At 41.3% G+C, this 137,756-nt stretch overlaps 8 protein-coding genes across 18 annotated transcripts; 4 read left to right on the top strand and 4 right to left on the bottom strand.

The window, feature by feature from the left end:
- Positions 1-5,096: 5,096 nt before the first annotated feature.
- LOC114428954 (kelch-like protein 10) lies at positions 5,097-9,169 on the bottom strand. The gene is made up of 5 exons (XM_028397765.1): positions 9,033-9,169; positions 7,943-8,426; positions 5,771-6,355; positions 5,522-5,671; positions 5,097-5,405 (listed from the first exon to the last, which is right to left on the bottom strand). Exons 1-5 carry the CDS (start codon positions 9,167-9,169, stop codon positions 5,097-5,099), a joined length of 1,665 nt encoding a protein of 554 aa, XP_028253566.1.
- Positions 9,170-9,726: 557 nt separating this feature from the next.
- LOC114429073 (kelch-like protein 10) lies at positions 9,727-13,549 on the top strand. The gene is made up of 5 exons (XM_028397923.1): positions 9,727-9,800; positions 10,990-11,473; positions 12,260-12,844; positions 12,968-13,117; positions 13,235-13,549. Exons 2-5 carry the CDS (start codon positions 11,057-11,059, stop codon positions 13,547-13,549), a joined length of 1,467 nt encoding a protein of 488 aa, XP_028253724.1. The 5' UTR covers positions 9,727-9,800; positions 10,990-11,056.
- Positions 13,550-18,730: 5,181 nt separating this feature from the next.
- Positions 18,731-22,899, bottom strand: mtfr2 (mitochondrial fission regulator 2). Its single transcript, XM_028397592.1, has 8 exons — positions 22,767-22,899; positions 21,702-21,887; positions 21,480-21,584; positions 20,557-20,681; positions 20,191-20,384; positions 19,784-20,102; positions 19,513-19,696; positions 18,731-19,145 (listed from the first exon to the last, which is right to left on the bottom strand). The coding sequence occupies exons 2-8, from the start codon at positions 21,771-21,773 to the stop codon at positions 19,101-19,103; spliced, it is 1,044 nt and encodes a 347-aa protein (XP_028253393.1). The 5' UTR covers positions 21,774-21,887; positions 22,767-22,899; the 3' UTR covers positions 18,731-19,100.
- A 121-nt stretch (positions 22,900-23,020) lies between these two features.
- armc1l (armadillo repeat containing 1, like) lies at positions 23,021-25,125 on the top strand. 2 transcript variants are annotated; one of them, XM_028397508.1, is made up of 7 exons: positions 23,021-23,080; positions 23,463-23,630; positions 23,807-23,898; positions 24,021-24,204; positions 24,277-24,393; positions 24,529-24,603; positions 24,695-25,123. In XM_028397508.1, exons 2-7 carry the CDS (start codon positions 23,478-23,480, stop codon positions 24,887-24,889), a joined length of 816 nt encoding a protein of 271 aa, XP_028253309.1. In that variant the 5' UTR covers positions 23,021-23,080; positions 23,463-23,477; the 3' UTR covers positions 24,890-25,123. The 2 variants fall into 2 exon arrangements, with proteins under 2 accessions (XP_028253309.1, XP_028253310.1); XM_028397509.1 differs by lacking the exon at positions 23,021-23,080 and having other exon boundaries at positions 23,473-23,630; positions 24,695-25,125.
- A 146-nt stretch (positions 25,126-25,271) lies between these two features.
- Positions 25,272-44,928, bottom strand: map7b (microtubule-associated protein 7b). 6 transcript variants are annotated; one of them, XM_028397453.1, is made up of 19 exons: positions 44,827-44,928; positions 35,445-35,609; positions 35,268-35,345; positions 34,555-34,718; positions 33,939-34,056; positions 33,015-33,125; positions 32,034-32,129; positions 30,975-31,094; positions 29,477-29,649; positions 28,772-28,911; positions 28,447-28,694; positions 28,205-28,355; positions 27,960-28,128; positions 27,784-27,888; positions 27,662-27,709; positions 27,550-27,574; positions 27,341-27,467; positions 27,062-27,252; positions 25,272-26,919 (listed from the first exon to the last, which is right to left on the bottom strand). In XM_028397453.1, exons 1-19 carry the CDS (start codon positions 44,870-44,872, stop codon positions 26,909-26,911), a joined length of 2,286 nt encoding a protein of 761 aa, XP_028253254.1. In that variant the 5' UTR covers positions 44,873-44,928; the 3' UTR covers positions 25,272-26,908. The 6 variants fall into 6 exon arrangements, with proteins under 6 accessions (XP_028253254.1, XP_028253258.1, XP_028253256.1 ...); XM_028397457.1 differs by having other exon boundaries at positions 27,062-27,204; XM_028397455.1 differs by having other exon boundaries at positions 28,447-28,691.
- Positions 44,929-48,178: 3,250 nt separating this feature from the next.
- Positions 48,179-66,214, top strand: LOC114428762 (E3 ubiquitin-protein ligase RNF19A). Of its 2 annotated transcripts, none has more exons than XM_028397441.1 (11): positions 48,179-48,336; positions 55,313-55,571; positions 55,685-55,870; positions 56,266-56,750; positions 58,707-58,912; positions 59,500-59,647; positions 61,432-61,594; positions 61,985-62,099; positions 64,131-64,262; positions 64,396-64,645; positions 64,829-66,214. In XM_028397441.1, exons 3-11 carry the CDS (start codon positions 55,718-55,720, stop codon positions 65,094-65,096), a joined length of 1,920 nt encoding a protein of 639 aa, XP_028253242.1. In that variant the 5' UTR covers positions 48,179-48,336; positions 55,313-55,571; positions 55,685-55,717; the 3' UTR covers positions 65,097-66,214. The 2 variants fall into 2 exon arrangements, with proteins under 2 accessions (XP_028253242.1, XP_028253241.1); XM_028397440.1 differs by having other exon boundaries at positions 64,375-64,645.
- Positions 66,215-67,078: 864 nt separating this feature from the next.
- LOC114428802 (low density lipoprotein receptor adapter protein 1-B) lies at positions 67,079-100,528 on the top strand. 3 transcript variants are annotated; one of them, XM_028397513.1, is made up of 11 exons: positions 67,079-67,334; positions 85,660-85,802; positions 87,822-87,934; positions 92,907-93,021; positions 93,274-93,346; positions 93,480-93,566; positions 94,629-94,756; positions 96,145-96,179; positions 98,716-98,744; positions 99,252-99,332; positions 99,789-100,528. In XM_028397513.1, the coding sequence occupies exons 1-10, from the start codon at positions 67,250-67,252 to the stop codon at positions 99,296-99,298; spliced, it is 855 nt and encodes a 284-aa protein (XP_028253314.1). In that variant the 5' UTR covers positions 67,079-67,249; the 3' UTR covers positions 99,299-99,332; positions 99,789-100,528. The 3 variants fall into 3 exon arrangements, with proteins under 3 accessions (XP_028253314.1, XP_028253313.1, XP_028253315.1); XM_028397512.1 differs by having other exon boundaries at positions 99,252-100,528; XM_028397514.1 differs by lacking the exon at positions 96,145-96,179 and having other exon boundaries at positions 99,252-100,528.
- Positions 100,529-107,869: 7,341 nt separating this feature from the next.
- On the bottom strand, positions 107,870-127,941 carry fndc4a (fibronectin type III domain containing 4a). 2 transcript variants are annotated; one of them, XM_028397490.1, is made up of 6 exons: positions 127,518-127,941; positions 121,388-121,503; positions 120,001-120,205; positions 111,521-111,610; positions 109,797-109,930; positions 107,870-108,552 (listed from the first exon to the last, which is right to left on the bottom strand). In XM_028397490.1, exons 1-6 carry the CDS (start codon positions 127,591-127,593, stop codon positions 108,511-108,513), a joined length of 663 nt encoding a protein of 220 aa, XP_028253291.1. In that variant the 5' UTR covers positions 127,594-127,941; the 3' UTR covers positions 107,870-108,510. The 2 variants fall into 2 exon arrangements, with proteins under 2 accessions (XP_028253291.1, XP_028253292.1); XM_028397491.1 differs by lacking the exon at positions 127,518-127,941 and adding an exon at positions 121,967-122,078.
- Between the last annotated feature and the right edge of the window lie 9,815 nt (positions 127,942-137,756).

Below are 137,756 nucleotides of genomic sequence, written 5' to 3'. Positions count from 1 at the left end.
TTAATTTGACACAATTTAAATGTACATCACAGGACCAGGATCACCTAACTCTAAGAACTGCTTGGTGGATACATTCTTATGCTGTGGAGAAATACGGCAGGTCTAACCCAGTTAACGAGAAGGATGGCTGTTTTTTTCTCTTACTTAATTGAACTGAAGAACACGAACAACCAACTTGACTATTAACTAATCGTCGTTTTGTACAACTTTGGAGAAAAGAGGTATGTTTATTTTTTACCCAAGATTTTGAGGAGTAGTGTAGTAAGTACTTCAGTAAAAAACATATGTTGAATAATCACCATCTGGGAATTTCCTGGTTGGCAATATACTTATTTGCAGCAGTTTGAGTTACACTAAAGCCTGTGCATGATGCCTGGTTGCTTGGTTGCTTCCTTCCTTGGACCACTTTTGATAGGTATTGATTATACAGCAGACCAGGGAAAGCCAACAAACACTCCACTTTTAGAGGTGTTCTTTAATAAAAAGTTACTTGCTGTGTAATATAACCCATCCACTGACAGATGCCTCAATAGCCAGATAATCAGTCTTGTTAACATCATTCATTAGTGGTCATAACTTGTGACTGATTGGTGTAAAGAGTTACTTTTTATGCATCAGAACGTCTGACGTCAATATTTACGCATGGGTATTGACACGTCAACACTTCTGGACCCGCCATCTTAATTTGCGCCTGTCATTCTTTATTTCATCGTCTGAAATGTTCTCGTCAGAAACTAACATTCCTGTAAGCATGAACCTTGCTATATTGCTTCATGTGAAAGTATTTTGGCTTAAAGTTACTGTATGCAGTTTATTTGTGAACTGAAAGTCGTGGGCGCCATGGTGTAGTAGTTTTCGCTGCACGCTAGCATGTCCGTGTCGTACCTGCATAGGTTTTTTCAAGGAACTCTAGCTTCTTAGCACGTTGCAAAAACCTGCATGTTAAGGTTAACTGGCAATTCTAAATAGACCTTGGTGTGAATGTAGTGAGTGTAGTTAGTGTTAGTTTGCCAATATGTCTCTCTGTTAGTCCTGCAATAGACTGGGCAACGTGTCCAGGGCCTACTCGGAAACCGCATTTCAGAAAATGTATTTTTCAAAATACTGTGACAGATTAAGTTATTTCATGAAATATGTGTTAATACTTTAGCTTTTTTTGCTAACAATGTTAATTTTCACAGCACATTTCTGATAATTTTGCAGATTTCCACAGAGTGTGTGGAAAATCCTGATGGATGCAATGGAGTCATCATTTATGATGATCAGACATTCCCCATTCCTTCACAAGATGTAAGGTTCATTTAGCTGTAAGTGCACAATCTGAATCTGTTTAGATACTGTATATGGTTTATGTTTGTTTGTGTGTGTGTGTGTGTGTGTGAACAGGAATCAATGGACTGGATGTCTGAAGGAGATCAACGGCATCAAAGGTTAATGTAATCTAAATGTACCCTACAATTAGCTGTGTGAAATACTCATCTATATTCAATACAACATGCTAAATGCAACAACTCTATTTGTCTATCTCTCTCTGTGGGCTGAATAATAAATAAAAACTTTAATATGCTAAAACATGCTAAGCATAATTCTGTGTTCTGTGTACTAGTTCTGTCCAAGTTTGGAATTTGGACACCTATGCAACTGAGGATACTCGAATGGACTGGGAACCCTCACCAGCAAGGTAAAAAGAAAAAACCCTGCCCCATGAATTCTTGCAGCAGTAAAATAAATGTTATAAATATGACTAATCTTGGAGTTAGCACGTTCTCCCTGTGCCTGTGTGGGTTTTCTCCGGGTACTCCAGCTTCCTCCTACATTCTAAAGACGTGCTTAGGTTAATTGGTCATTCTAAATTCCCCGTAGGTGTGCTTGTGGGTGTGAATGGTTGTCTGTCTGTGTGTTGCGCTGTGATAGACTGGTGACCTGTCCAGGGTGTACCCCGCCTCTCACCCGAAGTTAGCTGGGATAGGCTCCAGCCCCCGTGACCCTGCACTGCAGGTTGAAGCGGGTTAATAGATGATAGATGACCAATCTTTCCCCAGAGGCGATACATACAGCCATATGTATATATATACTGATACTGGGCAACAGTGGCGCAGTGGGATAGCAGGGTTGTCCAATAACCGGAAGGTTGGTGGTTCGATCCCAACTCCTCCCTAGTCACTGTTGTGTGTTCTTGGGCATCCCTCTGGGATTAATACAGTATCAAAAAAAAAAAAAAAAAAATTAAACAGTGGCGATTCTCTCTTGGACTAGAGACTACATTTTGGCACAGTTAACACAGTATTTTGTTAAGTTTCTAAATATTTGTGGTCGGATCAGGCCTTAACTTAACATCTATCTGTACCAAAAAGTTTTTTTCATCTTCTCATCATCTGAGGCAGTGGCGTAGGAAGCATTAAAAATGTGGGGGAGGCACCTTCTGTGGGTGGGTGGTGAAAATTTTTTTTGAAAAATTATGAAATATAATATAATAATATGAAGTAGTTGTGATTTCCTGTGGATTTTAACAGGTTGTTAAACTATTTTACCTACAGAGGTAAACACTCAATGACTATTTCAGAGACAGATTCAACAAAAACTCGGTGACAAACAGAAACTAATTCCAAGTGAAACAACAGTTTTGTCAAACATACTGGTGCTACTACACTAACAGATGATACAAAGCCTCCATATCTGAGGCCTTCTCTCAAAAAACTGGCAAATCCCATAGAAAAATGAACCAAACTGCTTAATGCAGATAATACTGAAACACTAAAAATACTAACTTACAAAAAGATCCATGTCTTTATTTTTATTTGCTTATAAAACTGCTGAATTCACAACAAACCTTGTGGATGTGTTTATAATTATGCGCTGCCTTATCTGCTACATCAGTGTTTCCCTGTGCATTTAATGCTCCACTGTGTCCTGACGGTCCATCACATGTATTTTATTCTTGCTGATAAGAATAGGAGCAGGTGGCTGTGCACTGGCTAGGCGAGGCTGAAGCTAGCAGGCTAACAGGAGCTAACCTGGCCTTATTACAATATGGGTTCATGCTGAACTCTAACTCTCCGTGTCTTTGTTGGAATCTCCTCATGTCCATTGTGTGTGGGGAGGGAGCAGAAAAGGCAACAACATGTCATCAGACAAATAATACCGTCTACTGTAACTGAAAGTAAACAGTAGCTTCCTCCCAACTTTTCTAAGTTGATTTAACATCAACCTAACGTCACCTGGGCCATGTGACAACGCAGTAAGGCTTCAGCGTGAGCTGGACTTTGTGGGATGACACTGACGTCACCTCCTCCAGCTTCGACCAGCACTGACGGTTCTCTTTACGGTGTTTTACGCTCGCTCGAAGAAAGCCACCGGCTTTGTTAGGTCCGTTACTATAGTAACGGTATTGCAGCGCTGTGGTAACCAGGAAAACATGGAGTGGATTTCAGCGGTGAGGTGAAACGGAGTTTTTCACGAGCAATCAAAACAGCGTTAGGTGGAGTTTCCTACTCACTAAATGTGGGGGGGGTCCAAACGGGCCGTTTAAAAATGTGGGGGGGACACGTCCCCCTCTGATATAATGGTAGCGACACCTATGACCTGAGGCTACATCCACTCTGTCATCACTTGCCAGGATTTGACTTGAATGATTATTAATGTTTAGAATTTATTAGGTTTTATTTTTATTTTACGCTTACTACTTTACCTTATTTTATATTTCTAACCCGTCTTTTTTGAGTATATGTGGAGCACCTGGAATGAAAGCAATTTCCCCCTGGGATCAATAAAGCATTTCTGAATCTGATTCTGATTTACCTGTCAGGCCAAAGCCAGAGTTTTAGAAATGCTGTCCAAAAATGGATCTCTATTACAGTGAACTCATAGTTATGAGCAAACTAGTCAACAAGTCTGCACATCATAAATACACACTAAGGTTTCAAGTTTATACAGTGTTCCTTATTTCCCTACTCCCTAAAACGCTCATTAGATTCTGCTCTATCAAACTTGTATTCAGAATTTTCTAATTCCGGATCGTTTCTGCACGCCAGACTCTCAAATTTGGAGGGTTTTTTGAGGTCTCCTCTGCTGTTACCATGGTGACAGGCTGACACACAGAGGCATACAAAGCTCTGAATTGCTCTGATTCTCCAGCAATTCAGAGCAATCCTTCACATCAGCATTCAAAGCAATGCTTCAGCTGCCGCAATCAATCTCCAGGAAATGCCCTTTTCTAGTTGTTATTAGAAAAGGGCTGGAATAATACCATAAGATTATAAGAAGGCTGTGTGATTTGAATGTGGAAAAGTAGTATACAGCTGAAGAATGATCAATATAACATATATAATGTTCAAAGTCTGATAAAGACTACAAATATGGCTACTTTGTATGCTTCTGTGTGTCAGCCTGTCACCATGGTAACAGCCCTGCCTGCTTAATTAAGACACCTGTGTGATTCTCCTTTTACTCCTCTCAGGGCAGATCCCATGTATTTGAATTGGGGTTGTACCCTCCGAACAACTTTTGTCCAAACTGAAGCCTTCAGACAAAAAATAAGGACACCGTCAGAATCACAAGAAGTTTTTTATGTCTATGATGTCAAAGATATGGAGATGATGGCAAGTTAGAAAATATGAAAATATCTCTGTTTTTGGTTTTACATGTCTTACATGTCTTTACATGTCTTAATGGAGGAATGACCGGCACTCTCCCCGAACAGCTGGCTGTACGGGCTAAAAGGGTTTGGTGTTCAGTTTTAAGAGTGACACCATCAGAAAGCTAACGAGTGTTCCTTCGAACTGATATAAAAATTATCCCAGTTAGATGGAAGGTGCAGGCCTGAGTGCAGGTTAGAGAGATTTTTTTTAGGCATCTCCTCAGCCTCTCTCCACTCTGAGTGATGACATCACCCACTCTGGCTCTCAACATTTCCCCCTGGGATTAAAGTATTTCTGATTCTGATGATACACATTCAGGATTTATTATATATAAATCTATATATAAATTATTATATAGCTCAAGAAATATCCAAGTCTACAGCAGTTTGATGCCCTGATAGGCTTTATTCTTATTACACAAGATTTTCTTCTAAATCCATATCTTCGCTGTCTGGTTGTCTAATTTTCACGAGGGATGGTGTAGTCGGCCATGTTGGGAAGACCAGAAAGCACACAGCAGCTCAGAGCGCCGCGGCCGACGTCCATGCCCCAGGCCTGAGACCACTCATTCGTCTCACTGTCATAGTATTCAACATTAGAGATGGTGTTGTCACAGAAGCCCCCAACAACAAAGAGCCGGTCTTCAACTACTTCGATGCCAAAGCTGCAGCGGGGGGTCATCATGGAGGACACGCTGCGCCAGGTGTTGGTGTGAGGGTTGTAGACCTCAGCGGTCTGCAGCTCAGCTGTTCCATCAGAGCCACCAACCTTTGGAGTCAAAGATGAGAAGAAGATGCATCACTTATCAATTCAATTGTCACATAAAAAACAGCTGCTTTAAACCGCTGATGAAAGCTGGTCACACATTTCTTTCATGCACTTACTGCATAAACATGGTTGTTGTATGCAATGACTCCTAGCCCACTGCGCCGGCTGCTCATGGGAGAGATCAGGGTCCACTGGTTGGTCTCTGGGTTGTAGCACTCTGCTGTTTGCAGGCACTCATTCCCGTCATATCCACCACATATGTAGATCTGAATATGAAATTTTCATTTTTGTTGGCTCAAACTGGCAGCAGTGTTTTGTAAACAAATCTTTCTGTTCTCTTGTATGTTCCATTGTGTTCCACCCACCTTGCCGTTGAATGCTGTGCAGCTGGCCTTGCTCCTCTGGTCATGCATAGGTGCAATTTCAAGCCACTGGTTGGTTTCTGGCTGATAGAACTCTGCACTGCTGAGACGTGTGTGCCCATCATAGCCTCCCATGGCGTATATGCACCCGTTCAGCACAGTCACGCACACAGAACGACGGCGATAGTGCATTGGTGCCACCTCTTGCCATGTCCGTGTGCTCAGGTCAAACCTGCGCACACTATTGGTGGCTATGAACACCTGGGCAAAGCCACCAACACAGTAGACATACCCACCGAGGTAGGCTGCACCATGATAGGCGCGAGGACGCTCAGAAAGGTTTGTTATGTTCATCCAGCAATTTGCACGGACGTCAAATGCCTCGATTACATTAGTTAGATCCATGCTGCTGTTCAAGCCTCCAATAGCCAATAGGATGGCAGAAGGCAGACGAGGCCGACCAAGGATTCTGTCTTTGCATTCGATGACCTCGGAGACCATGGCCTGGTACATCAAGTTGTCTGTCATCAGCTGATTGGACAGCACATGACTCTGTATGTACTCTGTAGGCATCATGCTCAGCCTGACCTACAGCAATACAGAGAATAAAGAGGATATAACTTAACAGTCTGTGTCAGAATAAATAAAAATACATAAAAAATAATGGTTCCTAATAAAGAACATCACAATAAATACAACAATTAAAACAATAAAATAATGGTCAGTTATTTGAAATGCTATTAGCAACTGGAACAAACGAGGTCTTCATTCTCTTTGTTCTACATCGTGGCAGTCAGTCAGGATCAGTGGTGGAAAGTAACTAAGTATTTGTACTTTGTTGCTGTACTTAAGTACATTTTTATATATTTCTGCTTTACTTGAGTAAAAATAATAGTGCATACTTTATGGTTTTACTCCATGTTGCAGCTGTTACCTGTACTTTCTACTCCACTACATTTCTACAGTGTTTGTAGTTACTTGTTACATTTGATGAACACAGTGCTGGACTGGTGTGAGGTCAGACTCTACACAGAGGTGGTGTCACGCTGCCAGCTGTGTTTCTATAATGAGCCTCAGTCGTGATGCCGGTGCTCTGGCTCAGTTAGCTAACTAGTTAGCTGCTGTCTGCTAACACAGGTCCATCCATTAATGTCTGATTAACATGAATCATAACATGAATCTACAGCAGGAATACTGACACAGTAAAAATGCTGAATGCCTGTTTGTTATCAGCAGCCTCTCTGTTCACTTGATGCCCACAGCCTGCCTCATGACACACAGACCTGTCCATAGCTGCTTCTGGACTGAAAATGTAAACTAACTACACATTGTCCATTAATTTGAAGATGATTTCTTTGATTATTTTAACCTGTTCAGATCCTTTGCAATGGAAATCAATAATATATTCAGTGTGTGAGTACTTTTACTTTTAATACTTTAAGTACATTTAAAAGTACTTAAGACTTTTACTTAAGTAGGACTGTTGATGTAGCACTTCTACTTTTACTCGATTATATATGTTGCTGAGTATTTGTACTTTTACTTAAGTACCAAGCTTCAGTACTTCCTCCACCACTGGTCAGGATGGACTGAGCCCTCTTTGAAGTCTTATCTTTAATATATTTATTTCATTCCTCTCATTACTCTCCACCATCTGTCATAGTATCATTATCAGCTTATTGATTGTCTGAGTTGCATTAACCTGCACACAAAGCTTATGCAAATAGCCAGCATATATGTTCCTTATTAGTTTATGTACTTGTACAAATAATAATACATTATTATAAATGCTTGTGCCGGCACCCAGCTTTAAAAGGAGGTTTAGTACTTTTTGTTTCGTTTTCGTATATTTTCATTTCTTGTTCTTTCATAGGTAGGTTGTCACACCACAAATGCTTGGTAAAATCTTGGAAAAGATGATGATTTGCATAGATTCTCCTCCATGTTCAGAGTCACCCAGAAGACCAGCATGCACATGAGCACAATGTGTCACTCTGGTAGTCTGTGTTGCTTTCTATTTATCACTCATCAGAATAGATGGTATTGCACCTTCTGGCCTATAAAAGGGTAAAGGATTGCTGTACTGGCCATCATCATGACATGGAGCACATCTAATAACTGTCTTGAAATAGATTAACCTATAAAGTGAAAATTATAATGTATAATATAAAGTACCTTTGGCATGAGAAGATATGCGTATCCTTCTCGTTCCTGAGGTTCATGTGTGATCCACCGAACGATGGCCTCAAACACAGCTGCCTCCTGTCTCACATTGAGGTTGTCACTGCTGATGATGTCACTGACATCCTGGGCCGAGAGCTGCAGGAACTCTTCGCCAAAAACCACTTGCTCAAAGTGACTGAGGACATAGTGGAAAGCCTTGAGCTGCAGTTCAGGCAGGTGGTAGTTTTTTGTGAACTGCCAGATGCCGATGCAGTTGTGTGGGCAGAGCAGCTTTTCAAAAAAGTTGCAGCATATCTGCACCAGGTCCTCGAAACAGAGGTAATCCGCTGCCATGAAAACCCTCAGTGCATTGGACTCTGTCACGTTAACAGAGCCGGTGTATGCAAACTCAATGATGAGCTTCATCATGTCTGAGGATATGACCGGAATACTGTAGACTTTCTCGTCAGGTTCAGACCAGACTGTGAAGAGATTTCTGAAAGACACAAGATTTTCTGAAAGATAAGTTCCACAACATTATACACCACTTTTATACATTTCAGTTTTTAAAACAGATACTAAAATTAGTCACTAAGTCACTGCTGGATTTATGGTTAACTTTATTCAACAGTTTAGTTAAAGGTCTAAATCTGATTGCTGTAACATTATCTAATTAACTTATGACTTCTAAACTATACATCAAGTTTAAGTTAAAGATCAAATAAGTTTGAACCAATAGAGGGAGAAATCACTATTAGATGCTTTAATGTCAACGTGTCAAACATGTCCTATCATCCAAGTCCACCTGGAGCCAGCAGATTAACACACACTTGTTCACCGGTTGTTTTTGTCATGTTAAAACATTAAGGATGGCTGCTGCTTTCTTTATGAGATCAGGCTGACGCCATTTTCCCCAGCAGTTGACTAGTCATTAGAACAATATCAGCAAACACACTGATACACTGTAAGCTATATAAACAAGATTGTGAAGACAGTGAATAATCTCCAACACACACATCATAAACTACAATAAATCCTTGTTTTTGTCTCCCTATGTAAAGTTTACCAACACATTAATTTATAATTGAGATAATCACCTCACCTGAAGTAAGAGGTACAGTTCGCCAAGATGACTTTGTGGATATTAAAGTCAACCTCCTCCACTCTGATGACGGCATCACAAAAAAGCTCCTGGTCAAGGAGATCCTTGTAATCTAATTCCCTGTCTCTTTGAGTCATGTTGACTTTGCAGACTTCTTCTGTCAGTGTTTGTTGCCTGTCTCCACTCAGTATGTAACAGAAGTTCAAAGACACACTGTGAATGGAACATCATCAAAGCACTTCACATCACCATGGCCACCAATACTATGACAACAACTAAAACTTTATCAGGTGCTCCAATACATCCCTATAGCCTTCCATCCTCTTTCATAACATGGCTGTGTTATTAGCAATCCATGGTTGAGCTGTTGCATTTGATTTTTTGGTGTGCCAAACAAAGTCAAAGTCATTCATTTATCATAATACAGCCATGTTATGAAAGAGGATGGAAGACTATAGGGATGTATTGGAGCACCTGATAAAGTTGTAGTTGTTGTCATAGTATTGGTGGCCATGGTGATGTGAAGTGCTTTGATGACAAGAGAACTATTCACAGTGTGTCTTTGAACTTTTGTTACATACTGAGAGGAGACAGGCAACAAACACTGACAGAAGAAGTCTACAAAGTCAACATGACTCAAAAAGACGGGGAATTAGATTACAAGGATCTCCTTGACCAGGAGCTTTTCTGTGATGCCGTCATCAGAGTGGAGGAGGTTGACTTTAATATCCACAAAGTCATCTTGGCGAACTGCATCCCTTACTTCAGGTGAGCTGATTATCTCAATTATAAATGAATGTGTTAGTAACCTTTACATAGGGAGACAAAAACAAGGATTTATTGTAGTTTATGATGTGAGTGTTGGAGATTATTCACTGCAATCTTGTTTTTATAGCTTACAGTGTTTCAGTGTGTTTGCTGATATTGTTGTGATGACTAGTCAACTGCTGGGGAAAATGGCGTCAGCCTGACCTCATAAAGAAAGCAGCAGCAGTCCTTAATGTTTGACCATGACAAAAACAACCAGTGAACAAGTGTGTGTTAATCTGCTGGCCCCAGGTGGGACTTGGATGATAGGATGTTTGACATGATGACCCCTGTAGCTGCAGGTGCCCCTGCTTGCTGAAAAACAGAAGCTTTGTGGGGAAGGGGGGGGGGGGGGGCAGCTCACCTCTGGGTCTCCAAACTGAACAACACAGGGAGTGAAGGAGAGAGGTCTCACTCTGTCCTGATAGCGTGCGTCACTACGTGTTTGTGTATAGTAGCGTGAATGATCGAAGGAGTGAGAGATCTTACCGTTAGGATCATTAAACAACACAGAAGTTTTGAGGAAAAACCAGACAGACAGCTGTGCTGCAGGCAGAGAGACAGAGGACTGTAGGCTGATGCTGGACTGAGAGTTTGATGCTGCATGCTGTGTTTTTATAATGTCCATCCATGATGCGGTGCTCCTGCATCCTCTCTGTCCTGTCTCCCTCTTCTTCTCCTCTCTCTCCTTCATCCTCTCTGTCCTGTCTCCCCCTTCTTCTAATCTCTCTCCTTCATCCTCTCTGTCCTGTCTCCCTCTTCTTCTCCTCTCCCTCCTTTATCACGGCCAACTGGCAGCAGGAAGGGTCTTCCTTACGAGCCGGATCCTGCTCAAGGTTTCTTCCTGTTAAAAGGAAGTTTTTCCTGACACTGTGGCTCTCAAGGGGGTTCAGGCTCTGGGTCTCTGTGAAGCGCTTTAAGACAATTTCTGATTGTAAAATGCACTATATTAATAAAACTGAATTGAATTGAATTGCAGGCCTCTCCCGGGGAGTAATTCAATGTAGAACCGCCACTGTTAACTAGACTGTTGAATAAAGTTACCCATAAATCCACCGGACACTTAGTGACTAATTTTAGTATCTGTTTTTAAAACTGAAATGTATAAAAGTGGTGTATAATGTTGTGGAACTTTTTCTGTGTCTTTCAGAAATCTCTTCACAGTCTGGTCTGAACCTGACGAGAAAGTCTACAGTATTCCGGTCATATCCTCAGACATGATGAAGCTCATCATTGACTTTGCATACACCGGCTCTGTTAACGTGACAGAGTCCAATGCACTGAAGGTTTTCATGGCAGCGGATTACCTCTGTTTTGAGGACCTGGTGCAAATATGCTGCAACTTTTTTGAAAAGCTGCTCTGCCCAGACAACTGCATCGGTATCTGGCAGTTCACAAAAAACTACCACGTCCCCAAACTGCAGCTCAAGGCTTTCCAGTATGTCCTCGGTCACTTTGAGCAAGTGGTTTTCGGCGAAGAGTTCTTGCAGCTCTCGGCCCAGGATGTCAGTGACATCATCAGCCGTGACAACCTCAATGTGAGACGGGAGGCAGTTGTGTTTGAGGCCATCATTCGGTGGATCACACATGAACCTCAGGAACGAGAAGGATACGCATGTCTTCTCTTGCCAAAGGTACTTTATATTATACATTATAATTTTCACTTTATAGGTTAATCTATTTCAAGACAGTTATTAGATGTGCTCCATGTCATGATGATGGGCACTACAGCCATCCTTTACCCTTTTATAGGCCAGAAGGTGCAATATCATCTATTCTGATGAGTGATAAATAGAAAGCAACACAGACTACCAGAGTGACACATTGTGCTCATGTGCATGTTGGTCCTCTGGGTAACTCCGAAAATGGAGGAGAATTTATGCAAATCATCATCAAAATCTTACCAAGCATTTGTGGTGTGACAGCCTACCTATGACAGAGCAAGAAATGAAAATATAAGAAAACAACACAAAAGTCACTAAACCTCCTGCTAAAGCTGGGCGCAGGCACAAGCATTTATAATAATTTATTATTATTAGTACAAGTACATAAACTAATAAGGAACATATACCTGTAATGCTGGCTATTTGCATAAGCTTTGTGTGCAGGTTAATGCAACTCAGACAATCAATAAGCTGATAATGATACTATGACAGATGAAGGGTGGAGAGTAATGAGAGGAATGAAATAAATATATAGGACAATGTGTAGTTCATTTACATATTCAGTCCAGAAGCAGCTATGGACAGGTCTGTGTGTCATGAGGCAGGCTGAGGCATTTCAAATAACTGACCATTATTTTATTGTTTTACTTGTTGTATTTATTGTGATGTTCTTTATTAGGAACCATGATTTTTTATGTATTTTTATTTATTCTGACACAGACTGTTATATCCTCTTTATTCTCTGTATTGCTGTAGGTCAGGCTGAGCATGATGGCTACAGAGTACATACAGAGTCATGTGCTGTTCAATAAGCTGGTGCCGGACAACTTGATGTACCAGGCCATGGTCTCTGAGGTCATCGAATGCAAAGATAGAATAGTTGGTCGGCCTCGTCTGCCTTCTGCCATCCTATTGGCTATTGGAGGCTTGAACAGCAGAAGGGATCTACCTAATGTAATTGAGGCATTTGACATCCGTGCAAATCGCTGGATGAACATAACAAACCTTTCTGAACGTCCTCGCGCCTATCATGGTGCAGCCTACCTCGGTGGGTATGTCTACTGTGTTGGTGGCTTTGCCCGGGTGTTCATAGCCACCAATAGTGTGCGCAGGTTTGACCTGAGCACACGGACATGGCAAGAGGTGGCACCAATGCACTATCGCCGCCGTTCTGTGTGCGTGACTGTGCTGAACGGGTGCATCTACGCCATGGGAGGCTCTGATGGGCACACACGTCTCAGCAGTGCTGAGTTCTACCAGCCAGAAACCAACCAGTGGCTTGAAATTGCATCCATGCATAAGCAGAGGAGCCGTGCCAGCTGCACAGCACTCAACGGAAAGGTGGGTGGAACACAATGGAACATACCAGAGAACAGAAAGATTTGTTTACAAAACACTGCTGCCAGTTTGAGCCAACAAAAATGACAATTTCATACCACCCCCCCCCCCCCTTTTTGTATTCAGATCTACATATGTGGTGGATATGACGGGAATGAGTGCCTGCAAACAGCAGAGTGCTACAACCCAGAGACCAACCAGTGGACCCTGATCTCTCCCATGAGAAGCCGGCGCTGTGGGCTAGGAGTCATTGCATACAACAACCACGTTTACGCAGTAAGTGCATGAAAGAAATGTGTGACCAGCTTTCATCAGCGGTTTAAAGCGACTAGTTTTTTATGTGACAATTGAATTGATAAGTGATGCATCTTCTTCTCATCTTTGACTCCAAAGGTTGGTGGCTCTGATGGAACAGCATTTCTGCAGACCGCTGAGGTCTACAACCCTCACACCAACAACTGGCGCAACGTGTCCTCCATGATGACCCCCCGCTGCAACTTTGGCATTGATGTAGTTGAGGACCAGCTCTTTGTTGTTGGGGGCGACAATAGCTTCAACACCACTACCTCTAAGGTTGAGTACTATGACAGTGAGACGAATGTGTGGTCTCAGGCCTGCGACATGGACGTCGGCCGCAGCGCTCTGAGCTGCTGTGTGCTTTCTGGTCTTCCCAACATGGCCGACTACACCATCCCTCGTGATTTGTGATTTCTGAAAATCTTGGATAAATATGGATGAATGAATGAATGAATAAATGTATAAAGTGATGCAACAATACTGTCACAGTACCTGGCTGTAAATGTATATCATCTGTTTATTCCACTCTCATGCAATCTGCATGTATGTTTTAGGCTCACAGTTATGCTGTACACATCTGGATTGCTAGACCTGTCCAACACAGTATGGTACTGTTTGGGACAATGAGCTCTCTCTCACTCAGTGTCAGTTACCTTTGAATTATAAAATGAAGCACTTACTCCTTGGTAAAAGGAGTGTACCATCATGAAACAATTTTCAAAGTTTGACAGGCTAAGTTTATTTTTTACCTAATGGTCGCTCACATCAAGCAGCTATGTTAGACATTTTTTAAAATAACAGTGTACAACTTTACAGTTTTGATTTACTCTTGCTGATTTCACCGAGTTATGTTGAACCACAGGAGGCAGCTGCTTTCAGAGACTTGGCTCTGAACTCCCCCTGTTTACCTACTCAGCACCGAACAGACAGCATTGACAACTGCCTGGTGAACATATGAAATATTTGGCAGCTAGAGAGGCAGATGTAGAAACCCCCCCAAAAAAACATAAAACCATAGAGCCACAAATTAGATCAACAACAACTACAACTTTATCAGGTGCTCCAATACATGAAGACGGAAAGGTAACCAGGTAATGGTTTTCTTCCTCCAGAAGTCACTTAGGTTTGGAAGGTTGCACACAGACATAAACAGCAACATGGCCAGGTGTTTTCTAAGCTCCTGTGGAGTGATGTCAGGAAATCATTTCCCATCTCCAAGTTTTTTTTTGCATTTTTGTTGGTATATGCACACAACAGCTTCAGCATCTTTGCATCGAATAAAAAAAGCAAAAACATCACCTGGTTCTTGGGTGCCAGCGGTGACAGGGGGTTGGATACCAGGGCTGCTCTTGGGGATGGATCTGGGTGGGTGATGGCTGGCATTGTCGGGGTCTGCCTCCATTTTCCCAGGCCTGTTGGCGATGCGGTGAAGGGCTACGAGGGGTGTCACCAGCAGCATCAGCACCTCTACTGCTTCGGCCATGGATGCAACTACAACCCCATCCTGTACCACTGCTGCTGCTGCTCAGAAGAGTCTCTACAAGATTACATGAGATTTCTCAAAAAAAAATGAATCAATAAAAAGAAATGACGATAGATATTAAACAACGAGCTTCTCCTCCCCTCAGCAGATCTTCTTGACATGAATTACTGGCACTGAAATCTATAAAAAACTGTGTGGAAAAGACAAAGGATGGCAAAAACACAACTAACACTACATGACCAATACTAAAACAACACAACTGGGGATGATGACGTAAACAGGCAGGCTAACCCTATGAAGACATTGGTAGTCACGCTCTATTATGTATTAATAATTTTGTGAATAACAAGCTTCAGTAAAGTCAGAGCGAGGATAAAATTTGAACATGTTCAACAGAACTTTGAACGTGTTGGTTGAACTCGTGCTGCTCTCAGCTGCTCGGTCCGTTTCCTTCATAAATCTGTAGCAGCGAGCCGCACTGTGACACTTATCAACAAATACAGACTTACTCAAACAAGATGCGGTTCTAGTAAAATGACGAACCTGCAGCTGGGCGGATCACCACATACAGACGCGTCGCATTACCAGGCTAGCTAGCTAGAGCTAATGTTGACCACTTACCTTGGAGAGAACTTGAAGCTCTTTTCATGTTTACTCTGCGGCCTTGTACTTGAAGCTCTAACAACACAGCGTACATCCTTAACTGTACACTTCAGCACTCGGTCCACTCGGCCATTAACCCGACACAGCTGCATCCTCCGCCTGGTAACATCGTAGCGTCCTTACGGCAAACGCGGAAATGACGCACGCATAGAACATATCTGATGCTCTGGAATTCAAACGTGTTTTGAAAGGCCTTCTAAAAATAAGACAGCAGTAATAGTGACGTCACCATGACATCATAAACTGTCCATTGACGATGTCATAAAGTCTCCTTTGAAAGTCACTATGATGTCATAAAGTGCCCTTTGAAAGTCACTATGATGTCATAAAGTGCCCTTTCGAAGTTTGTAACTGCACCTCAGGTGCAAAGATGTACTTAAATATTGGCTAAATGGACACTTTAAAAGGATACATAGACACACTGTTCAGGGGTATTCGGGACGTGTGTTGTTACATATGCAGACTGTCCAGGGCTATGGTGGGGTATACTCTACAACATTGGATCAAAATAACAAATAATAAAAAAGTCATCAGCCCCCATCAGACCCTCACGCTTATACCAGAAGACCAGCCCATCCACACAATGCAGCCATTGAGCCTTCGAGACATGGAGGGGGAAAAGCCGCAAATGAGTGAAAAGCGGAAAAAGCTAAAAAGAAGACGCAGAAACAATTACATTAAGAGAAACGCAAAAGTAAAGATCACAAGGAACATCAGAAGCAGGAAAAGAAAACCTCACAAAGGCTGCCAAAGAACACACACCTCAGAGTTCTTCCAAGAGTGAGGAGCTGACCAATGAGGTCTGCACTCTGAGAGGTCTCTGAATTTAAGCTGGTTTGACAGAATTTGTGCTTTAGTTACAATTCTGAAAAAAGGTGACCTTCATAAGTAGTTTAAGTTTTTTAAATGTAAAAACATTTAAAATAATACCAGCAATTACAATAGGGCCTTCGCACCACTCGGTGCTGGGGCCCTAAAAACAATATACACATATACATACCTATACATACATACATACATACATATACATACGTATACGTATATATATGTATATGTATGTGTATATATATGTATATGTATATATATGTATATACGTATATATATATACATATGTATATACATATGTATATATATATGTATATATATATATATATATATATACACGTATATGTATATACAAAAATTTTATATATATATAACATATATTTTATATACATAAAAATGTAAATATTAATAGTAACAACCAGGTCTGCTCACAGTAAATTATGTATATATGTATGTATATATACGAAGTATAAATACTTAGTGAATGTAAGCTGTTGTGGTCTGGAGTGTGACTGTTGCATCTGACCTCTGTGCTCGGGCTCTAACAAAAAGTTTGGTGTTAAAGGACCCAAAAACAGGACTGTCACACAGGAGGGAAGTGAACCACAAGCACAAAATAACACCAAAACCAACACAATAATTAGTGTATCTTAACCTCACTCAACCAACCACATCTGCATTATTAATATCAGAGGATGTTAATCTGGTTGGAAGAATATTATGCAGATATTTTATATAACAGAACTTCATCTACAAACCAGTCAGCCTGATGATATTCTTCACAATATATGCATATATATACACTGCATACAGTGGCTTGCAAAAGTATTCATACCCCTTGAACTAGTCCACATTTTCTCACATTATTCCCACAAAAAATAAATATATTTTATTGGAATGTTATGTGAAAGACCAACACAAAGTGGCATACAGTTGTGACGTAGAAAGAAAGTTAAACATGAGTTCATTTTTTTTTACAAATAAAAAACTGAAAGGTGCAGTGTGCAAAAGTATTCACCCCCCTTTTCTCTGAGTGCATCCAATTGCCTTCAGAAGTTGCCTGATGATTTCTGACTGATCGAATGTTGACCTAATGACTAGATAGAGTCCACCTGTGTGTAATTTAATCTCAGTCCAAATACAGCTGTTCTGTGACGGCCTCTGTGGTTTGTTGAGAGAATATTAGGGTGCAAACAGCATCATGAAGTGCAAGAAACACCCCAGACAGGTCAGGAATGTCTTGCCCAAGAACACCCAACAGTGACTAGGGAGGAGTTGGGATGGAACCACCAACCTTCCGGTTACTAGACAACCCTGCTATACCACTGCGCCACTGTTGTGGTGAAATTTAAAGCAGGGTTAGGCTATACAAAGATTTCCCAAGCTTTGAACATCTCACAGACCACTGTTCAGTCCATCATCGGCGAATGGAAGGAGTATGGCACAACTGCCAACCTAGTGAGACATGGTCATCCACCTAAACTAACAGGCCGCACAAGGAGAGCACTGATCAGAGACGCAGCCAAGAGGCCCATAGTGACTCTGGATGAACTGCAGAGATCTACAGCTAAGGTCGGGGAATCTGTCCATGGGACCACTATCAGTCATGCACTGCACAAACCTGGACTTTATGGAAGAGTGGCATTAAGAAAGCCATTGTTAAAGAAAACCATAAGAAGCCATGTGAGTGACCTATCAATCATGTGGAAGAAGGTGCTGTGGTCAGATGAGAACAAAATTGAACTTTTTGGCCTAAATGCATAATGCTATATGTGGCAGAAACCTAACACTGCACATCACTCTGATACCCACTGTCAGCAGGTCAGAGTTGATGGAGCCAAATACAGGGCGATCTTGGAGGAAAACCTGTTGGAGTCTGAAAAACACTTGAGACTGGGGCAGAGATTCACCTTCCAACAGGACAACAACCCTAAACATAAAGCCAAAGCTACAGTGGAATGGTTTAAAATGAAACATATTAATGTGTTAGAATGACCCAGTCAAAGTCCGTACCTAAATACAATCGAGAATCTGTGGCAAGATCTGAAAACTGCTGTTCAGAAACGTTCTCCATCTAATTTGACTCAGCTTGAATTGTTTTGCAACGAAGAATGGGCAAAGATTTCAGTCTGTAGATGTGCAAAGCTGGTAGAGACATACCCCAAAAGACTTGCAGCTATAATTGCAGCAAAAGGGGGTTCCACAACGTATTGCCTCAGGGGGGCTGAATACTTTTGCACACTACAGTTTTCAGTTTTTTAAGTGTAAAAAAAAAAAGGAATGTTTAATCTCATGTTTAATTTTCGTTCTACTTCACAATTGTATGCCACTTTGTGTTGGTCTTTCACATAACATTCCAATAAAATATATATGTTTGTAGTCATAATGTGAGAAAATGTGGAAAAGCTCAAGGGGTATGAATACTTTTGCAAGACAGCAATGTCAAACTCCTCATTGATGTTGATCAAAACCTGCCTTTACTCAATCACATGCTACCAAACAACATCTCTGACAAAAGACACAAAAGAATAAAATAGCAAAAAATTACTAGTGCACATGAACTCTTTAATAAAATAAAACATTTGCATAGAATAGATCTACGTGAATCTCAAATCCCCTCACTGTTCTGCACATTCATTTTACAAACATGAAGACATTAGGTCTGCTTCAACGCACTAATACATGATTTTCTTTAAAAGGTGTTCTGCACATAAACTCAACTTTATGATAAACATGTGAAACAGAAAAAGTCCAATAAAAAAAAAAAAACAAATGTGTATCAAAACCCTTTTTCACAGCAACTGCTTTTAACAAAATGACACAATCAAAATCCCCCAAAAAAGAAAGAAACAAGCACAACACTGTTCATTGTGAGACAAACACTTATAAGAACAACAGCACGGACAAGCAGAAATGAAATGTAAGCTGCAGTAGTTCTCTGTTATGAGGCACATCTGTGGGAGCTGACGTTTAAGTCACTGCTTAACAGGATCAGAGGTGACGGCGTCCCAGACTGCGCCTGATGGAGCGAGGGACCTGTGATAGAAGCATCAGGTTAGCAGCTCTGCTTACAACAAAATGCTAAGGTGTACAAATATAAAGAAGACACTGAAAAATATATATATATGTGACATATTGATGTCATACAGATATGACGTCAAATACGCACGTGTGACACATCAAAGCCATGCGCCATATGATGTCACTCCCAAGTCTGTAAATGCCAAGCAAAGCTCAGCCAGGACTAAGTACGAAACAAACAACATTCGTCACCTCTAAACCACAGCTCGAAGCATGCAAGCCTCAGAGCGAACTTGTTGCTAGCTGCTCATCGCCCTTAAGTCTCTCTGATCGCCCTGATGTCATATACACAATAAACAAAATGTGTCTATAGAGAACAAACCTTAGGTGTGTCTGGACTGCTGAAAGGTGACAGTTCAAGTGAATTCTCCTTATCAGAAGAATTGTTGTGACGATGCTGGGCGAACTTCCTCTTTAGTGCCTCTGCAATGAGAGCTGCTGGGTCATTAGGCAAAGCTGCTCCTCCCTTACTGCGTCTCTGCCTGATTGGCGAGCCCCCCGGTGATCTAGAGTAGAAAAATAAGGAATATCAGCGAAAGTGATGATTATCTGTATGATGACCACAGATATCCTCTATAAATCCCAGGACCTACCTCTCCACTGCGCGTAATTTAACCTGATTTAAGTCCTTCAGAACCTCCAGCATGGAGGGGAGCCCTTTCTGTGTCAACTCCTTGCTCTTAAGGCCTGCGTTTTGGGGCTTGAGCTGCCCCTTGTCAAGGTCCTTCGCCTTCTTTCTGCGCTGTATCAGTTCTAATACAGATGTTGACTCGGTGGAGGATGCAGGGCAGAGTGAAGGAGGAGGTGGTGGAGGTGGTGGAGGAGGAGCACAACGAGGTGTGGAGGTGAGAGCTGGGAGTGGGGAAGGTGACATCAGGGGAGATCCAGGGACATTTTGGGGCTCAGCTGAACCTAAAGAAATGTTTAGAGCTTTAGAATAAAGATCATATTTTCTTGTAAAAATAAAATAAAATAAATAAAATCAAATGATGATGTGAACCTGAGGCTGGAGCCGAGGTGACGATCATCGCGATCTGCGCTCGTAGTTTAAGCAGCTCATTCTCCAGCGCTGTGATCTTCTTCAGGGCGTTGGGATCATTGGTCTGTCTGGATCTGCCTCCTCTCTGGGCCGGTCTTGGGTATCTCATCACTTCTCCATTTACAGCTTTTGACTTTTTTGGAGGTAAATGATTCCTGTGAAGACCACACGGCATTCTTATATTCATGCAGCTTTTTTTTAAGATTAAGAAAACCCAGAATTTTCTAGACATAAAAAAAAGTTTTAAATGCATCTTCATCTCTGTCAGCACAGCTTCTTTTCTAACTGGACTGCTGTTTGTTTTGTTGTGTCAGGTGATGTTCTTACCTTGTTTTTGCAAAACTGTCCCCCTCATCCTCACACACCCACATGACATCAGCGAAGGAGGGGATGGCTGGGGTGTCCATAGTAACTTCGACATACCCGTGTGGCCTGTAGGTGACTAACGGGATCTGACAACATATGGACAAGCGATCATAAACCAGTCATTAGTTGACAAATAGTACAACAATAATACCTAGAAAAGGGCATTTCCTGAAGAAAATGCTAAGTGCTGCAGCTGAAGCATTGCTTTGAATGCTGATGTGAAGGATTTGCTCTGAATTGCTGGAGAATAAGAGCAATTCAGAGCTTTGTATGCCTCTGTGTGTCAGCTTGTCACCATGGTAACAGCAGAGGAGACCTCAAAAAACACTCCAACTTTGTGAGCCTTTGTGAGAAATGATTTGGAATTAGAAAATTCTGAATACAAGTTTGATAGAGCAGCATCTAATGAGCGTTTCAAGACTAAAATGGAGTCTGTAGCTTATAATTTGTAGGAGGCCATACATTTAGCAGATGACTCTCATTGAAGGACTCTCTCATAGACTCCCATGTTAAAAATGACAACGAAATTGCCTAATATTTGAAAATTATAATTTTTCTGAAAAAACTTGAAGTTGACCCAGAATGTCCTCTGTGAGATGAACATTTTGATAGTTAAATGGCTGAAATCGGTCAATGTATGCTGAAGATACCCTGTGCCAAAAAACTTACGGAAGAATAAAAAAGAAGAAGAAAGAGGGTGAAGACCAAGCAACGGCAATCAAACTAATAATCCATCCATCCATTGAGAGCTATTATGTTGATACATGCTGTAATTTATCTTTATCAATGATTATCAATGATTGATCGTGCCATAATTAAACTGCTACATATAAATATGTAATCTGAAAAAAATGTGTGTTTCAAAAATGCAGTTTAATCAATACCTGAAAGTGGACACGTGGCGTAGGTGTCAGAGGAAGATTTGTCCCAATCATCCTCACGATGCTGCGATACTGACCGCACAGCTGACTGTCCCACACTGGAACCAGCTGCAGGCAAGAAGACACACACAAAACACAACTTTAGATGGCACGCACAAAATAACAACCAAACCAGGCTGAGAATTAGTAACAGTAACAGTAATTGTTGTGTGTCCATGCATTTACCATGTCTGGAGGAACCCCAAAATAGTCCAGGACCATGCGCAGCACATACAGCATATCCTCTACTAAAGACATTGCAAGGACTTTTTGCCTGCTGCAGCTGACGACTGCAAAGCTCCTCTTTCTGCTGACTGACTTGGTGAGGTGCCAACAAAAGGAAGGATGCTGCTATATCACATACTTAAAAACCTGAAACAAAACAAAACACACAAGACAACAAATGAAGCTAGAAACAACATTGATTTACTTCAGTGCCGTTTCTCACCTTGTTATTTTAATGCGGCTCAGTCTTAAAGGTACAGTTCACCCAAAAAGGTGAACATTTTCCTGTGGCATACAGTCCTATGTATGCTTCAAAGTGATTTTTAATGTTAGTTTGTTAAGAATAATTGTAATCTACCTGTGCCTGTTCACCACAGTGTAAACTGAGGATTCCCCCCCAGGTCCAGCAGTGTCTCAGTAAGGGCTCATCAATACAGAGACTGACTCAAACCCATGTTTTCAGCACCATCAGGCTGTCTTATAGCAATGCAATACAACACATTTTCATCTTTAAGATTTTTTTTAATATGTTTACAAATATATCTTTTTTTTTGCCAACGCTGAATTGTTTTGATACAAGTAAATAAGAGATTAGGGTTACAATTCAATAATATAATTTAAATGTCCCGAGTCACAGGACTCTGGGGCTATTAACCAATTTCTCATATATCTGCATAACAGCCAGAATGCGTTGAGAACAGTGGTTTTGTCCCAGTCAATCAGCAATTTATCGATGGTCCCTAAATAAAACGCCGCTGGACACAAACTGAACGTCTGTCCAACACCTAACTAAAAACTTCATCGAAGTGCTAAAGAGTCTAAACTTAAAACAGTGTGATATAGATTCAAAACTATATTTTATGGCTGGTACCATCACAAAGTGATGCTCAACCTCTACCGTTGTGCGGACAACCTGGCTCAGGCACCGCAGTGTAAAAAAAAAAAAAGCTGCACGGATCATCTAAAGTAACGTACGTACGGCACCGGAGGAGATGCGGACATTATAAATACTGTTTGTACACTTACCCTCGACTCGTGTTCTTGCCAAAATGCGCATCAGATGTTGTAAAATGTCTTCATTTGTGATTATATACACTCAAACAACAGATAATATATACTCTACAGCAGCAGCTTCCCTCTTTGCACACGCGTTCGGACAGCGTCTCTAAACTCAAATAAAACTGCAGGAGCAAAGCCTCCTCTGATTGGCTGAGAATACGGAACTACGACGAATAGCCAATGGGAGTGGGTGGCCTTGCTGGGCTGTTGACCAATTGCGTGTCACAAGAAACCTGCCACTAAATTTGTATTTTTAGTGCACGAGCTACTTCTACTCTCGGGTAAGAAAATGTCGTTAAACGTTTAATTCAAGTACATTTCGCGTTTGGGGTTCAGCGTATAATGTGTAATCTATGACAAACTCACGATTTATTGTCCAAATAGTGCAAACAAACGTATAAAAAAATTTATTGTTTCGATGTTGATCAACTCCGGGCTAACTTTTAGCTAGCAACTAGCATAGGTTTTGGCACGGAATTAATCAACATCGAAACAATACATTTTTTATACGTTTGTTAGCGCAACTACATGTAATTTCTTGTTCAGCGTTTACCTTAAATGTCCTATAAACCGCGCGATTACAGAAACCTGTAAACATTTAGTTGGTTTTGTTCCCAGACAGATGGGAAAACAAAACATGGCTGACTTCTCTTACTATTGCAGGTGTGGGTAGTAAAGATGATGGACGCGCTGTCAGTAGTGAGTCAGCTGCGGGATCTCGCTTCCGAGCCGCAGAACCGAGAGGTAATAGTCCAGGATCAAGGCTGTCTCCCCGGATTGGTTCTCTTCCTGGACCACCAGAACTCAGACGTGCTGTTCGCAACTCTTCAGGTGGGTAGAAGTGGATGTAATGTACCTTATTTATAAGAACTTTGTTTAATCTGATAATCCTCCTGAGACTGAAGATGTCCCACAAATAGTGTATCTTTATGTCTAACTACTGCTGCTACTAGTTTCTAGTAGTGTATTAACATTGACTGGCTTATTAACTTTTCCTGTGTTTACAGACCCTGCGCTACTTGGCAGAATTGCCTCCAAACATCCCCACCATGAAGAATGAATTGGGTATGATGGTGAGCTTGGAGAATCTAATGGGAAGGTAAGAAACTCATGTTTTCTGCTACTACTTTCTTGATCACTCTTCACGCTTATGTTTCCTTTACATTATGTTAAAGGTGAAACTGAGAATACACATGATTAAATATATTATTATGTGTTCAGAGAGGGTCTGTCAGTGGACATCACTTCATTGGCTCAGGAGGTGTACGATATCCTGAATGCACCCGTTAATCCTGCACCCCACACACCAGAGAGACAGAGGAGAAAGAAGCCCCAATTCTTCATCAATTCCTCTAACAAGAAGGCCAAGTCTGTCACTCTACACATTCAGGGGTTGGACAGCACTGTGAGTTGGCTTAGATTCAGCAGCTATGGTTATTTCCAGTCAAAATAATAATAGTCTTTCTTTGTTATAAAGGCCCAGCGGAGCTTGTGTGAGGAGGCTCTACTGAAAGTCAGAGGAGTGATAAGCTTCACTTTTCAGATGGCCAGCAAGAGATGCACTGTTCGCATCCGTTCAGACCTGCCCACAGAGGTAACCGACTTACAACTGCTATATTCTAGTTTATAACATTCTGGTTCCGTAAGAGCCACTGAGACATAATAGCTGCATTATGTCTTATTGACATCCATTATATCCAAACACCTTTGTTTCTAATGTAATCTGCAGAGTCTGGCATCAGCCATCGCTGCCACTAAGGTGTTGTCAGCCCAACAGGTGGTGAAAAATGAGGCAGGAGAAGAGGTAAGTGGACATTTAGAGTATACTTTTTTTAGCAACCACTGGTGCATTGTGGGCATTCTTCAGCTCCTCTTACAATGTCTTGTGTTTTCAGGTTTTTATCCCTCTAACCTCCTCTGGAGTGGAAGTGCCACAAAACTCTGCCATACCAGATTACCTCCCCGAGGAAGAGGAGAGCCCAGAGATCAAGGCCGACCGAGCGGTTTCCCGCACCACAGCCAAGGAAGATTCCAGTGGTAGCTGGCTTAATGCTGCTGCCGGTTTCCTCACAAAAACATTTTACTGGTGAAAGTGGAGTCCTGTGATGGACACGGTGCTGGATTGGATACTTAATGAGACCTCACTGGAGTTTACGGTATACACTTTTCACAGCAGTCAGAACTTTATCAACTCTGTATCAGGCACTGCATGTGACTGAATGAACTTATCCAAAATCTGTTTTTAAATGTCTCTTAAAATTGTCCTTTCCTTTTTTCTTTCAGAGTGTATATATTTTTTCTAATCTTCAGTCTTTCATTTTACCTTCTTTTGTTTATAATAGTTTTTAAAAGTGTTGCTACTCTTCCTGCTGTGTGATGGTAGTTTACTATGTATAAAATATAGTTAGCATAATTTGTTGCTTTTCTTCTTGTTGCCGCAGAAGTTGCCAGAATCATTCCAAAAAATAGACATCAGTTCAAAAAGTTTTATTTACTTGCCAAACTGTACACCTGTAGCAGCTGCACAGAGATTTCAGTGTTACAGTGGTTCATCCCACAGACATGATGTAAAGGGCTTTTAAGTTTTCAGAGCTTTGTGGTCTTAGTAAAATATGGGCTTCCAACATAATTTATGGGATCAAGCATGCAATTGATAATAACTGCATGCTGTGTACCACTGGGAGAAACCTATAGTACAGATAATGAAGTGCAAAAGAGAATGAAAGTCAAAGAGCAGCATTACTGAGTGGAAATCAGATGTGTAATGGTTCCAGTGTTTCTACTTGTGATTCCATAATGAAAAGAGGACCAGTAATGCAACAGAGGGAGGGACATGATAATTGTACTTCAACATAAATCCAGTAGAGGAATCCATTGTAGAGTTTGGACAGAATGTCAGAGCTCATACTCGGAATGCATATCTTCATTTCAGTGAGAATAAGTGCAAAGACGGTCTCCAGATTCCTTCTATAAAGCAGTAAGGCAAAGGATCATCAACATTAGCAGCATTTCTTAAATCAAAAAGATCAAATTAGATTATTTGAACATCACAATTAAGTATCTTTAATACATGTTGTACTTGCTTGGCCGAAACAAAAAAAGATTACCTGCCTACACAAGGTGGCAGAGCTGTAAGCACGGTCGTCAGTGAGTCACACTGCGACTTTTGGACATACAGGGTAAACCAATGAAAGGGCTCAAAACCAAAGACTATTTTTCTTCATTTGAACGTAGTGAAGACAGGATGAGGACATAATAAAGAATCATAATGTACCTGTACAGCAATTAAATAAAACTAAACAAAAATTAGAAGTTTACACTAATTCTCAGTTGTCTGAGAGAACAGCATCTTCTTGTCATTTTAAACCTAAAAGTCCATAATACTCCATCACCCTGTCTCACCTCAGTAATAACCTCTATGTTTTTAAACACTGTAGACAGGGCAGAATATGTTACATGACCATTTCCAGTCATCTCAACACAATGTCATGCTGTGATAGTCCTACATCTTCTGTTACATTTCAATAGAAATGTTGGAACAAATGCATTAATCGTATAATTCCGAGCCTGTTGTACAGGTTCCAGTGATACAGACATCAATCTGATTATAGTATGCCTATAGCGACAACATAAACTTCAAGTATCAGGGCTGAAGACTTTACAGCTGATTACATTATAAGGAGTTCATTCACACTCAAAATCACACACATAACGAGAGTCACAAGATGGAGCAGACCACCCGAGCCTCCCAGTGGTTGCAGGACATACACTTCAGAATCAAGGGGTAGGTGGGGCTGAACGCACAACAAACATTATGACCAAGTGTAATCATGGTCAGAGATGGAGAGACAAGCTCTTCCCCAGAAAGTTTGATAAAGGGAAAAGAAACTTATCTGCAGATGCTTTAGGGAGATCTTTGGAGGCACCATCCTTGTAAAGTAGCCACGGTGTTGATCTGTTGCGGGAGGGTGAGAAAGTAGGAATCTGGGGCTGCTAGTCCTTCCCTTAGATTCAGTCCTACAGCTCTGGGTTTCTCCGCCTCCCTCTTGTTCTCTTGATCTCTGGTTCCTGTCTCTCTGGGTGTGGAATCATCTCTGCCTCTCGGGGTTTCAGGCAACATCTACAGATTTAAAGCACAAACGTGTTTGTTATGTGTTGTTTTTGATTTGATTTTTATCCACCAGTATCAGTACTGATCACTGTGAATAACAGTAAAGTAAAGGAAGACAAATGTCATTTAAACAAAGTGGATGTTCATTAACCTGGTCCCTGATGGGCTGATATATCCTCTATTCCACTCAGAGGCTTTAAGAGACCATTCTCTGTGAAGGCTACAACAGGAACTCTCGCCTCCTCCCCCTCCTGCAGAGGCTGCTGCTCCTCCTGTCCTTCCGGAGGAGACAACCTGGAATGTGAAGGCAGTACAATCACCTCTTCAAACTCTCCATTCTCCCTGGGAAAAACAGAGGATGGGAATCATACTCTGATTACAGAGGAACAACAAAAAACGTGTAGTGTTAGGCAGCTGCTTACAACTCTACCTCTGGTCAGAGTGGCTCAGTGCTGTGGTGCTGGGGTTTGGGTTGGGGTCAGACTGAGGACTGTTGCTGTTACTATTGTGTGTCGGTGACACAGTCACTGCAGATGGAGCAGGAGAGGCAGGGGGCACTGATGATGAAAGAAAATCCATATGACTGTCAGGAACAGTATCAGGAGAACAACAGAGTAAAGACTGTACAGGTGAACGTACCTGCATTGTCTCCATTCCTGACTTTCTGGAGGTGGGATAGAGGGGGAAAAGAAATGAGCCCTCAGGAAAGCATATTCAGTTGACATGTTAGATTTTTTACTCTGGTCTTTACCTTTTCTGTGTCTGAGCGTCTTGTTCTCTTCATGATCTCCTCAAGGCGCTGAAGGTCATGACAGAGCTGTTAGATATGCTGTTGAATTAGTGCGAACATCATTATGTGTGAGTGCATGTCACCTTCTTCCTCTCCAGCCGTTCAGCCTCCTCTTTTTGGAAGTGTTTCTCTCTCTCCTGCCTCAGTCGCTCCGCCTCCTCTCTCTGCCGGGAATCCTCCTCCTCTTTCTGTATTACACAAAAACAGTTTATCTTGTGCCCTCAGATGTTTTGGTGGCTCTGTGAGTGATTTTCCTCACCTGTTTCTGAAGTCTCTCTGCTTCCTCTCTTTCTTTCTGAAGTCTCTCTTCCTCCACCTTTTTCTCCTCCTCCTCCTTCCTTCTCTTTTCTTCTGCCTGGCGTTGAGCCTCTTCTTCTCTCTTTGCTCTCTCTTCTGCTTTGCGGCGAGCCATCTCCTCCTTTGCCAATCTGTGACACAGACACAGAACACCTTTAGTACTAACCAGCTCCTTGCCACCATTCACATACAGAGCAGCCAGCGTACCTCGCCTGCTCCTCTTGCTGCCTGCGCTCCTCTTCCTCTCTCTCCCTCTGCTCCCGGGCCAGCCGCCGTTTCTCAGCCAGGATACGACTTGCCTCCTCTGGATCTGTGGTACCTGCTGAAGGTTTGTGAGCTGGAGGACTGCTTACACTTTCTAGAAAGCATCATGAAAGACATTTTGAGTGGTGTAACTTATAATAAAGCTGTACTGTGAGTGTGAAAATGGTTGGAGAGTGATAGCTGACCACTGGCTGCAAGAGGTGTTGTTGGCGTCTGCTCAGTCGAGGGCTTGTTCTGACCCAGCGGCTGAGGTCGAGGCTGAAGAGGGCTGAGGACTTGCTCTTCCTCCTCTTCTTGGGCTCTGGTGGGTGTTGAGGAGTTGGAGCTTTCAGGTGTGATCCTGACAGGACGCAGGTTTCCAGGATCTTCTGCCCCTGGGGACTTCAGCAGCTTGGGGGTCGGAGGCCGTCCTGCAGTCTTCTGTGGGGGTCTGCTTGCAAATGGAAGAAGAGCATTTAAATAAAATAGCTCCACTAATATATAATGTCAACCTGTGAAGCATTCCCCTACCTGCCAGGAGAGGGTGCTGTTACTTTGCCTTTCTTCTTGCCTAGCGAAGAGGAGCACTTGCTTAGAGGCAGTGTCAGTACAGGAGCGAGTGGAAGGGACAGGTTGCTCCATGATTTCCTGACACTGTCACGGTCCTTCTGCTGTTAGTGCAGGTGATAAAACAAATAATTGAAAACTAATGTTTTTTTACATTAGGCGTCCATAGCAACACAGCACGTAATCAGATGGTACAGACGGTGCCCAGGTGCACTACTGACAGCGAGAGATAGACAGTAAAAGGATTAGACTCAGACAGTCTTTCAGCCACGCATAACCTCCAGTATAAAGCTGTGACACGAATATAAAATACTTAGAAATCCACCTTCTTTGTCATCTTGTATTTTGATGTACAGTGCATGAACTTCTCTGAACTAAGACCTAGAGTCAAGACATCATGGATGACTGTTATAGATGACTGATAATCATGAGTGGGTCAGGACTGTGGATGTGCTGTGTACACAGTCTGTGTGTCTGTAGCTCAGTGTGTACGATGTACAATTTAGAAGATGCTTTCCTACTAAGACCTTAATGGCATAAGCTGTGACGCAGCAGGAGACAGACTGCCAGTGGGTAAAGCGCTCTGTGTGCTGGACATAAGAACCTAATATTCTGTGCACATTTTCTATATTCTGTCACATGTGCCGGATCAGTGACGACATGGCCTACCTGTGTTGTTCCCGTGGTCCTCCTGCGTGGGATGGTGGAAGATGAGGACGCCATCTCCCTACTGAGGCTCCTATCCTGGCTGCGACAGTGAGGGAGCGGCTGGGCCTGCAAGGCCTTGAAGGACATGGTGCCCATTGGGTGGCAGGAAACTGAGCGAGGACACACAGGCATGGCTACAGTGATGTATAAAGTGGGATGGTTTTGAAGGAAGCATGAATCAGGACAGGTGTGAGGATATTTGGGATGCCGGCAAGGGTTTGATAAACAAGATTAAGGAGGATGAGAGGAGTAAGAAAAGCATCAGATGTGTTAGTGAGGAGAAGTCATGGGTTTGGGAGGCCGGTGGAGGATTGAGAGGAATGAGAAGATGTTTGGTAGAAACAGAGAAGAAGAGAAAGAAAGCATTAGTGCTACTGATCAGAAGAACAGCTGTGAATGTGCTGCAACCACCACTTGGGCCTTGTTTGTTATAGAAACTTAATATTGTGCTTTGAAGAGAAGGTTTAGATTGGTCTGACCAGGTTAGACATTTTCAAAATGTAATACATGTTTACAACCTCAACACAATATCAAGCAACTCTGTCAGATTGAATTTATTTGTTTAATTGTCCCAGTGTTGGAAGCATTTCTACTTTTCATCCAGTCCATTGATAATCACACTTTAGACCCAACATCACACACAGGAGGAGAGCATGCAGAAGGATACATGCAAGAAGTAGCTCTCCACACAGTGTAGACAATGTATACAAGAAGTAGAGGAAAGCAGAAATAAGATACAGCATGATTATTTTTGTAAATGTGTGTATGAGTAAATCAGTAAGGACACTCAAAAAAACACAAGAAATAGAAAAACAAACTTTCTTTGCAGACACAACATCATGTAGTTCTCCCCAGTGGGAAACAACAAGATGCTGTTAAATGTCAGAAAAAGTAATTCACTGCACAATTTGACATTAGACACATCAAGTCAGCATCTTCTGTCAAAAGAAGTGACAGAAATTGGACTCCTAAGCTCATGTTTATTCATTTGTTCTCCTAATCCAGTATTTATAACATTTAAGTCACGTTTGAAGGATAAAGAACAACACACAAATGATCACTGTTGCCACGGTAACAACAGAGGAAGATGTGGCATGTTATTAGTGAGAGGTATGAGACGTATACTCCCTGAACAACTTTTATGTTTAGACTTTTATGTGTGTGTGTGTGTGTGTGTGTGTGTGTGTGTGTGTGTGTGTGTGTGTGTGTGAGAGAGAGAGCTTTGGGTGCCTGATACAGGCTGTTAAAAGACGTTTCAGACGGTGTAATGCTTTAAGTCTGGCCAAATCTGATTAACATCCGAAACTGCTTTGGTCAAGAGACCAGAATATAAACAGTATAAATACTTCTAGCACTAGAGGCAGTGAATTGCGGTCTTGTGTTTGTATTGACGCCTGATTCACTCGCTCCACAGCCTTTCTGACTGAGGGGCCTTTTATATGAGGGATGTGTGTGTTACCTGTTTGCTCTCCTGACAGGCTTATGGCACTGCGACTGCGTGCCAGGTAGGAGTGTGTGGGCTGCTGTAGACGGTTCACCACATTACTCTCCCATGGCGTCAGCGGAAGGCGACGCAGCCCTGAACACACACACACACAAAATAACATTTAAGGTTTGATAACAGTTAAAACTATTAACTGCTCACTGATTAGCCTTAGCAACCAGTTAAAGCTGATTTTACATTCTGCATAACTACTGTATTCTTTAATCCATTCCGTGCCTTACACTGCGAAGCAGAGTGGGCAAACCATGCACAGGCCACTGTGTTACACCCACACCTGCATGCACCAGGTTGTTAATCATGGCAGGAAGCAAGCGAAGTGAAGTGCAAACCAAAGGCAAACAAGAGGAGTAGGGCATTGAAGTAAACAGTATCTAGAAAAAAACATCAGCCATAATAGAGTCCCTGATACCATCAGAAAGACCATGGCAATGTTTCTTAATTAATCTTTAAGATAACGTGATTACCCTTAAAGGAGATGTGGAGCAGTACATCAGGCAAAACATGCAGCTTTGCAGTAAATTCCAGGGTGCAAAGATACAACTGAGCTGAAAACTGTAAAAATGAGTCACCAATGAAAATGTATTTTTTAAGGGATTGTGATGTTTCTAAGAGTTTGTTTTGACAGCATAAATATGGGTGCATAACTGTTGTTTGAAATGTGGGTGTCAGTTTTTTTTCTGTGTGGATATAAACAGCATAGAGTGTTCCCACAAAAACAAAAAGATTATCCTACAGAGGATTAGAGAAAGGGGTCACGCTGGAGGGGGAGAAAAAAAAAATCTTGATCCCTCTGATGAAACACACACACAAGTGCAAACACATGCATATATATATATATATTGCACATTGCCCAGAGTGGACAATGGTCTTGATAATCATACTGTAAACATTAAAGGCCTTCTTTATGTAAAGGTAGGGCTCTAAATCACAGTTAGCCTTTTACAGTTTCCAGCCAGTGATCTTTGCAGCTTTGCAACATATTGAGCAGGACACCAAAAATTTCCCAGAAAACACCTGTGTTTTTGGGCTGGGTGGTCTTCCCCGGATGTAGGCGGGGTTTGGACTGAGCTTTGTTTATGACAGGAGAGGAGGCTGTTCTCATCTGTAAGCCTGTCAGCAACATATGAACATCACACAATACCTTAAATTAGAAATAACAAATGATGACAAGAAGACCTCAATGTCCTTATCATGTTTGTCCAAAAAAGTCTCATTAACTTATTACCTTAGCATACTTCTTATTTATTTAATCCATTCAAACTTGGTGTAAATGGCTGGTTGTTGTTTTACTCTGAGCTACAATTTAATGTTTCTGTTGCCTGGCAAGCTCATGATAACAAACCCACATACAGTAAAAAAATGAATTTAAATAAATTTTGTGCAGTTTTGCACAAAACGTAAAATATCTCCAGCTGCTGCTATCTTAAGAGAGATGCCTGACGCTACCATGATCTGTGACGGCACTCACTGGAACTCTCGAGGCTAGCTCCTTACTTTGAATTAGTCTAGTTGTACAGAAATTCTGTGATTTGTACTACATTGTAAAAATTTCCAGTTCTCTCTAAAGTTGGACATTTTAACAGAGAGATCTGTGGGGATTTACTTGCTTTGGGACCCAGCATTAAGCGACCAATTGAGGAGCACCCCTGCATTAGCTCAGCCATGAAGGTTGCTGCTTGATACATCCAAACAACAGTTGTGTAGTTTAAGCAGAAAGATGTGTGCAGGAGTACTCTTTAATGATGCTTGTAGGTTTACTCTGTTAACTTTGGACAGACTTCTGCCAGTCCAGTCTTTAATATGAGCTAAGCTAACGCTCTGTTGGCTATAGCTTCACAGGAATGGGGCTGACCTTTCCTTCTAATTCTTAGCAAGAGAGCAAACAAGTTAGTGTTTCCCAAATATTAAACACACAAACAGATGAATGTTTAAGACACTGTCAAATTTGATGCAGATAAATAATGCTGATGTTTATGCAATGTTTATTTTCATTACCTCGGTCTGGTGAGTGTAGAAGTGTTGCAGAAGAGGAGGAGAGGCGCTTGGTAATGATGGGGTCTGTATGTTTGGTTAAATTCATTGTGGACACTGAGCGTCTGTCAGCATCTAGGATCAGAGAAAACATAATAAAAGTGTTAGGTACACTGAAAACGAGGGTCTGAAGAAAGAACAGGGGAGACATGGAGCCAACACTCTCTCTGGGAGGTTTCTCTCTATTTTGGTTAATTCAAGTTAGATGTGAAAAACTACTAACAAAAGGAAAACACTGAAATGAAGTAGTACTACATGGGTCTTTAACAGTGAGACTACAGTAGTGTGTGAATAATCCACTGCTTTGGGATATAACTTCAGATGACAGCTACGTGAAAATAAAACAACAAATACTAACGTGCCATTTACTTTGGCCTACATTTACACTAATGAACGTGAGCTAAAACAATACAGTCTAATGCTAGCCAGCTAACTGACACGCTGCTATAATATTCACATTGGGAGGTCATTCCGTATCTGTAGTAGAGACTGAAAGCACTCTGCATGTGCTCCAGTCCAGCAAGGTCGAGTGGATAGAGGAAAGCAGACTCGACAAAACCTGGACCAGGAGGGCAAAGGACAATGGCAGAGAAACAAAGAGCGGAGAGCAGGTAGAGGGAGAGTGTAAGTGAGGTTGAGAATAGGAGAGAGAGAAAGAGAGGGAGAGGCAAAGAAGGGTGTGAGTAAACAGTAACAACAGAGCACAGCGGATCTGCAAAGTTCAAATATAAACATACAGAACAACACTGGCATACAGAGGAGGTATTCAATAGACCTCAAAACATTAATACAGACTCAATTATACTAAGATAAATCATTAAACAACTTAGCACATCTTAATGATCATGGCAGAGTGCTGTGAGTGTGTGTAGGTGTGTGTCAAAGTACCGGCTGGTGTGCTGGGAGTGTTTGTGTGCAGGGCTCCTCCCCAAGACCAGCGGTTGGGCTTCTGTCTGGTTTTCTGGCTCCTGTCCAGCGTCCGACGCATCACCGCCTCATGACGAACCTTCAGTCACAAACGACGGCAATAACAACATTGTCAAAGTGTTTTTTTTTTTTGCACCTGTTGTACCAGTTGTGCATGGCAGATAAGATCAAGATAGCAATTATGAAAATCAAAATGAAAGCAAAATCAGCCTTAACTACTAAACTCCAATGCAAATGACACACAGTATCTTAGTAGCTCTCTATCAGTGTGAACTGTATTTTGAAACTTCCACCTGTGTTGATGAGATTTTTTTAACTTCTCGGAAACGCTGTAAAATCATCAACATGTGGAACATGTGGGATTATTAATCATTATCCCATTCTGCTGGAGCAGTGGTAAGACTTGACACCAAAAACAGCTACAATGGTTGCCACTGTCAATTAGACATGCCTTACACAGCTTCAGATATGTTTAAAATCCAACCCTACTCAGGTAGCCTGTCAGAAATCTATATATTCCTCTCATAAATGGGAGGCAATGCCAGCTGCTTGAATATGTGTACATTTTTGTCGGTACCTTGTCCTCCTCCATTTTCTGCCGTCGTTTCTCCTCCACGGCAACCCGTCTCTTCTCCTCCTTTACCCGCTGCTCCTCCAGGCGTTTCCTCCTCTCCTCCAGGTGCTTCTCATAGTGCTGTCTGGCTCGTTCCTCACGCGCCTGCCACTGGGCCTCCTTGGCAGCTGCACACACATTAACATACATGCACATACTATATATACTCTTCACACTGATTTGATGTCATTGCATTAGTGTGTTGACATATGACCAAACAAGCACACAGTAAAGAAACGTACATACAGAGGCTTACAGCAGCAATGTGATGGGTCAGCTGCTGGTCATGTGACCAAGCATTAACACAACACAAAGCAAATCCCTGAGCCCCTCAGCTGGGGCCAGATGTATGACCACTGTACCACACAATGGACACAAGCATACATTTAAACAATAAAAACAAACAATAAACACACAGTCACTGACGTCCTACAACACAACATTACTCCAAAACACCAGCCTGTCCAATGGACTGTCCTATTATGCAACATTGGATCCATGGCAACAGGGTGCCTGGCTTCAGTCTAGACTTTATGTAACAACCAGAGAAACAGGCATTTCACCAGGGCTACAACCACGGTCAAGTCAAAAAGGACAAAAAAAAGAAAGTGAACAACACAGTAAAGAGTCTTTATGCACGTCTACTCTCTGCCAAATGCACAAGGTTGACCGCTCACCATTCTGTTTCTCATGCTCTTCCCGTCGCTCACGGGCCAACCTCTGTCTTTCATCAATTTTATTGAAGAGTAACGAGTCTGCAAGCACAAACAAAAGTTAAATAGCTGCATAAACAAAAAGTCAAAACAGGAACGGATTTCGCTGTTATTCGCTGCATGTCCCCAGCCTGGACTTACCCGTTTTGATGGCAGCATTATTACTTGGACTGGTGCTGGTGGTGGTGCGACTTGGGGTAGGAGTAGGCGTAGGGGTGGGAGTGAACGTCTGCCCAGACCCTGAGGAGCTGGGGCGGGTGGCTGAAGACACTCTGCCATCCTCTGACTTATACTGGGAGTAAGATGCTGCACAGAGAGAAAAACAAAAACATGAACAATAGGAAGTCCTGTTCCACAAAGCGGGCCTTTCTTTCTACCATTTTATTATTTTATTTGTATACATGACAGCACTTCCTGATCAGACCGTGCAGGCCCTGTTTTGCAGTCCTTTGTTGTCATTAGGTCATAAATGCTTACTGTTGTTCACAACTGATTTGGGAGGTCCCAATAAAAACTCATACTGAAGTGTCATAGCCAAGCTAGCTTATACAAATAAAACGAAAAAGAACAACACGTGTAATGTGAATGAAAGAGATGTTTTAAGGGAGGAAGGTGGGGGCACAACATATGTGGAAATGTTGCCTCTGCTGCATTTTCATGCTCTGCAGTGCAGCCTGAAAGGAAACAAAATGTGTATATCAATATATACTGTGTTCCCTGTATTCTCAAATGTCCCCATTGAGCTGCAGTGTTTCCACTCAGCTCAGAGCCAGGCTATTGATTAATGGTGCGTTCATGCTCAGGGTGACTAAGCACTTTCAGTTCAGCCCCCTGCATGCAGAGATTAATACTAGACCTGATGCAGAAACAGATGAGGCGGTCTCACATCTCAAATTAAACATGCACATGCCTTTCTTTGGGCTTTGCAATGCCACAGTGACAATAAGCAAGACACATATTAAGACGTGATTCAAAGGAAATATATAGGATAGCATATGCAGTCATACTGTAGGTGTGCAAAACAAGAATCCAACACACTCCTCCTGTGACTGTGGAAAGTGAGAGAGCCAAGTCCCTAAAGAGACCAGTATGTCCTAGAAAGACCAAATTAAATCAGCCCCCTGACTGACAAAAGATGGACTCCACCAAAATAGAATTTTTATCTGTACTACACTAAGTTATTATATAGTGCCACTGCCAACTGTGGATGCTAACAAACCGTATTGTTTGTACAAACAATCGTAGCTTAAAGCCTAACAGCTTTCTTCTGCATTTTAATCTGAGTGTTTAAATAGAGCAGCATTCTGATTTTCATCACCTTTGCAATGTGGCGTGATGCAGGAAATGATAAATCTAAACCACTGCCATCATCCCCACCCTCGCCCATTCACATGTTTTACAGTGATTCACAAAAGGCCTGCTGTACAAAGACATGAGGTCATAGCTGTGAAGGTATTGGATGTCACAGTCTATGGACCATCTGCATAGGTGTGTACATAAGTATTCATAGGTCAGCTGTGCCTCAGGTGGACTGGCAGTGGTAGTGGTTTTATAATAATGGCTTTTGTTATAACAGGGAAGTCAGCACTGGGAATGTAAAGTATATTCCTTCTCACCAAAATCACTTTCATTAAACAAAAGCTCAACTCACAGAGAGAGAAGCTGATACTTAACTAGACATTTGTAAAGAGGTTTTTTTGAATGAGAATTCAGAAGCCCAAAAACGGACAAACTAATGAGCTCTTTCTATTTGTGCAAGATGACATTAAGTTAACATCTAGTGATGCAGTGGATGGCCTAATATGCCAAGTGGCCCACTACATAAAAATGCCAGTGGCGGTAGTCTAAGGAAGACTGGAACAGGAACACAATGACAGACGGTGGGAAATAGTAATATAGAAACAGGCCAACAGGGAGAAAATAATGTGAACATGTTTCATATATGATTACTGATAATTCATAACATTTGTATTAAATCAGTGGTAAACAGGTTGTATAGCACTGACAGGTGGAACGCTTCACAAAATCCACGGTTCGGTTTGTATGACGGTTCTGAAGATGCGGTTTTCGGTTTGGTTCGAGTCACATTGTTGAGGTTTTGTCTACTTTCTTAAAACTCTGGAAATACCATAGATCAACATAACATATGTAGTCTAATTATCCAACATTTACCATATTTAAGAATCAGTTCAGTGTTTTGTATTAAGAGGGCACCTGAGGTGGCAGATGCCATGATTATAACATCAAGTCAGTCAACATACACTACCGTTCAAAAGATTGAAGGTCACCAGGCCAGTTCTATAGCTTCTCTGATCAGCATAACAGTTCAGCTGTGCTAACATATTTTCACAGGTGTTTCGATGAATTTTTTATCATGATTAGCTAACACAATGTACCATTAGAACATAGGAGTGATAGTTGCTGGAAAAGGGCCTCTATATACCTTTGTATATATTCCATTAAAAATCAGCCTTTTCTAACTAGAATAGTCATTTACCACATTAACAATGTCTAGACTGTATGTCTGATTACTTTAATGTTATCTTCATTGAAATTTTTTTAATAAAAAATAAAAATACAAAAATAAAGACATTTCCAAGTGACCCCAAACGTTTGAACTGTAGTGTACATCTCGACCTCTGATGTTTGCTTAATAACCTTTGTTTTTTTTTCTGTACTGTGTTTTGCAGTCAGACTATAGAATTTAAGGCCTGACATAGCGGGAATTTCACTTGACTGACTGAACTTAAATAGACATTTGTGGACATTGGCTTCCCAGACAGAACCTACTGGATCAAAAGAAAGCAGTGAACTGAAGCCATTCTGTACAAAGAAAAGGGTCACCAGAGGTCAAAGGGCATTCTGTGAGTTGGAACTGCAGACAAGGACAGCAAAAGGTTTTTATATATTGATATTTTTTATATATGGAATGAAGATTTTATGCTCAACATTCATGGTTTTATAAAAGTACAGGACTCATACAGGACTTCTACAACTCAGCAGTGGGTCAAAATCTTACCATGTCATCTCACCATGGTTTAAGTAACCCCATAATAGATGGATCATCCCATCACCTACAAGTACAGCATAGTAGTGTCTGCCCCCATTTCTGCCCCGTTTCCATGACTACTCAGGTGGATCACTGCAACAATCTACCTGGCCAGTGGGCATGTGGTGCCACTGTGTCCCCTCCCTGCCTCTACCAGACTCGTCCATCTGTTCTAGAAGTCATAAAAACCACCAAGCCACAAATAGCTGTGAGTATATTTGCTTTTGTGCAATAGACAGCTGTTTGACAGTCTATACAAACACTACAACGTCAATTTTATGTGGGCCACCAATGGCTCTGAACACCTTTTGCCATATAAAGAACACACACACATATTCAGGATTAACCAAAACTCCCAGGCAACAGCATATTAACAAAAATACTAAAACGGGGCTTCACAAATCACAATGTGCAAAAGCACTTAAGGGCTAAAGACTGAGATCACGACAGATATAATGCATGTTTTTAATATTTTTATTTATTCAAGCATGCTGGATGCATGAATTCACACTAGCCTTACAATGTATAATTTATATCCCCTTTGAAGACGGGCTATAACTGAAACCACCGGTAACATCCTCACTGTAAAACTTAATAATAACACTATCATGCTAATCAAACGCTAATGTACTTGTGTTCACTTTGCACCCTGTAAACTGTTCAATACCTGCAATTAAAGAACATAACACATGGACTAGTCCACAGTCCCCTTTACTACATGCCATCGATCTACTCTGTTTCCTTGTCTTGTCTCTACAGCTCTGTCTGAATATGTAAATATTGTCCTCAGCTCTTTACCTGGAATGTGACTCATAATTCCAGGGGTGTCAATCCCAGGATGGGATCTTTTGAACCCCTGGCAAGTGTCTCCCTCCGACTAGTACAATTGGAGGGTCACAATCAGAGTTCCTACATCCTGAAAACATCTTTCCCAACAGAAGATAAGTCCAGGCTCAATGTCCATGTTGCAGTGAGGGGGGACAAATGAGAAAGTCAAAAACCAAAAATAAACATCCAAAATGATTTCCAGACTGAAGGGAGAGCAGGAAAGGAGAGAGTTGTGTTGAAGAGGTCAGTTGTGGTCGGTGTCACTGCTGTTAATAGCCAGTGTGGGACAGGTTGTGGCGACTCTCCAACCCCCACCCTTTTGTCCATGTGTGTGCTTTTATATGTGTGTATGTGTCTGATGTGTGTTACAGAGAGTGAGACATAGGGAGAGTGTGACTGTTTAATCTGCCCCTCCCTCTGTGCTGTGTGTGTGTGTGTGTGTGTGTGTGTACACTCCCCACCCCCAATCTATCTGCATTCATTGCCAGTCAGATTAAATGGTCAGAGTTAGCGATTAATGCTCTGCTGTCCGGGCCAGTGGATAGCAGGCAAGCACGCTGTGCGGCTCCTTCCACCCCTGCAGCCTGAGAGGATTAGCCGCTGCTAATGCTAAGCTAAACTGTAAGCTCCAACAACCAGAGGCAAAAGGGGGCAGGGATGAGAGTCTTCCTTATCATTCTGGGGACAGGCATTGATGGCTTGATGACAGGTGTAAGAACTGGTGTCATCCATTACTGAAAATTTGTCAACCCACAGTCTTTAAGAAGTTCCTAATAAGTTTGTGAGCTACTTTGTGAAGCTATTTTCCCTTAAAAGTTCAATTACACTGACCGCACATTGTTGACCAAGCTATGATTTTACTGCTTGAGGTAATGAACGCCATTATATCTATTAAGCTAAGGTAATGTCTTGAGTGCAGGAGTAAAATAAAAGCAAACACCTCATACTTTAAGATAAAGCTTACTGAAAGACATCTCTACAGATCTCTTTCTCCACATACACAGCATTCTTCTCTGTTATTTATGGTTTAAGTGACTTCTTACAAGCATGTTTTCCCAATGAGGGAATGGAAAATACATATAAATCAGGCCAACTGCTTTGTTATGTTGTTCTTGTTACATTATTTGCAGGTGCACACAAATAATTTACTGCTAAATTTCATCAACCTCTGAAATGTCATTTTGCCATTGTTGGGATAAACTAGCAAAAAATCAATATATACTAGTATACAAGTGAAAGGAGGATGATGGAAGTTGTTTATACCTGCTGTGTCTGCGATCACATGCTGCCCTGTTGACTGACTGCTCTGCTTGCTGATGCATTACGACTACATGCACGTGTCACCTGGACTGCACCTTAACTCTCATCTGCTGTCCTTGTCTTGACCTGATCTCGCCTTGTCAGCTGGTTTTCACTCACTCATGCACACACACAGACTGTGCTTCCTCGTCAGTGCTGTCAGGCACCTGTCTCTCTGAATGGCTGAGCGTGATGAGTTAAGAAGACTTTTCAGTAAAAGTGCAAGCAGTACACACATACGCAAACCAGTAAGTAAATAGAAACCTAATCACATGCATACACACACACACCTTTAGTGATACAAAATAGTACTGTAACAAAATACTTTTCCTCATTAGTAGCATCATATTAAGAAATATACTAATATTTGTTGTTAATGCTGCACATTTTCAGACCTGCTTTCAGGCTGCCTGCTGCTGTGACTCTCTGGAGACTAGTTAAACATCTCTCTGACCCAGGAGCCTCTCTGTCCCAGATAATAACACCCTCACACACACAATTCAACAGTTTACCTCAAACAGCACACTGTACCCAAGCATGCAAACTCACTCATTTACCCCCGTCAGTTTTTCTTTCTCTCCTTGTCCTCCATACCTTTTTTTTTCCTCTTGCAAGCCTCTCTCCGTCTCTGTCCCTCCTCTTCCTCAGTGATGGTGAAGAGTGCCGGGATAGCTGTACGGCTGCCTCCCTTCCTCAGCCTCCACTTGCCTTGCAAACACCCACCTCCTCCTCCTCCTCGTCCTTTACTATCTGGCATTGCCTGCCCTGTTGCTAACCCTTGAGCCCCTGGCTAACTTACCCTACCCCTGCCCATCCCACCTCCACGGTGGTGGGTTGGGAGGGGGGCAGGTTGGCAGATTTCAAAGGATGGTGGTGGACAGGGTCACCCCTAAAAGCCTTCTTCTGTGGCAACGCGATGAAAGCTAAAAGCTAATGCTAACTGCAATCTTCTTGCTGCTCTGTGTTTGAGCTGACAGAAGGAGGAGGGAGAAAAAGAGCTGAGTAGATAGAAGAGAGATGAGGCAGAAAGAAAGAGGTAAAGCTGATGAGTAAAGGGTGCAGGGCTGAGGGAGAGTGTGAAAGAGACAGAACAACTCACTGTGCCATGTCTATACTGCCTGCAGTGGCAGTGCCAGGCATAGACAGAGTAAAATAGAGTGAGAGAGAGGTTTGTAGATGAGCTCTTGTAGTCTGGCTTAGAGAAGAAGACTTAATCCACAAGACTGGCTCGGTCAAGAGCTGTGAGGATTGCACTTCTTTTGCCTCTTCAAAAGATGCTGCCTCTGCTGCTGCTGCTGCTGCTGCTACTTCATCCCCTATATTCCCGCCTCAGCTTTTCTTGTTACACCTTGTGTAAACTTGTCAGAAGAATCATATCACACAGGCTACCGGCTGTACAGTACACACACTCGCAGGCCTGCATATACTAGGGAGCAGAGTTGTTAAAATATTCAGTGCAAATCCAGCGGTGGAAGCTGAGCCAGTACCGGTAAAGAGTTTCCCTGACAACAGCAGCACATGGGCCAATGACACAGTGGGTGAGTGGAAGTGAGAGAGTGCAGAGGACAGGAACTCTTAAATATAATGTACACATACACACACCCAGGGATGCACGTCTGTGCCCACACCAAACCAAACAATGCAGCAGTGGAGCTTCCTCTGTGGAAGGAGTGTGTTCACAGAGCACATGGTACATGGCCCCACCCCATCCTCCACTTAAAGAGCCACTAGCTATTTGACACGCACAGCTGTACAGTACATATGAAAATATTTGCATTCATGTGTTGCTGGCTCCTCACAAAATAATAATGTGCGGTCCATAAATTATTTGATTGTTCATTGTGTGAAAAGATTGAAAAATAAAGACAGAAACATTTTAAGCACTCAACACACAGATCAAACGACAATCTAGAAACCTCAATGCCAGCAAGACCCTACACCAGAAGCAAGGTACTGATCACAGACAAGCTCTGATGGGCTCAATCTCATTGCAGGTACACAACCAAAACATTTTTCAGAGACATTTAACATATAAAAGAAATTCAGGTTAAGATCTGCTGCCTCCTCTCCTTAGAGGGCACATGCTGTACACACATTCATGAAAGAGCAATCTGATCTTTGTCCCTGCAGGACAGGGTAAGGCTGTAATCCTACACTCAGACTTTAACCCGATAGGATAGACTACACACCCTTCTCACACCTACTGAATGTGTGTATCGGACCCAAAATAAGGTTAAATGTTTGAAAAGATGATGGTTGCACCTGTGGAATAGTGGCATTGCTTCAACAGGAGATGTTAATGATATCACACTGATTAAAGAAATAATACAGTACAGTTTCATTTCTACTAAAACTCAATTCTAAAGTTTGGTGGGGATTAAATTTGCCTATCTTGACCGTTGACACTCATACCACAAGTGCATCCAACTTTAGAGTGAAACTCACTGTCCTATGAAACGGCAGGCAGGTGCAGGTGGATGCTTGTGCATGTGTCATCTACGCAACCACACAAAAAAATGTCATGTTCTGTGAGGCTGTGCAGCGACTGCAGGTCAATAACAACACTCTGTGTATGGATTGATGAATGTTCTCATTTATGTAACATGGTCACCAATCCAATACATCCAATCCAAAAGTGGCATGAATTTGTGTGATCAAATAGAAACTGAAAAGCATCTGGTTTAAGTCAGATTACTTGAAACATCAGTTCTGGTAATCTGTTCACATTCATAATTATTCATATTATAATTTCTGATTCTCTCACACATTTCATCCTTTTGTTAACTACACAAAAAATATATGCAGCAGGTTAAGAACTGTAAGGATGATTTAAACTGAGAGAAATTCGACTGACTATTTTTTGGATAAAATGCTCCAGAATACGGCCACCAGTTGAGCTGTATGTCCAAAGAACAAGAAGGCAAAGAGAAGCTAGACTGTTGGGTTATTAGAGGTGTTGTTGGCACTGCTGTGCTTCATCTCCTGCACTGTTTAACACTGCATTTCAGGTGCAGAGTGATAATGACAACGCTCTCTGTGCAAGTATTAACTAAAAGCCGCACGGACTTGACTGCTCTCATTCATGTCACATGGCCACAGATCAGGTATATATCCAATTTAGGACCACATCCTAAAGTCACTCAAGCTGGATTCAAAAACCAGGACTGACGATTGTGTCCACAGAGTCCTGGGAAAAAAAATCAGATTTGAGTCACTCCAGCCCGGTAGTCTGATTTTAGCCTTAAGGATGTGATACTAAATAGGATATATTGTCTGCTTTGTGTCCATGTGAACTGTCGATATGAAATCTGATCTGCATAAAAAAAGAAAGTAAAAGATCTGAACTGAACAATGTGGCTTAGAGTGTGAACACAGCCTAAGAACCTGTCATCTCAAGACTAATCTGCCCTGAAACAACTTCACCATAATTGGACTAACAAAAAACGAAGCTAGCTCACAATCAATGACATTTAAACTGTCCCAACACAACATATTTCCTCAGCACTGTGACTTCGGCACCTGTAGTCACAGGCGATCCACTTCTGTCAGTCCTCACTGAAGAGGTGGAGCTCAGCATAGAAAAGCCATGTCTGCTTTCCATAAATGCTCCATATCACAATAAATGATGTCACAGCAGGAACTCTGCTATTTAAAGTGGATGGAAAACACCTGCTGTAGCACTGCTAGTTTGAGCCGTGGCCTGTGTGCTTCACAATTGTTTGTACGAACATTTCTACACTTTATAAACAACAGAAATGAAATAAAAATACAGGTCAACGTGACGTAGTGCCGTGAAGCGACAGGTGGCCATTTTTATTTTTTGTCATATAAAAGTATGGAGTCTTTGCTGTTGTTAAGAGACGCTTACGGGTATTTACAACACAAATGTACATATTTTAAACATATAAAACGTGTAACAATAGTGGAGTTGTTGCCTAAAGACACACAATGCTACTTCCTGTCATCCCCTCCGCTCCCGTCCATTAAGTCACCTGTCAGGTCAACTGAAGGCGCTTTTCGACAACTTGACAAAATGTCAGCAACAGGTGTCTGCCGGCGCAGGAGCTGCTCAAAATGTCTGTTAACAATGGTGACAGAAGGTAAAACTAATCATATTTATCCACTTTGAGGTTCAGGCTGTGTTTTTTATGAAAAGAGCAACCGGTTGAGTGAGTTAATCCCACTCCCGTGACCGACCGGCGGCTCCGAGTTTCTCTTTTCGTTGTTCACACACGGACATTTTCACCCACAGACCTCCCGTTAAACACTCCTAAGTTGTTCAGATAAGAGCTTGTGTGTTTAAAATAGTTTGTCACTGTAAAGTTTTAGCTGTCTGTCAGAACTCACCTTGGGACTCCGGAGGAGATGTGTCGCTGCCATCCAGGTCCGCCATTTCTCCTGACGTCAGCTGAGAGGGATCAGCGGCAGGAACAAGAGGGACCTGCTGGAAAGATCCTGAGGCAGGCCGGGAACCGGGCCCCTCCCCCTCAGACAGGTGGGGGACTACCGCACCGGGTCAGCATCACCACACCAACAAAAAAAAAGTTAGTATTAACATATATCTTAATCATGGTTAGAAAACTTTTAAGCAAAAGTTAGTTTGAGCAACAGACACCTCATATAGTTTATAGAGTCATACTCATCACTCATTGTTAAAATTAATAAAAAGTAAAAACAAAGGTTGAGTGAGAATATTACTGCATTAACACGTATGCAACATGATTTTAATGGTTAAGGCAAAGTGAGCAAGTGAAACTGTAGCTTCAGATCTGTTTAAGGTACTATGCTGACATCTGGTGGCAATGTAGTGTAAAGTTAGAAAGAACCTTTTTAGGCATGATCGGCAGGTTTACAGATGGATATGTGAGCTCATCCATAAAAATACACTCTGATGGAGGGGTGGAAGCTAAAACTTGTTTTTGTTTCTTTTTGGTCACTGTGGTGTGGTCCTGGCAAACGCATGTGAACCCTCCACTGAACAGAGGGACAGGTAGCTATGTTGATCATTTGTGTGATGATACAGATCAGATTTTATGTGAATTAATGGCCTGTGTTTATGTTTATGTTATGAAGAACACTATTGTCACTTACTTCAACAGAAACTTTACTGCCAGGATTGATGTGAACCGTGCAACACCTGCCTTTGTTACCTCATCTGAGGTAAACAGGCACTGAAACTTATCCACACTGCTGAGGACACACAAGACAGAATACCCTGCAGTCACCAGTGGTTAGAACTTTATGCTGAACCCCCTACTACATGCTACATGGGGGTGACCCAGGCCAAGACACGAACCAACACCCACCTACTGATGGCCCTTTGACAAATGTAACGGAAATGTCAGATATTTGTTAAAACTAAACTCTTTTTTTTAAGCAAGTTGCTGTGTCTTAATGAAGCTGTGATATGTGGGTGGAGATCATGTTGTACAAAGTGGAGACATGCAGACAGACACTTTGACACATCAAGCTTTGACAGATGAGCACTGATGTAATACACTGCCAGCTGATGTCCTGCTAGTGTTTCTGCAGCTGTGGTGGCCACTTCACACTGGCAGCAATCAGCTTTAGTTAATAATTGACATTCAGCTGCTACCATGTTATTTAAAGTCCAGCCTGGACAGGTTAATGCCTCATCATCGCCCCCTTGTGGCTTTAATGAGGTACTACAGTGGGTGCAGGGCAGAACAGCTGGGGATTCAACTAAATGAAAATAACTTATTGTGTAGCACCGCTACCAGTGTGAGACAAGCATGCTAATTTTTACAACACACACCATCAGTGTTACAAATGCCTGTGGACATTTTTTAAGATACACATATTATGCTTTAATACTGTGGAAAAAACACAGCAACCTGCTCTCTTCTTCTTTCTTCTACACATTGATTTTTGTTCCCCAGTTTTTTATACCTTTGTATTGTTAGAGGTCCACATCATGTCCACAGCAAGCATTTCCAAGCTTTGTTCTTGTCTGTGTATATGCTAGACTTAGGACATCTATCCTGTATTGTAATTGTGCTTATCAGTAGGATGTTGTGCCATTTTTGTTGTGTTATTTTTACCCCAACATGAACAAAAGCAGCACTATTAAAATATGAAAACTGAATTCTTTTTAGACACCCAAGCTGTTTTTGGTCCTGTGTCGACTTAAGGTCACTTCAACACCTCCAAAAGGGGACAGATAGATGATGGAGGTCATTTTATCAGATCAGAACAAACTTTGCATGTGCTGGCTGCTGCAGACTGAATGCACCAATCACATGAAGGATTAAACCACGACCTTCTTTTATCCATACCACTGTAATGTAAAGCTTCCATGTGTATTTAAGAACATTAAGTTCTGAATGAAAATGTGACGTCAGTGCAGGCATCAGAACCTCCTTCAAACAGCCTGTCAGTGATTTGTGGCCAGACCTTTCAATCACAGATATAAAGGTGTGTACATAGCTATGCAACATTTCTCTGGTTATAACAGACAACAGCAGCTGTTCTCTTTGTTCATGCTTTAGTAGCCTAGTGTTTGATGCATCTGGTTGCATGTGTTAAAGTGTCTAGTAGTTTTGTTGAATATGAATAAAAGGCATGTTCTCAATTTGCAAACCATACAAGTGAGCCGTTAAAAAATGGCAATAAAAAATTATATATTTATGTCATGGCAATTTTATTTCATAATGGCACATTTATTTAATAACATCAAATGCATTTGTTGTTCTCTGTGAATATGTATGAGCAGTCTAGAAGGAGTGTCACCAAGTAAGATTTTTAAAACATATTTTATTTTCAGTTGCTGGTAGAAATTAAATTACTCTTTTAGCTGTGAGGAAGTGGAACCTGAACAAGCCCTGAATGACCAGGTGCCACCAGAAAGGATGCATGAGCATCATCCATGAGTTCAGCTTTGTCTGATAAAGAGACACCATCTGTCTTGTTTATAATCCTCTGCCTGTGACTTGTTTTTTTTCATTCATTCATTCATTTATTTATTTACAGCTGCAGTATTTTTATGCTTAATGTACCAGAGGAATTTGACCTTTACATAATTTTGCTAAATATAACAGTGCTGAGTGCTTTTTCCATTTACTTTAACACACTGTTGGGTGATTTAACAGATTTATCTTGTGACTTTTTAACAGGACACTTTGAACACGAACACCTTTTCTTTTACTAATGGTGAGTAAAGATCAAATTTAAACTTTGTAAATTGTGTGATTATAACAACAAAGGTATGGTGATAAAAGTCACGGTAAATTAAACATCATCTGGTCACTTTTTTATATGTTGTATCAACCAAATATAGACGTTTACCCTATTAAATTTGCTGCTAATGCTAGCTGAAGCACACCTAGCATTTAGGAAGCTAACTTTTTAGCTACAGGTTAGCTTAAAGACCGGTCGGTGTAGGAGCCGCCCCCTAGCCCCGCCCCTTTGTTCCAAATATGGTCCTTCCTGGCTCCAAAATGTCAACATGGCGACCAGGAAGTAAAGAAATCTTCAAAACGGGAGTTCACGAACTAATGGGTGACGTCACGATGATTACGTCGATCTTTCATATACGGTCTATGGCTGGACCGCAGTGTGCCGCTACTGCTACAGCTGCTGCCGCTGCTCGGAGGAGGATCTCCTCTCCTCCTCACCGCGGCGGATCCCTCCCTCTCTCTTCCCCTGCTCGCTCCTCCACCACCGTTCCCACCCACTTTCATCCTCCGCAAAAGCTTATGTTGTCTGTGCAGCAGTGAGGAGGAGGAAGAGGAGGAGGAGGAGGAGAGGGGGTGAAGATTTCTCTGCTACTGTTTGGTCCTCAAGGGGAGGAGCCGGTTTCCGAGTGTACGCTGCAAAGAGAAGGCGCCGCGCAGAGAGGTAAGATACCGTTTACGTAATAGAAAATATTGTGTGTTGCATTATCTGCCGTGTGCCCGGGCAGAGTCAGCGTCTGACGGTTGTGTTGTTGTTTTTGCTCGTGTCCGTGTGTGTGTGTGTGTGTGTGCGTGTGTGTGTGGGTTGGATACATGGAGGTGGAGGTGAATGCGAACACGTCTCCTATTAAACATGCCACTCCCTGCAATAGCACACTGATGCACTGTACAAACCCCTAATTTAAGGATTCAAATGTTAAAAAAATATGTAAATAACTTATACGAGTGTGCATTTTAATTATCTGCTATTGTAATTTCCTACTGTACGCCCACAGGCCTGGACAATATTTATATTATTTGAAGAGTCAGATCAGCTGGGATGTGTTGCAATGAATGAAGACACGCACCACTGATGTGACACTACTATATACTATATATATATATATATATATATATATATATATATATATATATACTCTGCACCACATGGAACAGAAACGCATTATTCCTGTCAGGGATGCCGCTGAGCACAGGCAGGAGTGTGTGTGTGTGTGTGTGTGTGTGTGTGGGTAGGCTGAGGTCACTCTCATGCCTCTGAAACCCGCATTGCTGATGTGGGCATCTGTCCAGTGGAGGGATATTTAATAGGGTGCATCATCAGGTTTCCCTGAGATTTTTTTTTTTTTTTTTTTAATCCAGTGATTGCATAGCAACAGCTTGGTTAACAGGTGTCATATCATGCAACCAAAAATCGCCCTCAAAAGTGAGGAGATAAAGCTTTTTTTATTAAAAATGTAAGGGCAAAATGTAGAATAAAATATGTTTCTTATCTGTTTGCCATTTCAAAGGATGCTGAACAGCTTCAGGAAAGCCGGATTGTGTAATAATCCTATCTGTCATTGTCATTTCATCATGTCATAAACTCTCATATTCAATTATTTGTGAAATGAGCCCCATAAATAAGGAACAGCAGGTCCTTTAGCACTTGTGTTGATATCTTTAATGGCTGCTCACTTGGGAGTCGTAACCTTGGCAACCTTGATAGTGCTGTCTGAGGTTAATGTTGTTTAAAGGGACGGTTTTAACCCAAACCGATCTTTTCCAATATCCAAACCATGTAGTTATGTTGCCCTAAAGGAACTAAAAAAAAAACTCTGGAGGTACTTTTAGTTATAGATTGTGTTATGCAGAATAGGACTGAGGTCATAGTGAGTCTGATCTATGATCATTGTAAGCTATGTCTGTCCCAGATTTGAGTTTTTAAGATCTTATGTTGACCAGGATGGGATGGAAATCCTGAAAACATGATGATGCCTCTGGTCTCAGCTGTTGAAGCCTGGAGCCATAAAAGTATTGTTTTCATTTAGAGTCTCCTGAGTCTTCTTAAGTGATTTCACATGTTATTACTCAGCATTCTGCAGCGTTTTTCCTGTCATTTCACATCTCTTTAGTTTCCCTGACACACTACTGCAGCAGCAGGGCATGGTTTTTTTGTAAAATGAGTTTTAATGTTATGACAATGACATGATCTTCACTTCAAGCTGCCTCATTTCTTGGACTTTTGTTTCTTCATTGTTCCATAATTGAGTGATGTGTCGGGTAACATCAGTCAATGTCGCAAATATGTTACAAGTACTTTAAAATAACAGTTTATGCAGGCGTAACAGCACTAAAATAAAACATATAAAATGCACAATTACTGCACACAGAATTTCATTAAAAGTCACATTTGTATATGTGCTGCCATCGTGTTGCCTGTGTGAGAGTTCTGCATACCTATCGGTAGACAGGCTCCTCCTTTAGAACTCATATAATATTATATTATCTCTGGGTAAAGCTGCTTGTGTGAGCTGCACTTTGTTGTCATTGAGTGTGAATCAGACTCCAGCCAGTCCCTTTGTACATTATGTAATGATGTCCGGTGATACTGTTGGATCCCAGGGATCAGTTTTCTTTTGGAAGTAAATAAAAAATGAGCTTTTGCTGCTGTGAACTTAGACCGAGGTGCGCAGCTGATGCTTTTGTTTGTGCGTGCTCTTGGAGTTGATAGTACACGGACGGAGTGTCATTTCACAGGATCTTTTTCTTGCACCTTCCTAAACAGGAAGTTGTGAGAAACTCGAGCAGGCGGCATCTTGCTGTGACGCTATATAGCATCATCACAGGCTGATTAATTATGCTTTTAAGACATTAGTTTTGTAGGAACGCCCACTTGGAACTCTGTGAAGGGATTCTCCCACAGATTTAAAGTGTGTTATTTTTCTTCTGCACGTCAGTCTCCAGATAGAAGAGCTCCCACTGGACTCTGTTCAACATGACTAGATTGTAACGACTGCCTCCTCGTCTCTCAGGGTGTGTAGCATTTGCTGCTGCACAGACATAAAAAAATTAAACGTAATTAAATGTGGTTTTTAGGGTTAGAATTTCCAAATGGATAGAGGCTGATTCAGCTGTTTGTTTCCTTCCACAGAATGAAAGTCCTTGGAAAGATTTATTTATTTTTTGTGTTTGCCCTTTCATTCTCTGTAAGCTGGATTCCTGTAAGAGCTGTTGTTACTGAATGGTTCATTCTCTTTGGCAAAGAGTCCTTTAGTAGCCTGAGTGAAGCATGAAACCTCAAAGAGCAGGGGTCAAACCTTTAAGTGTGTATCTTTGGTCTCAGGATTATTTTGACAATTCCCTATAGCCTCTGATCCGGACCTTAACCATAGATACACTGAAGTGACGCTAATAGTATGGATGGGTATACACTTCCTGTCTCTAAGTGGCTGATCAGAGCATGGGGGATGCAATTGTTTGAGGTCAATATCAGAATTTATATGCAAGTTATTCTTGCATATTGTGCATTATTGTTTATGCTAATATTAGATATTTGCACAGCTACATAAAACGGATATTTATTAGGTTATTATGAATATTTGCAGCAGCTATGCCTTTAAGATTCAGTTTGTTAACTTTCTTAGATTTTTCTGTCTAAAAAAAAATACAATTCTAGTGTTTGGAAAATATATATCTGGGGCAAACAATTTAGTCTGGTGGCCTTAATGTCAAACAAATTTATCAGAATCTGTGATCCTGTTCACTTCTAAGGCTGCAAAACTACTTTTAAGGGCAGATGCCAATACCATTTTCAGGACAGGGTCTTCATATACATACACAATATATAAGTATACTAACAATTTATAGGTGGTTGGTTACTCATATACCAGATTGAAGATTCAAAGGTAGCCATAGAAGAGCACACACATTATTTAAGAGGAACCCATTAAGCTGTAAACTCAAGATGCGCCCTTTTTCTCTCTGAGCAGCATCTGTGTCCATCCTTTGTGTAGCTCACTACGTTCCCTTGAGCTTTCTCATGGAAGACATTAAAGGCTCCAGGGCTCTTCATCCTCCCATCCTCCTCATCACTAAAATGTTTACAGGGAAGTCAAAAAGAAGAATAAAGATTAAGCCACAATTCGGCTATTCTTATGTGTGACTGAGGTCACATTGTTTGTGAATGACAGTGGCAACGTTTATTCTCACTACAGTGGCACTTTGTTCTGCAGCCAGAATAACCTTCATTCTGTCCCCATTTTAACCCAGGCTTAACTCATAATATAAACAAGCCACATGTGATGACTGACCTCTTGGCGGGTCAGTGAGATTAAACTGTAATTGTTCTAATGTTTTCAGCACTTTACACTGACAACAAGCAGACCTGAGCAGCAGCGCCCAATTTGTTTGTATTACAGTAGATAACAAACATCCTGTCAACATCCCTCCACTTCTTCATCTCTTTATCTACATAATTCTGCTCTATGTGCACATAATAACGAGGGTGATTTGTGCCAATGTCTCTCTGCAGTCTGTGATGGATGGACGGGCTTATTCAAGATGATGATTATGATGATGATCTCGAACAAGTCAAGGATGCTCCACACAGATTGCAAGCAGGAATTTAAGTGAAAACCATGAACCAGAAACAAACACACACACACACACACACACACACACGAGTGCACTTATTTGTTATACCCTGACTTTCTTGGGGTGATTCTGAGGGCTATAACTGGTCCAGAAATATTCTGAGTAGTGTTGCTAAGTGGAGTTGAACCTCCAGAGAAACCCTTACATGAACCAGTGTCGGCTCACTGTTAGTGCTTTGATACCAAATTAACCATGTTGAAGATATTAAGCAGAAATATACAGTGGTTGAATAATGTTGTCATCAAACACCAACATTACCTCATTTTTATGATTTCCAACTATAATATATTTGTCCTTCCTACATAGCAACAGCTAACTAAAGCAGTGTGTTGTGTTGTCTAATCACCTGCAGTCTTTTAGTGTAGAGCAGTAAAACATTGCTGTAACCCACGGAGCTATAATTCAAACGTGTAGTTCTTTTTCTGCATGTATGCTGGTGTATGTTTGATTCATGCATACAGAACACCATGCAGTTCACAGCATGCAAAATGAACTCCTTTGTATGTGTTTGCTTTGATGACTCCATGTGTGGGAATTTCTTCCATACACACACAGTCATCCAATCAGAATGCAGAGGAAATTCACACACATGCACAATTATCTGTTGGGCTATACCAGACTTTAGTGAGGGCACCTTCACAGCTTTGTTTTTTTTACTTTAAGTACACACAGGTTCTCAAGTCTGTGTTTAGAATCTCTGTAAAAGATTTCACCTATGAGATGTAAGACACAGTTAAAACAAAAAAAGTCATTTCTGATCTTCACCTTGGGAAAAAAAATAGAGAAAAAGAACTGCAGTACTTTTAACCTTCCCATGACCCTTGAATGCATCATAGGATCCAGTCTCTCTATCTATCTATCTATCTATCTATCTATCTATCTATCTATCTATCTATCTATCTATCTATCTATCTATCTATCTATCTATCTATGTTTAAAAGATTTCCGTGATGGTCCTGTCTTGTACAGACAAAAGCATCTGAACGTGCATCTAAAATATCAACACTAATCATCAGTTTATGATGCCAACTTCTCAAAGCACAAGAATGTCTTTTCTTAAATTGTCATATATAATGATGTGCTGCTCTGAGAAAGGCCTGCTATCCATGTCCATTCTTGCATATCCACAGGACTGAAATATAAATACTCATGTGAGGTTAAGTGCAGCAGTGTTACATAAATCCAAATTCTTTGTCCATTCGAACTGAATAAACACACGCCAAAAAACAAAACTGTTTCCATAATGACAGAATTACACAGCTCGGCTCTGCAGATCTCGAAATATATGATTATTGTATCACATTTCACGTCTTGTTCCATGGTCCGATTTGACGTTGCACCACAGGGACGGTTATTTTAATTGGTCTGGGGCCTCATGAATCACCTCATGCTCTCTTTGCTCTCTGGGCCTGATTATGAAAGCTCGCTACTGCCTAATGGAGGCAGAATGAGTTGTCTGTGCTGTCTATCACCGCTCTCCTCCTCCTCACCCTCCATCCTCCCCCGACCCTTTCTGTCAGCCCAGTCACAACCCTCTCATCCATCTGCTCTTTGTGTCTCATGGCTGTGACCTTATTGCTCAGTCTGAGCCTATGTTTAATAAACCGCTTCTTTTTAACCTGACACTTTGGAGAGTAATGGCAGAGCTCATGTTTTATTTAACCTTTTATTATGACACTGTTGGAGATTTTAAAATGACTTCCTGGTATGGGTTGTGGTGAATTTCAGGTCTCATCTTGTTTATAGACAAGAAAGAGAATTAATACATAATATGTTGTATTGATGAGAAGCAGGATTACAGTACTAAAATATTCATAGGTCACTAAAGATGATGAAAATATGTCATAACACAGCTCCAATTTGTAGCCAATAGGAAAGAGAGTTTTTTTTTCCAAAAATAAAAACTTATTACAAACTAGAAAAGGGCATTTCCTGACGAAAATGCAAGTTTGATTGCTGCAGCTGAAGCATTGCTTTGAATGCTGATGTGAAGGATTGCTCTGAATTGCTGGAGAATCAGAGCAATTCAGAGCTTTGTATGACTCTGTGTGTGTCAGCCTGTCACCATGGTAACAGCAGAGGAGACCTTAAAAACCACTCCAACTTTGAGAGCCTGGCGTGCGGAAACGATTCGGAATTAGAAAATTCTGAATAGAAGGTAGATAGAGCAGCATCTAATGAGCGTTTTAAGACTAAAATGCTGAAGATTCATTGCACCAAAAAAGGTACAGAAGAATAAAAATGAAGAAGAAGAAAGAGGGTGAGGATTGCCTAGCAGCAATCAAACTAATTACTGATCAATGTAGTGGCATGTATTAAGGATTGGTCTGGCTTAAAGGTAAGGTAGGAGATTTTGAAAACTCAGTGAGAGTCAGCCAGATTTTGAAAGTAAACACACGCCTCTTTCTCTCGGAGCTCACCCCGAAGCCACGCCTCCCAACCAGTCTGATGGACTTCGGCCATCATGCACGTACCTCTGGTGTGCGCAGAGCAGGAAGAGAGTGACAACCAGCCAATACTACGCACAGGGGCACCTCGCAGGATTGGCTAATGTTTTTAGCGTTTTATAGCTTCCACAGATGATTAATATTCTTCATTTTAAAACGAAACTGCCGAACTAATTGGTTGCTATCGGATTGTAAAGAGAAGTTACACTAATTTAACAAAAAGTGCATCAGAATGAAATCTCCTACCCTACCTTTAAATCACCAGTCAGCTCAATTAAAATATTAAGCATTTTTGTGCTATTGGTATTTTATATTTGAATATTTGTGTGTCTGTTATCCATGAATTCAGTGAAATTGAAAATGGTGAAATTCAAAAATAGAATAAAATAAGAAAGAAAAAATGAATGGAGATAAATGGAAAATCTTATGCATGGTTTTAAAATCAACAAGACTTTTCCTTATTTTTGCGTTAACTATGACACTGACAGTTGATAATTTGTGCACTCAATAGTTTTCCATTTTGTTTCTGTGATTTGTATCTTTTTGCTGTTTTGTGTACAGGTGTAAAGGACTTGCGGCCTGAAAAAAGATAATGGACAGTGGACCAGTTCAGGACTAATTCACGCTGAGTGAACTGCAGTGGAGGTAGAGAAGAAAGCGGAGGACTGAAGAGAGACATACCACATGACCAGGCCTTGGAAAGCCTCCAAATTAGTGATGTTCCCCTCAGGCAGGGATTACCTCCTCCCCACTGTCTCCCTCTCCATCTCTTCCACTCTTCCTCCCTTGTACAGCCGAGCAGCCGTCCAACTACGAGACTGTGAGCCGTGAGATCTCGCCGCGCTCACCCACCCACACCCACACCCGCTCACAAACTTAAACACACACTCCCGGTGTGCAACCTGCTCATGGTCGTTGGCCTGTCCTTTTCAGCTGCTGCTCCTCCTCCTGCCCTAGTCTTAGACCATGAAGAGGCCCAAGCAGCAGACAGGGCCCCTGAGCTTCCTCAACTTCTTCAGCCGAAAGCCAAAATCGGAGCCCAGGCCCGAGAGGCCTATGGAAGCCTGGCCCAAAGAGGAAGTGGCCATTACCCTGACCCCAAGCGGGCATCCAGAGCAGGTGAGTATGAGAACCAGGAAGTAGTACCATGTTATATGGTTTTTGGTGAAGTATTTAGGTTTAAAGCATCTGATTCTGACATTTATGTGCTCCAGTTTTACCCTTAGTCAGAAGATAAAAACAAGAAGAGAATCTGTAGATCATTAACTTTGAATGTATTACTTTCGGCTTGCTTTCTCCCCCTCCCATTCTGTAATAGCCCAAATCCATTAGAGTGTTTATTTAATTCATTGATGATTTCTGGAAATGACGTTGCCAAGAAACCAAATAAAGTGCACCAAATGCGACCCATCTATGCACACATCCGCTAATGCTGCAAGCAGTGGAAACCTTTCTTTCCTCAGGTGTCCCTGAGTGTCATTTGTGATATCAGCATGCTCTGTGATTGCTCTCAGGACCTCACAGCAGAAGAGGCTGGAGAATCAGGAGCTTCTGGAGCAGAAAGAGGAGAAGGAGGAGGTCAGCCAGCAGCGGCTGAGGTGGGAGAGAGCGGCGCTACCACGTGCGAGTGCGCGGGCGGGGTCAGCAGCGGCTCCACGGGCGTCCTGTCCCTGTCCTCCTCCAGTCAGGAGCAGCTATTGGACGAGCACCTGGAGGAGTGCCCACTGTGTCTCCTCAGTCAGCCACGCTGCCACTTCCCACGGCTCACCTCCTGCTCCCACAGGGCGTGCTCAGACTGCCTCCGACAGTACCTGCGCATTGAGATATCAGAGAGCCGAGTGGGCATCGCTTGTCCACAATGCCCCGAAACACTGGCGCCGCTAGATGTTCGGGCCATTCTGGATGACCGGGCACTACTGGAGAGGTTTGAGGAGTACCAGCTGAGGCGTTTTCTGGCTGCTGATCCAGACACACGGTGGTGCCCTGCGCCTGACTGCAGGTGAGAAATAAGCATATAAACACTGAGATTTAAGCAAAAAATGAAATTCTCAAGAAATAATCCATCAACAGTAAAATTATCAATGTATTAATTGGTTATATAACTAGTAGCCTCTCCAGAGAGAGTGAGAGAAAGAGAGAGAGAGAGAGAGAAGGGGAGCATTGTAATACAGGGTGTCATAATTACCCTTTAAAAAATGTTTGGTCCCCAGTCCAATCCCACAATATGACAGCACTTGTCAAAGCACTGTCATCCCACTAGCAGCTTTGTGTTGTAAACACAAGGCTGAAGTGTTTTTTTTTTCACTGTCAGACTGATTGACTCAGCTTTGAAAAGATGAACAGCTCAGTTTGGATTTTGCCTCATGGATGCAACACAAGTAGCTGGCTTATTTTTTAACAGAGAATTCATCTCCATGAGAGAGACGTCCCTCCATAAAACATGATCCCCCTTTAACATTATTTGAGCATTTCTTCATTACATTATGTTGCAAAATGATTTTTAAAGCTCTGCTATGATGTGATTTCATTACACAATCGATTTTAGATGTTGTCATAAATCACACACGGAGACATCCTTCGTCCCACAGACAGCAGCCTGAAACAATACAAACTGTTCCAGATGAAGTCTGCTGGTGTTTACAACATGTACTGACACTGATCTGTTGCTGTGTCACCTATAATGTTCATGGATGAGTAACAGGATACAGGCTTCTGATGGGAAGCCATCATGTGTGTGTCTGTGTGTGGTACCAGGGTTCAGGGCTCGGCGGGAGGCTGTCAGTGCATGAATGAATGAGTGAAGCAGGAGCAGGAATCAATTTGCTAATCTGTCTCATGCTGATTAAAACTCAGGTCTGATTTTTTGAATTTTGAATTTTTTATAGTATCTATTTTAATAGAGATTCCCACGCTGAAAACCTTTTGAAGTACCTACTGTATTATGTAAACTGGTCAGTTATGATGTGTGTGTTTTCCCATGTTACAACATACAGGCATTCCTCAAGGTCTTAGTGATAGAAGATTAGAGGAGATTATATTAGTTCTGGGAAAATGTGACAAAATATGCTTTTGTACTTGACATAGTTGTGTGCCATGTTTTAATGTCGAGAACATGCGAGGTTATGCCACCTTTCAGTTTGCTGCAGCGCCGAACACCCTGTTGCCTTGGAATATACTGTATATATATATATATATATATGTATGTGTGTGTGAGTCCCTTAACCTTGCAATACGCATGGATTTTACCCAAAAAACACATCAGACACAAGCATTTAAAGACTATTTTTGGATGACTTAAGATTTGCAGTGTGTATGCATTATTATACATGAGAGGTGTTTTTTTTATAAGGATTTGATGAAACTTTGATCTGCTGGAAAGAAAAGAAAGTGCAAATAATTTGATCGTTGTCACCAGCCTGTGGCATTGCTGCTGTTTAAACATCTTTGCATGACAAATGTGTTCGAGTTATAAATAATCCAATTATTGCAGGGTTCTTTGATAAAGATATTCGCTGATAAATCACAGTGTTTTATGCATGAGTGCCAGCTTTGTTGTTCAGTGCAAAGAGTTTGACTTGAGATTCAGAGAACAGGCACTTCAAATCGGGTCTGACACAGATGTAGAATCAAGGATGGGGTGTAATTATCCTCTTATGCGTGTGTAAAAGCGTGTGGCGTGTTTGATTTACCTACTCTCCTAAAAATAACTGTGCTGGGAAAGCCAGCTTTTAAGTCGAATCTTCACAGCAGAGCTGGATGTTTGGTGCACAAATTACTCTCACCTATGTTAATTTGTGTTTGATAAGGGATCACAAAATAATCTATGCTAATATCTCTGAGCAGTGAGGCGGGGTCCACATGGAAGAGTCTTCATCCTCAGATCTGCATCAGCAATACATTGTTATATGTCTTCCACTTATCATAATCCTATCTGTTGTGTCACTTCAATCCTCAGCTATGCAGTGATCGCTTACGGCTGTGCAGAGTGCCCTAAGCTGAGCTGCGGCCGTGAGGGATGCAACACAGAGTTCTGCTACCATTGTCGGCAGCTCTGGCACCCCAACCAGACGTGTGACCAGGCCCGGCGTCAGCGAGCTCGCCACACCTCGGGCGGCAACGATGCCTCTGCGCTGTACGTCTTCAATGAAGAGCCTGGAGCAGGTAGGGCCCTGTGTGGCTACCGGCACCATTACAGCAGCCTCCAGTCATCTTATCGTCTTATTTTTTTTTTGTAATACTTTAATAATCCCATCAGGGAAATTGCTTAAGGCTGCCCAGCAAAGAGCGCCACACACTGTACACACTGGAGGCAATGCAGTTGCCGACAACAACGCAACAATGACTAGGGAGGAGTTGGGATCGAACCACCAACCTTCCGGTTATTGGACAACCCTGCTCTTCTACTGCCACTGCTGCCCCTATGATAGTAGTGATGAGTGTGAGTGAATAGTGTGAAAAGTCACAGTTTTAGTGCCAATGCCAGGATCAATAATTTTACAATTCAAGAATTTTAATACCAGCCAGCAGTAGGTTGTCTTAGCGCAGCACACAGACTGATATTGAGGTGTAACAGCTAGCTTGCCTCCACCAGTACCAAATCCCACCTACCAGCATCTACCAGCTTTTTCTTGGCTCTAGCAGTTGCCAGGCAACCATGAGGTTACTGCCCTCAGCAAATAAGAAGATGCCCCCCAGAAAACTCAACTTTTGAAGGCGTGTGACCTCTTACATATTCGCTGTGTTGACAGATGCAGAGGAAATCAAAGCGTGTCCTCGCTGTGGTGCCTACATCATGAAGACCAATGATGGCAGCTGTAACCGTATGAACTGCACTGTGTGTGCCTGTCAGTTCTGCTGGCTATGTATGCAGGAGATCACCGACGTGCACTACCTCAGGTATCGGGGTCACACTCAGTTCACATGAATGGGAATAAACACAGACAATTTCCCATGTTAAACACCTGCACCAAAGCTAACAAAGTTAGGTGGGGTGGTGTGACATTATTTTAATCAGAAACTCAGAGTAGGTGAATACACTAGGAGCTGCATTGAATTGTAAACAAGTTTAACTAATAATACTAAACCATCCTGCTCACCCCCCTGGTGTCCGGCTGCAGTATAGGTCATAAACCCTGCCTCTCCTGGGTTTAGCTAGCTCATTAAATTAAATTAAGAAACCTTTATTAGTCCCACAATGGGGAAATTGCTTAAGGCAGCCCAGCAAAGAGTGCCATACACCAGTGAGTACACTGGAGGCTATGCAGGTAAAGTGCCTTGCCCAAGGACACACAACAGTGACTAGGGAGGAGTTGGGATCAAACCACCAACCTTCCGGTTATTGGACAATCCTGCTATACCACTGAGCCACTGCTGCCCACATATCTCATGATCTGTGTTCAAGTGCTCATTTAATTGTTAGTTAAAAGGAGAATTTAATGTTGCTGTCAGTAGCTAACAGAGCAGCTAAGCTATGTAAAAGTTGAGGCAGGATTTTCTGCCAGCGTATGGGCAGAATAACAAAGAAGTGGCTTCACCTCTATTACTTTGTCGACATTTCTCCAGTAATTATGACATAATCACTTCCAAGATGCAATGATTAGGAGACAATGAGCTGCACAACCACTGGACTAAAATCTAAATCTGCTCGGTTTGCTAGAATTGACTTGAGGCCACAAACGTATCAGTCCTTTTCCTTTTTGTACCACTGCTGCGTCTGAACAGCAGTTTTTCAGTCGGAGATAAAAAACCGAGCCAGTCAGCAGGGCACACGCTGCATATATATCATTGTTTAAAGGCTGCACTGGTTTAAACAGTTCGTCTGGGATTCTATTGATTTTTCCATCCCTGGAATGGGAGTCACTGCTGACTTGACATCAGTTACTCAGATCTGCCGCCATGTTTCCATGCGGCAGAATATGTAACATGAGCTAAGAGACCAGCTAGAAGTTGATTGGCTAAATCTAAAGACGGTTTAATCTTTCTGCTCACCGAGGTTTATTTTAGTGTTGCTGTATATGAAAAGGTGCTGGTGGTTAGGCGGATTATTCTTGCTGAGGGAGAGTGTTTTTTCCTCGCCCCCCCCCCCGCTGCACCTGCTCCTCTCCTCCCCCCTTTTGCTTGTCTGCTGTCTTTCATATCACAAATCACAATGAATGTCATGCTGAAGGGCAGCGCTTTTAGCATCTCACAGCAAAAGTAGCAGTTCAGAGAAACTGAGCACAGCTTATTATACCTCATCAGAATTCCCTCCACTCATGCTTTTAGAAACCCCAAAGTGACATTTACTGCTGTTACACAATGCACACTTTAAGGAGTAGCACAGCCCTCAGGTGCTATTTGCGCTTCATAGTGTCACTTCTGCTCCAACAAGTTAATTGTTCCTTGATTAGGCAAACAGCATCCGTCAGCTGGATTGCTCTCCCAGGCAGTTAAAATATTACCCCACATTAAGTCACACTTAAGGCGACATTTGTTTTGTACCTAGGGTTGTAACAAAAGCAAACATCCTGGAATTACTGCTCCTCTAACAGCACTACAATGGCAGCTGCTTCAGGGAAACAAGGCAGAATCACAATGATAAATGCTCAGATGGCAACAGAGATACAGCTCACTTGTTGTTGATGTTTAAGCGGTGGGACATTCATGAAAATTAAACTGATCTCCTCCTGTTTGCGTGTCAGTCCCTCAGGATGCACATTCTGGGGGAAGAAGCCATGGTCTCAAACCCGCAAGGTCCTGTGGCAGGTGGGCATGTTACTCGGGGCACCTGTGGTCATCTCCCTGATAGCAGGCATCGCCATCCCGGTCATCATTGTGGGCATACCCATATACATGGGCAGAAAGGTATAAAACACTCACATAGCCCAACAGGACAGATACATTCTTATATTTGCTAAATCCTATCTCTATCTGCAGTTAGTTATATATGGCGCTATGGGTCTTACATGGAGAGCAGGCTTAAGTGACAACACATATGACATTAATTAAGCATAGAAAAGAGAAGCAGCTTGACCTTCATTGATTATCCAAAGATATCTTTGTTGAATTTGCTGGATGTAAATGAATAATGTGTGTATTAAAAACTAAAGACACATCTGTCGGAAGCTATCTTCAGCTAAAATGTTAGCAGTGTGATAGTTTGTACAGGTTCTGCTTCCCTCTCTTCTCTTGCATGTATTAGTACACATGAATGGATTAAATGATGTAATGTATGTTTTAATCTTTGCTTTTCAGGTCCATGGTCGTTGTAAGAAAAACAATATCTCAGGAAGTAAGCACTACTTGACTGTGGCAAGTGGGGTGATGATGTCAGTGTTTGTGTCGCCGGTTATAGCAGCTGTCACTGTGGGTAAGAGCTGCACAGTTACAGGTTGTCTGCCTGCACACCAAACTGGGAAAAAGAGATCATTTTTTTAAAGATGTAAATGTTTAATAAGAACAAAACACTGCAGTTTAAGGCAGATCTCACGGAGCAGGTGAAGTGTGCTAATTTCACATATCTCTTTCATGTACAATAATAAGATTCATCAAATGTTTCTAAAGCAGAAGGTTCAAGAAGTCATTTTTGAAAAATGATTAAAGGTTTAATATGAATCATGTGGGTCTGAGCAGCACACTGGGAGTCTGCTATAATCCCTTCCATGATAATAAGGAAACACTGAAGGATGAGACAGAAAAACTCTTTTCACACGCTGCTCACACAGATTTAGACCCTAAACTAAAGGAATGTTTTGGTATTTTGTTAATAACATGAACAACAGACAATATTGCAAGCCATGAGCTAGCACGCCTTTTCCACTGCAGGAACTGTCCTCAAGTACAAGAAGGAACTTCCATAGCAGGAACCAGAAGTATTGTAATTGCACCCAACCAATAAGCTCATGCTGGGGTGGTTATTGACGGTTATTGACACATACAACTCTTAGAAGGCCACCCTACTCACTGTGCTGTGTTCATGTTTAAAATAAAACCTGTGGATTGTTTGAATAGCTCAGTATGGGATGCACATGTTTATACATGGCACTAGGACCAGTTTAATATAAATGAAACAGTTTTATACAATACATATAGTAGGGGCTCTTTATCAGAGGCTTTATTGACCATATACAAGATGAATTCCAATACAAATTGGAAACAGCAATAAAAAGGTGTACACACAAATCTCTTGCAATGAAGCAGATCGATCATGGTTCACACATAAATGAACTATTAGTATTACAATATTACTTTGTATTGCAATGTTTGCATTGTGTTTAGATCAGTAAAATAAGATCATTATGTAATGATCAAAATGCATGTTAAAAACCCCATTATATGTTTATAATTACATTTTAACAATGAAAAACACATCTTTTGACAGTATTACAACATTACTACATTAAATCATACCCAAATCATTGAACATTTGCAGAATAGATATTGCTAGAAAGCACATGTGAGGTCTTTATAATGTTACTTTTAATCACACACACACCAGTATGAAGTAGCTTTTTGATGACTCATCCCTACTGTAGGTAACATTCAGGCAGCTTCTCAGCTTTCCTCTGCAGTGTCACAACCCTCCCTGTACCACACACACTGATGTGTCCCTGCTTGGCACACACACACACACTGCACTCTGCTTCACATTCTATCTCCCTGTCTGTCCCTTTGGCTTCACCATACCTCTTCTGCTTTTTGCTCTATGATTACTTTGTTTCTCATATTACAGTCACAGCTCCCCCTCTTCGTGCGTTCACTCCTCTTTGGCTGGCAGGCTCACCCTCTTGCCCTGGCTTCACCCTGCTGCTGATTCAATAGAGTCCCAGTATTCCCGCTGTGTTAATGATGTCCCTTTTGGTTAACACGCTGCTTTGTGTTCCCAAATTCCTATCTCTGTCGCAGGTTACATAATCACACAGGCGTAGGCAGACGGCTGATCATCATCAGCTTGTTTAAAGTACTTTTGTGAAGGTTATGAAGGAGAGTGGGGAGAAATTTACATGCAGAGTAAAATCTGACTTTCAAAGTTTAGTGTTGTAACCTTCACTACTTGTTTTATTCTAAATCAATGTTAGGATAAGACAATCCATCACTGAGAGTCAAACTCTTTCTTTAGCTCATGAGAATAATCAGTGTTTATAGAAATAGGTCATATAACATAACAGTATTTTATACAACACAATATCTGCGCACAATCTTTTAAGAAACATAAAAAAGTGACAAAAAATAGAAATATGAATGTCTCCAGTAGCATGAGGGGCTCCCCCTTGTGTTTGTTTGAGGTATTGATATCATTTAAATTTAGTGTTCTCTCAGCCTTACCTATACTACTGACAGCTGCACCACTTTCACCTTGTTTTTAATAAAAATCTTCTCCCATTCTTCTGTTTTCTTTCAGGTGTGGGTGTGCCACTAATGCTGACTTATGTGTACGGGGTCGTCCCCATGTCACTCTGTAGGAATGGGTGGTGTCGACCACAGAGCGAACCCCCTGAAACACATAAAATACAACTGGAAGACTTAGCCAGCTGTGAGTAACAAACACTTGTATCATAGATCAAGAATCATCTCATGATTGTGATTTTTATTTTTTTTACTCTAAATGTCAGCCTGATCTGATGAAGTTTCAACTTCTCTTATAGATCTTCTATTCTCTCATGTAGTCAGTGATCACTGGACGGGTCCAAACAACCCAACGCTCAGCAACACCAGCGTCCAGGAAGTAAGAGTCAGCGTCCAGGAAGTGGGAGTTCTCCCGAGTACGAGCACCACCCCGCCAGAGCTCGATAGATATGTTGGAGTGGAAGAAGCCACGAAACGCCATGGATACACCCAGCAGGACAGCCAGTCTGACTGCGAGGTGGTTATTGTGCCTGACAGCGAGCCTGAGGACACACAAGAGCTTCCTCTGAGGTAAATATTGTATCAGGGGTTTTCCATGTGGTCTTTAACCAATCAAAAGGCAGCTTTCTCCCAGCAGGAGGAGATATTTCTATTCACTTGATTTAATTTTAATATTGTTTTATCTTGTGATTGACACGTGTGAGCGTCAGTCACGTTGAACACTGATGCCTGTGTGTATCTCCATGACCACAGGGAAGGAACCAATATTGAGGTTCGTGTTGAAATTGAATCCCAACCCAGAGGCGCCCGACAGTCCAGCCTAAGTAGCATCCTGTCTAGCCGAAGCTTGTCAGTGGAGTCACTGGGTCACTCCCAGTCCCAGTCCCAAGACTACCTGTGTGCCTCAGAGGTGGAAGAAAGACGAGGAGGAGAGGAGCAGGAGGGACGAGAGAAGCCGGGAGGGGAAACAGGAGACGATGAAGGGACAGTTTTTCCAGTCTTTGAAACGGACGGCGTATGAGGTCCTTCACTGCAGGTTTTGAACTTGGTTGAAGATTTAGTCACAAATCCATGAGCTGATATGTCATCGGATTGACCTGAGAATAGTTGGCCACGGCTGCCTCTTGCTTCCAAGACAGGCCCTCCCACCAGATGCCTTCTAGCTCCACCCTCTGAGGAAGATGCGGGTTTAGAGAGAGTAAAATGAAAAAGAGTGTGTGTGTCGGTGTGTATAAGAGAAATAGCATGAGACTATGGAGAGCTGTAGACTGTAAAGCAGACAGGAAAGCATGTTAGCTGACTAGATCGGTCTGTTTTTGTTCTGTTTTATCCTTTTTGAAAGACCTTACTCTCCCTCTATGAGAAATCTACGAGAAGTCCTGTTTTCACCTGGCTGTTCTCTTTTAGTGACCTCACCTCCCTCCTCAATCACCTTTTGCAAATAGGAAGACCACTACAAGCATGATTTGTTTTATGGGGGACTAAGAATTAGTCCAACAACTATTAAAACTTTCCTAAGCCATACTGTGAGACAGGAGATTTTTATTTCTCTGTCTAAAAAAATGTCCAATGTTTTAACATGCTGTGCTCACACATGAATTGGGCGACTTTAAACGGATGATGCATGCTGCACTGTTTGATTATTCTTGTCTGAAAGGAGTAAGGATTAAATTAACAGCTAAGCCTGTAACTGCTGTTCTATGCGAGAGTCAGCGGTGCTCTGTGACAATGTGGCAGCAATGGTTTTGGTTTGATTAGAGGGCTTATAAATACCATGAATCACGGTTTCACAGTCTTCCATGGAAGCGGTTGGGTGCAGCTTTCTCTTTAAAGAGGAAGGAGATATTTGTTTAATTTGTAAAAAAGAAGAAGCTCACTCTAATTCAGACAGTCCTTCCCAGAAGCTGCATGATTCTACTACTCGCTGTGTATCCAGAGTAACACACACACTCTCTCTCACACGTCTACATGCACAGCAGTCAGCGTAGCAGTAGTGTGCGCCGCTGAGAGCATTGAAATATAAACTGCAGACTCTCTCACACGATCACAGAGCACTAAGACGACAACAGCAGCATGCCATCGCAGGCTAACAACTCCTTCTAGAGGATTTGTGAGAAATACATGATAACTATACAGAACCCGCACTGCTTAGCTTCCTGAGTGTGAAATACTTGTGAGATGAACTTTTTGTTTGTGGAGAGGAATTAAATAAAGATTTCACCATGAAGGACAAAATGATATTGTTGTCTATGTGTGCGCCATGTTTAATTTTTCTCTGGTTATACAGAAAACACACATTTTTTAAATTAATTTAACCTCATAAAATATAAAAAAGAAGGATTTTTTTTTAAAGTTATCACCAAATAAAAATGAGCAGTACTGAACAGCACTAATGCAAGAACAGGATTCAAACACTAGAGGGCGCCAACATACAAAAAATAAAATGGATGCATTGATTTTTATTCTCTCTACCTGGAAATATGTCACACTATTGTTAGCATAAAAAAAAAATATTGACCTGGAAAAAAATTGATTTTAATACGTAATCATACATATATAACATTAACATGAAGCTTTATATTTAATATTATAAAGCTTCTATCTAATATTTAAGATGCTAAATTAATATGATAACCTTTGATTTAAAAAGAAGTTTGCATCAGTTCTGCTCCCCCTGTGGATGGATTAGAAATGATGCATTAAATAACATGGTGTTATTTTAATAAAGGAATAACAGTAATATTCTGTGTAAGAATAAAAAGAAGTTCAGAAGTGCCTGTGTAAGCTCGTTAGTGCTGATGATCTGTACCACAGCAGCCATAACAGTGTAATAATGGTTCCTCATTAGGGCCGCTCCTTTAAACTGGAGCACTTTGGATGAGCTTCATGAAGGTTGGAAGGACACGCCCTTAACTTTGGGAGCGGTGCAGCGTGGGGCCGCTCACAGAGGAGGAAGAGGAGGAGGAGGAGGAGAAGGAGGGACACTCGGGGTTGGAACTTGTGTCGCTGGTATCTCTCCTCGCTGTTCTTTCTGTTTTTTTTGTTTGTTTGTGTTGTTTTGCTCTGAGATCTCAGGCGAGTGCAGCCAAAAGCCGCTTGTATTTCCCTCCCCGTGTGCTCCGGAGACTGTGGGGAACGGTCCACCTGCCGGAGAACAGACACGCACACCTCGTGATGGACGCGCTGAAATCTGCCGGCAGAGCGATCATCAAGAGCCCCGGAGTCCCGCGGCACACATGGGGGACCTCAAAGCACGAGAGTAAGTGAGACAGTGTATGTGTGCGTGTAAATGATGACAGCGTGGAGAAAGGTGTGGGTGATGTGTAGCAGAGGCAGTGTCCCTCCATCAGTGAGGGAATGGAGGGCGATGTGTGCGCCTCTGGCCACTCCTCGGGAGCCAGTGGACTGTAGTTTCTGTATTACAGAGTGTATATAGAGCTTTTGTTTGTCTTGAATTCACTCATGCAGCCACAAGCTGTAACTGCACAGTTGTACTTCTGCTTCCTGGTGATGTAGAGTCTCAAGACAAGCTCACCAGGACGCACAAAGCCTGACCAAAGTTTATACTAAGGGTGTAAGAAAAAAATCGATTCTGTGATATATTGCGATATTTTATTTGGAGATTTAAGTTGTGGCCAAATCGATTTTTTATTAATTATTTATGAGCAAACATTAATTTCAACATCTTACTTTTGTGGTGCGCACTGTCTCTTTCAGCATGAAAAACAACTTGAACGTGAGATACAGTTGCATTGTGCAATGGCTCAGCATATCTTCAGAATGCATGGGCCGATTCAAACCATTCAAACATCAAAAGATTCAGCTCATTCAGGACATTCCCGGAAACCTTCAATAATAATTACAAATATTATAATATTAAAAATATTAAACATTTAAACATTTTCCATGTCTTCTGCAAAATGCTACTCCTCCTACAAATTACAAGATAGAGAAACCATTCGAAGCTTAAAATACTTCCAACATCTTGGTCTTCAAAACTATGTATACAGAATTTGGAAATTCAGCTCCGTCTTCAAATGGCCGGGGATTAAAGATGAAGTGGTTTTTGAGGTCTCTTCTGAGTTTAACATTAGTGTGTATTGCGTGGAATGTGGCGTTCAAAGCAATGCTTCAGCTGTGGCAATCAAACTTGCATTTTCTTCAGGAAATGCCCTTTTCTAGTTATAATTAAACATTTTGTTTTTGTGAAAGATGTATTACTAGTATTCAGATGAGGCTTTCCAACCAAGCTTTCCATACTCTAAAATATATATATATAATCGCAATATACACGTTTGTTACAGTATCGGGATATATCGTATATCATATTGTATCGTGGCATATGTATCGTGATATGTATCGTATCACCACATTCTTGCCAATACACAGCCCTAGTTTATACACCTGATATTTTAAATGTCAGCACCAGCTATTATGATGTTGGTGATTATTATTATACATCGTTTTGAATGTAACTTATTACAGGATTATATGGAACATATAAGCATTTGACATCGCTGCAGTGGCAATTTGAGATTTAATATGCATCATTTTAAGTAGCATAACATTCATTGATACATCAGCACTGTTGATAACAGAAGTGTAAGCAGCAGGACGTGGTCAACCCTCAGTTTTGTGCTGTTGTTGGAGCTAATTCAGTTTTTATAAAGTCGTAAAGATGAAGATTGTTAGCTACCAGCACAGTGTGTAGCTGCTTTACTGCTGGCAGGACATATATCAGCCAAATGGTGTATGAATAACATGCAAATTATTTAAGTCCATTTGTGAGTTATTACTTTGCATTTTATATGTCATTACTTCCACTGAAAAACAATGAAACTTAAAGGTCGGGTAGGAGATCTCATTCTGATGCACTTTTTGTTAAATTAGTGTAACTTCTCTTTAGAATCCAATATCAACCAATTAGTTCGGCAGTTTTACATTAAAATGAGGAATATTAATCATCTGTGGAAGCTATAAAACGCTAAAAACATCAGCCAATCCTCCGGGTGGACCCTGCATGGAGTATTGGCTGGTTGTCACTCTCTTCCTGCTCTGCACGCTCCAGAGGGGTACGTGCATGATGGCCGAAGTCACAGACCACAGCTCGTCTTCAGGTAATGCGCGTCTATGTGATTGGAGACGTGGCTTCGAGGCTCCGAGAGAAAGGGGCGTGTGTTTACTTTCAAAATCTGGCTGACTCTCACTGAGTTTTCAAAATCTCCTACCCTACCTTTAACTACAACAGTGAGTTCAAACAGGGGGAGACACAAACCTCTCAGGTGAAAATCTGCAGCGTTATACGGCCTCTACCATACCCTGCCTGCCGACTGTATCAAATGACTTCAGTCAACAACAACAATATCCACCAATGAGATGGAGGTATCAGCAAAAAACCTGACACTGACTAATACTCACTGTGTCCCACTGTGTCCCACTGTGTGTGCTTCATAAATGATGTCAGTACGCTAAATATCACAGTGAGTGTCAGAGACTCTGGACCCTGTTGGAGTCCAGACAGTTTAAGGTCAAATTTGCATCCTCTTACTTTTACAGTGTAGGATTGCCTCCAGGGGTAATATACAGTGTGAAGTACTGTCAGGGCTGAGCGAAGGGTCCGAGCGACAAAACATAATGTCACACCATCAGTGACATGAGTGCTTTCCTGCCTGCAGCCCTGCTGTCTCACCAATGTGTCAAGTGTTTTCTCGAAACCCCCTCCCTGCAGCTACACTGCCTGTAAGCTTCTCACAGCCTTAAACGCTAACATGCTGCTTTTTGCCTCATCTTGTATTCCTTGTTTAGTGAAGCCAGTTTTTATTACACGTGACTGATTAATTTCTAATTCTGGTAGATGGTCCTGTTACATTATTGAGTATTGTGGTTCTCTCTTTGGATCAGGGCTCTAATGATCTGTTTTGAGTGCCAGATGTCAGCTCTAAGTGACACTTTTGTCCTAAATGGTTTGGGATTGTTGGCTTTTTTAAGGCTAAACTTCTGATCCTTGGAGAGACTGATGGATATGAGTTGTCATTATTTTCACAGTGCTCACAAAACAACGCTGACAAAAACCCTGACAAACAAATCATCAACATGTTATCTTGAAAGCCATTGTGTGTGACACATTGTTGGCGGGAGGCTCTGCTTTGTGTTTTTCTCCTTATTATTGTTGAAAGAGATGGAAGAGAAAGCCGGAAAATGACGCCGTCGGAGCAGAATCCAGCTGGATTTTCAGCACCTGATGACAGAAGCGGCAGAGGAATCAGGCTGGAAAAAATGTCAACACAGCCGTCACACACAGTAAAGGGGTGACTGTTGATGTCCAGAGGCTACTTAGCAGGCAATTTGGAGAGAGAGAGAGAGAGAGAGAGGACGCCGTCTGTATGCCAGCATGTGGCGAGGCGTCCAAGCTGGCTGTCGGAATGCAAATAAGGCAAAAAAACACTGCAGCTGCTTGGCGCTGTCGCAGAAATGAGGTGTGATTAAAGTTTAAAAGAAAGTGATGAATTATTTGTGAGCTGTCGACTGACAAGTCCTGTTTATTTGCTCCTTGTTTAGTGTTATACATTTAGCCTATTATGTGACATTTCTTGTTGCCATAATGCATTAGTATCAGTGCTTTAGTTTGAAGGGGGCTATAGTGTGAAGGTGACATGAGATGGAAGCGTTTAATTGGATGATGACTCCGGTGTGGCAGTCAAAGCCACATGGGGGGGGGGCCTTTGGCTAAACACATGGATTAATGACTTTAACAACATTTGCATGGCTGCTGACTTCTCTGCTTTAAAGGGACATTTCACTCCAAAGTCATCGGATAACTGTATCCCTGCACAGAAGGCAGCGGGCGTTCATCCATATCGAGAAGCACGGCTCCATTGTTTACATCCACTCATGCTGTCACAGTTCTGCTGTCCTGCCTCGTGTCTATGAGCATGCAGCATTCTGTAGTTTGGTCAGGTGTTGTTCGGTTACATTTCATTGAAAAAAATGCTGAGATTTGTACGGCTGATACCTCCAAAATTCTAGACAGATAGACCAAAATATACAGTATACTGTCCCTTTAAATAATGCACTGGGTGAAAAAAAGACTTGTCACTGAATAGTTCCAATTTCCAATCAAAACATGAAACGATTGCTCTTATTGGACACAGTAAACAGACATGTGCGGCGCTCGGCGCTGTCCTGTTGCCCCTTCAGGCTGCCCGTCGTCATCTGTTGAGGTCAGTGCCACTGGCAGCCTGGAAGAGGACACAGCATGCACCAAGAGTACAACCCTTCTCTTCGGATCACGTCACACATAGGCGCTTCGGTCCTTTCCCTGTGTCTCTCAGACACTCTTGCCCTTGGCAGCAAGGATGTCCCTGCTGCCTGCGTCAGTTCACAGTGGTGTAGCTGTGGGGGGGTTTGAATCCATGCTGTCTTTGTGTTTTGTATAGATTTTTTTTTTAAATGCGTACATTTCTCTTGCTTGTGGTCCAGATTGATCAATATGGAAGAGAATGAAGGAGAAAATAAGCAGCAAACGGCTGCGTGTTTCTGTTCGATTTCCCTGCTTTGAAAAGGAATGTCAGGATGAACGGTTTGTATTGCTGTGCTTTGCAGAACAGAGCGGAGCTTCATCTGAAGTTAGTGGACTCAACAGTCATTAGGTTGGAGAACTCTGTGAATACAGGCGGCGGTTCTATTAAAGCTGACAGGGGCCTGACTGAGTGACACGTGGGAGAACCCACAAGGAGCAATTATCTTTGGATGGCTCGTTAGGCCTCAGCAACCCGTTGAGTGAGGAAGGGGAAGTGTCAAAGAGAGGTGATCAGTGTGAGGACCCCAGTGCTTTGAAGCTGAAGATGTGCTGACAATTATAATACAGAGTTAAGAAATGCAGATTTATTAAAAGCCTTAACACTTCAAATTACAGTTTTAAAAGCCAACAGCGATAAACAGAGTCCTGGTTTTCTCTTGAGAATACCTGAACGCAGTGCGGCAGCTATAGTGCAGTGGTTGGACTTGAACTTTACATTTAACTTGATAAGGTTGTATTAGCATACGTCACATGACCTTTAACAACAATAAATAAGAAAACAGGCACAACCCACACTAGAATCTACAGAGTCCTTTTTAACCCATTGGGAGAGATCTTTCTTCAACAGTGGGCCATGATTTCCATATCACTGATGGAGAAAGTCTCATATTTTGCATATTCTGGACCCATATGAGCGCATACACAGTCATGCAGAAGCCCATTAAAACTGATTCATACCCTTAGCTGAGCTTCAGTATGTCAGCCGATGATTTAAGTGAGCAGAATTCCCAGCTATGGCGCGCATAATTCACGCTCTCACACACTCATCAGTCTCGGCAGTCGCAGGCCGTTGGTAGATGAGATGATAAAGTGATGCTAATTAGTTTTTATGCAGCAGGTTTTGAGGTATCTGTCATGGATTATATTTCAAGAAGCAGCAGAAAGTTAAAAACGGACTCTAAACGGATGCGTTAGCGTCAGCGTCAGCCTTTTCTTCAAATATGATTTTATTCAGTTATGTGAATAATAGCTGTGAGGATCTCTGTGTGCCCTTTTGACTCTTTCCACTACAGAAGAGAACTCCATGAGCACCCCCCCTCCTAGCAGTCTGATTAGTAGGATTACTGTCAAATGCAAAGCCACCTCAGTGACAGCTCTGCACTTTTTTTTCTCACTTAAGTCGTTTGTTCCACTTTTAGTTTCACGTTGCAATTTTTGATTTTTTTCCCCAATTGGAAATAATGTGCTTCTCAGCTCATCCCACCATGTGACTCTGTCCTTACTTGTTAATAATAGATTGCTGTGCTTTTTTGGAGGTGCATGCAGTGTGTGTGTGTGTGTGTGTGTGTGTTATATGTGGTATGAATGCATGAACCATCCATCCAGAGCCAGGACCTTATATAAATGCATACACCTAATACAAAGCATCACCTCTGGGCTACATCCTCCTCAGTTACGAGGATATTAAATGGATTTTGGATGTTGTCACACAGCAGGTGTGTTGAAACCTCACGCTGTTTTTGATAAGTGCTCCTCCACACTGAATGCTCCTCTCTTCTTCTTGAGTTTTAATCCTGCTTGTTGCTATGGGTACTTTGACATTTAATAAAGCCCTCAGTCTTTGCCTGGCATAGGTCTGCACTTTAATCAAAGCTTAGTTGTAGCCACTTTGTCCATTATTCATCAGTTTGCGGATATTCTTGCTGAGAATACATTAGATACCTTACTTAAGAGTTTAGGGCTCTGGCCTGGTCTGTCTGTGAGTTTTTAGGAGGAAGAAAATGAAAATAATCGTTTCAATTCAACACACTGAATCAATCCTGATGTTTGTTTATTTCACATGTTGTCTTTGCCTTTTACATTTGAAGCAGTAGTTATATTTTCTTCACTGTTCCACTCAACAAATATTGATTTTAAAACCTCAGCCTCATGTTATTAAAAACTCCACATCACATTTGATATTGATTTTCCTTGTGAGGCCCTCGAGAGTTGTTTGATGGTGAATAGATAACATATTTCTCACGGACCACAGTATAACCTTTATGAGTGGTAAATGTTTTTGTTTTTGAAGCTGGAATTTGTATCGTTGTAGCCGACAGGGTGTCTTTCACTTCCATACTACTGTAAAATGTGTGTAATCAAAGTACTGTTTTATTGTCCAACACAGAGTTTATCACTGTGCTGCTCTCTGCAGTCTCTCTGGAGTGGTTTTAGCACCAACACGGTTCCCTGGCCTGAAGTGAAGTGAATTATGCAACACTGGGAAACTGAGAGACCCTATCTGGGGAGAGGTGCTTGTTCACTCAGCTGCAGCGCACACACACACACACACACACACACACACAGCATGCAGTTCGTAGTGATGTCCTATGATTTGAGTGTCTGTGAAATGGGATATACTGCTACTCTTTATAAGCATATTTTTGATTATTATATGTGTGTGTGTGTGTGCTGAGTGTGAGTGAGATTAAGTGCTGCAGATGTCTGTGTGTGTGTGTGTGTGTGTGTGTGTGTGAGCGCACCTATCGGCTGAACCTGCTCCTCTGCCGGAGAAGCAAATCCCATCTGTGCACCTTTGAAAACTTCACCTCACCGTTTCTGACACATCATGTTCCTATCTGAGCTCAGCACCGAGCGCACAGGAGCCCATTCCTAAAAATAACCTCTGAAACCTGAAAATGGAAAACCGCTGTAGCTCAGTGCTGTATAGAGCCGCAGTGTGCATGCTGTGTCAAACAAAGCACCAACAGAGACTAGTGGAAGTGTGTTTTTTTTTTTTTGTATAAGACGAATTATCTTGATGTTGGTTGTCAGATTAATTAAGATGAGCTGCTGGTGTTGAACCCAGCTGAGATAAGTGAATTAGCTTTTAGCTGATTGCTCTGATCATCTTGACATTAATTATGAAGCCAGCTGGTGATGATCGACTTTAAAAAGCAGCTGGAAATGAAAAGAAAATTGCTGCTTGTACACTCAACAAAAATATAAACGCAACACTTTTGTTTTTGCTCCCATGTTTCATGAGATGGACTTGAAGATCTAAACTTCATTCCAGATACACAATATTACCATTCCTCTCAAACATTGTTCACAAATCTGTCTAAATGTGTGATAGTGAGCACTTCTGCTTTGCTGAGATAATCCATCCCACCTCACAGGTGTGCCACATCAAGATGCTGATCTGACATCATGATTAGTGCACAGGTGTACCTTAAACTGCCCACAATAAAAGGCCACCCTGAAATGTGCATTTTGTTTCTGCTTTATTGGCGGTCTGGGGACTCAGAACCAGTCAGTATCTGGTGTGACCACCATTTGCCTCATGCAGTGCAACACATCTTCTTCGCATAGAGTTTATCAGATTGTCTATTGTGGCCTGTGGAATGTTGGTCCACTCCTCTTCAATGGCTGTGCGAAGTTGCTGGATATTAGTGGGAACTGGTGCACGCTGTCGTATACGCCGGTCAAGCACATCCCAAACATGTTCAATGGGTGACATGTCCGGTGAGTATGCTGGCCATGCAAGAACTGGGACATTTTCAGCTTCCAAGAATTGTGTACAGATCCTTGCAACATGGGGCCGTGCATTATCTTGCTGAAACATGAGGTGATGTTCATGGATGTATGGCACAACAATGGGCCTCAGGATCTCATCACGGTATCTCTGTGCATTCAAAATGCCATCAATAAAATGCACCTGTGTTCTTCGTCCATAACAGATGCCTGCCCATACCATGACCCCACCACCACCATGGGCCACTCGATCCACAACATTGACATCAGCAAAGCGCTCACCCACACGACGCCACACACGCTGTCTGCCATCTGCCCTGAACAATGTAAACCGAGATTCATCCGTGAAGAGAACACCTCTCCAACGTGCTAGACGCCATCGAATGTGAGCATTTGCCCACTCAAGTCTGTTACGGCGACGATCTGGAGTCAGGTTAAGACCCCGATGAGGACGACGAGCATGCAGTTGAGCTTCCCTGAGACGGTTTCTGACAGTTTGTGCAGAAATTGTTTGGTTATGCAGCTGTCTGAGTGGCTGGTCTCAGACGATCTCGGAGGTGAACCTGCTGGATGTGGAGGTCCTGGGCTGGTGTGGTTACTCATGGTCTGCGGTTGTGAGGCCGGTTGGATGTACTGCCATATTCTCTGAAACGCCTTTGGAGACGGCTTATGGTGGAGAAATGAACATTCAATGCACGAGCAACAGATCTGGTTGACATTCCTGCTGTCAGCATGCCAATTGCACGCTCCCTCAATGCTTGTGGCATCTGTGGCATTTTGCTGTGAGACAAAACTGCACATTTCAGGGTGGCCTTTTATTGTGGGCAGTTTGAGGTACACCTGTGCACTAATCATGATGTCAGATCAGCATCTTGATGTGGCACACCTGTGAGGTGGGATGGATTATCTCAGCAAAGCAGAAGTGCTCACTATCACACATTTAGACAGATTTGTGAACAATGTTTGAGAGGAATGGTAATATTGTGTATCTGGAATGAAGTTTAGATCTTCAAGTCCATCTCATGAAACATGGGAGCAAAAACAAAAGTGTTGCGTTTATATTTTTGTTGAGTGTATTTTGTTGATATTTTTCATAGCTTAATTTTAATCTGCTAATTTGAATCCATATGAGAGAAACTCTTTAAAATGAAGCAAGTATTGGGATTTTTTTAGGCTGTATAATGTAGTGCTTTTGGAAGCTTTATGGCTAGTGGCTAAACTTCAGTCAACATGGGCTTACTTGGCTCATGATCATAAGCTAGTGAGGCAATACAAGACATAGCGAGCCAGATAAGTCCAACAGCAGTGTTGCCAGCTCTACATCTGTCTTAGAGGCTTTTATTTTGTAAGCTCTCACCAGCCAGACAGAGACTTTGTAAAGCCTGGCTTCCTCACTTCCTCTGTAAACATCTTCTTTCTGTCTCTTCTGCCTCTCTGCAGTGCCAAATAGTGAGCTGTGCAGCTGCCAGGCTGCCCAGCTGTTGGCTAAAGCTTGGAATTTTACTGTTCAAACATAAGGGATGTATATAAGCCAGAAATCTAACAAGCATATTTCTAAACAAAGCAACATATGGAAAGCTTAGTAATACATGGCTCTGAGTTTTCACCCTATAGGGGCGACATCTTCTCATTTACATGTTGGTGAAAATATAGACAGAAAATATATAGAATGTGTTCAGAACTGAGTCATTGTCAAAAGCACTCACACTGATTAGCCTCTTATCATGATACTCCAGAGACATTACACCTGAGAAGCTGAGGTATTTTGGCTGTGTCAGACCCAGCATCCATCAGTCAGCTAGAAGGGTCTGAAGTGCTCTTCTGCATTAGAGGGGGATCCCCGTGGGATGGCCTCATCTATTAAAGGGGGTGAGGAGGAGCCATGCACTGTCTTCAATGAGATCAGCAGCTCTCAGAGGCAACTTGTTTTGCTCTGGTGTGATAATGGATGGTAACTCTAATGATTGCTTTTCCTCGCTCTCAGCTTGTGATTGGGAGACCAGGGGATTCACAGCTTTCTGCTTGAATAGAAGGCCAAATATTAAATATAAACCTATTATTTTATGAAAGGATTCCTTTGTTGGGAGCTATTTATAGTTGATGAGGATGTTGGAATAGGAGCCAGCAGACTCTTGGGGGGGGAGAGACGATCGGTATCAGCAAAAAGAGAGAAAAAAAAAATCACACCCTGTTTGAATTGCTAATGAAAACAATCCTCGCACAGTGCAGGGTGATTATGCTTTATGAATAAATAGCTGCGGGGAAGAATCTCCCAGTGTCGGTATTCTTAATGTTATTTCACTCTCTAGTGAAAATGAATGCACCACATAACCAGGGTGGATGGAACTGTCCTCACACCTTCACATTTTACAGCTTCTCCTTGGCTCAGTCAGTAAAAATCAGCTGTCTATAAGCAGAAACAAAAAAAATATCTGTACGATTAAACATGCATCAACAAAAAGAGTGAACCTCCTGACCTATAAATCTCCAAAGTGATTAAACTGCATGAGAGGCAGTGACAAAAGAGCGGATGCTGAGTCGCTCAATAAAAATGATCTGAGTCACTTTTAATGGACATTTACTGTGTAAGTCACCTCCCTGTTCAATGCCCTGTCGTCAATGATAAACTGTGACTGTCAGAAAATGTTTTTCCTACACATACAAAGTTGGGAAAAAACAATAAATTAGCAAAAACGTATCTACAAATTGGCCAAATAGAAAGCTGGTCCTGACACTGGCAGTAGTGTTGTGTGTTGTTGTGTGACCTCTATGCTGCCACTCATCTTCGCGGTGTCGCCCATTTATCCTGCAAAGATTTGAAAAGATACATATAAAAAAAAGATATAGTGCCTGTAGACACACACAATATGTAGGAAGCTGTGAGGAGAGTCTTATCACATCAGTGGATAGTTTATTGCCCTTTTAACAAGCATTAACATGCAGACGATTATTGATTTTGTTGTGTATTGAACGTGTTGAATGTGAACTTAAAAACTAGTGGTATACTGCTCTCACTGATCCTGGGAGAGAACAGTTACTGGACTACAATACATGTTATTTTCAGTCCTTCTGGTGGCTCCACACACAGATTTCTATATCCTGGAATGATGCCATGTGGCTTGTTTTAACAACTTTCATTGTCTGCTTATCTGGCTCAGTCCTCCTGCACAGTCTCATACAAACAACCACACACCAACTGTCACTGTCTGCCGAGTAAATATTAGCACAATTTTCACACTGCGATGCCAGCTATAAATAGAGAGCAGGAACTCACCCAGGAACAAAACCTGAACGTCTGCGCTGGATTTTCTTTTCTTTTTTTTGTTTAATTTGAAGCATGTAATAATGCACGCCCGCAAAGTAACCTCAGCGCTAATCCCGTTTCATTCTCTGGACACCTCTGAGGACAAAACATGCTGCTCAGAGTGTGGAAGATAAGACTTGTTTTACAGCTGCATGTGAGAACGTCACTGTGAATCTCTCTAATTAAAGATTCACAGAGACTCTGGAGAATGGTTTATGATGGAGAAGATGAGGCCAGTGTTTTGCATAATAACTGCAGTTGGAGGTAATTAGCATTCAGGACATAATTTGCTTATATTAATCATGAATAAGATAAAAAGATCAATACTGGTTTCATATGAACAAGATATCACAAGTGGAAGTACAGGTTCAAATGAAAACAGCCTCAGATGGATGGTACAGTAGAATTACTGGCTTCTGGATGTTTAGAGTATAAGCAAACCAAGAGAGTTATGATGGGAGATTTTAGAAAGCTATGTTGATCATGATCAGAGTTATATATATATATTTTTTTTTATATATTGGTAATATTGTTTTACTTGTGTTTTACTGAAGTGCACCCAGATGCTGCAGCTGATGCTGTTTTTGTTGAAACTTGAACTCATTTGATTCTGTTGTAAACAAACTGTATAAACATGGACACCATGACAGTGCCCCCCCCCCCCCCCCCCCCCCTGGTGGCAGGCTTCGGTACAGGTCATAACAATCCGCATTCTCAATGTTGTGGATGGGACACGGATCCAACTACAACCAACTAATATTTCCTAGCTGAGCCATGTGGACGGAACACACTGTAGTTTCAAGATGGCGTCTTTTTCCAACATGGCAGCATTTTGCCTCACTTTTGTACAATGGGCAGAGGCAGGACTGCGATGTCCAGCTGTCAGAGTCAATGGTCCAATGGTCGCAATATTACCAATATTTTTATAGACATTGTATGTAAGGGGACAGTTTAGGGAAAAAATCCAAACCATGGTAGTTCGAACCTTTTAGTTTATGCAAATTAGGCAATGAGATCATTTAGTAGGGACAGCCAATAGCTACTTTTCTTACCAAGACGTTGGCAACAATGGAGCACCTCTCTGCAGCACTAACACAAGCAGCGACAGAATGGGAACTTCAGAGGGACAACAGCAGCAACACCATGTGATACTCATTGAGCTTTCATTATTATTGACCATAAAGCTATTGTCTCACCTGCCTCAGTATGCCATTTATGTGCCACACATATGAACCATTATGTTACACCTTGTCCTTTGTTTCTCTCAGTACATGGTGTCAGTCACTTGACACATTCACTCTTTCATTCCCAGTCTGCAGTAAAGCGCTGCCACTTACTTTACATTAGCTCTATCTGCTCAGCCATGCACGTTCCATATAATTAACATCACCATTATGAATAACAGCAGATACGCTGTTTGAAGCAATCAATGAGTGTGTGGTGTGAAAGGAAGTCGCACTCCGTCTCGTTCATTCAAGCTTTCCCTCCAGGGAAAGTAGCTGATGAACGTGAATTAGTTTGCTCCAGAGAAGTGTTTTTTTTTTTTACTCGTTGTAAATGAAATAAAAGCTTAGAGGAAATGGGTTTTCTAAGTGCAGGAGTCTGATAATGCAATGTAATATTTTTTGCAAGTAGACACAATCAAAATTAAATCTCCTCTTTATAGTCTTCTCACTTTATTGGCTTTGCTTACATTTGCCCTTTTTTTCCTGACAGGTTTGTGAGCAGGAAATGAAAAGCATCACATTGAAATGTGAGTTTAATTAAATCTACAATTTAAAAAAAAAAAAGTGCAATTTTGTGTGAAGGGCTGGGTGGTGGATAAAGGATCCAGACTTTGGACCTTGGAGCCTGGGGTTTGTGTCCCCTGTCAGACAGTCAGCTCTTCATGTTTCACTCATGGTTTGCTTGGGCTATTTGCCTAAATTTGCAAACCCTGCAGCAGGAAGTACAGGTGCAGCAGTAGTTTTCTATAGTAAACTCCCCCCCATGTTTGCAGCATTAACAGCGTCTTGAACATTCTTCAGAATTATTCGACATGAAAGGTTTTAAAATCAGTTGACGTGAGGTTTGATACGGCTCCAGCTGAACGCACAGCGCAGACTAATCCCTCTGTTATGGAGCCCTTTATGTTGTTTTTACGTCTTTTGATGCCTAGCCAAGGTGTTCAGTAATGCATTAGCAGGTACCACCTCCTCCCTGCTGTGATTAAGATGCGGTTGCTTAGCAACATCGGCTGTGTGATCCCGTGATTCTGTCTTGTTGATGCTGTCAGCATTGACTGATATGTCCCCAATACCCCCCCACCACCCACCCATTAACTAGTCAGTTAGAAATAATATGTGAGGAATGTGATTTATCTATTCTGTGTGCAGTCAGAGCCAGAGGAAGCGAGATGGCAGAAGTTGAGAGGTGAGTTAAGGGACGGATTTGAGGGAGAGAGAGAGAGAGAGAGAGCTTGAATGGGAAGACTTAGCTTTACTTGGTTCCGCCTCAAGGCATAAATCAGGAAACCAGTTAGATCCCCCCCCCACCCCAACCCGCCCCTTCCTCCCTTACACCTCCCTCACCATCCCAGCCCACCATCTCCCCTGAATGTGCGGGCGGCCTATATTTTCCCCGTCAAGGTGGTGTCCTAGATTCAAAGTTCCATCAGATGAGTGAAACAGTGTGGCAGAGGGATTACATCAAGGAGGATGGGGGTGTTAGTTGGGTCTCAAAAGCAAGCAGATTGCTTCTTTGCTCATACACTGATGCTGTTCTCATTCTGCTGGACTCAAACGAAGGTGTGAAAAATGTCCTACTTACTGCCCTGCAGGCAAAAATGGAGGGGAAGGGGGTGTTTGTGTTACGTTGACCCTCGAGCACACACTTCATGTTCATGCTGTTTCTGCAATTAACTCACATTATGTACCGGTAATTTTAAGGAAGTTGTGCCCCCCCCCCTTCTCCTTGACTCACGTGTGTGTATATCGGTGCACTCATGTTTGTGTTATTAATTAACCGTCATTAAGGTGTTCAGCCACAGCACAGCTCACCCGGGTATGATTTTGACTCCTCAGTGCAAATTAAATTACTGAGTGTGGAGCTCAGAGAGACAGCTGGGGATCGCCGCATGTAGCTGAAGGCATGCAGAGCACATGGTGCCCATTATCATACAGCAACACTCCCCCAGGTCAGATGTGCTACTGTGAAATGCTACAGTACACTTGTCAGTTGTTCACCGAGCATGTCAAATATTTTACGGCATCTGAGGGCAGGGGTATTACCACCTAAAGTAAATTCTTTTGTGTGAGGTAAACCTCATGGAATCAATACTTTTGCTGCAACATCCAGGGTGTGAAGTGAGATCATTTTATGAGTGATGCAAACGTCATCAGTGCACCACTCAGGGCCTCGCCTTCCTCCCTAATCTTGTTTGGTACTCCTTCAAATTACATCATCTTGATGAACCTTATCGCGCTCACACTTACTGAGAACATGCAGCCTTCTTATGAAGTGAAATTTAACACTTACTGCGGATTTTCTTCTACATGTTTAAATCCAATTAACCACTCTGCGCTTGTTCCTGTCACTCTTATCAGTCGCGGTCCCTCTGTAGACTCATATGGGATTTATTAAAAATTTAAGCACTTGTCTTTTTTTTTTGGGGGGGGGGGTGATATATTGGAACCCCTGCAGCATCAACATAAAGCTCTTTAATAATTCATGTTTACAGCTTGTGAAGACACAGCATGGACTGCAGCCCTTCAGCTCTGTGACATTATTTTTAATAGAATCCTAATTATTCAATCAATGCATTGAAGTTTTATCAGTGTAGAATAATCAAAGAGACTGAAGGACATGATTAGAAGACCATCAAAGTTTAAATGTTTTGTAGTGAACCTTGGCTCTTCTTGAAGTCACGTCTCCATGAGCAATACAGTGATGCTGCAGCATAGCAGATTTTATGAGCTGTAGCTAAGTAGCTTCTTTAAATTCCAATATTTTAATGGAACCCATAAAATAATCCTCAAATATAAATAAGGTGTGCTCTTGAAGGAAATCTAAAATGGATACCTGCAGATGCTAATGTGTCGAATTGAGTCTATGTATAGCTGATGGTTGGCACATATTCTTTGCTTTATTTTTAGCGGTCGTATCCGTCAGTGAAAATATGACAAAATATAAAAATGTCTACAGCCAGTAAGGCTACACTTAGCATTCATACAGCAGTCAAATGACAGCACTGGTTACACAAACCTTTGCCTCTGTTGGTCACTTATGTAACTGCCATCTTAGCATCTCTTAGATTGAATATAAAGAAAATTAGAAAACAATGTTTCCAGCACATACTCCATCTGACTTGACTGCATTTGTGCTGTTTTTGACCTTTGACCTCATGTAGAGAGGAGGAGAGATGAATTACATAATGTTGGTTTAATAGACCATTGTTATTGAACAATGATGCATTAGCCTACATTTATAGGCACAACCTTTATAAGGTAAGACAGCATTCTCCTCTTCATTAAAATGACCTGCAGTAAGCTGACTCTGTGAGTGTGTGTGTGTGTGTGTGTGTGTGTGTGTGTGTTCAATTTTACGATCACAAAATTCAGGCTCTGGTTTAGAAACAGCTCCCATAGTGTGATTGAACATTAGTTAATAATTCAGAGTTGTTGGAAGCGGGCGGATGCGGTTCGCCTGCACAGCTGCATGGGGTCTACCAGTGACAGATGGCTCAGCCCATGTGGAGAGTTTAGTGCCAGTGTAGCCCAATAGATTGTTGGACGCTGATTGTGTGTGTGTGTCACTCTCCCTTTCTCTCTTCACATATCTTTGTAACTCTCATTTTTTTAATAGTCATTATCAGAAGTATGTCACCATGTAATGCTGCAGATTAATGGATTATGCTTTGACTTTATATACCTGCTAAGTTCATCACAGAGTGTGGTCTGTGCATAGTTTTGTAAGTCATTCCTCGCCTGCTGCTCATCTGTAGGGTGTCCAGGTGTTACTGTGAGATATCTTCAGCTCTCTGCATGGGTGCAGTTCAGTCTCCACACTGCTTACAGAGCTCTGCTCCAGGACAGCCTGGTGCTACCTGCAGGAAATCACAGCCACAGTGAGAGATTGTATTGACTTTCTGCACAGTTTATCAGCTGCAGGTCGCAGGCATAAAGAGAAATCTGCACTAATTTATTGGTATAAATTAGTATAAAAACACCATGAATGTCCATATATCTATAATTTCCCAAAATAGAATACAGCATGAGAGCTAGTGTTAATTTATCCTTTTTACATGATATACCACACTACAGAAACTTGCTAATTAATGCCCTAATTAGTAAAATGTAGCTACAGATGTGTGGAGCTGTGTGAAAAAAACTAGAAAAGAGCATTTCCTGAAGAAAATGCAAGTTTGATTACTGCAGCTGAAGCATTGCTTTGAATGCTGATGTGAAGGATTGCTCTGAATTGCTGGAGAATCAGAGCTTTGTATGCCTCTGTGTATGCCTCTGTGTGTCAGCCTGTCACCATGGTAACAGCAGAGGAGACCTCAAAAACCACTCCAGCTTTGAGAGCCTGGCATGCGGAAACGATTCGGAATTAGAAAATTCTAAATACATGTTTGATAGAGCAGCATCTAATGAGTGTTTTAAGACTAAAATGGAGTCTGTAGCTTGAAATCTGTAGGAGGAGATACATTTGGCAGATGACCCTCGTTGAAGGGCTCTCTCATAGACTCCCATGTTAAAAATGACACTGAAATTGCCTAATTTGAAAAACTTGAATTGTTTGAAAAAAACTTGAAGTTGACCCGGAATGTCCTCTGTGAGGTGAACATTTTGATAGTTGAATGGCTGAAATCAGTCAATGTATGCTGAAGATACGCTGCGCCAAAAAAACATACAGAAGAATAATAAGAAGAAAGAGGGTGAAGAACAATAGTTGCCTAGCAACGGCAATCATAAGTTTTCTAAGCATTTCCTTGACCATAACTTTAATTTTGGGGGATCCTCCACTACACACCTGGCACCTAAAGATGTCCCTGCGTTGACTGTTTTTCCCTTAATTCTAACATTTATATGACATCATATATATATCATCCCATTACTCGTTTATATTTCACCCAACACTTCAGCTGGTACTCTACTCTTGACCGGGCAGCCTGGTTACACAAACAACAACAGAACAGTCTCTAGATGTACCCCACAGGTTCATTTACAGGTCAGTCCTGACAACTATCACACTCTGCACAGGCCCCATCCTCCTGTCTCCACTCGCCCAAGTCAGCAATACACACACATTACTTTGGATATGCACCTGACATCATAACACAACACATCCCCATACATGTTTTCAGTGTTTCAGTGTGATTTTTTTAACATACTGTCTAATAATGTCTCTGAGTTTTAGACTTCATCACCTGATATGGTGTCAGCAATGAGTTCAGGAGGACCCAAATGCAGACAACTAAAAGCCAAAATGTCAAACCAAGGAAGAGTTTAATACATGAAATGAAAAAAAAAGATCAAACAAATCACAAAACAAGACAAACCCCTTAACCATCAGGTAAAAGGTCAAAGGAACAAACAAAGTACAAAGTAAAGAGTCAAAAACATAACCGAAACAGACCAGACAGAGAACAGTAGGGAGGCACATGGAAGGCACAGGGGACACAGCTAATCCAGGTAGACAAATGGGAACAGACAGGTAGCAAACAGGAGGTGACCTAACACACAACCTGACAAAGACACAGGTGAACACAATCCGGGCGGGGCAGATAATCACAGAAAGAGGGAAACACAAGGGGAAGTAAAACACAAGCATGTGATCGTCATCTGATCATGGGACTGATAAGGAGTAAGGAGGTATGTTGGGGATGGTGGGGGTACGTGCGGTTTGGTGGACTTTCACTATGGAGTCTGATGTTCGAGTCCCCCTGACACCACAAGCTGTTTTGTCTTCACCTGTGGTTCAGTTTCATTTTTAATTGCGCAATAAAAACAGCGTAAAGGTGACGTTTGTCTTAAAACACAGGAATTCATAACAGTAACACATTTTACAAGGAAGCCATCACTGTCACACAGTCACTATTTTCAGCTACCAACAGCATAAATCGCTTCCCCCATGATCCTGCAGAGATGCAGCCGCAGATATACGCTCACATGTTCCAATTCTAAGGCCTGAAATATTGACCTCATGTTACATTACATTAAGCCATAGCAAACATTTTTGAGATGATCTGTCTTTTTGTCAAATCAGAGCTGCCGGAGAACTGGACGGACACCAAGGAGACCCTGCTGGAGGGGATGGTGTTCAACGTGAAGTATCTGGGTATGACTCTGGTGGGCCAGCCTAAAGGAGAGGACATGGCCTCGGCTGCCATTCGCAGAATTGTTACCACTGTGAGTTGCTGCTCAACTTATAATGCACGTTAGCATCATTTTATTGCTTCATAAAGTTTGCACAGTCTGAATACAATGCATCTCATTGCCCATTTGCAAGCAATGCAAGGTCAGCACCTTCATTAAGAATGTGAATTTTCAGAGTGACATTGAAGATTTTAATTGAAGCGATGCTTTTTATAGAAATTCCTTGTGGATCTGTGAAATTAAAAACCCCGTGCACCACTCTGGTGCACATTATTCCAATTATTGTAGATTTTATCCTCAAGGCCTGGGCAAATATTCGGTCAGGAGTGTCATTTATGATAGAATAAGTTTGAAATAGAAAATAAGATAAGACAAATTAAATATTTTCTGGGCACTGTCACTGTCATAATTATCCTAATTTGTGTTTTTCATACATCAGTGTGGGTCAAACTACAGCTTATTGCCATTACTCGAGTACATTAACATGCATACTGAGTATTACTGTTCTTTAAATTTATTTGCTATCTGACATTAGTTAGAGTGTTTTAGAAGCACTCTTTGGACATGAATACAGTGCATTTTGAATGCTGTATGTGCTAAGTAGCTAACAGGTTTTCATGGCTGTGATAGAGACAGAGATGATTCCAGGAGTTGGTTAAAGGAACAAGCAGATTTTCTGCTGTATGTTAATCAAAAACATTGATGAAATATTCGTTGCCATGTAAACTGAATAATATTTTTTTTCAGGCCAAAAACAGGATGTTTTGTACGTTGATGGCCTTAAACTTCCTTTAATTCTCTTGCTCTGTAATTAAACAGGGGTTATGTTTACATCAAGGTCACTATATATGCTGCTAATCCAGGATTATATAGGCATGCACACAAATCAAATCACATCATTTACACTGATCGGTTCAGAGCAGCTGCAGCAACATATAAAGGAGTCAATCTGAAGACATACACTGACTTCTAATTACTGGCATGCATTAAAATTGATTATATATATTATTCTGTTTCTCCCTTCAAATCACCAACAATGCCAGTGTGTAATCTCCCCTCCCCCGCTGCTCAATTAGAGCCTAAACTGAACCTAATGGCAGGATTAACATTCAATTGATTTACAGGAAGACAAAAAAAAGAGAAAATCAGTTGTCAGTCTGTTCCCTTGGAAACCAGCCAATCAACCTGAATGAAGTTCCTGAATACATTTGTGACTTGCTACATGCTACATGCTTCAGTCAGACGTGATAAGACAAGACGGAGGAATGCAAACATATAGAGGAACTTGCAGCCATATCTCAAGCTGACAGATTGGTGTTTATGGTGGCATAACCATAGCTGTTAGCATTTCTGACATGTTTGAGATAACTACAGTACAGCACCATTTCCCTCATCGTTACAATGATGTTGTGAGTCTTAAGCAGAATATATATGTGTGTGTATGTGTCACCACCTCCAGGGCATTACAGCCAGCTGTGGCACCATTCCTGTTGTCCTTGAGAAGTCCCAGTTTTTGGTTTGAACACAGATTCCTCTCATTTTCATGCTCACATGAGTGTCTCCACTTCCTGTCAGCTCGGCATTCCTTCACCTCACTGATCCTTAACATGATATCACTTGTTTTAGTGTGAAACTAAACTGCTCTCATTTGCTATTTAATAGCATGGGTAAGAAGGTCATTGTCATTGTCAACAGGCACTCTCACAGACCACAAGCTCAGCACTAAGACTGTATTTTCTGGAACTCCAGATGGTGCAAAGCGGCAGGGGGAGTCGGTGGCTGCCAGCCCGACCTCGAGTTCCACATTCTGGTCCACACATGCTTTCCTCCCTCCCAACACTAGTTCTGTCGCCTTTTATAAATTCTCACATTTCTGGGACAAAGCAGGATGCTTAATTTTGCTCCTCAGGACACTGTTGAGGTTTAATCAGATGTATGGTCATTTTATGTTTGTGTCACATTGACAGGCTAGCTCTGCAAACACCTGAAGCAAGATTAGAGTCTGTTTCTTGTTTCTTTATATATATATATGTATATACTTTATATCCACAGGCCAGAGCCAGTGCTAAGAAGTTCCGGAAAGTAACACTGACGGTGTCACCAAAAGGCATCATCATCTCAGACACAGAGACGACAGACCTCATAGAGAATGTCTCCATATACAGGTACAGTTTAAAGCAAACATTACACAGTTCTGTCAATAAGACTAGTGTTGGTTTGCTTGAATGATTATTTATTTTTCCTGTTTTGTGGCTCAGAGAGATCTCGCTTGTGAAAGGTAACCTTTTCCTGCACCATGCTAGGTGAAAAGTGTGTGTGTGTGTATGTGGGGTGGGGGGTAATATACTGTACTGTAGACTGGGCCTCGTGTCATTGAGGATTACAGTCTCAACATCATATGGCTGGACTGTGATTACAGAGCAGGCTAAAAAAAGGCAGGGGATGTGTGTGTGTGTGTGTCTGATCCACCTTATCAGCGGTAACAGACCACAGGCCAGGGGAAGCAGCCACCTCTTTGATCTCCTTCTTTTCTCTCCTTATCTTCCCTCCCTCCTCTCCTTTAAACTGTCTAGAAAGAATTTCTGTTCTTATTATCATAAACAGAGCTCTGTATGCAGGAATACCGATGAACTAATTGCTCACTTTGAAACTCCAAAGAGTGCCAAGACACTCCAGGGGAGCGATACAGTAGAAAGTGAAGGACCACATACAGCGCTTAGATTGACTGAGGATGGATTTATCCCTTTTTACGAGACCCCACCCCCCACCCCGACCTCCCTGCAGCCCTTTTTTCTACCCCCACTGCCTCCCTCCGACTTCTTGTATCTTATTTTTCTTGCACATAATCCATTTGTTGGCCAAGAAAGCAAGTGAAGTGTGAAAGGAGTCTAAGAGAATGGATCGAATGTGCTTTTTAGAGCTAGATACACAAGCTGTGCCTGCACATATGTCCATGCATGGATGGTAACATACACATTGAGTGTGTACATTTGTCCGTTTGTGATTTTTAACAGTGGAAGCTGGGCTGTTTCCCCCTCAGGGTATACGCCTACTGGGGGCTAGTAAACAGCGGGGAAGACATTGGAATGAAATTTATCCACGACCCCTCTTAAGTGCATCCATCCACATCCACTCAACCACAAACAAAGCAACAAACAACAACATTCTGAGTAATCACATGCTTTCTACATGCAACTCATTGTATTTATCACAAACATACAAAATCAAGAATATTATAGGGGGACATTTTTTTACAAAAATATGTATTATTTTGGACTAAAACTAAACTTCAGCTTTACATTCCTGCTAGTTATTTTCCAGTTCATCACATCAGTTCATATTTAAGATGCATGCCCAAATTCTCATTAGGAAGATTCTACAGCCGTGGGAGTCACTCGGTTCTGAACGGCTCAGCCTACAATGCATCTAATTTGCAGCTTCAGACACTCACATTATTTTATCATACTGTGTAAGCCTGATGAGCAGCAGCAGATCTGCCTCCTGGTGTTGCTGATTATGTGTCTTCATGGTCTCATGTTATATCCATCTACCTTTCTGTGACACTTTTGTACATCACATAAAGGTGTGGACCATATTCAAGCTCCTCATTTAGCCCCTTAAAAACAACAAGGAGAGATGTAGGAGTGTGATTAATGCAGTAAACAAGGCTTGTTTATTATGATATTCAGATTTTTGCTCTTAGAAGCTTAAGGTCTAAATCCTAAATATTAAAATCTGTGTTATTTGTCTGCTTATTTAAAGCATACAGACAGTGATGCTCCCAGTGTGCAGAACACTGTGAGGGCGTTCAGCCTCCATCTGGGCTAGTGTTACTGATTCATATTCTAACAAGAGCTCTCAGCTAGCAAGCAGCATATCAATCAGCAAAGCATACGGGTCAGAAAAGGAGAGCTGAAATGCTGAGTGACACTCCACCTGGTAATGATGCATGCTGTTCTGACACCACTGGTACATTTGTGAAATGTGTGTGTGTGTGTAGGATCTCTAAATGTGATGCGGTGCTCATAAACATTCATGTTTTCCATTTTTCTGCTCTCATCCTGAGCTGGAAAGTCGAACAGAAGTAGTTCATTGTTGTGTTAAGCAGCAGAGTCATTTTATTCAGTGTATATAGAAAGTTTGAGGCTTTGATGTGCAAAGTTCTGTTGAGGCTTTGTACTGTAAATATTTAAATATTTCCAGTGATCCCCCCCCTCCTCTGCCTCACAAACACACCGGTGCTCTGTGCAGTGAAGAGATCAAAAGCATGCAGTCCACAGAGCCCCTTTGGAGATATGATGCAGACTGACAGCTCAGCTTCTGTTCTTCAAGCTTAGTGTGATACTGTCAATTATTTTCCGCCGCTGTTTGTTGTTTCAAACTGAAGGCCTGTACTGTGAATGCGATCCATTGTTCTACTTATAATGAGCGAAAGGTTGTTTTTTATATATATATATATAAAAGACCTTCAATAGAAAAAATATGTGCATTTTTTTCCGGGTAAATGACGTCTTAAATGTGCATTCACTCCACTGAGGTGTTGGAAGATTTACATTAATTTCATGTGAATGCTTATAAAGGCCAGTTTATGTTAATGTATGGTTTATTCATGCTGGTGATTATAGATGGAAATTGCACATGTTATTTTTTTATTTTTTATTATTTAATTAATTAAAATTTTATTTTTCGTGCAGCTATATTCCAGCTATATAACAAGCTGCGGTAGTAGACTCCTGCTGATGCACATACTGTACAGTATTTCGGGGACACTGGCTCATCAGACTGTACTCTTTGTGCGCTGACCTATTTGCTTATTTTGCTTACAGCACAATGTTCACTTTCTTGATGTAAACTCTGAATTAAGAACCTCAGGATAACCTACTTGGCAAAAGTTTTTTTTTGTCATTTTTCTTCTATTATATTGTATCCAAAGACCCCAAATATTGATTTGAACTGCCACTTTATCAGTGCATTATCTATTTATTATTACTGTTAAAGTTTTACAGTTTAATGTCTCAATGAGAAAGTTAGTTACTTGTTTTCCTCTTTTAAAAAAAAATATAGGGCAATGCTTTCAACTTTTTCTTTGCTTGTTTTCATGCAATTACAGCCCCGATATAAGGAGGAGTGGGGCGGCGGCTAAATGCAGAGTGGGGCGTCCTGGGCATTGCTATGTGGGTCATGCATCACTGTGGTGCGAGCCAGTAAACAATCTGAGAGGGTGATGTGAGTGCTGGTGATTTAATGCTTGTTATTTGATCGAATTCATTACAACATTTTTAGCGCCCCCCCCCCCCCCCCCCCCCCCCCTCCTTTGAAGTGGGGCAGCAAATGAGCCCAGAGATCTCCTTTGCACAGAGTCGCTGTAAATGGTGGCAGATTACACGGCCCTGTGGTGTGTGTCTGGTCAGTGATTCTGAAACATGCGATGACAGGAAACGCACTCATCTCGTCTCCATGCTGCTTACTATAAAGGCTGTGTTTGTAATTATACTGACAAAAGGTCAAGTGCATCTCTCTCTTTCTCGCTCTCTCTCTCTCTCTGTGGCTCATTTGCACATCTATTTAAGGCAGCGGACAGGATGCACACTGCTGGTCTCAGGTAACAGCCTCGGACAGACGTGCAGGGTAGCTGGAGATCAATAAAGCTTCTATAACAGCAGCCCGAATAAAATCTGACAAAGCAAATCCATCGGTTCTGTGTCTTGTCGCCTCGGTGAAGCCATACGAGCTGTTGTGGGAAGAGCAGAATTGCCTGGTGGACTTTGTCTAGATTGGTTTCAGAGATACTCATTGAAAATCCACAGGGCTCTGCCAGGAACTGGATTTCCAGACAATTGGATTTCTTGAAAACCAGATATTGGATCCAGGAAAGTCTCAGCGTGTCTGCTGGGGAAGAGGACTCTGCAATATAGTCACAGTGGAGACCGATTTGTAATCTTGGACTTTCCATTTCCTGCTGATAGAAGAAATTCAGATATTTCAACAAAAATCACCAACAAGATCTTGTTTTTTTTTGGTCCTGTGGTTGATAAGATGTTGCACTATATTACACAACTGTCAGGTTATCTTGTTCAACTGATGTCCTGCAGTTTCACTTGTCTTCGTGCAAGAAAAAGTATACATAGATTAAGATTAAGATTAAGATTAGGATTAACACTATTAATCCCTGTAGAGAAATTAGGTTTAGAAGAAGAACACGGCAACACACACATGTGTACATAAACATAAAAAGTATATCTGCGTAAGAACATGACATCCTGAGGTCACTGGGATTCCAAGATGTCGTCAGGACGTCAGAAAATTCTGATTAGTTAATGCTTTTGGATTCCCTCAGGGCATTTCTGTAATATTGACTGTGTTCACCAGATTGGAACGGACATGAGTCATGTCACGATGACCCTGACCTATCACCACTGCAATTAAATCAGGTTATTCTTGACTCTGAGTGAATGTTTGTATTAGATTTGAAAAAAAATCCAATCAAGGTATTCTCAATATATTGTGTTCTCAAGACAGACAACCACTATACAGATTGAAAGGCAGACAGTGCTGTGTGTGTGTGTGTGTGATTGAAAGGCAGACAGTGCTGTGTGTGTGTGTGTGTGATTGAAAGGCAGACAGTGCTGTGTGTGTGTCTAAAGGATTAAAATGTTCTCCTTTTGAATTTTCGGATCAATCACTGTTTGGGGAAGTTTGCACCATGTCCTCTGATTTGTGAAGGTTGTCCATGTAACTTGCATCATCAAAACACTTGACTGAAAATTTCAGGGCCATTTGACCATCTGAGCCATGAAGCCGTATTTTATCAACACAAGCACATGCGTTTTATGTGAAACGTGGAGCAGCACCACTTTAAGCATCTCCTCTTTTGGAAGTCAGTGCTCCTTGTGCCCAGCTGCAGGACTTCATCAACAAGATATTCAAAGCCGCGCCTCTCATGCTGTGATTGGTGTGCTTATGCATATGCAGAAGCTTCAGCACAAAGCCATAGTTATTGCCCTAATTGCTATGTGTGCACAGTTGATGTACGAGGTTTTGATTAACAGCGTTTACACGTTGCCCTTCAACAAATGAGTTCCTGCCTGCTGTCATATTACACACTCTGACCCTCTTTTATTCCGGTGTCCTTTGCAGAATCTCCTACTGCACTGCAGATAAAACTCAGGATAAGGTCTTTGCATACATTTCTCAGAGCCAGTACAATGAGACTCTGGAGTGTCACGCCTTCCTCTGCCAAAAGAAGAAAATTGTAAGTCTGCCACACCTGTTATTCATGATTTATTTGCATGTGCACATCATTATTTAAACTGATGTTAATTTGTAATAAGCAGCTTTTGAGTAGATGGTGTTTGGCTCCATCTAGTGGCAGTCTCACAGCTTTGCTGTGACTAAGATACAATTGTTAGAATTACATTGTGTCTAAATATTTTGAACAATGATTCAAAATGATTTTTTTTTTCAATAATTAGTCATTAATGTTATTTTTTTGTCCTTTCTCTAGGCTCAGGCTGTGACATTAACAGTAGCACAGGCCTTTAAAGTAGCCCTAGATCTTTGGGAGATTGCTCAGGAAGGTAAGTTCCATTAATGAGGAGGAGGAGGTGACACCAGGGCAATCTCAGCAATGTGTTTCATCTGTAGCTCCTACACCTTAAAATACCTTAAACCCACCCCGAATAGATCCTGCGGTATGTTCTTTGTTCACAGACAAAAGCAAAAAGGCGAGGACCTGCTGTTCCTGTGCAGCGAACAGCGAGCACATGCAGACAGCCGACACTCAGTGTGTCCCAGCAGGTGACTTCATTTTGTTTTGTCCTCATCCAGTCTGTCACTGCAACAACAGGAGACACGAGTTTATTAGTGGAAGGTTCCCACCGAACACAGCAGAATGTCTACAAGATTACTCCTGCGAGGCCACAGAGGTTAATGGTGGCAGCGTGGCAGCAGCTGTGAGCGGAGGCAGGCTGGGTTTCTGGTTGTCCGTCTGACTTCTCTCATCGCTGTGACATTTCCGGAACTCCTGGGAGGAATTACATTCAGAGATTTTATCAGAATTTGTTGCCACAAAAGTCACCATGACCTCATAAAATGTCACGACATTCATACAGAGAAGAGAGGCAGGATTAGTTGTTGTCATGTCCCACACATCTTTGTGTAATGTCTCTAAATGTCAGAAGGGGGAGACAGAAATTAACTCACCGAAGGAACTACAGGTGTTTGAAAGAAAGTCTACCAATGCTGCTGTCATTGATTGTATAATGACTTTAAATGACCTTTACAGGTTGCAGCCATTGCAGTGAGATTTGTAATTTTGTAGTCGAGGCGTCGCTTCTTACACACTCTGAGGACAAATCACCCAATTACACACCACTCGTTCTTCATTTAGAGAAACTGTAGATTTTAAACTCCAGCTAATAGACGTGGCATTTATAGGTTGGGATTCATAGGTCAGAATGTTTCTGCTCCTCAGAGGAAACAGTGAGACTTAATCATCTGTTCAGGTTGTGAATAGTTCAGGCTCAGGATCTTCCAGATTCTTTCAATTAAAATCTGTCCCGGCAGTATATTGGCCTGAGGACAGTCTGGAGAAAGTCTGGTGTATAAGACCTCTTGAGTAACTTGACACAGAAATATGCATGAACTTTTTACTGAGGGGATTTAAATTCTGCATGTTTCAGGGACGTCTGTGCCACAGGCTGTCTGTCTGTGCTGCAGACAGGCGAAGCTCTTTCTGCCTCTCTTACCCGCTCTGTGTCCAGCTGTGGACTTTTTCTCTTTCATCTGTCTTACCCTGTGTGTCCTCTGTTTCACTTTATCTGATGTCAGCTTCTCATCCACACCCGTCATCTCCCACAGATCCAGAAACACATAAGCCTGTTGGGATGGAGGAGAAGCTGCGGAGGCCCTTCTTCTCTGCTTCACTCAGCTCACCGTCACCTCGGAGTAACCCCACTCGAAGGCGGCCAATCAAACATGACTCCTGGGTAGGTCACACTGTAACCTTTAGAATCCATGTACCTCAGTGTGAGCCCTCAAGACTCAATTACTGTCAATAAGAGCTTATCATACTGGAAACAGTATATTAATATAGAAACTGCACATAATGTGTATTTCCTGACTTATTGATACTTAAAAAGGTCAATATCCACGTTTAAGTGGAAAGAAACTATCCACCAGCTAGAAAGAAAGATTTTACACACACACACACACACACACACACACACACCAAATAAAAGGAGTAAAAGAGAACCATATCACATATATTTGATTGATTGATTGATTGATTGATTGATTGATTGACTGATTTTGAGCCAGTAAATAGTACATAGTGTATGTAACAAAAAAAACAACAGAGAGAAAAAAACAGTACATTCATACTGTATGTGCACACAGCAATGCCACAGTATGAATCTATGCATATAGACACAGAATTACACAATATACAATAATCATCAATAATTTATTATTGATGATTACTGTATATAGGATTATAGGTGTCATCAATATAATTAATTTAATCAATAATAAACTACAGTTTACTGTATTTTTATCATATCTATGAGTACCCCCCCACACACACAAAATGAAAAAAGAGAATGAAAACAACCCTTCCATTTAAACATATACCTGTGCGTGTGTACATTCAGTTTCATTTCAATTAATAACTCAATTAATCCAAAAAGTTACCAAAAATGTCCAAAAAATAAAAACAGATCTGTGTATCATCACTCAGCTGATAAAATCCATCGCTCGAACTGATCTGCTCTTAACCATCCTAACAGTGACGAGCTGCTTGATGCTCTTGTGATTAACTTCATGATGTCATCTACAATTACATGCCAGCATTAACCTCAACAGAATACTGTATATTTAGTTGGAAAAGATCTGTAGACTTCTGCCAGTGCAGTTTTCACAGCCATGAGCATACACTGACCTCCTCTGTGCTCCATTATTCTGGCCTGTGAACTACTTTTCTATATATTTTAATTTTTTTTTTTTCAGTGGCCATCCTGGTGTTCAATTACAAGTATTGAACACTAGGTGACACTGCAGTCGTTGAAATGTTTTCTACTTATTATGCTGATCCCACTCAGATATATTTACATGTTTTCCATGAGAGGAACTTTTTCTCCTTGGAAAAAATCACCTGAATTGTTGTATGTCATGTATTAATATTGTTGTGGTTAATGATTAGAATGTATGCAATATTTTTCCGGTGTAGGCTGAACAGAGCAGTGTGTTATCAGTTATCTATTATTAGTTTACAGATGTAGTTCACTAATTAATTTACAAAGAGCCGACTCAAAGGCAGCAGGAGTGTAACGTGGAGGGCTGTGTGTCTGTATCGACTCATATTGTTGTATCTTGACAGGATGTGGAGGATGGCTTTGATGATGCATTCTCAAGGTAACCTTTGCCTGCTGAACATGCTATGTTTCCATTTATAGGAGTAGATGGCATGTTTGTTTTTGTGCATGCTGAATATTTACCCAGTATATAGAGGCAATTTTATAAATAATTGAAACTGAAAGAGTTTTGAATGCATTTGGGGAATTTCAGATGTCTGTTACACTCAGGGTAACTATCAGCTGACAGACCTGTGAGACTCTTTGATTGAATTCACACATACATGCAATAAATCACATTTTTTTTCCTCAGTGAAAAGGTGACCTTGCATTTACAAGAATGGCCTGGAGGACAGGCCTTGTATGAAGATTGGAAAGATAATAATGATTTTTGTCAATATCTGATTGGCACAGTGGTCAAACTTATTTTGCCAATGCAAATAAACAGTGCTGGAAGTTTGTAAACCCTGCAATGTTTTCTATAATTATGCATAAATATGACTCAAAATCAGCTGATTTTTACATGAAAAAAGTCCCAGAATTCACTGGTATAATTCCGAATTCATCAGTGCTGGCAGCTTATCCTGGTTCAGATGCAGGAAAACAGGCTCAAACCATGATACTACCACCACCGTGTTTAACAGTAGGGACAGGCTCATATACTGGAATACAGTGTTGTTCTTCCTACTAACATCAGGCTTCTCATTTAAGCCAAATAATCCTAATCTGGTCTCATTTGTCCACAAAATATTTTCCCCAGTTTCTGATCCACCACTAACACATATGTAATATTGGATGATTTTCTTAATTTAGTCAATAAATAAGTGAAATATTTCCGTTTCTTTTATTTGATTGGGTTCTCTTTTTCCACTGTCAGGAACATGTGCTGATGAAACATAGAAAATTCTGCAGAATGTTTTGTCACCCAAATGCAAATAACTAATCTAAGTAAAGGCTTCACCAGTAGAAAGCCTGCGATAAACAGAGAGCCCAGTTGACTGTAGAAATCATGTGTCTTTCCCTTTTCCATTTTCGAGGTCACTGTGCAGCCACTGAACCACAGAACACACTAAAAATGACTGTCACCCCCTTTTTTAATCCCAACATGAGCACCACCTCTGCTGACAGAGCTGTCAGGAGCAGCGTGGCTCGGTGCCGGAAGGGTTTTCCACAATACATCAGCACTCTATCACTGAACTAGGATTACAATGCAACACCTTTTATTTTCTCAGAAAGTGTGACAGTCTGTGAAATCGACATTTCATGGATGTGAGATACCTGCAGAGACACAAAATTGTGGGTCTCACAGGTAAAATCTGTGCCTGCTGGTTTTACACATGTGACCAACCCACTTACTGTACTTATTATTTTTAATATTTTGTTTTGTAGACTCAGTTTCGGATATAAAATTGATGCCATTTATCCAGCGCACTCTTAGCAAGACAAATAGTTAGGAATGAGTGTCTGCATTATGCATCTAACCAGCTGATAGCATGTGTGTCCTGCACATGTGCCTGTACATTAAAGAGATGGTGGCTCATTAGGCCATGTTGCCTGTGGCTAATCAATCTGTTTGCTGTGTTGGAGTTGAAAAGCTTTGGGTGAAAGCAAATCGGTAAATGGGAGCCTGTGTCTGTGCGGAGATCAGAGGAGGCAGACGGGTCATCAAAGAGGCGGGGCTCAGCAGGGAAAAGGAAATACTGACCTTAAGTGTGTCACATGGAGGAAGGTGACATCCAAATAGAGCGTTAAAGCAGGCATCCTCTGAAGGGGTCAACCAGGATGTCAAGCACTGTAGTGGCAGAGCAGCAGCGCTGGATAAGATCGGTCCTGAGACACTGAAGTGTCTGGATCACATTGACTTGTCTTGGCTGTCATATCTATTTAATATTTAACTTCAGTCTAACGGAACAGACTCAAGGTGCCACCTTGAGATTTATTCATTTCCGTCAATGGTTACATTAGCTTTACAGTATATTCACCAACTCACTGAGCAGAGTTTGGTGTGGTTGTCACAGAATAATGTGCAGAAAGCCAGCTAGACTTTCTGATTATCTTCAAAGTCTGAGATACTGTAGCACTGGGGTCAGTTTATTTGTACATGCAGCGTTTTGGTGTGAAGCAGCATGGCCTCGCAGCGGTCTCCCTTTATAGTTTTTCATCTTAAAGCTGCTGCTGGCTTCAGTGGAATGGTTTTAATTAACAGGATCGTCGCGGGTCAGGATTTAGACCTCTGTGAAAATAGTATTAAAAAAAAAAAAGTTTTTGCCTCTGTGGCTCCAACCAGGGCACACGGCCCTCACATCTGTTGACACCAGCTTCAGTTCAGACGGTTTTAATTAAATGATTCAGTTTGTTTTTAGATCTCTTAAATGAATGGCGACCTTATGTAACTGCTCACTTAAATAATTTAACCTCATCTAAATGTGATGAGTCCTTTTTTTAAAAATGTAATTTAGGCTTCTCTAACTGTAACGATATGCACGGTGGAGTGTGTGCAGCACACTGAGCGTGACTTAGCTGCAAACCTTAGTGTTCGGACTGTTGTTTATTCAGTAACGTCATCGTGATTTCTTCTCTCTTCTTCTATCTGGCAGCAACATGGAAGTAGAGGAGACAGAATCTGGTAAGTGATGCAAAAAACACGTGTTATTTTATGAAGGAGGCCCTGCAAGTTGCTTGAGGCCTCACATTTACATTACTAAGCACTGACATGTTGCACCATTGTGTTTTTCCTTACTGAACTGACATGGCAGCAGTGTGTGTTCTTATTTGTGGGAGCTGCAGTGAACTGTTGTGTTTTTGCTCCTCTCCCAGGAGTAACACACTGCAGGCTTTTAGCAGTAATCATCTCATCATGGCTGGACTTTATTTATTGCCACACTAGTCCCCAAAAATGCTAAAAAGTTCTCTTTTATTTAGGAGCCAACAGGTGTGAAATTATGATTCCTCACCTGTCTCCCCCCTCACATTGCACCTTTCACTTCATTCATATCAGTGCCCCCCCCCCCCATGTGCCTTTGCTACACCACTTCTTCTTTTGCATATGCTCTAAACCTTTTTATTCCTGAATGAATATTTAATGTCCCTCGAGCAATGTTCTGTCTTCTCTCTCTCTGTGTGTCTCTGTCAGACTGGCCGAGTCCTGCTCCGAACCCGTCTTTGACGATGCAGCTATGAGTCCCCGCCTCCCACCCCCAGCCCACTCCCGAAGGTCTCCGCTGAGAATCTGTTGCAATGAGTTTGAATAACACACACTGGCAATAGCTGACCAAATACAGCAACACACACACACACAGACATGCAAAAACAACATGCTTCACTTGATCAGACAGGAAAACATATCACGCTCCCCGATGCACAAACAGAAAGGCTGTGTTTGATATTCTGTGACCGCTGCAGAGAGACCAGAATGAATACCCTGATATTATAAAATGCTGTTTCTGTGGAAGCCTGCCAGTCAACACACACACACAGACACACACTCCACATACTGTAAGCGTGCAACAAAGCAAAGTTAGATCCCTGGAAAGAAAATCACTGCACGTCCTTACCTATTATAATCCTAAATTGTTCGTGGATTATGATTAGGATTGCACACACATTCAGAAATATTTGTACATGCAGCCTGGAAGCCTGTGTCTGATCTTCTTTGTTTGTTTGCCACCAGCCACAGCAGAAGTGTTAGAAGACATCATCAGATGCTGGCGTGATTATTTTGTAATGAGTCATCCGGCTTTGTCGAGCTGAGCAGAGAAGAACACATCATGTGATGAGACGTACAGGCACACAGACACACTCCTTTTTTGACAACATAAAAACATGCTGAGAAGAAAAGCAATTAACTGTGGAGGATGTTTCTCAAGAGTGGCACACATGGAGGATGGATGGATGGATGGATGGATGGAGTTTTCATGGAGGTGGTTCAGTTTGTTACATAACAGGTGGTTACATGGAGAAGGTGGGTGGAGGCATTCATTTAATGAGTAATAGGGAGATAATTCATCTGAAAATGTTGCTTCTGTTTTATCTCAGTTTTTTTTTTTGCGTCTCTTGGCAAGTAAGAGTAAAGTTTGACACCTCAGTGCTTGAATGTTGTGCTAATTGGACACTTAAAAGAAGCAAATTATTACAAATATTACCAAACTGAATCAACAGGGGGTGAGATTATATTGTGAGTTACCTCCAAACGCATAGCTGGGAATCACATGGCTGCTTTATAGGATTGTTGTCAACTGCTGTCCACATTAAGTCAGACTACTCACTAGTGTGTAAGATGCTGACAAACAGAGCAGCCATCTTGGATTTTGGGGGACATTCATCTAAGATGTTTTGAGATAATCCAAATGAGGTGAGTTTGAATGAGACGGATTAAACTGCATCTATTTGTAGGAATGACTCACAATGCACTGCTCTATTCCTACAGTAGGGCTGCAACTAATGACAATTTCAATAGTCAACTAGTCATCATCTACCTTAAAGGTCGGGTAGGAGATTTCATTCTGATGCACTTTTTGTTAAATTAGTGTAACTTCTCTTTACAATCTTATGGCAACCGATTAATTCGGCAGTTTCGCATTGAAACGAAGAATATGAATCCTCTGTGGAAGCTAAACTAAAAACATCAGCCAATCCTCCGGAGGGACCCTGCGCGGAGTATTGGCTGGTTGTCACTCTCTTCCTGCTCTGCGTACACCAGAGAGGTATGTGCATGATGGCCGAGGTCACAGACCTCGTGATTGGGATGCGTGGCTTCGGGGTGAGCACCGAGAGAAAGGGGCGTGTGTTTACTTTCAAAATCTGGCTGACTCTTACTGAGTTTTCAAAATCTCCTACCCTACCTTTAATGACTACTAATAGTCGACCACTTTGGGCTGCTAATTTGTTGTTGATTCACCTGCGTGCTGCCGCTTCAATGTATAAAGCTGAAGATCATGGCTTTTTTTTTTTTTTTTTAAATTGTGCATGCCCACATCTTCCCAAAGCGCATTGCCGCTGACTCCACACAGTTCTCGTACAGTCTGGAACACCGTTTTCTTCCACACCGACCTAATAGACAGCTCATCCTGGTTTCAAAGCGTCAATCATCCCACTACACTATGAGCCACAGAACCATTCCCCGCTGCAAATGCGTTACACTTGCATGCAATGCGATGGTGTAAATTAGTTGTCGATGAATTTTGCCATTGACTATTAGTCGACTAGTCGTTGCAGCCCTATCCTACAGTATGACAAAATCTAAGTGAACTTGCCAAGTTGAGGAGTGTGTTAGGGGTTTGTTGCAACTTCACCAGATGTCACTAAATCTTACGCACTGGTCCTTTAACATACACATATTTTAATCAGCTTTTAAAATGTAACCACAGCTTTACTGTTGGAGTCCATTATTAAAATGAACAACCCACTAATAACCACTGAGTCTGTAACCGTGAATTCCAGCCTGTCTCACTGCAGTACAGTCCATTTGTAGTTTCATGTCGTCCATTCACCTGCCACTGTACATAAAGCTGATGTCACTGTTGACATTAGGTTATAGGAACTGTGTTTTGAAGTCAGACCTTTAGAATAAAATGTAAAAAAAAAAATCAAACTATTTCCATATGCTGTATTTTTTCAATGTCAAAGCTGTATGTATTTACTGTAGGTATGCACATTCATTATAAATGAAGTAGGATGACTAGAATCAGGGCCTAAAGCGGGTGTTTTTTTAATAAAAATATTTAGCACTCTTGTTGAGATGTGAATGTGTAGATGCTTGTATGTTTTTGCATTAGGTTAAAAACAATTGGTACAGACTTAAATGTGAATTTTACTACAGCAGGAATTGCTTTATTTTTTCAGAATAGCCATTAGTGACCCACAACATTTTAATCTGCATACACACAATCATCTTCTTTTAGCTGAAAACAACAATCTTTTTTTTGTCTTGGATCATCTTTTCATGTGAGTAGAAATGATTTGTACCAAACCTTATTATGGACAAATTGTTTCCCTGGTTCGCTGCGCAGTTTATTTTTATCTGCCTCTTAGATGACGCTCACTGTCAAGAGGATATTATACTGTGCCCCAGTCTGGCTGAAGTGCTCTCTCTCTCTCTCTCTCTGTATTCATAGCATCATGACTGAGAATAATTGCGGCGGCGGGAGGCGGGAGGTAGCCAGGGCTCTGAGTTGTTGTCATGACACCCGCTGCAGAATAATTGGATGTCTTATCAGGTTACGCCATGAACCTTAATTGCATTGTTTCGTTCCTGACTGGTTGAAACACCAACTCATTGTTTAATGTGTGCTTTGGATGTCAGACATGACATGTCAATGGATGATCTATGGAGTCATGCACTTTTCGGTGTGGTGTGTCAAAATGCCACGTGTGTTCTTTATCTCACCTTTTTCAGCTTCGTCATTGATTGGCTGATTGATTTTTTTGTTGTGTGTGGATGCATTAGAATGTGCTGATCAATGCTAATGATTGATCTTTAATAATGAATAACAATAGCACACAGTTTAACATGCCAAAATGAAATGCTGTTAGATGCTACATTTAGATAACGTAGCTTCTTTTCAATCAGTTTTAAAGAGCAGTGTAATACATTGTGACTTGGCACACGCTCCGCTTCAGGATCTGATTTACTTAAACAGGCTTTGTATAAATTAAGTTACGGCACAGATCAATCCATCAGGCTCATCCTAAGAGTTTCATGTTTTTCAGCATACTGTGCACAACAGCACAACAATGTGGGCACATTCCCAGCAAATCTTGAATGGATGCAGGTCCTTGGCTCGGCCGAGAATTTTTCCTGAGGGAGGAGGGGAAGGAAGAGAGAGAGAGAGAGAGAGAGGCTCCTGGAGGTATAACATGCCAAAAGGAGTCCAGAGTGCACTGAATACAAATCAGCCTGTTAGCTTTTCAGTCTGGAAAACACATGAGGGGTTTAAAAAAAAACTCAATAAGCTACTACTACTGCTCCAAATAACTGACGTTTACAGTATGGGTTTACTTTATCAAGGTGCTTATTTTCTATCTATGCAATGAGTGGGTTTCCAACAGTGTTGTGTGTGTGATTCTATGATAATAGCAGTTTGTGTATAAACCACAAGCAGTTGTCCTAATCTGTGTACAGATTTGTACAGAATTTGGAAACTGTTCCCGGTTTGTTACATATTTATGCATAATAATAATAAAGGACTTTGTACAAACACTGAGTGAGTTTCAGTCTGATTTGTGTGATAAAAAGAAGCTGCTGTCTGTTCAGACTGGCAGACATTTTTTTTTCTCTGATCTGTCCAAAACATTTCAATTCAAACGTGAAATTTAATCCATACTAAGTATTTTTCTAGCTCACCGTGGTCGATCAGAAGCAAGGACGTGCTCTGGTTTGGCTCCTCTGACTGACATGGTTGCATCAATATTCAGCCTGCTGCTCACTCCTGATAAAAGCTTCTTTTTGTTTAGTGCCTGAAAATGCCTGCATGACCCTCTGACTGATGTAACAATATACATATTTATACACCTCACTGGATTATGTTGTGTATATAACTAAATGAAATATACAGTTTTATTCTTTTTTTCGGTGCTTTTAATCAGGTGTCATGTTGACCTATTGTGTTAAACTGTGCTCATATTGGTACATTTTGAACTCTAGTTTCCATTCAAGGGTGATCTTTGAGTGGCCTATTGGGTCTTTCTCAGTGCAGATCAATAACTCTGACACCTTCCTGTTTGTTGCTGACCTTTTTAATTTGATTTAAATTACCGGTGTAGGATGAGGAAGAGAGAAAACTGAGTTTAAAAAGAGGACTTGGAGTCAAGGATTTTTAAAAGAAGAGTTCACTTTATGTGATTTATATTCAAGAATATTTGTCCAACACCAAAACCATGATTGGCAATGGTTAAAATTGCTATGCAGGTGCACCTGCAGCAGTTCACAGCAAGCGATAAGCTGGTGTTTGTTTAGTGTGATGACTGTTTATGGAGCTATGCAAACATCATTTTAATTTCTAAAGAGGCATCATGGTGGGGTGCCTCAAGCCTCATTATCACACTGTATACTCACACAAAGTGAACTTGAAAAGTATACCTAAAAGGAATTTATGAGGTATTTTTATATAACTCCATACCTAAGTGTGGCTGTGTGTGTGCTTTCTAAGCCTTGCATTTCTAAAAACAGTGTGACAGCCCTGTCTTCTGTTGGAAATTGTAAAGTAAACAAAGAGTGCCGCCGTATGTGAGCAACAAAGAAAATCTGCTGAAAAAAGTGCACTTGCAGAGGACTCAGAAGACGCTAAGATGACACTTTGTGTTATTTCATTTGCCGCATCAGGCTGTGTGTTGACTGCAATTGAGGCGTACCTATATGGTGCTTCATGGGGGTGCTGAGTCAATGACTAAGTCTGTTTTACTTCAGACACTTCAACTGCTTTCATTGCCGGTCTTTGACAGATTTGAGCACCTGTAGAATTGTTTTTACAGAATTTATATATATGTATCCCCCAGATAGCCAAACGATGAGTAATTTTCCAGTGTACTTCAGTTCAGGGTTGCTGGTGCTCTGATGTTTTCCCATACTTGCTAACATCGCTCATTAGAAGAGTGAAAAAAACATTGCACCTGTGGATAGTCTGCTGTTCAAAGTGCTCTGTCACTGTTTTGTTCTAGTGACTCAAACCACCTGAGCACCCACACATTACATTTAGTTCAGACAAAATTACAGCACAGAAAAAAAAGAAAGCTTTCCCTTCTGGCTTCTTATCATTTAGTGTAGAATACAGAGTTCATCATTCACTCCAGGCCAAATTTAGAAATTATTTTTAAACTTTAGTGGGGAATGTGTTCATTAGCTATGTCAGATTTGTCCTCTGTGTCCGGGGATCTGCAAATGAACAGCTCATTTAGTATTCATAAGTGTGTAATTGATTGCTAATTGGCTATTTAACACAGTTTTGAAATGGCTAATTAGTGACTGATAAAATGTTCAACACTCCCCTAATGGCTTGATGTTTTGCTGGTAATGGTTGTAGTGTTTGATACTGAGAGAACATTGAGACTGACTTGTGGAGGTCAGATAAGCATTACCGGAGCAGGGAACGCTGGCGTAAGCCCGCTGCATTGGAGCTGAATTTGCATGTTGCTGCATGTGTGTAACTGTGATTTTTTTTTTCCCCACTACATAGATCTTAACCCTTATGCACTGTTTGGGACATTTTTGTCCTCTGAGAGTAATTTTTCTGTTTTTTTTTGGCCCTAACTTTGTCTATATGTGAGCAAATTGAATCGTTTTTGCTGAACAAGCTTAATTTTACATAAATTTTGTTATTATAAAAAAAAACATCCTCTAACTTTAACCGTTTTAAAAATATATCAGGTAAAAACTTTTTTCATATTTTTTTGCATAGACCTTTTAATTAACTTCAGTTCTGATCAAAAGTATTAAAAAAATCATTTTCCCCCAGGAGCCATTTTGTGTGTTTTATTCCATTTATCAGAACCACCCCTTATGAAATTGGTGATTAAAGGGTTAAAATCCTGGGGGAAAATTATTTTTTTTACTACTTTTGATCAGAACTGAAGTTAATTAAAAGGTCTATGCAAAACAAATATGAAAAAAAAATATTTATCTGATATATTTTAAAACCGTTAAAGTTAAAGGACGTTTTTGTCCCGAACAACATGAAAGGGTGTGCGAGTGTTTGCGAACATTGCACAAGGGTTAATCCTGCTAGAGTTGGTTTACAATTCATAAAACATCATAAGATCACTAAGGGCCAAACATGTACAGTTAAAACTCACCACATGCTTCTCTATTTTAATGGCGACCACTGTATATAAAGATTAATGACATAAAGGCCCCCTAACACTAAGACCAAACATCTGGATCTGGTGGCGGGCTGGCGGGTTCATACAACCTGCCTCCCTTGTGTTAGTAGATGGTAATGGCAATTTTATGTCATGTTAGCTAGTTCTTATCACAATAATCTCATTATTATTATATTATATTATTTGTTCAGTTGCTTATTGTTTTAAATGCTCATATTTAATTAGTCATTGCTGGCTACAAAATGAGAATGTAACATCGTAGTCATCAGCTAACAGAGCTGCTAACTTCTGGCTCAGCTCTGAAATACATGGATGGAACAGCAATGATATGGCTTCACCTCTCCACATACTGGGCAGACTCTTCAGAAGATGGCATCACAGTTCATCTAACTGCTGCATGAACAGTTTATCTGTTATTTATCAATATAAATATTAGGTAACATTTATATTTTACTTTCTGCTAACTGTTAACTACAGATTTAGTCTTCAAAGAATTCATACATACACTGGTTAGACGACCCAATTTACCCCTCCGAGGGGATTTATTCTATAGAGAACCAGAGAACCACCTGATAGTTGTACCACGGAGCCAACATTTATAAAGTATAAACTTTAAGAGCACACAGCAGCAGCAGTTCCTGCAGAAAGGAACTTAGTGACAACACCACAAGGGCATCATTAAACCCAACCAATATAAATGTACTTCTTTTCTTTTTTGGATTTGAGCTCTTCTTGGTCTCTGCAGTGCCGAGGCAGACAGACAGGACCCCCCGGGAGAGGGCTAATATAAGAAGTTCTACATTAATGAAAGCCCAATCCAATGCAAACCCGACATAGATTTCTGTATTTATAAATGCACTATATTCTTGGATGGTCATAACAGCCCATAAATCACCTGAACAGCTAATGGAGGTTATCTACAGAGCTGCGAAAGGGGCTACAACATCACCTTTAACCATTAATTCCCAGGACACAGTAATCACTTTCTATTTTAAGAGGCTGTATTCTTAGATACTTCAATGTAATTATATTTTTTTTTTGTAATGAATGTTCTGGTTTAAAAAGCCAGATGAAATGGTTTGTTGAATTTGTTCTGTGGAGTGCTGCAGCAGACATTCTGGTCTCGTTCTGGCTCATTATGGTTTAATGTAGCAGCTGTTGGTGAGTTAAGCAACTGTTAGGAGCAGGAGCGATCATGTTTAACCTGTTCAATTTAAAGAGGACAAACAAATGAGATGTGATTGACAAGTTAGAAGGAGACAAGTGCTTTAAGAATGATAAAGTATAAAGTAAATAAAGATGGCAGTGTCCAAAATATCTAGTGCACTTTCATCGGGAAGGTTTTTTATTTATTTCTGCTTGTGCTACATTTTGCTGAAAAGACTACACACTGCTCAGGATTTACAGCAGTGTGTAGTGTTTCATGCACAGTATGCAATATGTACCTGAAAATAAACTGAAGTGAGTTTACTGTAATCATTAACAAATGAATTTGTCACCTTTGGAAAATATAACAGGCATTAAAACACTTTTTATGAACAGCCCTGCCAAGCACTTTGTGCAAAACTTGCACTTTTGTAGTAAAAGCCTTGGCCGGCATCATCGCAAACCTTACACTAGACTAGATGAAGATTTTTGTCTGCATAAAAGTGCTTTTTGTCAGTGTGAGCTATGGATTCCAGTGACAGAAACTTACATTAGCTTTAATTAAGTAATAGGACATTCAAAAGAGGTTTATTTTACACTTCAGGAAATACAATTCTCAGGAAATGTACAATGATATAGTTTCTAAAAGCAGATAAAATGCTAGAATCAAAACATTTAGGAGCGTCACGGTACTGCAGTCATGTTTATTTCTGGCATCTAACTTAGAATGCACATCAAATGCTATTCTACACGCAAGTAACCTGCATGCAACTTTATTTAGTAAATGGCTGAATGACATGTTTGTTTTATATGAAATATGAGAATCCATAAAATTGCATTTTAATTTGAATATTAGAAGAAAAACAAAACTAAAGAGATGTGAATTTTTGAGGCGTGTTTACGTTCTCTTCCTATTAACAATACTCAGACAATATTACACAGCTGTGATGGGGTATATTCACACTATTTGCAATGAAAAATGCTGTATAAGGTATAGGGCTGAGCTTTCTATATGCGAGTGTGGTATCTAACTGCACATGCCAATATCAAAAATACACTGCGTATTTAAAGTCACGAAGACAGGCCTCCCAGAGATGATAGTAAGTCGTGTGTTTTGTATTGCAATAACATACCAAGCACCTGGCAAAGACATCAATGTTAACTGTACCATGGGTTAACATTAATTCATGTAATATCCACCCACAGGAGTGGTGTGTTGTATTTTTTATAGCTACTGTACGTTGTGTGTGTATGATTGTGTGCGCAGTGGCCTCTGCAGTCTAGTGTTGTTTTTCCCTACAAATGCATGCGTGTGTTTTATAGATGCTTTTTCACTGATGATGCTCCACAGAAAATATTTTCTCTGCTTTTTTTCCCTCTTTCATCAGTGAGAAAGGTCAATAATGAAGTGATGGTAGAGAGGAACCTTCTTCTCACACTTCAATGATGTTGATTGATGGCACAGAAGGATGAAACTGAAAAAGAAGAGAAAAATACAAATCAGCACTGTTGTTTGTTTTTAATATATACAATAAAGAATTGCTGTGATCATAGAGGACAAATGCACTGCAGTGATACTGCTGAGTGTTTGAGACCGACTGAAGACATGAACCAGGGTAGGATTATGTAAATGTGTGTTCCTTTGTACCTGCTGGAAAATGTTTTGCTTGACACTATCTGATGATGTACTGCATGCATTTTCCTCACATGTATTCACACATTTGCAGGCAAGTCTCACCCCATAACATGAAATAGTGATATTATAGTCAAGACTTGTGCACAGACATGAATTTTTTTTATTTTTTTTTAGTGACATCTTGCATAATTTGACTGATTTTGTGCAGACTGACAACCAATTGACTCTTTTTGTTACAGCTAGCACAACACTTAAATCTGTTTTTAATGCCTTTTAACTTAGGTAGGGATAATCACATCAGTCATGAAGCAGTGCACCAAAATAAGGAAACAGTGTCATAGGATGGCAGTAAAACCAGACTCCCATGTTGGAACCATCCATAACCTCCTACAACTTAATGCAGACACTGCACCTTTGTATGGATTCCTGTACTGTATATCCACACAAAATAAGTGGACAATTAGATAGACAGAGAAATAAAAGACAAGTTGGCTCCGACAGTAAACAAAACAATAAAGTATACAGAGTTAGCTGAGTGGCTCAGCTACACAGAAAACCACGCAGTCAACACAGAAACAAGCGGCACACAGCGCAAACAGCAATGCGGCCAGCCCGAAAGAACGCCGGCGTCTTCCTTAAAAAGTCGCCAGTCTCTCGCTGATTGGTTCAACAATCTTCAACACGGAAGCAAACGAGCCAATCAGTGTGCGCTGCAGACACACCGGTGACAGGACGCAGGGGGAACAAACCACAGAAACAACTGAAAAGGCCCGGTGCCGCCCAGCATCTATCACAATGGAACATGCACACTACCCTCAGACTGCATGAAAGATACTGTTTCCATTATGTGCTCTCTTCAATATTATTTGAAGTCATATTATGGTCAGCTGGTTAAAAACTAAACATCAGCACAAACACTGAATCTACATGTAGAGAAGGCCTTTTGGAGCTTTGATGTAGAGGCCACCAGAAATGTGTCACATTTGGAAAGATGTGTTTGCATTCTGCAGCTTTACCACTGGGCACCACTTAATCACAGGCCCTTAGAAGTTAGACTGTGGGTGTGCATGTGGAGACGTTCACCTTGCTCCTCAGCAGTCCCCCACTGTGGTGCTCCGGCGTGCTCCTCTCTGACGACGGCTTGGCCTTCTCCTTATTGTTGCTGGAGTCGTTGTCCTTGATGATGTCATACTGTCTGCAGAATAGGGCAATGACGGCTGCCAGGTGGCAGAAAAGGGCGCATGTGCAGCACACACACACACACAAAAGAAAAAAGAAAAAAAAGAATTCAGTCATGAATGCAGCGACTGTCAATCACAGGCACATCAACACGTCGACTCTCTGAGTGAAATGCCATGTGGATAATGGAATTTTGCTCCCAAGGGACTGTGATGGCTGTGCCTTTATCTGAACGCTTGGAAGACAGTAATTCTCTATGGAGTTTGCTTTTTGTTGTGTTTTGCTAATCAGAAGTCAGATGCGGTTCTGCCTCCAGTTCGGATGAGTACCGTATATTCACAATTAGCTTCCTTTATTTCAGCGGGGTTATGAATATCTATGAGAAGACTATCATTAAATATTCAGAAACTGATATACAGCTCTGGTAATGAGGACTGTGCAGCAGTGAGGAGGACTCAGAAGCAGAGCGGCATTCATTTCATTAGGAAATTATTATTCAAGCATCCTGTAACCGTTCGCTGATATTGCGTCAAAATTAACCCTAGAAGAAAGATGTTGATAGCGAGGCAGCTTCACATCCACACTCATTATATTAAAGAAACATCTGTGTAAAAATGAGAGGCATCTGGGCTTTTTAAAGGCTTATTTTGAGGCAACTTTAAGACATATTCCTTCCTTCTGTAAATGACTACTGCAAAGACATTTTGTAGTTCACAGTGACATCTGCGATGGCTTCATCCTACATCAGTTCATTATTTTCTGATGTATGCTATTGTCTATGTGGCTTCAGACTGACTACAGCACACAGGGTGTTTCTTTCCTTTCACTCCCACTCCTCACAGCTTCTGTGTTACTTTGCTTTCTCTCATTATTATTATTTAACATCTCACTCGGGGCGTCCTCAGGGGTGGGGAAGCCCTGCTCCTGGCAGCCTGTCGGATGTGCCACTTCTCATTGTGCCTCAACACTTCATTAATCGCCACACTTCCACAAAAGGAGCAGAAACACTCAGCCTCAATGCTGAGTTAATGCTCAGAAAAGCGTGATGCTGGTTTGACATCGCTGACGCCAAAATGCCTGAAAGGGACGGGGGTTGTCAGATTTATTCTTCAGTCAGGCTCACTTTAACTTACACTCATCCCACAGGACTTTCCAATGATTAGTGGCCTATTGATTGGCGTGTGGATGTATTGATGTAACTACAAGATAATCTACAGTGCGCAACCTCTATGAGGTGATCACCATTAGTCTTCATCATCAAGGCTGACAATACATGTGAACAAGCAACAGTTTTAGAGGGAAAGTCCAATGATATTTTCAGGTTTGTAGTGTCATTCCATTGTTGATAATACAGCTCAATAATACCTGCTGCTTTACATTAGAATGCCCTAAATCTCCCATCTGATATATTAATTCATTTTACTTTATCTTAGTATTACTTTAACTGTCCAGCTGGTAAGAAAAGCAATGACAGAAACTGAAAAAATGTCTAGCACTGTGTTTCACAACAAAGAGGATTTTTCTACTAAGAATCAGTCTCAGTGTCCTCAAAGGGAAGAACTAGCTGTATGATTTTCATTTCTTTCTGTATTTACTGAAATATTATGAACCATCTAACACAAACCTACCTGCCCACATGACCAGAACCACCACAATTATGATCATCTCTCCTGTTTGTAGATGCCGAGACTTGTCCAGGCCCTGCACAGTGGGGTCATCTAGAAGAGAGGACAGAGAGACACACTCAATCTAGATGCATTCAATGGAATCCACACGAAGCTCTTGTGTGAGTTGAAACAACACCCCCTCAGTCTTAGTAACAGGATTATCTTTACATTAAGCTCACATTGTGCCTTTATGGATTGAAAAAGTGTTACTTTCTTTATCACCCATGAGTCATGTGCTATTTAACAAAAACTGTAGTAGTCAGAAAATGTGATAGGCATTACCACACTTCAACCCTGTAGCATTAATCCTCCTTTAAGTGGATTGACTATGGGCCTATTTCCGCTCTACAAACTATCTCTCTTAACTGGTACGGATGGAACCCATCCAGAGCGCCACTTTTCTCAATTGCCTCATTTAGTGAATCAAGTTGTCAAGAAAACTGGCCCCAGATGCCTGTCAGCTCTCTTCATAACAGCAACAGAGCGGGGTCAGTCCTACCGCCACGTGTTTCGGTCTCGGCAGTCGTCAGTATCATCTTGTGCGTATAAAGAGAGGAGAGGGGCAGCCGTATGTCATAAAAATGATGATGGTGATTTATTTTAATAAGACTGTTGTAATATGGTGGGCAGAGAGTGTGGCACATGTGGAACAGGGTTGAGAATATCAGGCTGTTGAATTATTATTGAATTAAGTTATGTGTTCATTTATTTATTATAGATTTCTGACTGTGTTAAAAGTGCCTAATAACAGTGTGTTGTGTTACTGAGGTATTAAACCCTTCATCTCTGTCTCTGTCTTCCTGTCTCTGCCTTTGCCCTCACTTAAGATGCTTCTGACGGCTGGCTCTGTGGAAAGTTGTTTGGACAGTTTGCAGATGCGTGCACTGTTTAACAAGCAGCATTTGTTGTCACTGATGTTATTGGTGGTACACAGAGGTAAGTCAGACCTTTGTAGAAAGGTTTACACAGTTTTTTTGCCTTGGGTTACTCTTTTCTTGCCATTGATGTAGGGCAGTAGTCTTTGTGTTGGTCATTGGATCAGAACATGGTCCACACACTGGCTTTTTCCCTTGTTTAACCCTTAAAAAAGGCTAGTATTAGCTGCAAAAACAACATGTCTCAATAAAACAAAGCATGTTGGAACAATGGGGAGATGTTCTGGCTTGGCATAATTTGGCCCTTGGGTAAAATTAATTGGGGAACCTCGTAATAAAGGAACAATCTGTTATTTTCTTTCATTATTCTGGATTGTTCCCAGGACAGTTGCAGACGTACATGGCTCATATTATTCTAGTAACTCATATGAATCAGCTTCAACTGAACTTTAATATGATTTTTCCCCCACTTTGTCTTTCACTGTAGCTGCTTAAGATCGCCTCATAGCCAGTGCAAAGAGAACTATTTTTTCCCTAACAACCTTATTTAAGAGACACCGTTTAGAAGCTGCACAGCGAGCTCCACAAAGATATGAGACATGAGCACATTACACTTAAATGTCAGGTCAGAATTCAGGTCAGTGGGAAATATGACTGGTGCTTATTCGAGCTATTCTCCACTTTGTTACACCCACGTGTCCTCTAACTGTCGGAACCAAGCCCACTCAGTAATAACTATTCCCCCACTACTTTTAAGTCAAGAACTTTCCTTCCCTGGGAGGAATATATATTGACTTGAATTTTCTGAAAACAAAAAAAAAGGTCTGTGTCTAGAGAAGCTCCTAGCAGAAGATGACAGGATATCAAAAACCATTTCACTTTTTCAGTAACGAATGCATTTTGTGAGACTTTCTGCAAGACTTTCCAACTGAACTTCTTGTCCTTGTTTATGGTTTTCTAGTTGATCAGACTTAACTTCAGATCAGTGCTTTGGTACAGCCTGAGTGCACTGATGAGCCAAAACATTATAAAACTCCTACGCATGTCTAATGATCTTGCTTGAGGTCCTACAGACGCTAAGTCCTTAGCAGAGCTGCCATTCAGCAGACTTCTTCCACGTTCACCAACAACCTCATCAGGAGTACATGCAGGATATGTGGAGGAATGTCACAGTCATCATCCACCCTTACATGTCAGTTTTTGGTGACTTTAGGTAAAAAGCAGCATATTGTGGGGGCGATTTTTTTCCCCCCCGTCAAAGCTGCTCAGCTCGTTATAATGTTCTGACTCATTGGTGCATATAGGTGGATATTCAGAGCAATGGAAATACCACAAAGCGAGAGAGCCAAATTTCCAGTTGACCTGAAAAACATGTCCTGCTGCTGTTTCATACATATTTCATGTTGGCATCACACTCAAATATACCAAAGGAACTCTGTGCACCAGTCACTTTTTACCCTGTCATGTCACACCAGTCTCATATAAGCTGCTATAACTTAAACTATTCCTGGACTGTTACATTATGCCAACTGCACTGACTTGCACCATTGCATCTTTTGCACTCTCATACCAGTCTCAATAAGCTGTTATAAGTTAAACCATTCCTGTTTATATTATGCCAACTGCACTGACTTGCACTATACATCTTTTGCACTCTTACTGCATTGTGCCTTCATTATGTGCCTTGTATTTTGTGTGTGCCTCATTGTAGGTACATTTTTTTACACTTTATATTTATCTTTAGTTTTTAGTTACATGTTATATGTTGCGGAGTGAAGAGTAACGCAATTTCGATTCTCTGTATGTTCAGCACATATAGCAGAGTTGACAATAAAGCTGACTTGACTTGAAAAAAAAAAAAAAAAAAAAAATATGCTGTGTGATTCTCTGCTGTATAGAGCAGAATGAGAGCTACACACCAAAGAGTTGGTGCTGAGATAATTAGTCGACCTTCCTTATGCTCACCCCTGATCCCCTGATGTAGATCGTGTGTCAGGACACTGTGTAACAACACACTGGGGATTCTGTACTGGTGTCACAACAATGCATCATCTGATTTACACCTTCATCTTGCTGCACTGAGACTCAGAAACAGATATGTTTTGTTGTATTTATGGTTCACTGAAAGTGAAATGATCAAAATGAGATGACATAATATAACACTGTATAAGGACAGACATAAGACGGTGCATCAATTAAACTGTAAAGATATGTGGCAGTGAGTAGCTTACCTTTGCCTCAGTGCTGTTAATGGAGCTCCTAGGTGTAGCTCCTGACTCAGTAAAGACATCTCTTTGAAGTATGATGCAGTAATTGTGTCTAAGGGGACCACCTACCTAGTTAGATTTGACTGCTTGAGGCAGCCATCCTTTGAAAATATTCCTCTCTGGCTCTCCTTTGTGAAGTGGATTGGCAGCAGGTAGCACTGTCAGCGGTTTCATGTCTTATGTTGGGAAACGATTTACATAACATTTTTTGACTGTGGCTTCACTGCTCATGCTAACAAGCAAAATATAAACATTCATCAAGATCTGGAATATTTTGTTTTCCCAGATATTTATACCTGCCTGACATTGAGCTCTAGCATAAGAAAATATGTGATTTTGAATGTTTTCCGATACATGGCTGTGTATCGGTTTAAATTCGGTGATACTTCCTCACAGGGGAAGACATAACACGAAGTCCATATTTCAGTCTTCAATATCCGCACATATATATTCTTCCGGTTGCATCCTTATATGTACTTTTAAGTAAGTAAAGCTGTGAATGAAAGTGATACTTAGCTGTGGGCAAAGACAAAACTTGGTGATGGAAAACAAAACAGCTTGCGGCGCCAGGGGGAGTGGAACCCCAGACTTCTGACTTCAAATGGGATGTATTATCGACCAAATTTGTATAAACAAAGTGTAGATGAACAGTTACTGTGCAAACAGATACAGCTGACAATAACAATAAAACTATCAGGGACAGCATTAGCTGAGAATTACTAGGGTCATTGTTTATTAACAGACAAACTGTCTGCTTAGCTGTCACATGATGTATTATTTTGGTAAGTAGGATATAAAATAATGTTTATTTGCAGCATGCTAGTTAAAAACATTATATTTAAGACAATACTGATACATCTGGGCCAGCATCAACTGATAACATCTAATGTCATAGCACTGCTTTGCAATCAGAATCAATGCTATATCAAAGAGTATGTCCTACAGAGCACAGCACAGCCCTCCTGAAGGGCAGACAATGAACATAACTATATACTCTGATTAAAAGCTTTCCATGGAACCAATCAAATTAAAACAGACGTTCAAAATATGTATTGATCCTAGAACATCCACAGTGGGCACATTTCTATTTAAATCCTCCACCAGCATGTGGAGGGTGCTGTGCTGTGCCAGGAAATGTTTTATATAAAACAGATAGATTCTAAATGTGGTCCAGCCAGGTATGCAACAGCGGATATATGCATTAATATGCAATCACATTATTAAATTGAACTGCATTGAAGGAAGAAATAAAAGCATTATTGATTCATGGGTATCATATCTCTACCTCTTGGGAATGTATGGTATGCTGCAAATCAATTTAGTTTCAATAGGAGGCACTTGGCTGTGACAGAGGATCTCTGAAATGGCTCTGTGATGCAGGGGCCAGCTAGATTAAAAAGGCTTTTAAAGGAACAATGAGAGGTCTCCAACAAAGAGAGTCACTTTTAAGTAAAGTGGATTTATGAAAAATCGGAGATACTGCCAACATCCGATTTTTGTGTGAAGGAATCCATCTAAAATAACCAAATGATTTATTTTTTTAAATGATGGATATTAGGAAATGATAGTTTGTTATCTCAAAAATCAAAGTTTCAAGTATAATATGTGTGTATTATAATATCAGAAGAGAAACTCTGAATGAGTTTTGTAACCTAATTACAGGCCATCACCACCAGACAGCCAGACAACCTAATTCTGTTTCTGAATGTGGGTGAGTGCTCGGTGGAAATGGGTCACTGTGTAGTCCTGCAGTAAATCCAGGGCTGATTGAGACAACAGGTTCATAACTATTGATCTCTGATTGCTGAGTGTCATTCCTTGCAATGACGTGAAAGAGAAGAGACTCACAATATGTGTGTGTGTGTGTGTTAAGCTCAGGATGGCTGTGTGGCTGGCAGAAATAGTAAAGACCAGAAGTCAAACATCACACAATCATATTGATCACATTAATCAACTGACATGTTGATAGTAATTATGGTTGAAAAATGTAATTATTGCAACTGAACATGAATGTATAATTTCCCAGAAGAGACAATCTACAATAATGTGTACAGACCAACTCTGGACCCCTTGAAGAATTAGACACATGAGCGTTATAACGCCAAACATGACTGATCAAGTAATCAAAAACCAGAATGCTTGCAGATATGAGAGAAAATGTTATATTTGGTCAATATAACATCCACCAGATGCTTGGGTGGCCAAAACACATCTGTGACGTCATCTAATCATGAGGTCGATATAGACCCCAAAGTCTGCATTTACATGCATTTGGGATTGGTGGTGGCACAAGCAGCAGGGTGGAGCTTTACTTTCAAAAATCTGGGGGTTGTGTCCGCCTGACACCAAGAGCTGTTTTGTTTTCACCCACAGTTAGACTTAAGCATTAAAAACTACAGTTTAAGGTCAGACATTAGAAACAGTTAGTAGTTATTCATAAGCTAAACTACTTGATATTGGTATCCCCAGAGGGATCATTGTGTGTTACTCATGTTATTGCAGCTCTTTTATGTGGATGTACCACTGTCTGAGGTCGTTTTCCTCCACCTGCAGACTTAATTAGGATACTAGACACAGCTGTTTCTGTGTGATTGTTTTTCCCCACGGGCAATGTTTGCTTTGTGTACGTCATTCCATTGAATTCCACTCTGTCACATATCAACACACAGTTTAAGCTGAGTCATAAAGTTCACAGGAGTTGCATTGAGAAAGTTGATGTGATTGGACTTTAAAACTGGGGCATGAGGAGTCAGCAGCGTCGGCATTAGATTTATGGAAAGCTGACACTGATTGCTTCTACACACCAAAACAAACTCCTACAAATGAAGCTCATCCACTGAATGGGCTGTTTTTCTGACCCAGTTGGATGACCTGGTGGGCCACAAATCCTGATTAATGTTGCAAAATAAATCTTCTCCAGGAGTCTGCATCGGCTGTAAGCCTTTTCAAGCTCAGCACTTTATTCAGATGTATCAATTGTTGCGGAGCATTTTTGTTCATTTAAAGAATCCAGAGTACAAAAAATCATTTCATGAATTTTTAATATACAAATAAGTGCAATGTCATTGCTTTTGTTAAACTTGAAATCTTTCTTTTTTCACACTTTGGCCCAGTCTTGCCAGCATAACTAATGGTACCAACCCTGAGTCAGCTTTAGAGAAACATTTGTGATCCCCTGGCATCAGCACTTCCTATATTCACGACCTCAATCAAACCATAAACCCACAAAGAAAAAATAGTTTGAAATGTCAGGGATGTTTCTAGACCAATGTCAAATGCCATGCCATTATTTTAAAAGTTAATATATTTGGCTCATCCCATAATAACAGCTGAACTAATGCAGAGAAGATTAGCAGTAGACTTTTCTCCGAAATGTAGAATCTCCCAAACTGCTTATAATAGAAAGCAAATAGCTTTTTCCTCGTCTGTGCTGTAAGAAATCGAGAGCCACTGAACCCATTCTGTGTTGGTCACGCTCTTCATATTCCCTCCAGCTCATGAGGTGAGCCCATACACTGAATCTGAAGTGCTATAGCGCCTGTACAGAATCACCCAGGGTGATATAGAGTTGCATAAATTCAGAGAGGCCTGCCTGCGGCCATGCTTGAAGAGTCTGTCAATAATGTAGTGGTGTCTAGAAGAAAAATAAAACTGCAAGAAGCACATAGAGCCCCCCTAGAGAGAGGCTTTGAGAGGACGCTTCCGGTTAAGGCACTATAGCCTTTACTGTAGCTCATTTTCCATGTCAGGATGCTTAAAAGCATTCAACAGCCAGAAGTGGCTTTAGCGCAACAGCAGGAAAAGTGTCTGTAATGGGTTGCTTCTGTCGGTGCCTCGGGAAAAGAGCCTGTGGCGGACCACGTAGAATTAAAAGCACAGCATCACGTTATGTAACAGAAGGAGCTTTAAAAAAAAAACTGGCGCAGTGAGATTTTGTGACATCATCAATTATGATGTATTTTGACAAAAGAGAGACCGAATATTATAACCAAGCCAACTAAATATGCTGCAGTGTAAATGATGACTCAAAAACCCTTAAAGGATGCACACCACTGACCACACTGAGTCACAACATCATCTGTTTGCCAATATCAAGCCCAACAATTGCAAAGAAATGTTGTTAAATACTCCTAATGATATCTCAGAGTCTGTCATTTAAGGTACAGCAGGCTGCTTTTACTTCCCATGTTACAAAAGCAACCTGCTGCGCTGATACAGAATGATGAAGAGCTTCGTGTGAATACTTTAAATGGCCACTTAAAAGTTAAGTGCGGTTGACATCAGGTGGCTTGTTGTTCTTTTTTTGGTATTTCTGTTACAGGATGAACAAAACAGGATGAACAAAACAGCATGTCTCTGTGGGATGGAGTGCTGCTTCTTGTTTGGCCTGAGTTCCCCTCCTTAAAGTTTGATGATTATGCCTGTGACAGGTCTGTCTGCTGGTTGGAGACTTAGTTCTTTATGTAGCAAATTCAGTACTGGTGATGGAGTTCATGTTCTGCCAGTGAACAGTGCATTGATCTGCTGATGGTTTGGTCATTTTTTGAGATGGTCGTTGTTTGGATGCTGCTCTAATTTCTGCAAAGTGTTGTAGGCCTTATATGGGCGTTTAACCCACACCCGAATCTGGATTTAGCCTTAGAATACTTCAGTCTAGCTATGAGTTGATGCAGTTAAAGCCCCCTTTTTGCTCAGAACAACAACTTTACTAACTTGCTTTGTTCTTAATCTGCACTGTTTTCATGGAAACTGTATTTTTAGCAGGTGGATAAGTCTGCAAGTTGATTTACTTTGAACGAGCCTTTGATGAGTTGTTTAATCAGAATGTTGCTAAATTGGATGATTTTGTGCAAGAGTCTGCGTGGTTAATTAAATTTGATTGCTGATTAAGAAACAGCACAGACATGTTCGTCCTAAACCCTTTAAACGTTGTGATTATCTCCAGGCTCACATGAAAAGATGACAGTTTGTCAATGTGCCCTCAGTCCCTGCTGTAGCTATACGCAAAGCCAAAATTAATGGGATCTTAGTTTTATCCTTTGCCTCCACCACTTTCTAATCTGTGTTTGATAGAACAGGGACTGTGGTATATTTTAATACAGTTTATAGTATGTATGTATTGCATACACATAGCTGGCTGTTTCAGAGCATTCTGCTTTAAGCGGTCACATGTAGAAGGCCTTAGTAATTTTCTGATGAGTGTATAATTAATGACAGGGTATCTCAGATTCAGCAAAACAGCCCTGTAATATAGTACCTGTCTGTTTCTTAGTAAGTAGCAGCTCTCTCAGCACCATACCTTGGTTGGAGCTGTTGGATGGGAAGCGATCTGTCTTCTTAAGGGTGCGAAATGGAATTTTCTTGCTGGCTTGGCTCTCCCCGTAGAGACCGATTGATTGGACCTGGATGGTATAGCCCGTCTCCTCTTCCAGGTCCCAAAGAACACAGGAACGGCTGGTAGTATTGACCTCCCGAATGAATCGCTGCATGTGTCCATCCTGCCTCTGGATGTTGGAAGTAAGATAAAGAACAACACAACAGATTAAACACTTTGAGGAGATCCACTGATCAATACAGTGTGCAATGAGGTGATCAAGGTGACCACATAGAAAAATACCAGCCCTGCAAAAAAAAGTGTCTCCTCAGTAAGAACTCCTCCTCTTTTGGAAGTGTTGTTGCTTCGCCTCATAAATTTTTGTCTTTACAGAGCGGTCACTAACGTATCACTCACCAAAGTCATAAAAAACTAAGCACAGGGTGCTTGCCAATGTAGGACGGAGGTGACCAAGCAGAAAATACTCAAGGTGCTAGAGAACAACATGCTGAGTCCTTTATTGTATTAACAGTTGGCACTTTATTTTCGCCATATGGGGTCTTGACTGGGAATTGAAAAGTTTGAAGTTAAATTCGGATTCATTTAGACAAGACAAGCTTAGACTTTGTCTTTGACCTTTGCCAAAGTTATTGAAGCAATAACGCTCTGAGAATCATTCCCCTGTTTGCATGGCAGCGTTCTCTTCTTAGCACGCCGTCGAGCCCATCTGCACTCTGAGTGGCTTTGAGCCAGATGTCTTGTTATGTGTTTTTTTTACGGCACGTTATGCTCTATAAACAATGAATAATGTAATGATTAGACTGCCGTATACACTCAAGGCAATTACCAAAGGTGTTCAAATGCAGCTGCAGAGCATGATGAAGAACCCTGAGGAGAGAGAGTGTGTGTCGGGTGCTGTATTCAGCCCATCAGTCACACTGAATGAAAGCAGAGCTGAATGGCTGCATAATGTTTCCAGTTGCATTAAGCATAAATATGACTTCAGCAGCACATTACAGTCCGTCACACAGCCTTAGTGGTTTTACTATTTTAAGCCTTTGGAATGTATTCATTCTAAATAATAATAATAATAATAAAAAGAAGATTGGCAGGCGCACAGGTGCACTCATGCTGCATCCTTGTCCTCAGGACAAATCAGCCATGCCAAGTTTTATACTGACTACAGGCTTGAAAGCAATTCCAAGTGCGGGTGGCTTCATTTTACCTACAGGCTTGTTTTCACGCCAGAATCCTTCCAACAGGACACGATGACGGCTCACTTCCAAACCACAAATAGCTGTAGCCAAAAATAATACTGATACAGGTTCCTGCTGACCTTTTACTAAATTTACATCAGAAGTTCAGGAAATACCTGCTGTGAGATGGAGAAGCCAATTATTATGTCCCCCTCTGGAACCTCCCAGGATACAGTTGCCGAGTCGGCTCGCAGGTGCATGATAGACACATTGACAGGAGCTGGTGGTCGGTCTGGAAGATGGTAAACAGCGAGACAGAGGGTCTGTTAATCCCAGATATTAGATTAAACCATCTGTGTCCATGGTGCACCTGCAAAGTCTGCAGCAGTTTTCTTTAAATTAAAAGAAGGTCATTTAAAATGGATATGGAAAGATATCACTGAACAGCAGCATCATGTGTCATCAGAGAGCTACATTGTATTACAGGATGTATTTTTTTGTGCAGCAGTGTCACTGTAATTGGTTTCCTACAGCAACTGGATTATACAAAATCAGAGCTCCCCAGAGAACCATCGCACACACTGCATAAGGTCAGGCATGCAACCATTTCCACACAGTGAAAAACAAATCATTAGAGCTTTTCTGACGCTATCGCTAAATATATGATGTATTTTTTTTTAAAGCAAGGCCACTTATGACTGCAAATTGCTTTATCTTCTGCCCAAAACAATCATCATAAGTAATTGCAAACTCACCCAGTCTCCAGCTTAAAGGTCCAAGTTTAAAAGGACGCATCTGAAGCACAGACATGTACTCATTTTTCTTCCTTTCACTCAGCCTTGTGTGTGTCACCCTGACAGACCAGCCTTGGATATCTATTTCATGTTCACCTCCATCAGACAGGGTGACATTACTTCACCCTGTCACTTTCCAGTCTCTATCATGGTTTGGTTTGCCGGTAGATATGCTGATTGCACAGTGGGAACAAAAGCCTGGAAAGCAAAAGCCTGGAGAAATGCAGGGTGACAACTCTAAAATATAGTGTAGCTCGGGTCAGATGAGATAGGCTTTCAGGGAACCTGGAGGCCTTCCTCTGGGCTTTTGTTGTTACTGTTTGTCTAATGTGTTGTCACAGAAAGTCATTGAGAAGGTCGACTACATGTGAATTTGTGATTTGTTTGAATGGCCTCTGACATCACAGCATAGACACATGCACACTTTGCCTAATGACTGCCCTAAAGTTACAATAAATTGACAAAGAACTCTATAAACCTATGTAGCATGGCTTCAATAAAACACAGTTGGCCCAAGCTGACAATATTTCATCTAAAAAAGAACTCTTGAGAAATAAAGATGAAAGACTTCATGATGAAATCAGGAGCTGTTTCAAATGATTTGTGGTTTCCTTGCTCAGTCTCTGACATCCCCTTCCTCTTATCTACATACGTCTCTCCTTTATCTCTCTCTTACACCGTCTACTGCCTCTTGCACTTCATTCTATTTTATCTTGCAGACTATCAATGATGGCCTCTGTGTTGTCTGCAAAAGGTGACACTGAGGCAGATCTGAAGACCCTCAGGTCAGACAAGGCTATCAGCCTCCCTGTCCCAGCAGCTTTTTTGTTTTTGCACCGTGAGGCAAAGAGGATGGGATAGACGGTCAGGGTCAGGCACGGGCGTGACGGTCACATCCTCTGGGCTCATGACATGCTCCGAGATTGGTTTGTGGAGGGCAGGGAATGAGCTGAACAAGAGGCCAGACTAAGCTTTAGCCTTGTGATAGAAAGCATGAGACGAAATCATTGTTGGAACTTGGTGGGGATAGAAAGGTGGGCTTCGGCTGTTGGTAACAGCGGTATCAAGAGGTTAAGAGGCTACATCTGTCTCATTTAATAAAAAGCTCCTTTATGGATGCAGGTGCATTAATGTGTCAAGATGGATGTACTGTAGGTTAAGAGGGAGGGCAAGTCATGCATAGCATAAAGTGTTCTTGAGTCATATATTCACAATAATGGTTCCACTGCCCTTGTGCAATGAGAGCATTGTGTATTGTGAACACATGGATCATCAAGCTAATATTCCTGTACTTGACTAACAAAAAGCTTCAAGTACAAATGATCACAGAGAAGCTTTTAATTCTTATACAGTCATCACTGCCACACACATCAGCACCATGTCCTACATTGAACCTTCCTCTGAACATTTATCTAACATAGGACACATTCATTCCTCTGGAAGCTCATTGTCCTGTAGGTCACAGATGGTCACGCACAGGCAAAAAAAAATAAAAACATAAAGCAGTATCTATGAAACGCTGTCTGTGGATCATTTACTGTGACAGCTCCTGTGAATCGGGCCATCAATCATCACTAATGTATAAGTGCCCTCTTCCTATAAGATGCGGTTTCCATTACAGGCAGGTGAGTGGGATGAGTGTATCTGAAGTGTCTGACTGAGGTGACTTTATAGAACAAAGACTCTGACATGATTCCAACTAAAAAAGCCATTCACCATTTTAGAAGCTTAAAACGAGTAAGAAAAAAAAGACGCTTGTGCCTCTAAAATTGCATCACAGCTGGCTCATTAACAGACACAAGATGACAACTGTAGCTGTGGGTTTTTTTCAAAATGCAAATATTTGTATTGAAGTCTCTCCAATAGTTCAATCCTCTTCCCAGCGTTCCCCGCCTGCTTGTTTGATGTTCCCTTCTGCAGTAATAATTGTCTTTGTAGATACTTCAATATTTGTTATCTGCCACGTGTCTTTAGTACCTCCACCACTACACACACACACACTGTGTTACGTAAGATCTGAAATCAAACAGCCATAGGTCACAGCAGCCTGAGGTGTGTGTCAGTGTGCAAACAAATGGTAGAGCCCTCTTGGGATGTGAGAGCATTGCCAACATGAATCATAGCCTGTAGCCAAAGCCTAGCACATTAGCTGCTTCACATCTAACCACCAGAGCGCACACAGTAGTAGCAATAGTGAACGTGCTGGTGGACGAGCCATGTGGAGAAGAGTCCGCTGGATTTATCATAGTCAGATGAGGCATGTGGCATCTTAAATTCTGACCTCTATATTTGCTTACACAGCACAATGGCTGCTTAGACAGTCACACCTTAAGATAAGACTGATGGGAGATGCAAGAAATACAAGTTTCATTTATCATATTTAGACAGCTTTTGATCGTGGACTACTTGACACAATGATTAAACTGAACTTTAAAAAAAATGAGACTTCAGTAATAAATTACAGTTCTAGTCAGTCTGACAGGTGGTGCAATCTCCATAATATTCTTTCTAGGAACCTTTTCTGATGCTCAGTATTCTGTTTATGGAATAACTTAAAGCTTTCATTTAAGTCAGATGTTTGTTTAATAGAAAATGCACTTTATTTTTTTATGATATGTATAAATTGCAATTACCTCCACGGTTCAAACAGCCTGTAATATTATGGGACCTTCCCAAACTTTCTTATCTCGTTTAAAACTACTTGTAACCTGCTTCTTCTGTAAGGACATGGGACAAACGTTCCACAAATATCCAAAGAAATCGACAGCCGTGATCCTTCCTTCTCTAAGAGGACAGCGCTGAAGTGGACAAATGTCTGTCTTGACTCAATAACAACATCTAACTCATCCAAATCCCTGGAGTTAAAGACCTGTACAGTGATCAACACGTGCAGTGTATAGCTAAGGAAGAATGATTGCTCAATAATGCTATCATTAGTAAATACTATAGGCTAGTGTCTGAGTGGATATATCCAGATTATTTCTGTTATTTCAATTTAACCTTGTGGATTATTATAATAAATTATAAACAAACAGCGTATTCTTGAACTCTCAGTTGCACTACATGACATAAAGCCCACTCATGCATCAGTGTTCACATCAGGGCGCTGACTGCAGTTATCACTGTAAACAAGGCTTTTTTAATTGCTGCGTTTAAAAATCTAAAGGCTCGTGTGTGTGTGGCTGCTGCATTAAAATACAAAGTCTGTGTTGAATAGATGGATAGATGATAGATCAGTTCTCTAACTGCACAATAAAACTCTCAAGGGTACATAATTCAAGAACATTTCAAAAGCTAAACAGTGCTTTACTTTATGTCCCTGTAATATTGATCGTATTTCAATAACCAAGGCTTGTACATAATGTAATCCATGCCTAATATCATCACTCATAAAATAACATATTTATCAACATCTTCTAAATAAAGGCTACAACTAATTTGTTGCCTTGAGTCCTGGTGTGTTGCCCAGTCAGTCTTCAAACAGTTTCATCTGGATGTGTTTCAGATTCATTCATAGTCTAAATGTCCTCCTCTGCATGGCAGGAGGTTGTCTCACAGCTGCTCGCAGGCCCCGGCGTTGCAAATCGCCTGGTCGTTTGACTCTTAGGCAACGTTGTGCTGCTTTTATCTCAGCTCCAATGCCGCCTGCCCCCACATTACCTTTGAATACCCTTTAACTTGTTTCCCCACTGAATCCATTCCCCTATGAGATCCTGTCTGTCTTTCATATAATGCCATGTCTGAGCTGCAATCTGATCCCTGCTTAAATCTCTTATTTTTACTGGTACACAAATGCAGGAGGGTGCAGTCTGAAGGGCTTGACCAGCCAGGAATATCTACGTTCTAGGCTTTTTTTTTTCCACACATTTCACAGACGCACTGAGTGACCCTTCCTTTAGGTACACTCTGTCTTATTTCTCTCAGATCCAGAGGCTGAGAAACAACAATGAGACCAGATGGGACTAGGTGCCAGTCTAAGGTTAATGTAATCACTGGCTAAACCCTGCGGCTTTGCAGGGGCAAGCTAACATTACTTCATCATCCCACTGTAAAGGTTACCATACAGTGACTTTCTGATTTATGAACAGTTTGTAGCAATAGTACGTGTTCTGTACTAAAAATGGAGACAAATCTTAAGCCTCACTCTGTGTGTGTGTGTGTGTGTGTGTGCATCTCAGATAAACTTGGCTCATTGTAATGGATTCAGCTCCAATACAGAACATCTATTTGTCAAGAATGTGTCACCAGGTTTATGAAAAGCAGATTGCCAATTTGAGGAATGATACGAGCCCGAGCCATCCAATAAATTCAATACGTTTTAATCCACTTTTGTTTGGTGTATGAAGCTCTGCCTCTAGGTGGATTCATTTTGTCGCATGCTTGTCTTTAGTCTGTGGAGGTAAATACAGGCATCAGCATTCAAGAAGCCTTAGACTGATTTTTTTTTCTCAATGACATTCTAATATTAGACTCTTTGGATGATTACCTGAAATTTTGACTGATGCGAATATAAAGACCTGAAGTTTATTTTGTAACCATAGCAGCAGCTGAATATATTCTTGCATTCATCTTTCCTAAAGAATATTGGCAGCAAATTGAAGTCATTGATGCAAAAGTCCATCCTCTATGGCTCGGTTTGCTTTTGCATTGCATAATTTTAATTTCATGGACACCTTCATCACAAAGCAAAGAGCAACACAATGTAATTAGACTTCTCTCTAAATGTCACTGTTTATCCCTGTCTCCTAGGCTGCGTGGGCCCCTCAGTGATTAACATTTATTTTCATTTACTTTGAAGCTTATTGCAACAGCCAAGTTTGTATTTATATTCATGAGTATCACTGTCATTATTATTGTAATAGCTGCTTGACAACCCCTTACCTCTGAGATCAGAACCATCTCATGTCAGCACAGAACATTAGAGAACCTCTGAGAATGTTTCTCAGCCAGACACACACACACAGAGAGGAGAGAGAGAGAGAGAGGAACATCCAAGTGCCAATCTGATTCTCTGAAGGCACTATCACATGTAGGTTCCCTGGAGAGATGAAGGAGAAAGTGATGGAGGTGGCAGAGATACAGTAGATGCGTGCACACGGAGGTGCAAGAGATTTCTGAGGTTCAGTCAGAAGTAAAGCAGGGAAAGAATGAAAAAAAAATATTCTCAGATTATTCTCAATGAGACAACAAGGCCACATCTTAAACACTGGTGTTTGTGAAGACAGTGTGTTGCTTGGTGTTTCACACATAGCATTGTTCAATGGTATGATGTGACAAAAGAAATTAAATAGATGATAATATATATATTTCAATAAAATCATGTTTGGTTTGATGCAATCATTTCCACTTTTAAACAGGTGAGCAAAATAGAGCAACTCCTATTTAATGTGTAGCCTACTGCTGGGTTTAACTACATCATTATGTGCATAACAATAACGCCTAAGGGTCTGTAGTACTTTGACTAATGGCGCATTTTACAAGGCTACGAATAATTGATTTGGTTCATACTTACTCGCTCCTACCAAGAACATGTCGCTGCCAAAAAGCAACAGGACCACGGAGTTGACCAAAACAAGCAGACGAGCCATGCCTCGGTGGATTCTGGTTTATCTTCTGTAGAATAAAACAAAAACGCGGAGAATCTCCTATTGTTGAAGGATCATTAGATTATAGCAGTTCATTTTTTTTTTTCAAATAACGTGCTAGAATTCCTCTCCTGAATGAACGAGGCTGAATCAGGCTCAATAAATGGATAACCAGTGAAAGTAGGGAAGAACCAGCGATGTCTCCAGAAACATTTTGTCTATAAACCGATTCTTCATTCAGGGATTAATTCCACAAGTCCTTCATCCATGATCTCAGGCGAGCGCAGACAGTCCGACTAAAGGTGGCGGCTGAAACTGTAGACCTCCATCATCCATGTGGATCATCGATCAGCGGTGAGCTCAGGTACGAACAGGTCGCAGAGAGAGAGAGAGAGAGAGAGAGAGAGAGAGAGAGAGACTCGCGGACAGATGAGTGGACGCAGGGATGCGATTCAGCACCATAGACAGCGCCTAAGTTTTCAGACTGCCCGCCCCCCCTCCCTTCTCCTCCTCCGCCTCGCGCTCCTCAGTTCACTGTTTACGGCTGATGAATGCGTGTTTATTCACGCACGCGGGGTTGGTCATCCTGCAGTCCTTTCCGGTAGACCACCCTCCTCATTCTCTCTCTCTCTCTCTCCTTCTCTGTCTCTCAACCAGCCAATAAAAAGAGCCCTCAGGTTCACCAACACTTTTAAGCTCAAGTGCACCCGCAGCACACCATGATTAATCATCCACGTGTCATCACCAGCAGCAGCAGCCACCCTGGCACGAGTGTTGGTGTTGTTGAACATGTGAGGGAAGCAACAGTGTGTCAAATCACTAAATAAATAAATAAGTAACATACAGTCTTATTCAGTTTTTCCCCCCACACCCATGCTTAGTGCAGCAGCAGGGTCGATCTCGCCCATCAAACACTGCGCAGCGCCCCTAAGACACACCGCATCATCAGGAAGATGAATCATATTGATAAGCTGAGTGCATTGCCTCGTGGGACAAGCGTTTCAGGGTAGATTTCTTGTCTATGGAGACAAAGCATGCAGGCAGGCTACACTGCAGCCTTTATTATTTTGAGTCAAGGAAGAAGTCATCAAATGTTTGTAAAAACAAAAAAAAACAATGGGGGGGGGGGGGCTTCTTCAAATTATGAATAAGGACAGAACAAAAAATACTGCAAAACTTTATCACCAATCTATCACATGTTCCCTCTCTGTCAGCTAAATTAACCACTCCTATTGTTTAAGCGGTCAGGAAAAGATTGGTTGTGTGTCACAGATGTTGCCATGGCTTCTGTGTGCTCTGTCACACAAAAAAAATATGATGTTTAAACAAGATATTAGATATTGGAGTTACCATGACAGCTGTCTATTTGTAGCTGACATTTCAGTGGCATTTATCTCTACAAAAGCTTTGACATGTGGGCTTATTGTGGTTAGCACATGTCGATTGACTCGTTTTGTGAATGCTTTCCTGGATGGAAAGTATAAATATAGAAGCTGTGAAAAACCTTCCATCGTGTTATTTATACTGAGGTCAACCCACAATTAAAATACAAAGTCAAAATGTAATTTTGCAGTTTGCAGCTTTTGTGTTTAGATTCTGTTCCCTACATATATTCTTATTGTCTCATTTTCAGGTCTGCAAAATGTAAAGCAAACCAGCAGTCAATTGTGAATAAAGTGGGAATTAAAGGTTGAATCAGCACAGAAGATCCAGTCTCAATATCAGCACAAAAGGCTTTTTACATTTTTTACATAGCGGCACACAGCAAGTTCTGATTTGCAGCTGATCTCTGTGTGTGCACCAGTATCCACAGAAATGTCCTATCATCAGTTAAAGACTATAAATATATATAACTTTAGGCTGTCTTATCTCAAATCTAACATTACTCATCAGTTTTTGTAATGGTGAAAACAACACCAAGGACAAATACTATATGTACGTGTAAGTACTCGCTTCAGACATGTTCTCATAAAGCACACAAGTTAGAACTGTTGTACTGTATAAGCTCTTTTAACATCTGTAATCACCATGGTTACCAGCAGGTTAGAATAGGAGGGCTTTGTAACATTGCTGCCGTTTATACCATAACAAAATTAAAATGAATCCAAAGGCATTTTTTAAGAATACATGGATATTTGCTGTCAATGTGAGAGCCACATTTGTTATTCGATGAATTATGAATGTTACCATACCTCATACGCTTATGTAGGGCCGTTTCTAGCTTTGTGTGGGCCCTATGCACGATGTTATTTGAGGGCCTCTATAGTTTGTAAATATAGAATGAAGAGATTCCTAACCCTTAAATGATCAACAAAGATGCTACAATCTATGACACTTACAAGCAAAGTTGAGCCACTCAGGCAAGTTAAACTCAACATAAAAACTAAAAAAAAATGATGACACCAGGAAACAACAACCCTCTATTTGTCAACAAATAAAACAGATATTGAGTGTTTTTAAAACATGTTTACTTTAAATTTTGAAAGAAAAATACAACCATCATCTATTTTAAATTGCAACCATGAAAACGGACTATATCACAGTCATCACAGTGTTTAACATCACAGTCACGGTGCATTATTCTCAAAATGTCTGCTTCCTGGCTTTTTAACTAGTAAATTCACCTCTCTACTAAGTCTGTCCAGAACAAATTGGAGAGAACTGATGGTCGGTCAGGTGGAGCTACTGGTTTACCAATGCAGTGGATTCCTGGTCAGGAAGTTCTGGGGACCCCTCTGCTTCAACGCCTGGAGCTCCAACATATTTTAGAGTTGCTTCTGCAAAGACAAAGGTCCAAGCAAAATATATTCCTATCTTATAATTACAGCATTGTTGCAGTAACAATCTGTTTTTACACTAAACATTGTAATGTACAGTCTCCATTTAAAGCATGCATTCAATTACAAAGTTGTCACATTTAGGAGTTTTTTTTGCATTTATTTCCATATTGTACTTGTTAAAGTAATAAAATAAGGAGACATGATTAATTGCCACAATACTTCAAAATGATCAACACCATGTTTTTCACTTTAAAAACAGATGCAGCTTCCACTGGATGATGACATAGCAGACATCTGAACAACAACACACTCCCAACCTGCTATAATCGGACAAACGGGCCTGGTGTCAGTCAGTCAATCAGTCAGTAACATGTTAGCACAGTCCGGTCATTTTGTTTAGCCAACTTTCATGAAGCAAACACTGAAGCTTACATGAGCATACAAATCCTAGCTAGCTAACTTATCCGAGGCTAGCTTAGCTAGCTAGCAAGCTGGACAAATAACAAACTTGCTAAAACTCAGCGTTACATCTCCCCCATCCATCCCACGCCACGAATAAATGTCCTACCTTCATCCTTTGATGGGTTTCTTCCTCAGTTCTTGTGTTATTCTGTCCCACTACGATCAATTCTTTTTGACGCCGTAACGCTGTTCGCCACTCAATCATTCCCATCGTACCTGTCGGCGGCCCGCACGTCACTCACTACGTCACAGTGCAGTCCAACAATTTTGACGTAATTATCCCACAAAACACAAGCCACAGTTTATCTGTGTTCACATTCTGAATGTATTTTAAAGCATATCGCCTACGGGATATAATAAACACACGAAACTGCTACAGATAAAGACAGGTCATTTTAAGTCTCCTCACATGAGGAGAACTTTCAGCTTTGAGGCCCCCTGGTGGCTTGGGGGACCCCTATGCATTTGCATAGTGCGCATTTAGCAAGGAACGGCTCGTGCATGGAAAAACAGGGCAGCAGGAAGGCAAGCTGGAGGTGTCAGTGTATTACTCAGGACTTTGACATGGACCACCACCCACCAACCTTGTTCCAGACCATTGGGCAGGTTGTTTGTTGTTGTTGTTGTTGTTTGTTCAGACTGCAGCATATAACAGTTAAAAACAGACAGAAGAAACAAATGTAGCAGTCGTCTCAGTTCCTTAGAGATCCATCACAAATAGCCCCTAAACTAAAAAGAAGAAGGAGAAGAAGAAGTCTGCTGGAAGATTGTTGATAAAATCACTGGGACAGAAGTGGCAGACTTCCACATACTGTAACAGCGTGTCACCTTCACATTGCTGGACTGGATTTCAAATGCTGGGACATAGAAATAATTATGCAGGTGGTGTATCGTGTTTTAATGAATAAATTAAACAGGTAAAGTGCAAAGAACCTTTTTTTTTTTACAAAAAAAAAGTAGAAGGTCACTTTTTTTGCTTCTTACTCCTTCTCTTTTCGTGGCATTTTCCATCTTTATTACTCAGCTGCCATTTAATTTGAAAACTTTCAAACAAGTTCCTTTTAGATCCGGTCCCAAAAATAGCTTCAGACTGGAGGAGGAGGAGGAGGAAGACTATGAGGAGGATCGGGGAAGTTAATTGCTTTGTGTGCAGTGCCCAGTTAAAAAAAAAAAAAAAAAAAAAAAAACTTTATTAGTAATGAAAAGGCAGAAAGGGTGACAGTGACAGCAGACATGAACTCTTTATAGTTCCTTTGGTCCATTCTCCTGATGACTCTAAAGCACTTACAGTGTAAGATTGGAAATATTCTAGTGGATGAGACCTTCTAAAAGCCAAGGTTTTGTGGCTGAAAGCAGTTATGTAATCATTAATGGCCATTTAGTAAAATCACTTATAAAGGTCCTCTGCCTGCATTAATTAACCTGCACTGTGATTTTTCCTTCAGAGCAGAGGCTGGCAGAGCTCCTCGCTTTCAACAGCACATCTTGATTTTTCTTCCACTTCTCGACAGTCAAGGTCAAAGCCACATGTATGAATATTTTTTCTGACATTAAACCTCGACAGCAGGGATCTGAAAATGGGCTCTGAGCACACAGCGCACACAGCACGGGGATGATGAGATAACAAAAGACTCATATGTCCACGACACACACACGAAGATGTCCTGTGTTATGTAAGCCTGCGGCTGTGTGAGCGTTTTACTGCCCAGTGAAAGGTCCATGTGATCATATGGAGTTCATTTAGCTGAGGCGTTGATGCTCCCACTCACACACAGGAATTAATTTTTCTTCATCAGTGACTGTTCTCCAAGCTAATCCTCCTATGAGGCTTAACGCCGCAGACAGAAAGTCTAAGTGAGACCAGTGAATGGTCACGTTCCAGCCTACACTGCGTAGGCCGGCAGTAGCTTTTACTGCACCAGCACACATATAATTTAATTCCCCCGTAGTTACCGGTGCCCTTGACTCATCATTGAGCTCAACCATGGTGGTCAATTACCAGATACATGTGGGGGAAGAGGTGGTGGCTGCTTCATGGCTTTTACTGTACCTTACAGTAAATGAATTGACGCGGGTTCATAGATCAAGAGAATTTATCAATTTAGCAGATGGTATCTTAAATCCTCCCCAATCAATCTAAAGAAAGGGAGCAGCCTCCGTGTGTGTGTGTGTGTGCAGATCGCTTTTGTGTTGGCTTCATCAAAGAGAATTCCATTAACTCTTACAGCCTGTGAATAAGTCTTCATTTAGTTAGAAAAAAAGGGAATCTGCTTATTGTATTGATCAGTAAAAGCCTTCCTGTTTAGGATTATGTCATCAAAACTGTTTTCCAAAGCAGAGAAAGTGTTATTTTTGTTGCTCAAGAACATCAAGAAATATGAACTTACAGCAGAGTCAAGGACAATGATGTGAACAGTAACATGTGTCTATGCTGAGTGCTCTCACTGTGCTTCAGTCTAATCTCACAAATCCAGTAAAAAAAAATTACAATTTGTTTCATCTGGCCGCAGGGATTTTCAGCAGAACCTTCAAGAGACAGCTCTCATTATGTATCGATTCCAAAGGAGTTCATGAGCAGTGCACAGAGGACACGGTGAATGGACTGTGATGATAGTAATGTGAATTTAATGGAAATTTTTACACTTTCATAAAGTAGTTCATGTTTATGTATACGTCAGTTGACATATTTGATCAAAGTTTTTGTGTTAACCTGCTTTCTTTCTAATTACCAGAAGGGGGCAGAAGCCTTGGTCAAATTGACCCAGGAACATTATTGCTGTTCCTATAAAACGAGGGGAGGAGGGTTAATCGCATAGACTTGAAATGAAGTCGATGTTATGTTCCCTCCCTCGCATGACCTTTGATGAAAGGTCATGCGGATTCTTATAAGATATAGATAAATATTAATGACTTCTTTTATAATGTGATCAAAATATTTGTAAAACTGTTTAAAATCAGACTATATGTCAGAAGCACTTTAATAGGGTTAGGTTTAAGGTTAGGTGGTTGGCTTTTTCAGGGTTTATATCTTCAGGGTTAATATTAGGCATGGATTTCTCCAGGTTAATGTTAGGTCCATTCACTGGAATGGGTTTACATATGCTATTACGTTTAGGGACAGACTTAGGACCCTCCAAGTTAAGGTTAGAGGTAATCCTGTTTGGTAGGGTTAGGCACAATTCCCATTATCCAGTTTTTATTAATCAAGCTAAACGTTAAATCCATTAAGGATATGGTTACCCGTAGGTGTACCCATATGTTACTCTGCTAGTAATTGTTTCTATTTGACAGAACACCAGATCACCAGATCACCAGATCACCTATTTATACAGCGGTCGAGTCAGAGATGTAAGAGAGGTACAACAAAATGCTCAGCACAAAGAACAAGCTGTATGAATGTAGACTGCACTCAGAGTTTATTAAGTGTGTTTTCTGAAATGACTGATGTTGGTGGGAGATTTACTGCAGATTTATTTAGTGAACAATGTACTAATGAGATTGAGGTCTCAGTCACTAGTGTTAAGTCTTATGCAGTACAGCACAGGCTTCATTTTGTGAATTATGGCCCCTGAAGAATAAAAAAAAAACTGTTGCTGATGAAGCACTGGCTCCAAAAGAACAAAGTCGGGGGCAGCCAAAGGGTTGAACTCAAAGCTTCTGAACAGTCGTCCAAAGCCAATGAGTGATGTCATGGTGGCTACATCCACTTATATATTGTCCATCTTTTTTTTTTGTAATCACTGACTCCTTCAAATCCTAAAACAGTGTTGGACACTTATATACGGAGCCCCTCTGATGGTAAAAAAATAAATAAATCGTGGCCATGAAATATGTATAAGGTGCGCACGAAATACTACTTCATGGCCACGAATTAGTATTTGTTATGTGAGGTGTAGATTTTAACAGGACCCAGACGCAGACAAAAGTAAAGTTCAACAAAAAGGGAGCTTTATTTAAAGCTAAACAACAAAACCAGTCCAGAGGAGCAGGTGAACTTAAGGAGGGCTACTGAAAACAGTGTCAGTAAAAATGCAAAAATCAAAGAACCAAACACTAACGAAAAGATCAAAACACAAACCAAACCTGAGGAGGACGGGAAAACACGGAGGGAAAAAGGACGACGACGAGACGGTGGAAGGCAGATAATCACAAGGGAACGTGGGAAGAACTGAGAAAGACAAAGGGGGAGCACAGGGCTTAAATAGAGGAGAGACGACACAGGTGAACACAATTAGGGAGGAGCTGGTAATCAGGAAGAGGGAACTGGGAGGAGGTAAAACCTGGCAGGGAGACATACAGGGAAGACAGGACTACAGAATAAGACAAGGGGGGGCACAGCAACACTGAGGAAAAGAGGGAGGAAAGAGGGATCAGAGGAGGAGGAAGTCTAATAACAGAAAATCATAACAACAAATGAGGGAACAGAATAAACATGACGATCCACAACAGTATTGTTATAGACAGGGCGCATGGGTGCTGGCTGCCCGGCCCGGGAGCACCTCCCCTGGGCAGCAGGGAGCAGTCAGTGTCCCTCTCTGGGGAAATGTGCTGGAGCACGGGGAAGCTCCAAGAGCGTAGGGGAGCTACTGCTGCCCTGCTGCCCGGGAAAGGTGCTCCCTGGCCAGGCAGCCCGCTCCCATGCACCCTGTCAATGACAATACTGATTCGTGCAAACAAATTAACTATTTCGTGGGAACGAATTAGTATTTCATTCTACTTATTTCGTGGCCACGATTTTTTTTTTTTTTTTACCATGTCATCAGAGGGGCTCCATACTTATAGAACATTCAGCAGTGCCTTCTTGGTAAAAGCAACTCTGCCTTTAGCTTAGCTTTGGTCTTCACCAACTTCTGCATGGACTTTAATAGCTTGTTGCAGGGACAAACCTTTGATTTATTAGAGTTTTTTTTCTGCTGAAGTGGAATTAAAACCGCTACATACAAACTTAACAAGCTGAATTCTCAGTTTATTCAGTATATTGTTATTATTGGGGCACCTTTAAGAAGACAACCACACTGAGCATCCTGTTGTTCTCACCCCCACTACTGACTGATGTGAAACAACATTGCAGTAACTCTTGCCACATAAATTCCTCCCACTCAAAATATAGCAAAGAAATTTCTAACGTCACACAGAAAAGAGCTGATTTCTATCATTTTGAACAAAGTTTAACAGATGTACTCAGAGCCATGGTTTCCCTCTTTTGAATATGAATAAATGATGTCTGGAGGATATTTGTCTCCATATGAAATTTATGAATAATGTGAAACCTTCAGGAGTTTAGGAAGCCTCCAACCCACTGACTATTTTGCAAATGTTTAGTGGATATTTTCTGTCATTGTTTCAAGAGCCCTCACATCTAATGGACACTTCTGATTGATGGACTCCATTAATGTAACGACATCAAAGCCCAAGAGAGAATAACATGTTTATGAGGAGCATAATGCCAACTGAACACTACTGAAAACATTACAGGAAGATGAAAGCACGTCTCTTTTCATCTGTGGCGATGAGCTTGTTTTCATCCCAGCGGACGGTGCAGGGTTATCTTCAACAAATGCTAATGACGTGTTGCCTTCTGCAGGGATCAGTCATTAATCTACGTGTGAGCCACTGTTTCCTGTCATCATCCCTCTCCGGCAGCAGTGATATGCACAGAAGGAGGAGATCTGGCCTCGCAACCTTTTACCTCAAATGTCTTGTCATCTTGTGTTAACATCATGGCTCATTTTAAGAGGAGGCTTATTATCAATCATTCTGCAGACTTTAGTAATGGTGGTTTCCTCAATTCCTCAGTTGCCTGATGTTATTGTTGCCTGCGTCTGTGGGGCAGCTTCTCAACACAGTCATCAAATATTAGTGTTTTATAGCTTCTCTTGAACTGAGCAAAGGAATGAAAATACTTCAGCTCACACCCAACAGATGGATTCCTGGGATGTTTGATAGATCCACCAGATCCACCACTGATCCGGTTACAGTTAGTTATGCTGCCAGTGATGAACAGCCATTCATCAGACATCATTAGACAAGAAGAATGCATACAGGAATTGTATTTAAAATTATAAAATAATCTGATTTGATTTCAAGCCTACAATGCATTTGTGCAGGAAAGAAATTAGAGAGATACTGTAATAGGATCAATATGTGACAGAGGGGGTGGAAACCATAGGAATCTGTGTGTAATTAGTCAGTCCACCATGTGAGCCTGGACACAGCTTGATGCTTTTAGCACTGAAACAGCAGCTTTGATAGTAAACCAACACATGATTATTGGAATTTGTGCCCCCGTGTGTGAACCTGAAACATGTTTATGATGCTAATAGGCAGCATTTCTGAGGATGCCCACATTCTTGCCTGAGGCAGAGACCACTGATCATGCAACTTCACTGAATTTGCTGTGAGGGAAGCACTTAATACTGCCATGTGTTTATTCAGTCATTTGATTTTGGTTTTAATTTAAATATATAAAAATGGATTCTTATCCAGTATCCACATGCAGACTACTAGTAGAAAATTGCCATGTTGTGAGACACTGCCCTCTGCAGGATGACAAGGGTACAACAATAAATTAAGCTGCTTTTAGTTTTTACAATTTACAAAAATTAGCTGTGTGTTTATATGCAATTGGCATTGTCAAAAAATTAAAGAACTCATCCTTAATAATTGGTCATATTTAATTTATATAGAGTAAAGGCTATAATCAATATTCAACTGCCATAAAGCCGCCTTGAATACTTGTTTGCATACATAACAACGATTAATACAGAGTTTGCTGATGTGGCTTTTAAGGAAATTAAAGATGTTGCACTTTTTTGGCAACGCATACCTCTTCTGTTGTTGTTATTAGCTGGAAACTATCCAGAGTCAGTGTTCAGGGCCACGCATATTAAAACCGCTTTTAGCCTCAGTTTTGATGACACAACA

Source organism: Parambassis ranga, chromosome 24, assembly GCF_900634625.1.
Source record: "Parambassis ranga chromosome 24, fParRan2.1, whole genome shotgun sequence".
In the NCBI taxonomy this organism is placed as follows: Eukaryota; Metazoa; Chordata; class Actinopteri; family Ambassidae; genus Parambassis; species Parambassis ranga.
The sequence above is the reverse complement of the archived record's forward strand: the minus strand, read 5'-3'. Positions and strand labels throughout refer to the sequence as shown.

What these genes read in the sequence shown, in the direction of transcription:
- LOC114428954 (XM_028397765.1), bottom strand. Translation starts at nt 9,169, where the DNA reads ATGACTCAAAGAGACAGGGAATTAGATTACAAGGATCTCCTTGACCAG. An exon ending in CATATCTTCTCATGCCAAAG is followed by an intron (nt 6,356 to 7,942) that starts GTACTTTATATT and finishes GTATTGCTGTAG; the next exon opens with GTCAGGCTGAGCATGATGCC. An exon ending in GCACAGCATTCAACGGCAAG is followed by an intron (nt 5,672 to 5,770) that starts GTGGGTGGAACA and finishes TTTCATATTCAG; the next exon opens with ATCTACATATGTGGTGGATA.
- LOC114429073 (XM_028397923.1), top strand. Translation starts at nt 11,057, where the DNA reads ATGATGAAGCTCATCATTGACTTTGCATACACCGGCTCTGTTAACGTG. An exon ending in CATGTCTTCTCTTGCCAAAG is followed by an intron (nt 11,474 to 12,259) that starts GTACTTTATATT and finishes GTATTGCTGTAG; the next exon opens with GTCAGGCTGAGCATGATGGC. An exon ending in ACAACAACCACGTTTACGCA is followed by an intron (nt 13,118 to 13,234) that starts GTAAGTGCATGA and finishes TTGACTCCAAAG; the next exon opens with GTTGGTGGCTCTGATGGAAC.
- mtfr2 (XM_028397592.1), bottom strand. Translation starts at nt 21,773, where the DNA reads ATGTCTTTAGTAGAGGATATGCTGTATGTGCTGCGCATGGTCCTGGAC. An exon ending in TTGGGGTTCCTCCAGACATG is followed by an intron (nt 21,585 to 21,701) that starts GTAAATGCATGG and finishes TCTTGCCTGCAG; the next exon opens with CTGGTTCCAGTGTGGGACAG. An exon ending in CACCTCGGCTCCAGCCTCAG is followed by an intron (nt 20,103 to 20,190) that starts GTTCACATCATC and finishes ACATTTCTTTAG; the next exon opens with GTTCAGCTGAGCCCCAAAAT.
- armc1l (XM_028397509.1), top strand. Translation starts at nt 23,478, where the DNA reads ATGATGGACGCGCTGTCAGTAGTGAGTCAGCTGCGGGATCTCGCTTCC. An exon ending in TTCAGGGGTTGGACAGCACT is followed by an intron (nt 24,205 to 24,276) that starts GTGAGTTGGCTT and finishes TTTGTTATAAAG; the next exon opens with GCCCAGCGGAGCTTGTGTGA. An exon ending in GTTCAGACCTGCCCACAGAG is followed by an intron (nt 24,394 to 24,528) that starts GTAACCGACTTA and finishes TGTAATCTGCAG; the next exon opens with AGTCTGGCATCAGCCATCGC.
- map7b (XM_028397453.1), bottom strand. Translation starts at nt 44,872, where the DNA reads ATGGCGGACCTGGATGGCAGCGACACATCTCCTCCGGAGTCCCAAG. An exon ending in TAATGCTGCCATCAAAACGG is followed by an intron (nt 35,346 to 35,444) that starts GTAAGTCCAGGC and finishes TTGTGCTTGCAG; the next exon opens with ACTCGTTACTCTTCAATAAA. An exon ending in AGAGCATGAGAAACAGAATG is followed by an intron (nt 34,719 to 35,267) that starts GTGAGCGGTCAA and finishes ATGTGTGTGCAG; the next exon opens with CTGCCAAGGAGGCCCAGTGG.
- LOC114428762 (XM_028397440.1), top strand. Translation starts at nt 55,718, where the DNA reads ATGAAGAGGCCCAAGCAGCAGACAGGGCCCCTGAGCTTCCTCAACTTC. An exon ending in ACCGACGTGCACTACCTCAG is followed by an intron (nt 59,648 to 61,431) that starts GTATCGGGGTCA and finishes TTTGCGTGTCAG; the next exon opens with TCCCTCAGGATGCACATTCT. An exon ending in TATAGCAGCTGTCACTGTGG is followed by an intron (nt 62,100 to 64,130) that starts GTAAGAGCTGCA and finishes GTTTTCTTTCAG; the next exon opens with GTGTGGGTGTGCCACTAATG.
- LOC114428802 (XM_028397513.1), top strand. Translation starts at nt 67,250, where the DNA reads ATGGACGCGCTGAAATCTGCCGGCAGAGCGATCATCAAGAGCCCCGGA. An exon ending in TTCGCAGAATTGTTACCACT is followed by an intron (nt 85,803 to 87,821) that starts GTGAGTTGCTGC and finishes TTATATCCACAG; the next exon opens with GCCAGAGCCAGTGCTAAGAA. An exon ending in AGTAGAGGAGACAGAATCTG is followed by an intron (nt 98,745 to 99,251) that starts GTAAGTGATGCA and finishes TGTCTCTGTCAG; the next exon opens with ACTGGCCGAGTCCTGCTCCG.
- fndc4a (XM_028397490.1), bottom strand. Translation starts at nt 127,593, where the DNA reads ATGGCTCGTCTGCTTGTTTTGGTCAACTCCGTGGTCCTGTTGCTTTTT. An exon ending in CATGTTCTTGGTAGGAGCGA is followed by an intron (nt 121,504 to 127,517) that starts GTAAGTATGAAC and finishes ACCATCTTCCAG; the next exon opens with ACCGACCACCAGCTCCTGTC. An exon ending in GGGGACTGCTGAGGAGCAAG is followed by an intron (nt 108,553 to 109,796) that starts GTGAACGTCTCC and finishes CTTCTTTTTCAG; the next exon opens with TTTCATCCTTCTGTGCCATC.